Below are 142976 nucleotides of genomic sequence, written 5' to 3'. Positions count from 1 at the left end.
TGATCTAATCCAATGTATTCCAATGTAATCCAATCTAATGCAATCAAGGTCAAATGAAGGTCAATGGTGGTCACCGCCGCGGCACGATGGTGGTCACCGGCCGCGGCACGGCAACGGCGTGAAAGTGCAAGTAGTATTGCTTTCGCAATAAAACAGATAAGCGGCCGAAGCCGCGCTCGCCGAAGCGAGGACAGATATTTTCCCATTTTGTTTCACGCACAGCACACTTTAACAATACGCGCAGAGCTAAGAACTGCGCCCACCGTGACGTGGTCGAGGCAGGTGCCGTTCGGATCGCGGCGCAGGTTGAGCAGCCTGACGACCACGATCAGAGCTCCGCTGTCGCTGGTGACGGCGAAGCTGCAGTTGTGGGCCGTCTCCAGCGGATAACGCAGCCCCACCACGGCCGACGACGAGTCGCCGCGCTGAAGCCGCAGCACGCTTGACGAGTTTGTCCAGCACACGTCGCCGAACAGGTCTGCATCCAACGTTCATGTCACAATGTAGTACACCGAGGCGTCTTTGTACAGGGTCGACTACTCTTAGTACGAACACGCGAGCACATGACCGTGCTTTTTGAAGGATCGCTGCTTCATTCTTCCTCCATGGCTGCTTCCGACACGGCCTCGCATCGAATCGATGATGGTGATGATAAACTTTACTTCCACCGATGTAGGAGACCCCCTACTCCCAGCGCCTGGCACGCAGTCCTGGGGGACGGGGTCCGGGTCCTCCGCGACTAGACTGATACATTGGTTCTTCGCGGCTTCAGCCGCTAGGCGGACAGCTTGTTGCTGGTCGGCGGTGACCTCGCTCCGCAGTAGGGCCTTCCAATTCTGCTCTACTCTCAATATTGTCCCCAGCGCCCGGGAATCCGGGGCATTCCCAAATGATGTGATCGAGGGTCCCCCTCGCTCAGCAGGTCGTACATTTATCGTCTTTTCTATCGTCTACCTGGGTGCGAAACAACCAGACGGGGTTTGTAAAATTGTCGGCCTGTAATAGTGGCCAGGCGACGTCCTCTTTATTGTTTAAGCTTGGATCCGGTGGTGGCATCAGACGTCTTCCTAACCTATAGTCCTCGACGATTTCCGCGCATGTTTGCAAACGTTCGTTCATCCCCTGGCAGTTGGGCGGCTCTACAGTTACCTGGAAGTAGAGATCTGCGAAGCGGCAGGTGACGCGGAGTACTACGTTCATGTCCATCTTCTCCTGCGCCGCTTTGCTGCGATGTGCAGCAGAGTCGTATGAAGTGCGGCCACGGTTTCGCATGTTCGCGCTAAGAGTGGAAGGCCCTGTACAAGTTCACTTACGATTAGCGGGAACATGGGAACGCGTGGCCTAGCACACGAGCACCGCGCTGCAAAGGGGCCGCGATGGACCAGCGTGCATACGAATTACGCGTCTGACTTAATCACGGAATTAGAGAAGTGCTATGAAGATGAAAATTGATTTCGATGGAGTTAGAAAGGTGTAGCATCTTAATTCTCGGTGGACACTAAAGCCGCGCGCCGTGAGGGAAGGGACGAAGATGGGACTGAAAGAATGGAAAGAGGAGCCTCTCGCACCCCTCAGAGAGAAATTTTGCGTAAAACCATACTCAACCCCAATTTTCCTACGAAAAAAAGTCGGAGAAATACATTGTTCAAATAGGATCGCCCCATTTCTTTACAATTTCGAAAGTAGTTTATAAAATTTCGAAACACGATTCCGCCCGACGCTTCGGCACAATGCATTCTGGCGCATTTGCGTGTCAAAGTGATACTGCACGGCCGTCGAGAGCACACAGCCATACTCAGAAGAACATGACACGCGCATGGATCCGGGCGGCGCACGTGTGATCAGTCCTCCTTTGTCCCACCCCAGATGTCTGTTGCTATTCCAGCCAAGATGGTGTTCCAGTACGGCTCGTACAGAGGTATGGTTACGTGCCATGGGCGCCTCTGAGTGTCGTGTACGTGCTGATGGGGTGTGACTAGGCCTAGCGGCGCGCGTGTTCCAGCCACGCGGTTTCACTTCGACGCATCCGGAGGGTCAGAGTTTCTTGTGCCGTAGCGACGAGTAGAGGCACATTTTAAAAAACCCAAAAGTTGATATACCTACTAAACTGTCAACTAAAAATATTTAACTACAACCAGTCGACGAATAGAAAAAAAAGCGAAGTGCGTTCGACCAGAAACTTTGCACCATATCTCACAAGTCATCTGCAGACTGCAGGACTGTGGAAACTACAGCTCTCTCGTCCAATCAGGGCTGCAGGAACACAATAAATAGTCCCTCAAATATTTTAACAGCGCTGAGCTATTTTTACGCCCTGAACAGAAAGGAGTAAAGAGAGAGTAAGCTGTCCTCTATTGCACTCCTTTTCATAAAACGGCGTTATCTGGCGGACAGCTTTCTCTCTTTTTACTCCCATATCGGCATATTCGTGTGAAGAGTGCACAGTGAGCGTTTCATTCACTGAATTAGCAGGTCACGAAGACAAAACACTGCGGAGGCCAGTTGGCACCGCCTTTCGCAAACATGGCGTCCGCCGAGTCGGCTACATCTCCTGCGTGCAACAGCTGGACACTAGTGTTCTTTCCTTACCAGTGATGAAGCCACCTGTGTTGAGGTGGAGAGTGACTCTATTGTGAGGTGATGGGAGCGGAGGACGACATTTACGCAGCGCGGCGCCGTAGCATCCGCAGCATTGCAAACGACTTCCGAGATGGAGCGCATATATTCATTGCCTGTTCTGTGACGTCCGCCCCCACTGTTATCACTGTGATGCAAGGGCCATATTTATATCACAGAAACCCTATTTTTAAACGCTACTGACGACTTCGCACAAAAACCGAACAATCATCCTGGTATTATTGCCGTTTTGCAGCGAAAGCTGTTATACGGATTCGTTCCCGACGGATTGAGAACGTAGAACATGTCCGGTCACGTGACCAGCGCCAGACACGCGACCGTGCGTCCGTTGCGATAGCCCAGGTTGCCACAAAGTCTCTATCTTAGGCTTTGCTGTATATGGGCCTTGGCCATTAGCAAAAGGCAGAGCAGCGCAACATACGCCGCAGCACAATTAACTTTCGCCGATATCGGCGCGTTACGCGACACATCAGGCTATCTTTCGTTAGCAGAATTCAAGTCAGCACAAAACCAGTGAAAGTGAAATGCTGAGCATAGTCGCACACTTTCCATGATTTGTAACTTGAATTAGAACCACAAGCTGCCTCACAATTGGACGGGAGCCCGAGGTTTACAAGCGTACACATATTTGAGTGCGTGTATTTGCACACTTCGCGAACGAATGACAGCTCTATTTTGCCCCATCACATTTGTGTTGGAGACCCGACCGCGCTACAAATCGACTGGAAACGCCGATCCCGGCATTATGCTTACGCGTATTCTCCCAGCCATGGACCTGCAGTAGAAGCAGGAACAGCAACACGAGCGAGGTGCCCTTGGTCACTTCCATTGGGACGCCAGGCAACCGTCTTCGTTGGCGCGGAGTCCGTCCGATTATGCTCTCTCACATGGCTGTACAAATTGAAAACAATAACAGGCAGCAGGTCTCCTCTTCCTCTTCTTCTCTCTCAGTGGATCTTTCAACTGCCTTGCCATCACTTACATGTAATCGACACGGTCCTATATTATTCTTGCCACCAGCTGCAGTTTTCTGTTCAAATAATTTCTCCGTAACTGTTTTCTTCATCAACACATACTAGCGATACCTTCATATCAAAGGACTTCATGGTATTCGTTGCCCTCAAGGCATAGAAGAGATGAGATAAACGAATGAGAGAATATCTGGGGACTGAAAAAAGTCCAGAAGGGACCAATGATGGGAATTAAGGACTCGGGATTTCATTTGGGAGCCATAAACCCACTTACAAACGCACCCGAGTATTGAACAGTATGATGAACAGCGTAAAGCCATAGATTTAATGTAAAGCTAAAGAAGTGCTTGGCACACCAAACAATCGACGTCAAGACACTCTGATGAAAGTACAGCTAGAAGCAATATGAGAGGGGAAAAATTATAAATATGAGAGGGAACACAGGAGTGCGTGGCCTCCGCCCTTCTCAAAGTGTTGGCACCAACACACGACGAGAATCGGCGGTAAAGGCTCGTGCAAGTAAGCACGGCCGGGTGCTTTTTTCAGGCATGGGGCGCCACCCATTTTCGTCGTCTGTAGCTGGCAGCACTTTGCGAACCGGCACGCGCTCCTGAGTTCCCTCTCATATTGCTTCTAGCTGTATGTGGCCTACAGGGTGTTTCACCTAAGACTTTACATAATTTTTAAAAATAGGATTTTACAGTAAGAAGGTCGCTTTTTTCGGCATAGCATTGTGGCAGTGTAGTACATCAGAATACAGCTATGATAGGCTAACTAGCAGGGTGGTTAACTAAAACTGAATAGTTAACTTTATAACTATTAATATTAAACCCCTTAACTACTGAAAAGCGTGTAGCCCACCGTTAATGATACCCATACTAGTTTTTAAAATTTCAAAAGCGCGCCTACCTTTGGCGCCGCGGCCTAACAAATTTGGGCAACATCGCGCCAAAATATGCGCTTTTGAGAAGCTTGCAGGCAAAGCAGCCTCTCCAGTGCACGTAACTGGCGGAAATAGCCAAAATTTGTTGGGCCACAGCGCCCAGGCTAACCGCGTTTTCGAAATTCTAAAAGCTAATGTAGGATACAACTTAAAAAACCAGCAGTTGCTAACATTGGACCGAAATTCGCGGCGTCCTGTATTACTCCGCTGCCCAATCGCAACAGTAAACGAAATCAGCTTTTTAATACTTTACTATATGAAACAACCCACGTATCAAAATTCTAGAGCTCATAGCTTTTTTCTTCTGATAAGCTTTTTGTTTAGGTAACAAGAAAAGTTTAAGCAGAGGGCTACTTTTTCGTCAAGGAGGGATTCTTTGCACGGAGGCTGAATGTGGGCGGAGCTTCACTGCAGGCTTAGGTTCGCAATTGGTAGCGAGGTGCTGGAAGTAGTAAGAGAATATGTCTACTCAGGGCAGGTAGTGACCACTGATCCGGATCATGAGAGGGAAATAACTAGAAGAATAAGAATGGGGTGGAGCGCGTATGGCAGGTTCTCTCAGATTATGAATGGCAGCTTGCCAATATCCCTCAAGAGAAAGGTATACAACAGCTGTATCTTGCCAGTACTCATCTATGGGGCAGAAACGTGGAGACTAACAAAGAGGGTTCAGCTTAAGTTAAGGACAACACTAGAGCACTGCACGGGCCTCAATCTGGGGCCCGAGCCTGGCCCAGGCCTGCTAAATTATCGCTCTAGCGTGCCCGGCCCGTGAATCCCGGAGTGAAGCCCAGCCCGGGCCCAGCCCGGCCCGTTTCGCAGTAACGCTTGCTCTCTCTGAGCAAGTAGACTGCTACTAGACCGATAAGGAACTGGCCGACAAAGGTTCTGAAACCTTGGCTTGCAGAAAGTTGGTTCTTTTTAACCCAGAAGGAAGTGATTAAGCGTAATGCTCGCCAGGTCCTCTTTTGGACAGTGATCTCATGTAGGTACGCAAAGATAAACTCGGAAGTTCCGAAAGCGAAATAAAAAGGGCTGCATACGCGCGTGATAGACTACTTTGCACTCCCCCATGATTTTAATCAGTTATATTTTGCCGCCCGGAAGAATAAACATTAAAGCTGCCTAGCAAGCAGTGGGATGACGCGATCTCACACGTTGAAATCATAGCCGAACTGGTCGCCTTTCAGCAGAAACGAAAAGCTAAAAGACCTGAGTATTTCATGGTGTGTTTTGAAGACTATAAGCGTCCTAAACTTTGAGATGACGAATGGTTGAATTTTACTCTTACTGGTGGAGCAGAAGATAACGTGCGAACGACGTGATAACTTACAGGGCAAAACCCTTGTCATGATAACCAGGATGATGAAGCGAGGAGAGATAGATGTGCTTATTCGATGAGATTTACAAACTCTCGCGAGCTTTTGTGGCTATTTCATTTACGAGACGTTCCGGTCAGCTCATCAAAAAGAAAACCAAACGCGCTTTAGTTTGTGAATTTTCTCACATGAGAAAAATATAGCTATATAGTTAAAGCTATGTTTTTGGGGCTTAAGGGCCCAAGGGGAGTCAGGCTGTGAGAGATACCGAAGCAAAGGGCTCCGGATCATTTCGACCACCTGGGTTTCCTCAACGATCAATGATACTACAAAGTGCATGGCTGTCATGCTTGCCGCCTAAACAGAAATGCGGCCGCTGAGGGTAGGAGCAAACCCTGGTTCCCCGGCTCAGTAATCAAGCACCTTGACCACTAAGCCACCACGGCGTGGAAATAAGGAAATAAGTCAATGAATAAAGTTTAGTTTTTTTCTCAGCGCGTACTATAACCCATAGCTCATCCGTGTCGCTGCTCCAATGTCACAGTTGTGTACTTCACTCTGCAATAGTGAATGAATAGAGACACCAGCCGTTTCTGTACGGACCCAAGCCCCACTCGCGTCCGCAGCTTTAAGCCCGAGCCCGGCCCAGGCCCGCAACTTCAGGCCCGGGCCCGGCCCAGGCCCGGCAAAACAAATCATGTCCCGGCCCGGCCCGCGGGCCCGGGCTTTCGGGTCGGCCCGAGCCCGTGCAGTGCACTGGTTGGTTATACTACGTGCATTTCTCTATCACCTGACTGATAGTGAGGATATGACCTATTGTCGAGTAACCTTTACAAAAGCCCGCCTGATCACTTGGTTGTTATATTCTGTGCATTTTTCTATCACCTGACTGATAGTGTGAATATGATCCTTTGTCAAGTATCCTTTACAAAAGCTTGCCTGATCATTTGGTTGATTTAAGTCTAAGATTGTCCTGATCCTGTTACCGATTACCTTAGTAAATACCTTGCAGGCAACGGACAGTAAGCTGATCGGTCTGTAATTTTTCAAGTCCTTGAGGTCTCCTTTCTTGTGAATTAAGATAATGTTAGCATTCGTCCAAGCTTCTGGTACACATGAGGTCATAAGGCATTGCATATACAGGGTGGCTAGTTTTTCTAGCACAATCTCCCGTCCATCTTTCAACAGATCTTCACATCAACTCGCATCAACTTGCATCAGCTCTTGCACAAGCCTGCCCAAGAGCAGGAATGACAAAAAATAACAAGCAGAGATTATATCACAGCTTTTGGATGACTCATGCGACCTAAACTCATCTTATATGTCACAACCGTCAGTCTGCTCTTGAAACCAAAACCAAAACTACATCAGTAAAGATAAATATAAACTATACACATGGTGTAGGCGAATTCCACACAGTAACTCATGTGTTCGATATACATATAGCTTTGTGCACCATACCATATAAAAACACATATCCAAAAATTTTGCATCCCTATTCATTTAACGTGCTTCAGTCCAATACTGCTACAACGAAATTCACGGAACCTGCAAAAAATTTTGCTGTAGCGGAACTTCATTAACATTGACAAAATTGTTCATTGTGGGGGTTATTGCATTGCCTTGTATGGTTTGCTAACGGGGGATCGAAAAAAGTCGCATCTCATTACAATGAATAGGTTCCTAATGAAATAATGAATATAAGAAAAGAAAGACAATTGCCCTTGGAAGCTCAGTCAACACGGGCTATAATGAAAAAAATCACTGGACCTTGTCCACTTCGTTATAACAAGGTTCAACTGTACTTCATTGGGGAGGAAATTTTGCTGTAGCAGCTTTCATTGTTGCAGGGTTTGAGTGTAACGAAGGGACAAAGTTGTCAACATAATAAAGAGTTTCTCTTTTTATTTCTGTTCAGAGCAAAGCAAGCAAATGAAAGTGAGCAGTGAGTAATGTAGAATTTCAGACGAGTCTAAAAGCTTACCCATTTTGCAAATACGTCTACACATACAGAGTAGCAATTTCTGCGTCCCTGCAGCATTTCGCCAGCATTTCTGTATCATACACCATCATTACACTGACCAATCACAGACAAGCCGTATTCCCTTTCATTCATTGGCTGCTGCACAAGCAAATTTATTACTCCAGAAACCACAATCTAACCCATCATTCTTCCTGTTTCTGCTTTTTTGCATGATATCATTTGTGCATCAGCTATGTCTCTTTCAAGCACACGCGCTACAAACTCTTACCAAAACACATCACCCGATCTGCATTTATTTACAAAAGACAAAGAGTGGGTCATGTGTGGACAAAGTGTAGGGGCTTCTCTCCCCTATCTTCATAGAAACATGCTGGGGGTGGTGAAAAAGTGTGCGTGCGTCAATTGCTGTCTTGGCCAGCACTCGCTGTTGTCCGAGAGGAAGGCTTGGTGCTGGTTTTCGAAGATTTTGTGCTCGTCACCGACGTGTCCTCCTGAGCTGATGCGGGCTTCTGTGATAGCCTACGCATTCCAGGCCGATAGATCTCAATAGAGGGCCGGTCCTGAAAATTAAAATAAGGTTATGTTCATATTCAATGGTTACAACTTAGCGAGTACAATGCAGCAGAGCACAGTTCTCCAAGAGCAAATGGCAACTCTACCATGTAAAAAGGTGAATGCGGCTGTGCCATTCCATCAACACACCTATCCTCCACACAAGACAATCACAGCAATGGTACTCTATGTCAGCACCTTGTACCAATAGGGTTGTGCTGCTAACAAAAAAAGACCTCGTGACAGGACTTCATTACGATGACGGCGGCAAGGGGAGGGGGAAGATGTGGCTGCCACCACCATAAAAATTTGCGACGTGCTTCCTCCAGACTGTGACGAGAAAGAAGTCTTCTGATAGTGCAGCTCGTATTGGGCCTCATCACTGGTTAAGTGAGTATGTGAAGATCTTGCCACTGCATTTCGTTCATTTCATTTATTTCATCATTATGAAGAGTAATGACACACAGACATCATGCCCTCCCAAAATGTGACTCCCCCAACTCCTCCTCCATGCTACTTAACTTCACTGAATGTCCTGGTGCCACCCTTGTTGCACAACAATTTCAAAAACTGATCCCCACCTAGCTCCTTGCCAGCACACTACCTCAAAGTTGAAACACAGGAAGGAACAGAGAAGAGAAAGGACTTGCCTTATTACGTATCCTCCTTTCTGCTCGAGGGTCCTTCTGTCGGGACTGCGAGGACTCCTCAGGTGCGGGTGGTCGCTCGCGGTCCTTCTCAGAATTGCTGCTTTTGCCCTCGGCAGGAGTGCTCGTGGATGCAGCACCTCGGGAGCTCTCGACAGCTGGCCGCTCGTCATCTGCTGCAGGGGCTGTGGACGCCTTGGAGGCGCTTGTCTCCTGGCCACCTCTTCCATCAGAACTCGCTGAGCCCCTCCTAGGGCAAAGGGGATGGCACACACAGCTACAGCACATGCAAGGAACACTAAATTTGTTCCATAAGACATCTTCAAATGCACTCCTGGACAGCACTACAATTCCCACTTTAAATGTGTATGAATTAGATATGTAATCAGATGGAGCAAGAGTAATGGGACAGCACTGGATCTGTACTGAATGAAATGCAGTCAACTCTTGGCAATTCAAAGAGGACCGAAAATTTGTTAAAATTACATAGAGCTTGAATTAAGTGCAGCCTTTTTAATGCACTTCATATCATTTGTACCAAACTGTCAGTGTAACCAGATGAATTAAACGTTTGGTTCGGGATTGTTAGTTCAATATATATATATATATATGGTGGAGCTGAGGTTTACATGCAGGGTTTAACTGCCAAATGCACTCATAGGTGAACATGTTTCAGTGCACTGGGAGGATGATGTTTTGCATCTGCCATCTGCCATCTTTTCTTCTTTTTATCCTTTTCTTGATTTTATTAGATTCCATCTGTCACATGGACTGGATGCTGTAGCATAAGTGTGACTCTCTTTTCGTAAACTGTTCATAGTGCCCATCTCATTGTCTGTTTCTGTCTTTGTCCCCATCTGTTAGTGCTGCTTAACTCCATCCAATAAATCAGTAAATCAAATTAGGTGAGTCCAAACCAGTGAGTCCACTGTATGGTCACTACATGTGCTGAGTGAACTGATGACTGGCATAAGGGCTTCAACGTACTCTATAAACTGCAGTGCACAGACCATCAAAGATGTGTCACATGGAGGAGCAATGACAGGTCATGGAGAATTTAAGAGACATACTATGATACAGAAATGTCAAGTCAGCAGTCACCGTACCTTGAATATAGTAGTACTATAGGCACCAAATGAAATGCGAACAGCAGAGTGCATGACCAAAGGTCCATTCTATGTCCCCTGCATATCATCACCAGAGATAGACGCGCTCTTCCGGTTTGCGATAGCTTTCCTTCTCTTTTATTTGAAGTTCATTTGCTCGCTTTGCCACTGGAGCGCCACATTTATACTTTCTATCAATCGCAGCTTATGCAGCACAGCTCCGCTGGTGGAAGAGGCTGTGGGCCACGTGGATGAAGTGAGCGCTCTTAGCTTCCTGGCCTGTAGCACTTGGATTTTGCTTCCATCATTGCCCTGTCATCAAGAGTCTGGTTGCGATGCTGGTTACGTGGCTGTTGCTGAATCACTTGGTTCTGGCTGTGACCAGAACTTATCTCCTTATTGCCACCAGAAATGTGGCACTCCAGTGCCAAACTATGGCAAACCAGATGAGCACACCTATCTCTGATGACGACAGGCAGGCGGTGTAAACTGGACCTTTGGTCAGGAGCTCCGCTGTTTGCATTTCAATTGACGCAGATAGTACCTGCACAACGTGCATTTCTACCTAGTTGAAACAAGAGTTAGTACCTACATAAATAAAAATATCTGAAGTGTTCAGTTCAATCACTTTGGTGCAGTTTAGCATCTTTTGCATTCCATTAAAAAATCAAACACAGTGACCATGCAAAATGAGGGCAAAGGATTCTTTGGCGGCGGCCTGCAGCAGCAATTCTAACCGAATCATTGATTCGGTGGTAAAGAATATTCGGAGTTTGGCATGTTGGCTGAAGAAGGCAGCAGCTGGCTACACGTCTTCCCTTTTGGCATTCTAAATCTCTTCAGAAATGAATAAGTGAGCCTCTTCAGAAGTGAACAAGTGACAGTGTTATCCGCACGTGCTCTCCCAACCAAAACCAACACAACCCATGGATGAATTTGCTTTACTGCTACAAAAGAAATGGGTGCCTCACACAATTTCTGTTACTGAAATTTATAGTCCCATTTCAAAAACTGGCTGACAATTGCGCTTCTCGTTAATGCAATTTTTGAGTGCAGCTGCTGCGGTATTTCAACCGTAGGCAACCAGAGACGGAACACTTAGCACCAAACAGAGGGGGACATGAGTTAAGGTTTAGGCAGAGCGCACAGCAATCTGCCACCACTGAGCTTATAGCTGAGCCTCTCCTCAGGGAATCCTCACTGGAAACATTTGTAAATGACATTACAGCTTTAGTCCTGTGACAACAACGCAAGCAACGATGTCAACTCAGGCTAATGTCATTCGTTAGAAATGACATCGAATTCTCTGCCTGACAGGGGACTAATGCAATTGCTTGAAATTCAGGAGGTTCTGTAGTGCAATTCAGTGCCTTATTCGCCGCCTCCACTTTTCTCCCCTCACTCCTTCAAGAGATAGGTCATCCATCGCGTGCGTAGCTGCCCGCGTAAGACACCATTTTACACACTATTTGCTCTTACGCTACACCATTTAACACAAAATGTCACACATCACTGTTTGAGTGAAAACGTTCACAAACAGGAGAAGGACCATTCCGTACTAGCTAATTAAAATGGCACGGCAAAATACCACAGGCAACGGCCGGCACAGCTACCCTTCAACATCACGACTTTGATAAAGAGACCATTTTAGACAGATTGGGGAGAAGAGGGGAGAGACAATTGCTGCACACCGAAGGTGGTAGCATAATAATCAAGCCATCAACATGTGTGTTCAATGCATATAGTGCTGTCGAAAAAGCGCACTGCAGTGCCGAGAAAGGGAGTAGGCGCTGCATCCCTCATCAAGCTGCATCTTCCCACCAGACTTGTCATGGGGGCTCAAACCAGGCCCGTACACGGCTTCGCTGAGGTCATGGGGAAAGGAGCACCCAGGCCGCGAGCTGAGACACACTAGCTGTAGCCCGAGTCTTCAAGCCTGTTCAGAACAATCGTTTCCTCTCCCTCTCTACTCATACACATTAGCGTGCCAGAAAAAAATAAAGAAAACAGGTTGGGACTGCACCTCGCAAATGAAAATGTCACACACTGATGCTCGGCTTGCCTACTGCCGGCAGGCGTCCAACGATGGCAGTCCGATGCACTCTAGGCAGCTCACCCACATCCATCTTTGGAAATAACAAGCCCAAGTTCGACCCCTCGCTAGACATTGGCTTTTCAGTCGATGACACAGCCAACAACACAGCACTCATCTCAAGGGACTACAAAAGGTTTAGCGAATGACTCCCGAACCACCAACAGAAAGATGCGGCAGCGGCAAATTGGAACCATGTGCACAAAGGCACTAAACTCGCACAAGCCCAAGTTACCCAACGAGTTTGCACAACCACAAGAGCAGAAAACTTTCGAGGCTAACAGAAGAGAGCCCCTGTGACATCATGGCTGTCGTGGCTGCAGCAAATGCAGCGCCTGGTGGTCTGTCGCTCATCGTGACATCACCAGTACTCTTGAAAACCGTTCCAAAAACAATCACTACAAGATGATACTAAATCAGCCCAGGAATTCTAAAAACCACAGTTTTTAAAAATTGACAATAAACTGCCAGTTCCGTTGCAAGGACTCATGCTTAGTGTGAATGCTCAAAACTTGTCTACGCAATGAACACATTTACCAGCAATTATCAAAATCGTATCGTAGTCCCTTTAAACAATCATCACACAGCAAGGAGGGAAGAAACGAAACATGAGACAGGCAGGTTAGATGCAGGAGATCAATGTGACAATGAACATCAAAAGGGTGTGCAATGCCATTACTGCCGAAGAAGGGGACACTAACACAGGTGCACAGTTTCTTGACATAATGATAAAAAGTGTGCATGTTTGTATGTGCACAAGCGTGCATGTGTGTGTGCGTGTGTGAGGGGGGGGAGGGGTGGCATGATGAATTTATCACCACACTCAGCAGCGCTGAGAAAATGACAGCCGCAGTAAAAACAGCGGCAAATGTTCTCTCTAATGAACAATGCAAAAACAGGGTACTGAGATATTTCATCAAAGAATTCAAAATGGCGGAAAACTGTGTCACTGAATGCACCTGAGCATTTTGCACTTTATGTGGCCCAAAGTATAAAGACAAGCAGGCAAATTTTCCTTTTTCTTGACACAAAACCATTGCACACACTAACACACATGGTAGCGAGCTGATTCAGGGTACATAATATATTTGCTAATGCTAGCTAATGTGGCCAGCTCAGTTCACATTTTGACCACTAACCACAACAGGAGCTGACTTTAAGAAAACTACGCAATTCAGAAAGAATGTACAGAAGGTGGCACCGTAGCCGTTACAATTGGTAGCCTGCACCGATAAAAACACACATGAGCACTGGCTGCCATTTTACCTCCATTGCTCTTCGTGTGGTGGTATGGGCACGTGATAAGAAGGTCAGCGATGACGAGGACGAGTGAGAGGAAGTAGGTCCGCAGAAATAAACGCCGTTTGCATATTGTTCCTGTTGTAGTTCTCACTTGTTTTTTGGCCGGCTTAAATTCGAGGAAAGTTTATTTAAATTTGGCCTTCAACTATTGGGTGCCCGCTCAGAATCACGGCCAGCCTAGATTCGAGTACCTATGGTACCTTCCTGATGGTGGTGGGGTTTAAAATGCCGGCAGGATTAGCGTTACACTATGTGGCCCATTGCTCAGCTGGTGTACAAAGGTGATGCATCTCCTAGCACCGTCTGAGAAGCATAAGGCATCGTCGTTCAATCTCATGAAGTGGAATGCGCCACTAAGCAACGTCGTCCATGATCTAAAAGGTAGTGAAGCTATTTTCGAAATTGTTAGAGAACACTGGCCTTCCCACTGCTGCCAGCCCCTCTACGGTTCCTAATGCCCTCTGCCAGCAGCTGAAACCTTGGAACACACTTCAGAGCTGAAACCCCGGAACACGCTTCAGAACGTAAACCCACCTGTGGGTAGTGGGTGCAGGCTGCTCGCTCTTGTGCTTGCTGTACTCCTTGGTCGTAGGCTGGTAGTCCTTGGGAGACCTCTGCTGTGCTTTGGGACGATCCCAGTCCTTGCGTGCACTGCTGCCACCCCCGCCGCCCACGGAGCTACGCACCAGGGTTTTGGAATGGCTCGCACTGCTGTTCGACTTGGAGACGACGCCTCCTCCACCCACGTCCTTTGAGGCCGGTGCAGGGGGGGGTTCGTGCTCTCGAACGGGGTTCCTCAGGACCTGAATGGCGTCATGCAATTGGTACGCACACGTCATGACACTTTCTAACAAGTGTTGCAGAACAAGAAAAGAAAGGCACTTGTGCCCGCTTTTTCATTTTTGATGACTTAAACAGTTTCCATTTCTAGCAGTGGGAATTTACCCCGAGATCACAAAGGAGGGCCTTGCTTCTGGGGTTTCATTCTATGGCTGGTCTGCTAATGTAAAGCCTTCTGCAGACAGGCAAATCAGGCAAAACCCTCATTCCAAATTTATCAGAAAAACTCATTATCCACATTAACAGGCATAATCGAATCTGCCAGTGACAGCCTGTAGGACACGAAAGATGTGAAAAAGTGTCGGAAAAAGATTTTTAAAACTATGCCTCGAGCCACACAATCAAGGCTGAAAGTCGGATGAAGCAAGATTCAAATAGACAAGTAAAGACCATGCTGTGGTGTCCCGATTTGCACCGCGTTATAATGCAACAAAATCACACCAATGGCAAGAGCTGCAAAAAGCTCGCACGAGTCAGGAGTGCAGCTGTAGCTTAAGGAAACAGGATAGCACATCAGGCAATAAAGGAACCCATTGAGTACATCGAAATAAGTGAGTAGACCACAGTGAGTGTGCATCCGCGTAAGCAGTGTTTCAAGAATACTTCAGAAATACAGCAACATGTTCAGTATCTAAAATTAACGCTTTGACTCTCACTAGAAGCAGAAGCGAAAGGCTCGAGATAAGCTTAACTCTTCAGGACCAATAAACAGAGACCAAAACGTCATTACAAAAGCATCCTTTAAAAGGCCCCAAACACCTTTTTACCCAAAGGTGCGAGATGAAGGGGGAAAAAAAAAGCAGGTGTTCAAGTGGGGGAAGCTACAAAAGCTACATACACATATACTGCACCTTTAATTTCATCACCCTTGTTCAGTAAATAGCATAAATTCTTTTTGAGATGATACCACTCATAAAGAGCGCTGCCTATTTGAAAGCTTTAGCTTTCTCCATGTCTGAATAACAGGTGTTTCTGCATGCCTTAAATTAAATATTCCTTTTTTCACAAATCTCCAACGAATGTTCTGTCCCTGTAATAGGTGCAACCAAACTATGTGTTTTCCTTTACACCAAAAATAAAGGACACACAGTGCTACAAATAAGACTCTGCCTTATTTAGAGAGTTGATGCACTTCTCTACATACTGTAGGAAAGCCCTGCCGCACTAAGGTTCAGCTGTATGGTTGCTTAGGTATATTTATACTCATATCAGAACTGTCAAAGTGTTATGGTGTTCATTACAAACTCAATAAACAGAGTACAAGAAAAATTAAACGTGCTGAACAGCATGCTATGATGTGCCAAAGAAAGTTCCTCGCTGTTTATTCTGAATAAGTTGCTATTAATGTATAGGTTAGGTTTATGGGGTTTAACGTCCCAAAGTGACTAAGGCTATGAGAGACGCCGTAGTGGAGGGCTCCGGAAATTTCGACCACCTGGGGTTCTTTAACGTGCACTGACATCGCACAGTACACAGGCCTCTAGAATTTCTCCTCCAAAGAAATTCAACCGCCGCGGCCGGGATCGAACCCGCGACTTTCAGGTCAGCAGCCGAGCACCATAACCACTCAGCCACCGCGGCGGCCTATTAATGTATATGATACACGATAATAACAAGGTTAGGTGTCAAAAAGAACATACTAAAACAACCAAAACCCAGCCAATGCACTAGGTATACTCGAAATCCCACTGCATTTCCTGTTTGGTTTCAACAAGCGGAAAGAACCACTTTGGCCTTTTCTAGCTGCTCCATTAATGGCTACCAGCCGCACCACTCAGCGTCATGCAATGCGTTCGTTAAGAACTCCTTCGGGCAATACTACAAGCACAGAGAGTGGCATTTTGGTTGCTATGGAAGGCTTGTGCATTGCCTACAATTTCAACATTATGTTGCAAGGAGCATGACATCATACAGATCTCAGTGCATATTCGGTGACAACGTTAAAAGCATATTTCAGAGCCCTTGAAAACGGTAACTCTTCACTGCTATTTCCTCCATTTTTTTTTACTTCCTACCAGTCTGTTGCAACTTCTTTTGCATCAAAAAGGCTTTCGCGGCATCAACACTGCCAGTCGCCTTCTCCCCTCCCCCCTTGCTCAAGAAGGCATATCAGGCATGCATCCTCGGAAAGCAAGGCACAAAAAAGGCCATCACACTGACGTACAACTAACACTACATCTGAACAATGCAGGAGTTGTACATGACGGTACGTTAGGTCTGCCTTTGCACGTTGCAACAAATTATGAAACCGAGAGAGAAAGCCCAAAAAGAAAAAAGCAAGAGTGGAAGCAAGAGATTTCGAGACCCATTTAAAAGCAGTTAACACGGCTGAATGTGAAAAACACAATTAAAACACTCCAAAAGGGGGAGGCTCCTCAGCTGCCAACGGGTAGCTTCGATCGTCGGTCCCAGACTCACCGCACGCTTCTTCTCAGGATGCAGCTTCTTTGGCATTTGATTCTCTCGGGTAGCTCTGCCCAGAACTCCGAGAGCAGCCAGAGCACGCTCGCTTTTTGTGGAGCGCATCGCTCCTCGCACTTTTGGAGGACTCAGTGCGCTCCTCCGAGGTTTCCGCTCAAGCCGCTTGCAGACGAAAAGAGACGTGCTCACGCTGAGAAAGGCGGCCTGTGTTTACGTACACGCTGCATGCTCCGGTTGGACGTTACGAAACACTTCGTGTTTTGGAAAACACCACTGCGGCCGGTCTCATCTTCTTTAACTTAACCACGTACTGCGATATGGTTCCTTTCACTTTTTTCTGAAATGTTAGCTGATACAAAGGACATTCTTGCTTTGACAGTAGGAGAACTACACTGAGCTTGAAATTTAGCATGAATGCTCCTTGTTTGCTACAAGCATTTTATTGCAAATATGCGTCGTGACATGCATGGCTGTGCTCGTGCCAGTTCACCGTCACGGTCATGCAGCGAATGCACGGTCATGCAGCGAATCCACTGGGCACATGAAGGGTGAACTTCTCAGGAATGTCATGAAAAGTTAACCTGGAAATGTGCATCCAGTACTGTTTTCCCTCAGTCCAAGTAGAGACCAAACAACCCAAGTAACGGGCAAAGCCTCACAAGCTGAATAAAATCGTGCTCCAAACATTCTCTCAGCAGCTCACCCTTGTGAAAGTGACATGGTATGCATGCATGCATGCAAGCAATAATGCAGTAGTCTGCCATCATGCACTATTATAATAGCATGCAAAGCGTTTCTTGCATGCGAATTCTGGCTACGAATAGCAGTCTGCATCAGATCTTAACTTTAAGTCAGCATTAAAAAGAGTAAAAATTGTCAGCTTCATCAAAGCTCAACTGGAATAACCAAGAGCAGCTTTTTAAAAAGATCTCTAAGCTTTAAAATATTTGGGCTACTTGAAGTGTTTAGGTGCAGCAGAAAGAAGTTTGCAAAGAAAACCAAAAACCAAGAACTGTAATTGTTACTGACATAAATGAGCCACACCGATCTCAACAGAACAAAATTAAGCAGCTATAGATGAACGTCAATGAAAGTTATGAACTAGAAATTTCTTCCAGATGAAAGTGCCAAAAAAGATGCCCACTACCGCTCTGCACATAGCAGCTGTCTACAGCCAACCAATGTATAGCAAAAAGCAATACAGTTAGAGCAGAGGCACGGATCTGCCGGCTTTAATTAAGTGCCACTTGCATGACACTCGACAAGTGCTATGACATTTGGAGGCGCCCTGGAGAGAGGCTACTACAGAAAATGAGGTCCAGTGCCAGCATTGTCGAGCTTCTAAATTTCTGTCCTGTTAGCAAAGCCACATTCAGAGCCATTCAGTGCCAAAGCCTGCATGCCCATTCTTCACAGGCCCTAAGCTTCTGCAACCTTCAGCATGCTTCACAAGAAGAGGTGCAATCACACAACAGACAGTGCAGCTAAACATCACAGAAGCAGTGCAAACCACACTTCATCAAGCAACACACTGTTCCTTGAGGTAGAGAAACATTTTCAGGGAGCTACTCAAGCTTCTAGTGCCATGCATGCGACAAGCAACAGCTGACGTGTAATGCGTTGAGAAAAAATTCTTCTTTGTGCATAAATGAACAATTCCACAACCTGTCCTTTGCAAAGGAACTCCAAGACTTCACACCCTCCTGCAGGGCCAAGAAGTGACTGCCACCATAACTCCCCACTGTCACTCCTGAAGAGTGTTTGTGCCCACGTGCACCACGTAACAACACGGGGCACATTCACCAAGAATGTTTACTCCATAGCAAACCTCAACAGCATTCCTGCAGATAAGGACGTGAATGCAGGAGTTTTCTGGTATGACACCATTTGCCTGAGAGAGTCACACTTGAAACTGTCGATGTAAAACTGCACCCAGGGGGGCGGGGAGAACTCTAAATTTTCCAACTAAACACGAAGCCCCTCAGGAACACTGCTGCTTCACTATTCAAAGCAAGTCAGCATCAAATGACGAAAGCTAGCCAGTTGAAAATTTGTTATCAGGAAAGGAAAGTCGCTCCAACTGTCTCACTCTTGGTGGACACCTCAACCCTGCTGTGAGGGAAGAGATGAAGGTCAGAGTGAAAGGAGGAAGAAATAAAGAGGAGGCACAGTGGAGGGTACTGGAATAATTTCTGACCACCTGGTGTCTTTCAGCGTGCACTGACCTCGCACAGTACATGGCTGTCTTTCGCATTTCACCTCCTTTGAAATGCGGAAGCTGTGGCCTTGATTTCACCCCATGTCATGTCGAGTAGCCCCACTGAGCCACTGTGGATAGCTGCCACAGAAGCAGGCAATGCTGACTGGCAGAGACAAGGGACAGTGGGGCAGACGAGAGTAATGGTAAATTGGTTTTTGGGGAAAGAAAATGCACAGTATCTGTCTCACATATCTTGGTGGACACCTGAACCACACAGCAAGGAGAGACAGGAAGGTGGGAGTGAAAGAAGAAAGAGAGACAGGCAAGAGTCCACTGATCACAGGTGATGATGTTAAGATTTGGTGCAAGTGCAGGGACAGTGTACGGATAAGATAGCACCTATGCTGCAAAAATTTTTCACTCCTGCTTGGCTTCTGATGCTTGGTGTGTCAGACCTGGTAGCTGCCCATGATATCACCTGCCAAATGCCAGCCAGCAGTCGTGAAAAGGCTGAATAAATGCTGCTTTCCAAAACACTGCAGCTGCAAGTCACTTATTGTTTTCCTCTGTATGACAGCAGCATGTGGCGACAATGTGTACAAATTTGAAACACAAGTACAAAGGCATAAAGTTGGTGAAAAGGAGTCTCTGTGAAAGGAGATGTTGACTGATGACTTTTTTTTTTTAATCATGGCTCTATGAATTTATCCACAACATTTTCTCCGATGTGCTGCAGACCTTCACATTACTGAAAAATTTCTGCAGATCCCACTCACCGAATATGCACATGAATGATGCCTACTTGTGCATGGTGAGCTGTGTTTGCGTCCCATTAAGAAGAGATCACAAAACAATGCCATGATGCTGGCCACTGAGCCCAGAAAAAAATGCCCACGCGGCAATTATGCAACCACTCAGTGCGGCTTTTCTCACCTAAAAAATTGCCCCATACAAGCCAAACAGCATTTGTATCGGGCTGTCTACCTCTCTTGGGAAAAGGAGGTCTACATGGAGAATCACTAGTGTGCATAAAGAATAAGCTCTGCAGAGAGCAGTAAAATCCCTCTTGGTGCTGACGATAGGATAGTCAGGTTCCACTTAGAAGCTGATTCCAGATCCATGTAACTTCCCGGCCCAGTCTTTGAACTTTTCTCTCAGTGGGACATAATGCAGCAGTTACCAAAAGTGCGATAATGCAACAGTTTCCATGCCTTCCCTTTCTTCAGAGCCCTTTCCCCCTTCTCTTGCACCACATTGGGAATGAAATACTAGCAGAATGGGGACGGCCAAACAAGAGGTGAAGTCTGCCCAGTCTCTAAGTTCCTCAATTACACGCAAGAAGCTAGTGAGGAAACGACTCACAAGCTTAACGAAGAAGTAAGTTGGCATAAGAAGTACAACACAAGAAGCAGGACAGAAGGCAGAATCTGCACTGAACAGCACCTGACTTCCCAACACTGAACAGGTTCCCTGAACATGGAACTGAACAGGACTAGAATAGAGGAGAAAAAGGAATTCTCAGACAGGGAAAGCAAGAAGTCCGCATTACCACACGACCCAGGACGCCAATCTGTGTCGCACTGCCAGAAATGGCATATTTTCATTGGCCAGTGTCATCAATAACAGACAATGGACATGGATGGTAACATCCGCTGGTCATGGGTCACCAACAAGGGGTCCACAATCTGGGTTATGCTCATCTTAAAAGGCCCAAAACTCTTGTGAAGTTTCCCACACAGCTGTTGCTGCAAAATGAGTATGACTCAGTAACCCTCTCCACAGAAAATGCTACGGTTACTGTTTTTTTTTGTTTTTTTTTTAGCATTTCCTTGCTGCAAAGTCAACATAACAGGCACCTGTTCCCTGATGAGCCCCGAGCAAAACAAGATGCAGAGGTCTCTACAAGCTGCTCTGAGTAGCCCTTTTTCCGTGTCACGAGTTTCCGAAAGAAACGTGGACAAAATTTCAACGTTTCCTCGGGGTGTTACTATCCACAGTTGCGTACGAATTGCCAACAGCTCGCTGCCCCGTGACAATCAAGTTCAGTCAACTTCCTCACCTTGACCACCTGCTGTTGCCTAGTGGCTGCCGGCTCCACCTCGTCGGACTGGAGAAGGTCATCCTCATAGCGGCCCGACGATCCTATCTCACGGTGCACGCTCGGCTCCTTGGAAGCACGGTCGCGGTCCACCTTGCGCCGCCTTTTTTCCTCATCTCGCAGGCGCTTCTTCTCCACCTCCCGTCGCTTGCGCTCCTCCCTCCGCTCCTCGCGCAGTTTCTGGGCCGCCGTCAGGGACACAAGGCCACAACGCGGGTGCAGTTGAAAGCAACCATCCTTCACTCACACCCAGACATTTTTTAATCGGCATCACCCATCCCATCTTTCTCCTGCAGGTCATTCTAACACTTTCTCACGAGACGTTACCACATAGGCTGCCGAACAACCCGTAACACAGAAAAGCTGTAGGTGGCTATGACACATCACCCCTTTTCTCTTCCATTCTTTTGACTGATCGGTGCATGATATGTGCAGTCCTCTTTAATTAAGCAATGTACAGTTTAGTTATGCTGAATTTACTGGCTCATTAGAAACTACAGCTATCGTGTGCCAAACGTACGGTTGAATGGGAATCTTATTTTTGACCGCTAAAACTTGCTTAGCGTTTTAGAAATGGTGTAGCCTATTTAAAACATTCGCATCTCTCAAGAACCAGGAAATGAGAAACGCTTTCAAAAGTGCTTCTTAGAACAAAGCTTGGATGAAAAAGAATGCTTTCATCATGACCACTTTTTCTGCGCAGTTCAAGTTTTCTCATGAAGATAAGCACAAGCTATTTGTGCAAGCATCTTCCCTCCACTGCTTTCAAGGTCTCATATTGTGCTTCCAAGAGATGATATCACTTTAAATGACACAGTGAACTGAAAAATGCCTAACTCCAGCAAATAGGCATGTACTGAAATCCCCCTATTTCTGCACATATTCCATCAAATAAAGGGCCCCTGTGCATTTAAATCAAGCATGATGAATTTTGACCGCAAGCTTGAAAGTAACACAGCAATGATTTCCTAGGATTTTCAAAAGAGTCGCGATAGCAATGGGTTCATCATGTTCTCACCAAAAGTTCAAGAACGCTCATATTTCTAACTTGCTAGTTTGTTAGTTAGTTTGTTATATGGGGTTTTATGGCGCATAAGCAACTATGGCTATCATGCGCCAAACACAAGGTTAGATGATGTTATGTTAAGTGTATAGAGGTTACATTATAATAGGTTTAAAACATTGGCTTTCTTTAGAAACTTACAAACAAGTGAAAACTCGACAAGTGTTTGCTCGCCTAAAAGCAATCCGGGATGATATTTCTAATTTGCAGATAGTGAATCATTCAACTATTTCAAAAAGAAGCTCGCGCACGAATGTTGCATGCTTTGTCAAAGCAGCCAACAACTACAACACGCAAACTACCAATATCTACATGCACCACTGACTGGGAATATTTCTTCCTTGGCATCAAGGGCCCTTTGCTTGAGATTTATTGGTGCACCGCATAATTCGCACACATAGAATAGGCTGCAAATGTCTATTCCAAACTGCAAGCAAAGATGGTGATGTAGGTTTCTCACTGATAAAACATTCCATAAGCTTTAGACTGCAGGTGCACAAAACGGATGCATACCAGACTTTCCAGATCTCTTTTCTTTTGTTCAATATATGAGTAACCTCTAGCAAAACAGCTGTAAAGATGACATGTAACAACAAAGAATATTGCCAGACGATGTTGATTGGATGCACAAATGTGTAACAATAATGCAGAGTCAAATAATATACGCAAACATTACAGACAGGGGAGTCTAATAAACATGTCATGGCTAAGAAAAATACAAAAGGCAGCTTGCAAAACAGTTTCTTCAACAAGAAGGCAACATTCGCAAGAGTCACCATTTGTTCCCTCTTAGTGTCAGCGACTGGTATGCAGAGTTCCACACTTGCAGTTCGCCATGCCATTGCAGCAGTAAGGATGAGACTGAATGATTAGTTGGTGCTAAAAGTAATCCTAGAAAGTGAACTTCGCGGCACTCACTGCGCTCGAAATATGTCATGCAACAACAATCACTCATCTCAACATTATACCATTTTTTTTTATTTCTGAAAAGTTCTGAAATCTACCACAACTGCATTATGAGTTTTATCAAAATTTGGGTTTGGCTAGTTGGTCCTTAACAAGATACAGATGAAACCAGAGGAACAATACAAGGGCAGGTGCTGACTGCAATGTCTTTATTATTCTGCAAACCAGCACAATATACTATAATACCAACAATACTGGACCATGCGGTTATCAGGTGGCCAAGAGACACAGTGGAAAGAAAACACTTCAGCAGCTCATAGTCAAAAACTAAACAATAAAAGAAAATTCAAGAAACTGACATTGCAGCACGTGCAGAGAGACTGGCCATTAAGACAAGGCAAAAGCTAAATTTACTACTTTCAGAACTGGATCTTGAACTTGATAGATAAATTTAATGAAATGAAGGCGAAGAGGTCAGCCAGAAATATTGATATCTGGCCTGCTACTCTGCACTCGAGAAGGCGAGGAGGAGAAGAAAGAGGGTCATAACGGGTGACGATGTGGTGAGAAGAGAGATGAGGCTCACATTTGATAGCATCACAACCACGAGTCGAGGCCCGTGCCCCTCAAAAGATGTGAAAACGCCCGCACTGCCGCGGCTGCTTGCCAACTCTGCGGCCAAGCACCAGCCCTCTGAGAGTGGCCTGCTGTCCAAATGCTTCAAGGAAGCAGCCAACATTAGCCTTCGGCCCGCACTGGACAAACCACTAGTACATGCTTGAATTCCAGACCAAAAGGAAACCACAGTGAACACAAAGAAGAAGTTAGAGCGACTAGTCTTTCATGTCACTTTTCTTTGTATTTTCTGTGGTTACCACTAGGGTTTTGAGTTCAAGAGCCAGTTGGTAAATTCAGCTTTTGTCTTGTCTTGATGGCCAGTCTGTCGTATAGGCTGCAATGACCATTCCTTGAATTTTATTTTATTGTTTTATTTTCAACCAGGTATCAATTGAAGTTTTAGATGAACTTCAGTCTGGGCTAGATGGTGCATAGTGCTTAAGACAGGAAATAGCAGGGTCAACAAAGACGTTCCTCTGTTGTGTTCGTCTTTGTTTACCCTATCATTTCCTGTCACAAGCAACTGAAGTGTTTTCTTAACACTGTATCAATTGGCTGCCAGATAATCACGCGGTTCAGAGTTGTTCATATATACTGTGCTGGTCTGTAGAACAATAAAAAGTTGGCAGTCAATGACAGTCCCATCTTGCATGTGCCTTTAATGTCCTCGTTTTGCTGTGCTCTTTTTGTGTGATGTGTAACAAGGGCAAAAATCTCAAGGCTGAGACCTACCAGCTTTTCCAGCTTCCTCTGCTGCAGGTACTCGATGAGTGGAGTCACCACTTTGAGGCAGCCATTGTTTGCTGCAGGAAATGAAGTCAAGCACATTACCTACATTCATCGCACTGAATTCGACTTCCAAGCAAAACTACCTCACTACACAGTTAAATGAAGAGCCAGCACAAAGCCCAGCACCGATCTTGTCTGACACACCTCCTGCACTCATTTCTTGTCATTTCAGCTTTAAAAAAAAATTTACATTAATTTCATTCAAATACACCAGGAGTTATGCTGCAGCCTCCAAAACTCAGCATCAAATATTGATGATGCCTCTCCCGGCAGCAAAAAGCAAGAATATTGCCGGTACCTGTTACCTGGAGCTTTCACGTCAGTCTCTCTTTTAGTTTATGAGGACTTTAGGACCCGAAGAAGCACTGAGGACAACTCCAGTAAGTTTTTGTATCCACGGAAATTCACTTCTATGGTTACTATTTGTGTCTGTTGACATTCACTTAGTAGCAAAGAATGTCTTCATTTCTACGAAATTTGTAGCCGATAATGGAATAATTTTTCCTGCCGCTCGATTCAAACTCATGACAAAGGTGGTGGTGTCGAGAGCGTGAGGGACTACGCGGCTGCTGGCTGGAAGTGGACAGCACTGTGGTCTAGCCTCAAAGACAAGCAAGTGATCATGCACTGAACATCACTGCAGTTCACTTGTGAAAACGGCCTCTCCTAGTAATACCTGTATCCCAATTTTTGGCTTTTTTGAGCTCATAAAGCTGTGTTTTCAGTGTAAGTGGCCTCTTTGTAAACTGAATGCAGTAATCAATCAATAGAGGCTAACTTCAATTTGTCCACAGTGCCCCTTTCAATGTCACGCATAGGCCTTATGAGTTGTTTTCTGGGTAATAGAAGACATGCTATGTTCGCTAATCCAGGAATGAATCGCAGGTGATGGACGTACTCAGTTTCAGTTCACGAGCCATGCATTTACAACCAAAAAAAAGCGTGATGAGGGCACCCCATAATGACCTCCAATGTCAATACCTTTCATTTCTTTTTCCCTGGCTTCGATCTCCTCAATGTAGGTGTCGATTGACGGCAGCGTCACTTCCTCTGGCTGCTCTAGGCTTTCCAAGAACTTAATATATTCTGGGTCTTGCTCTATTGTGCCACATTTTGGATCCTTCTTACGAGTCCTCCGTTTGGGTATCTTTTGAAAGGGCGCATATTCCACGAGGGCCGGGTATTCATTGCCTGGTCAAGACAAATATACAGAGGAATAAAACACAAAGTCAGCACATCAGACAGATGATAAAACATTCTGGAATTGGAAGTTTTCCGAATAAACTACAGCTCAGAGCACCAAGTTCGAATAAAGCGAGGTCAAACTTTCATGAAGAGCTCCGTCCTACACTGGGGTGATTCACCCGCCGCGCACATATGCGGCGCATTTAACTGCGCTAGGTGCACGCGAATAAAAATTGAGTTAGCACACACGCAATCCGTATTCGGGCAGCGGTCCTTCTTTACTTTAGCGCCGCAATAATCATTCACCTTACGTCCAGCACAGGTGATTAGGGCGTGTTTACAAACACGGAAGCCTGACGCGAGCTCCAGACACGCTGGGGTCACGTACTCGTCACGGTCGCTTTGCCATGCGCGCTTGTCTGCCACCCGCAAACATGTAAACACAGATCGACGCAGCGATTTAATTGCTATAGGCCTTACCTTTCTCATCGATAAAAATGTAATCGTCAAACTTCTCCTTGAAGATGAAAATCTCGTCCTGGTTGACGAAGTTGATGTAGGCTCGTGAGAATGAATGTGGACCGCGGCTTGAAAAAGATATAATGCCGGTGTTAGATAGCTCGTGCGATGCCCGGGGGTTTTCTGGTAATCAGTTGCGACTCACCTCTTGTCTCCTTTGACGAAGTACATGTAATCGCTCTCAGGGACAGGCGATATTTGCTCTAAAAACTGCTCTTCAGTCATCGTCGGCGGCAGCCTTCGGATCACGACCTAGAAATTCGGCGGGTGACAGCAAAGCAACCGCAGTTAGATCATCAGCCAACACGACACGGTTCAGAACACTAAAGGGCTCACTTCACCTTGGTCAGGAACGATTTATCCTTCTTCTCCTTGGTCTTGGACGCCTCGCTTGAGCTGCGACTCCGAGGCGAGCAGTCATCTTTCGCTTTCTCCTGCGTCATTTGGGTTGCCGGGTTCTCCCCGTAGCAAACACGTCGTCGAGGTATCAGCGAACACGAACGCTTTTTCGGCGTACGCAGAACTGACGTTTCGTCTCTTGAGCCTCATTCAAATTCGCTAGTCTCTGCACAGATTGTGGCAGTCGCGCTTTGGGAACGGTGCACACGTCGCTTTTGGGTTTCAGCTGCCTACAGACCGCGGGCGTAGCGATTCACGGCGCTGTTGGTACAGCCGCCTCAGTTTCTCTACAGATGGCGGCACCAGTCTCATCGATCTGCGTGCGAGGGTAGGTGCTGAGAAAACCTCGATCGCAGACACCCTGCAAAGAAGAGGCAAAAAAGTTGCGCAGCGTCTGCCACAGATCCTGGTATTCGACGTGCAAAAAATATCGGTGCGGGGGGGCTCGTGTCCCCAGGATACTTTCTGCGTGCGTCGCCGGTGTGATTTTTTGTTGAAACAAAGGAGTCGTCATGTCCAGTTCGGGGGATTTCGGGAACCCTCTCCGGAAGTTCAAGCTTGTGTTCCTCGGAGAACAGAGCGGTGAGTCGGACTTGTCTCTGCCCCTTCCACGTAGGCCGGTCTGTCGTGGTGCGGGCGTGCCGCGCGGCTCAGTGCAATCATCGCTGAACTGCGCATTCCGCAAGCGCCAGATCCGATCTCGCTTCTTTTCAAGACGGCGATGCTAGCCCTTGCTGCGAGCTTGCTAGCCGTAGAGGCGAACGATATTTGACCTGAGCTGCGCGGTTTCGTTCCATAGCAAAGAACGGTCCCGAAGCTGCAGGTGCTAGGCCTACTGTCAGTTTTCGGCCTCTCATCGATAGTGCATCCGAAGTTTTCTCACTTTGGCCTCGGCTCATGAAATTGGCATTTCCGTAGCTCCTGTCACATAGTACCACTTTTGAAGTGTGCACTTGAGAGCGTGAGCAAAGCGTCACGGATGCCGTATACGTGTGTTCGGCGAGAATGGTACGCTGTGTCCACGCCTCCGCGCGCTCCTGGTTCCCGAGGTTTTTACCGATCGGTCGTCTAACTTGCATGGGAAATTCGATGAACTGTATGACGTCGCTTTTCGCATGAACTAATTCGTCTGTTAGGGGCGCTGTCGCGTGTCCGGAATGCGGTCAGTGCGAACATTTTCGATCGCGCTTTTGTTTAGTTTTCTCCCCGAAAGCGGCGCCTGCCGAACAGGTGCGACCGGACTTCATCGAACATTATCGCAAAAAAAAACTGTTGCTTTGAGCCCAGCCTTGCTCATAAAACAACAGTTCGCGTTTTTTGGGCGTGCTGAAAGGGTGTAAAAGCGAGCGGGTGCGGCGATTGTAATAGTAACGTATTGTGAAACAGGCGACGGCGGCGATAGATTTTACTTTCGTCCCGTCTGTAGACGGCCGGTCGGCCGCGGCGCAGCCGGTTGGCCGCCGGAAAAAAAACGCGTGGGGGTAAGTGACCTCGACAGCGGGCTGAGCTACATAAGAATAAAACTCGCATGCGAGAAAGGTACGGACGAAAGCGACTAACCCAGTTTTTTTTTTTTTTTTCTATCGTGTTCGTGAATGAATGGAGCAACGAGGTCCGTTATGCGCTGCTGTGCGTCGAGCCGGTTTAGAAGCCCGGTTAATGCGCTGTCAGCTGGTTACATTGCCGTCAGAAGTGGCCGTTGCCGCTAACGCGGAAGTTGTTGGCTTGAGGGACGTTGCGCTCGTTGACACCTTGCATGTAAGGTTTCACTTTCAGTGCTCCGGTTAGCGGCGTACCCAGGGCGTACACTGCAGTCCGAGAAGTGGTCCCAGCTCGTTTTTTTTTTTTTTCCCTGGTAGGTTTGAGAACTGGGAAAATGAATCAGGCTGCACTTTTTTTGTCACCCCCACCTCTCGATGACCTCATCGGTGGGCTTCTTGACGCCAGCTATCTTGACCACCGTGATCTTGACCTACCATGAGGCCTTCTTAGGCGTGTCACCTGTGTGCGTCTGCGCGTTTCATCTTGGTTCATCCTAAGAGCATAAAATGGTTTAACTAGCTTTGAATGAAGTGTTGCGCGTATTTTTGCTGTATAGAGAAGCTATTCTGCTTTTTGACAGCTTACTAAATACTGTTTCCAAGATTTTGCTGCACGTTTTTAGTCTTACAGTGCTCTATCATGCTTCAGTGCCATATTCAGATAGGATAAGTGAAGGCAACTTTTCAGTTTTACCCATGAGAGAACAGAAAACATGCCTGAGCTCATAAGTAATGCTTAGCTTACCCATGAACTAATTGAAAGACATCTTGACATGGCCTTTATTTCTCTCTTGCGTTATATGCCCTAACCTTTTCGCGATGCTTATAGGTCAAGGTTATCTGTTTTATGGCGCTTATCTTAGTGAATGGCCTGCGAAAGGCTGCAAAACCACTGATATCATGCCATAAGAAGCCAGAACAGTAGAGTTGTGGCACGCATGTGCTCATGCGTAAATTTTTGTCTACGGTGCTTAAATTTATCAGCACATAGTAGAAACCTGAACGAGTATTAGGGCACATTGTAAAAACCTGAACGAGTATTAGGGCACATTGTAGAAACCTGAACGAGTATTAGAGGGAAGTAACAAGCAAGCGGCTTTGTGGCAAGTTGTCACACAGAGCTTGTGTGTTGTGCTGATGTGGGTGCTTCTAACCTAGTTTTTCCGTTGCCGTAAAACCCCTTGTAGTCAGTTGTAGAAATCTTGTCTTGCTTGTTTGTTTCAGTTGGGAAAACTTCACTCATCACACGTTTCATGTACGACAGCTTTGATAACACATACCAGGTATGTGCCTTCTTGTTCTCATTGTTTTTCGCATTGTGTGCATCTGTTTCATGCAGCCTGAATACACATGTAGTGACAATTTACGTTCCGTACAGTAGCCTCATCTAACGGGAATTGCACTCGCTACGGCTCCTCTTGTAGCCCATGTGCAGGTTTTGTGCGTTAACTCCACATACCATACCAAACCTTTGATGTTGGTGGTTTTTCTTATTGTTTTTCTCAGGGACAAATATCATAGACTGCCACCACCCAAAGTAAAATGTTGTCAGCCTTTTATCACTGGCAGCTTCTAACAGCTGTTAGTCCTTCTGAATGTAGACACTCATAGGTCAGTTTCCACCTCCTGAAAAAGTGTCGTTCCAATCTTCACAACCCCGCCCAGCATCTCTCATGTGAGCGAAAGGTGTTATTAGAAATTGTAGCGTATGGCCTTTAAGGTACACCCACAGTAAGAAGTTAATGTTATGCAATATTAGAGAAAAAAAACTTTTATTATTATTAAATATTATTAAATATTAGAGAAATTTCATATCATGTTTGCATACAGCCAGGAGTATGTATATGCAGCCTAAATCTGGAAATGTGAATAATCTGTACTCTTAAATTTCAAGTACCATCGTGCTCAGTGTGAGGTGCATGCAACATATAAGCTGCAGCCACAGGTCAGTTCTTGACTCTGCCAGTTCAGCGCTGCTGTACCTGTAAATTTCTGCACTTACCGATCGATGTGAGCAATGTGTACTCAGTGTTTGTGCAATGGCTGCTCTGTATAAGGGAACATTTTTTTTTTTTTTTACAATTAGAATCCTCAGCAGGTTCACTCTGGACGCGTTGCTAGTCATACTGAGTGTGATAGTACCTTCCTTGGAAGCCTTGGATTTAATGAAATTGAATTTCTTCTCTAAACTGTCTTGCCATAAACTTTTGATGGCAACTGTACATGGTGCGGCTTTAATTGCCGTAAAGAACCAAGTTAGCCCCTTTATGCTCAGTTAAAATAAATGGTACCAAAATGGCTCTTTGTTTTAATGATGTGAAATGCTTCACAAACACGTTTAAAACAAAAGTATCTGCGAAAACATATTGCAGCAGAGAATGTTTTATTAGGCATCATGTGCTGTGCACTCATGGAACTTCAAAAAAAAAGGGTTGGTTTTGAATAGCACTGCACAAAATACACTATTCATCCATTGATTCGCTCCAAAATACTGAAGGCTACCAACGGTGTGGTAGCACTCAAAACACTGCACTCTGCACAAAGCCCTCTCGGACCACCTACACCAGATCCTCATTTCCTTGCTGAAGTTTTTGCATTTGCTGTCTCTCAAGTCTCGTCACTACCTTCCTTACTTGAAGAATAAAGCTTGAAGTCAACATCTTTGTCGCTCGCACTTTCACCATCAGACAGATAACTCGCGAGAAAATCTCATGCTAACACAATGAGCCTCAACACATAAAAGAACGCCTCCTGCCATCTAGAGTAAAAACTCTCGTTCAGTAAAAATGCGGATGAAAGAACGAGTGCTGCCATCTGTGTTTTAAATGTAAAAACACTATTTGACGAGCACAGCTGATCAAAAGCCATTTAGAAGCAGCAGAACACTCATCGCTAGATGAGCTCTAATGTGAAAAAGTGGCGATCACTCGTGACAAGCTGAGTTCGTCATGAACCTTTAAGGGGACAGTTGGAATCCTTGGGGCTTCAATATTTTTTTAATTTTGAGAAACAGTTGTATTCATGCATTTTTCATTTATTAAATGAACAGTAGTGCACACAAAGTGCATTGTTGAAATTCCATTCATGTAAATGTAGTTCCAGCTTGAGGTGCTCATGTGAATGCTGGCACATACGGTTGTCACCTAAGCTTGTTCAGTCATTGACCATTTTTCGCACGTACAGTAAACCTCGAGAGGCTTTTGACATGCAGATTTCCCTTTTAACTCTCGCATTTTTTATTCGTTGAACGCTGTATAAAAAATTACGTTCAGCAGTCTGCAGCTGCAGCAATAATTTCTTTCCCCGAGGCAAGAGTACGTGAAGTTTGGATTAAATAAAAATGCTTTCGAGCAGATGGTGGAAAGAACAATGAAGTGACAGGCGGCAGCACATTGATTCGATGACAAGCAGGCTTAGTTACGGTCGCCGGTGGGCGTTGATGTGCCGTCTGTTTTGCTGTGTTAAGTTTATCGGTGTACTTTTGTCTCATTGTAGCTTGATTGATGAGGAGGGGCTGTCGACTTTGCTCGAGGCAATGGGGCCTCATCTTTTTTGTTTGTTTATATGGTTGAAAACTATTTCCGTATATAGAAACCTGCTTTTGCCCCTTTGTATAGTTTATTGAAAGTATGTTATTCATTGCTTTGAAATAAATTTAAGCTATATCAGTAGATTACTTTATGCTGTTTCTTTTATTGAACGTACCAATGTGTGGATGCTGAGTATGCCATTCCCACAAACTCGAGCACATTTCATAGGTAGTATTAGTATTTTGTCCTGGGGATTTCATAATGAAGTCTACATTGCAGCAAATACCAAGAGACACTGCGTAAGTGGCAGTGTCTCGGAATGCACTCTGCTGTCATCAGCGAGGGGTTTCGGCAGCAGAATTTTGTAGTGAGCTACACACATTGGGGTCACTTTGAAAAAGCACTTGGCAACTCTATCCCAACCCAGCATGCGGGCGCCCGCTCATAATCATCATGTGACATACTGCACAGTTTTATTAGCTGGTCTTATTGGTTCTCAGTTTTTCAGAGTACAGTAAAACGGGGCGTAAAAAGTACTGGCACCTTGTAGATGTAACAGTGGTACTGACCTGAGTAACCCTTGTAGCAGCACAGGTGTTTTTCTGGGTGTGGTCTCTCACCTGGTGTCAATTGTTACTTCCTGAGTTTTTCTTGTCTACTCATTATAGTGCAGAGCTAAAAAGACACCCACTTGGCATTGCATTTCTAAGCTTTTCTTGTAGTGTTGGGAAGCAGAGCTGGATCAAAGAGCAAATCTTGTGATAGCCTGCGAGATGTTACACCAATTGGTTCGCAGAGTAGTAGCTTCGTCCAACAAAACCTTTCACTCTGTGGAAGGTGTAAGTAGGTGGCTCGCTGGCAGATGTACCGATAAGCCTGGTTCAATTGACGTTCTAAATGCTGTGCAACCCAATCTCTTTGCGCTAATTTTTGTCATCCATCTCATTAGTTTTGCTGTTGCGTGAAGATAAAATACTTATTGGTTGCTGTCAAAACCTACTGAATTATCAAGGAGATGCTTCCAAAGTCCAAAATGCCCAAGGCAAAGAACTGAAGTGTCTTTTCACCTTCCTGCTTCTATTGCTGTGCTAAATGATGCAGCAGCAGCCCTTGTATTTTGCATTCTTGAACTGAGTCTGCATGGTGATCACAACTCAGCATATTTCTGTGTTGTTGTCAACATGGTTAGAGAACTACACCTTTAGGCTTAAGAATACGCGCTGCATTGCACTTTTCTACTGATCTCTGGCATTATATACCTTTTACATGCACTTATTCTTCTCTTAGTAATACATTTTCTGGGAATTCATTTACTCTTGGGAAAGTGGAAATTCACTCGCTCCGAGAGCTCGGCTGCATTTGCGTTCGGAGCTTCAGATTCACGCGCTGTCTGTTCAGGTCTTGCAGTCCTAAAAAGGTTGCCAATGCACACTTCATTGCCATAATGTGCTTCAAGCATTGCGTACAACTCACCTTCTGTGGCCACTCTCGCTGATCTCCCCACAAAAGCACTACTGCAAATATTGCCTCCCATCAGCCAGTGGGGAAGGCACCTGGTGAATGAAGGACGTTTGTAATTGTAGCATCTTTACCATGGCGAATTGAGCTGGATAAACAAATGAGGGGTACAATGACTCAGATTTCTTTTATGCGACAGAAAGACGACACAATAAGACAAGGTAGACAGGACGGAGCGCAACAAGGCCAAACAAAACCGAGATGTCAGGAGGCAACAATCCCTTCCTTATGCAGAATCCGAGAAACCTCGCACGGCACGTAGTCAAGGAAATGTGAGCAACAAGGCTCGAATCTTGGGAAGGATGTGGCGAAACACTCAAAAAAGGGCCCACTGTAGAAGAAAGGTAATCCAGTAATATACGTTGTGGGGCTAGTTGGTCTCGGATTCTGCATAAAGAAGGGATTGGTGCCTCCTGACATCTCGGTTTTGTTTGGCCTTGTTGCGCTCCATCCTGTCTACCTTGTCTTATTGTGTTGTCTTTCTGTGCGCATAAAAGAAATCTGAGTATGAACCAACTAGCCCCACAACGTATATTACTACAATGACTTATTGGCTTTTCACTTCAGGCTGTGCAGTGCATTGCTTTCCTAAAAGCGTTAGCATCAGTGGTCACCAAAGTGTAATTTATCACAAGGAATCATCCCCAAATTGTCACAGAGCAAGATATATCCTAAATTCTTGATTACTTTGTTTGTGGGCATCAAAATTGGCAGGTTTATCACTTAACTTGAAAGTGCTTTTAAATTGCACTACTGAAATAGTTGCGAAATTGTGCCTCTTTTTTTTTGTATTGTGTGTAGGAATACACATGATTATGGCTGTTCAAATGCTATTGAGGCAGTTATTGCAGACTTCGTTTAGCTCTACTGGCAGACTGCAAACATTAAAAAGTGTATAGTCATGAACCTTCGTCTTGTTGATCTTCAGTTTTTAGCTCAATAATCCTCAGTGCTCTTTGTAAGTTTCACTCTTTACATATCGTGGAGATTTCATGTAGTGCTGTTATTTTCCTGTATTATTAGGGTATAGTAAACATGACAGGAAGGGGTTTTCCTACAGCTCTTTATGCGAGCTATTTCAGTTGGAACTATGGAGGGCATAAAAGGCAGTGCTTTTGCGCACCAAAAACAAACATCATTCTGTTCAGAGGTGTGGAGCTTTTCGCTGTTACAGTGTTTTTAACAAATGGTGCATCACTCAGCTTATTTTGGAACAGGTCTTAGAGTATAATTTTCTTTGGCATTGCATTTACAATAAGACAGTCATGACAAAATGAAATTGCAGTGGATCTTGTCATGTCAGAAATTTCTTGACTAGTTATGAATCTTTGGTCACTGTCAACAGTGCCTCTGTGGATCAGTGCCTTTTAGTCATTTCATTTTGTTTTCCTTTTCTTGGCGTCTAAATGTTTACTTTTCTCTCCACTTCAACAGGCCACAATAGGCATAGACTTCTTGTCAAAGACTATGTACCTAGAAGACCGCACTGTAAGTGGAACATTGTTGTATGCCACATTTTTCTTTTTTGTGAAGGAATTTTCACTGCCTTACATGATGCATAAATTCCATTCTAAAGACCTTGCTAAATCCTTAATTTGCCTGTTTATGAGTGTCGTGACGATGTGGTGTGTTTGGGTGATTTGATTTTTGTTTGTTCCACTGGCTGATGCTGACGGATCGAACAATTAATAAATGTTTTGAGTTTTGCCTATCACTAATTTTTTTTTTCTAGTTTATTTGCGTGACTTGCATGAAAAGATGTGGAAGATAAAGGCATAGGAGTTATCCCAGAGCTATATAATATCTTCTACTAGTACATATTGAAAGACTATTCATAATGATATGCATTATATTCATTAATTGCTTTTGGAAACTTATTGCTTTTATAAACAATGTATCTGCCGTCTCACAACACAGACATAAGGTTTTTCTAGGTCCCAAGTCACGGGATAAGTGGCAGTGAGAGAGCCAATGTCTGTGCTACGCAAACTCGAAAAAGAAAAGGGCTACAAAGCTTGCATGAAGTTAATGCATTGTAAGCTGAGAGATGAACGGAATGAGGAAGTAAATTATAAGCTACACCTGCAAAAGCCCATCATGGGAGAACGGAAGTCATGCACTCACCAGAAATGTTTCATTGAAGTATTTTATGCCACCTTCGCATTAGACACACTTACCTTCACATAGTTTTATTCTCGCAAAACTAGAGAAATCTACAGGTGAGCTAGGTAGGAAGCAGTCACCATAAACCACATTTTAGGTTCATGCGCAAAAATCACATCTTCGGTTCATGCACAAAATTAAGAAAGTAAGGAAAAAAATATTTTATGCAGCTTTGTAACAAACACATCCCTTTGCACCCCAGCTTGCTCCAAGGAGATAATTCACTTGTCGAAATTTACTCTTTTAGTTTTCTAAAGAAAGCAGAGATCTTAAGCAAGTTTAAATATCTTAACTTTTATGTCTTACTTACTAGGAAAACACATTAAACCTTGCACTTGGCACAAGATAGCCTTCGTTGTTCATGTGCCATAAAACACAACACTTATTTGCCATCTCTTTTGCTGTGTGTATCATCAGAATGTGCATTGGCAGTGCTATGACGAGTGCTTCTAAGCAGTCTTTTGTGTGAATCGGGGGCCCAGTCGATCACTTAACGCATTTTTCAATCATTTCTCCGTCTTACAGGTTCGTCTACAGCTGTGGGACACAGCAGGTCAAGAACGATTTAGGAGCCTCATTCCAAGTTACATCAGGGATTCTACAGTCGCTGTAGTGGTTTACGACATAACCAGTGAGTTTTTGTGAGGCTTTGCCAATGTACTTCATTCAGGTTAAAATGCTTTGTTGGCTGTCGTGAGGCATTCTTTTCAGCTGAGACTCCTTCTAATGTTTCACCTATGTGTGTTTTGACGACAAAAATAGAATGAATTAGGGTCAGGGGTGGAGGAGCTCTAATCAATTATCCAACATTTGGCTAGAGGACTTACAAGCGAATGGGAGGCCAGCTTTAGCTCCATCCCAAGTGTCTAAAAACATATTAATGGCACCTTTTTACTCTTGAAATATCTCAGCATGAAGGCATAGCAGAAACCAATAAAACTCTGGGCAAAAAGTACGAAAGCTGTCAGGAGTGCGATCAGTGCTACTTCATATTTCACACCTGACTTTTCAGAAACAAGAAAATTTTATTTGCTCTAGATTTGGGATTACCTTAGGAGCCGATTAAAATAAAAGTTACTCACCTTCAACATTTTCAGCATGAGTTATTGCTGATTCTTTTCAGCAACCCAGGCCGTGCTATGCCCTCGAGGAGGAATTGGCAAAAGCGAATGGGTTAATTAGTTGATTAAAAATCAACAGATTCTTTGCTATTCACTTGTTTCTTGTGTTACAACCAGGACCCAAGATTTGATGAGCAAAGAATTCAGTCGGCTATGCTGTGATATACTCGTACAAAATGTGTGCTCTAAATGTGCCCATGCTGTACTGGTGATGACAGGGGATTGAGGTGCAGCTTCAGGGCAGCCTTGTTAATTAATAATGAAAAGCACTTTTATATGCTTTGTGGCGGCAGCAGAGATCACACACTTGCGGCCTGTTAGAAGAAACTTGTGTGTTGACGTTTGATTTCGTCTGCTGCATTTCAGATGCCAACTCATTCCATCAAACATCCAAGTGGATAGATGATGTGCGGACGGAGCGGGGAAACGATGTCATTATCATGCTTGTTGGAAACAAGACTGACCTCTCTGACAAGAGGTGTGTATACTTAGATCATCTCCTTGCATGCATATCTGGGGGAAAGCCAACAAACATGGGGGGTTGTAGCACTTTTTTAGCCGCAGAAAGTCGCTCGTATGTAACAGGGAACCTACAGTTTGGTTCGAAAGTCATTTGTCATTTCCTGTGCTTGTTTAAAATGTCTGCCCTCCTTTATAGTTTTTACTTGTCGTGGTAAGAAAATGGTAGTGTCTAGGTGGATTGTTGTCTCACCAATAGCATGATCAGGGGGAACATTGCAGCAAAGAAAACGGGGAAAGCAAATAAGATGATTTCATGCTTAAGCTGGCTGTTGTTGGTTACGCTCAGCGGCAAAAAGAAAGGAAAGTACAGAACTCAGTTACTGGGTGGAGTGCCACAAACGTCATGTAGAGCTGATGCAGACATGTGGCTTGTAGTACTAGAATGATGATGGGCGAGGAAAAGATTTGGAGTTTTTGAAGAGCCATTTTGTTCTCTTGGCATCCTGGCTTAAAACTAATTCAGTTACTAACTGGATTAGTCTTTTTTCCTCTTTTTTCATTTTATATTGAACTTCATCTCAGTTCACCTGCTGTTTAGCAGTTTGTTTTGGATGATAGATGTGCATGAATGTCCTTTATGTTGTGGCTGTTCTGTGGCCTGATTGGCACAATGCTCTGTGCTTGCAGGCAAGTGACAACAGAGGAGGGTGAGCGGAAGGCAAAAGAGCTCAATGTTATGTTCATAGAGACCAGTGCAAAGTCCGGCTACAATGTCAAACAGGTGGGCTTGCTTTATACGTTATCAGTGCTTAGGTGTTCAGATTTTATATGGTGGGGAGGCTGTCTAGCAAATGCATATCATTTCAGTCACTAATGTGGTAACAGCCTTTCTTTTTGTAATATTTGTTCCAGTTGTTTCTGTTAACCTCATGTTGGTCATTGCATATTATTGCTCGTAATGTGTCTACAAGTTCTGTGCTGCTTTTTTTTGTACTTCTGTATGACGAATACCCCTGTCACATTAGTGCCTTAAACACCTTTGTCTTTTTGTTAAAGATGCATTATGCAGAGCTACATAGTGTGTTTCGCACCTTTTTAGTGATTATTAGTGGTTATGGTGCTAGGCTGCTGATCCGAAAGACATGGGTTCAGTCCCGGCTATGGCGGTCGTATTTCGATGCTGGAGGCCCGTGTACTATGCAATGTCAGTGCAGGTTAAAGAACTCCAGGTGGTCGGAATTTTTCCATCATCTGTTCGTTGCCACACCTGTCACACCTGGACGCAGCCTTTCTTCGAGAGCCCGTTTGAATTCGGTGCGACACTCGTGGTGTTCGAATTAGAAACCGGTTTTGACCCTTTGATTCAGTGGAGGCCTTTGCTTTTCTGAAAAGGCCTATAAGAGGCGCGATGTAACAGGGGTATAACTGGGGCATTGTTTTTTTTTTTTTTTTAAGTTGGCTTCATATTGCAGTGCAAATGTCGTACTAGAAAGTTGTTCAGCTTTGTTGTTCAGCTTTGTTTTGAACCTTGTGGAGCTAGTCCATTAACAGTGTTTTCTGTGTTGGGAATTTTAACGCAGTTATATATTGGAACTGCTCACATAGTGTTTTATAGTGTTGCTATCTGACTCTGTTTTGTAATTCTTCATGATTAGTGGGTGATGTGCACTAAAGCCAGACTGCGTTAAGTCAATTTTGCACTTTTTTCAGCTTAATTCAGAGCAGACTGTCAAGCTTTTTGGCAGGCTTTTCACTTTAGTAAAGCTGCAACTTTAATTTTTTTCTTTTTAATCACCATAGTAGGACACAACTTAAGGACAAAGTGGCAAATAGCTTCTCCAACCAGTAGTGTCGCTCTATTGGCATGACATTGTGGTCAGTTGCCTTGCACTACCTCACATTCATAGCTATGGCAGGTGAAAGGCAGTTGACCACAGTGTCATGACTACAGGTTGATACTATCGGTTGGAGGGTCTGTTTCGAGAACCCTTTGCTGCTTCATTCCCGAGTTGTCCGACTCTACAAACGTAGCATTGCTTCCTGTACTCCCATTTTCTGTGATTAGCACAGTTCACTATGTAGCGAATGCACTGGGTGCCATGGTCTCTAAATTAGTCTGGTTGTGTTCCACGCGTGTCGCACAGCTCTTCAGACGTGTGGCTGCTGCTCTACCAGGAATGGAAAACACGGAACGAACGAAAGAAGACAGTATCCTTTTGAAGTGCTCTTTCTTTCCTTTTCCTTTCATCTTTGTTTCTGAGGGCTGCTGTGCACTGGTGCTTGTAGTGCACTTCTCTTTTCCCCCTCTCCTCTGTGACCCTTCTTGGCCTCCTGTTTTTTACTACAGGATAGAGGAATACTGGGGAAGCATTCCATTGCATTTCTGCTCCTTTGTTTGCAGTTCGAATCTCTCCCGGGATGCTTGCCGACATTTTGATTTATCGAAAGCTTGTCGTCGTGCCTGCATTTTTTTTTTGTTTAAGCTTGCCTTTTGGCCCATGTATTGTCAAACATATTTCTTTTGGTGACACTGGTGACCTCTGTCTGTGTGTTACTTGTTGTCAGGAGAGGCTGCTGCTGTTCAGTGGGTGACCTTATTTCAAAGCCACAGTGCGGCCAGCGTAGTGTCACATTTCCAGCTGTGCAGCATTGAGCAGCTGCGTGATGGTTCGACAGTTATTTTCCGAGCTCAGTGTTGTGTGTGACGCAGAAAGTTCAGCACAAGTGCATCTGGTTTGGCTAATACTAGGTCTTGAAACGGTGTGCTCAAAGGCTTACCATGGTTCAGTGTGTGTTGGTTGGCAAGTTTTTGCATTTGTTATTTTGTGTGTCGACAAGGTAGCATTCTTTGTTTTGATTCTGCAGTCATTTCTTATGTCCTGATGAGGCTAGTACTGCAGTGTCTTAATTAGGCTGCAACCGCAACAGATAAAAGGAGCAGCCTTGGTGAGCAGGGTTCTCCAGTGCCTGCTGACATTCTACGGGGACTACTACTTGCGAAGAAAAGGGCGCAGGTGGTAATAGATGGAACATACTCTTGCTTTGGCTCCAACGAAAGCATTATTCGCTCCCACATTTTGTAGTCTGCTGCATTTTGTTACAAATGAAGGCAGGTCTGCCACACTCTTCACTGACATGACAGAGAAGTCCTTGTTACATGACATGCACAATACACGTCCCTCCTTCAGGAAGTCGCCAGCAGCCAGCTGCTGACACAGAAAGTTACATGTAAGATGCTGCCACGTTATGGGTCTTCACTCGTCATCTTTTCCTTAATCTGCTGTAAAAATGTTCAGGGTCATGGGTTTTATGAAGGGGGGATTTCTTTTTGTCAACTGCTGAGTTCTTGCTAAACTGGCTTTGCAAGAGTGGGATTCAGTGTGGCAGATGTGGCAGGTCGCTTAGTTCTCTCTTCGTTCAAGCGTTTTTGGAGCTGCAAAGGCACTGGCTTATGCACCTAGGTGCATGAGCCACGTATTCACCTTTTCAGTGTTGGCTTGAAGCTTGCAGACCTCTGGGAAGAGTACACAACTAAACTGCCTGCCCACATCTGCTTAGCGAAATTTAGTGGCTTCAGTATATTTTCCAACTGCTAATTCAGCTGAATCCACGAAATCTTGTGCTAGCAAAATGTAACCACATACCGTATAAACTCGTGTAAGCACCACACTTTTTTTTTTTTTTTCTTTTAGTTCGGGCGTGGATTTTGTAGGTGCAGCCCGTAGACAAGTTCAGAAAACCTGAAAACTATTTTTTTCTCAATTGTCCAGTCCAAAACAGGGAATGCGGCCCATACACAAGGTTACACGCTATATATGTCCTCCAGTGTTCTCTTGTGGCAGAATAGGTGGGCATAGTTCTGTTATTACAACCGATGACTTCTCTTGGGTGCTCATTGTATACATATTCACGACACTACCATGATGTCCAGTACTGTTGAATTATATCTGGCTTGTAAGATTAGTTTCAGATCTCGCTTACAAGTGACTCATAACACCCTTTTCTTTCTTTTTTTTTCTTTTTGTTCATTAGAGCAAAATAAACCAACAGAACTTCTCATCTTGCGCATTTAGCTATATGCATGCCCTTTGTTCAGTTCTTATTATATAACAGAAATGTGGCGTCCTTCCAATGGGTGCCGACTTGCATGGTGTCAAGCGGAGTGCACATTCGTTTTCGTTCACATTGAAGTGGCACTGGATGTTGTAAATCTGATGTGTTTGTGGTCTTGTGCTCTTTTTGTCATTCCGCGATTTTTATGAACAGGAAATCTTGGGTGGTTATCAAGCTCAATATGAAACCAGACTTAACTTATGGGTACAGTAAAGCCTCAGCAATTCACTATAGTCGGATAAGTTGTAGAACTTTAAGGTCAGGTAATTTGTAATTTGAGTTTTACTGCACAATTCAAGTTGACAGCTTAAATCGGCTCACTTAATCGAAGATCTAATGTGCTGTGCGGGAATGCCTGGGTTTGCCGCAAGACTTGGAAATGGTCTGAATTCAACTGATAGGACAGAATCACTACACTTATAATCACTGTGCAGGCCTGCATTAAGCAGCACGCATACTTTGTGCAGACAGTGGAAATACTCTACATAGCACACGGCATGGTGACGTCATGGCACTCAGGTGGTGTCAGGCACACTCAGTATGTGCTGGCGCCGACGTACAGCACAGTCCCTATTTCGTGCGTACTGCATTAAATTCCTCATTACAAAGTGCACCACGGCTGCCCAGATTACCTGGGTACATCGCACAATCTCACTTCTCATCATTCCTTTTCAATGAAAAGCAGTTTCTTTAGTAAATCTTCTTGCCTATGCTCCTTAGAGCTGCATCACTAACCTGGGAACATATCTGTATAAAAGCATCAGCAAAGAGCTTTGCCAATACTGAATTACATCAAGGGATGATTTGCACAACCTTGTCTGGGGATGTCGACACCAGCACGAACAAAATTCTAGTGACCAGCAATGACACAGTGACCACGAGTCCGAACAAGCTCCCGCTCATCTTTGAGCGCTGATTGTTTTGCACTTGCCTTATTTATGTGGGAGATTTTTGTTGCATGAAAAGCACCGTGTAACCTGGCAGCTGCCATTCATTTGAGGGGCAGTTTAAACTGCTTGTGTAGCATGTATTGCCAGGCATCTAGAATGAGGCTGCACATGTTTCTTTTTGCGAAACCTGTAAAATTCAGTGCATAGATTATTTACTGCAGAGTTGCCATTATCAACAGTTAATTTCAATAGACAATAAAAGCACTTACCAACAGAACTGGGATTTAATTGTAATGCAATACAAATACCAAAATTGGTCAAGTGAGCTAATTGTTGTAGGGGGTAGTGGGGTTTCAGCACCCTATTGTGTTTCCCCTGAAAATGCTCGTATACACACTTAGCTTCATTCAAGGCCTCTACCATTGTACTAATACGTATCGGTCAAATGCAAGCTTCTGTTTGTTTTTCATTTTTGTGTTGTTATTGGTGCCTGGTTGGTGGTTGCTTGCCTGAAGGAGAAGCTGTAGATGCTAGAGCATGCCTTGAGATGAGCACATCCTTCCGAATCCATGGCAGGAGCAAACGTGCGGCATTTAGCTTCCTATCTTGGTGCTGTATTAACAGTGCTTTGCTATATATTAATTGAGCTCATCCACCTTTTGTGGAGCGCGAAGGGCTACTCCCAGTGACCTTGATGCGGCCCAAGCCTCCTTGAAGGGGCCCTAAGGCACTGTTCGTGGAGGAGTTTCGTCCTACGTTGGTGTCCCAAGGCACTCTTCAAAGAACGTCTTGAGAGGAATCTTTATGATAACGATATTGAGCAGCTTGGCATGCTGTGCGACATTCCTCTCAATGCTTGCTCTGACTGTGCTGCACCTAAGCCTCTCTGCAGGTCCTTGGGGGGTGCTCGAGCCCAAGTTGCAAGTTCCTTTTGTTGCCACCACCAACTTTCCACTCCCATCTGTGGCAGTTTCGCGTGCTTTCGTGTCTGGCAGCGTTCAGTCTTCCATGAAATTCTCCGTGCAACCAATGCAGTGTGGTCTCTCACTGCTGATTTCATTGTGTTCTGAATGATAGCATCATCAGCAGCTGAGTTTATGTATGGTGCTGCCAGAGAGGAGGGTACATGCAGACCTGCGTTGGAATCTTTGGGGCTTCCCTGCAACCCACTAACTGATACCATTTACCTGAGATCATCACAACCAGTTGGCACCGCATTTTGCAATCTAAAGGGGCCCTTGATAGATTATTTCTTTCTAGCGACAAAGACGCTGTTCTCACTGAAAATAGAGCGTTTGTAAGCTAGGAAGGGCAAAAAAAATGAAAATCAAATGTTGCCATTGGCAGTTCTCACAAGCAAATTGCAATGGTAATGGCTATTTTTTTAGTGCACGGATCTCAAAGACTGGGTTACGCTGCCATTCACTCATGGAGTCCTTTTCAGAATTACGTCTCAGTTTGAATCGGGTAGGGAAGGGGTAAGATGTTCCAATTTGAAATCCAATTTTTTTCTGCAAAAAATTCACGATTTGTTGCCAAACGCATTAGCTAGCCACGAACAGGCGAATTATATTCGCTGAGAACGAAAATTGGATGGAGCTGACCTCAGTGTAACGATAATGTAGAATGGCGCCCTTACTTCAGTGGTTTAGATTTTTCTTTTTGCCTTCGTCTTTTGCGTTGTTGTGGTGTCTGATTGCAAGCTAGGACAGAGCAATGGGTTGCACGGTGTGCATGTTCTGTCATTGTCTCAATGTTGCATTGCCACCTCACTATGCTCCAGCGTGCCCCTAGCTCAGTAACACCCATCCTCGTCTTTAAATGTGAGCACTTTTCCCTGCACGTGTACAGGACCTGCAGGAACGGTGGGCCGCAGTAAGTTATAAACGCCCTTGCAGCCGAGGTGTGTGCAGTCCATAATTGAATGGTGCGCTCGGCACTTGTTTGTTTTATCTGTTTTATCAGCACATTGCGCATCTCCATTCCAGGCTGCAAACAGAAACAAAATGCTTTGTTTCTTTCACTGCACCTGTGCTTTGCAAGTTTCTTTTTTTTTTTTTCCCCAGCTGACTCTGCTCACACACATTGAGGCAGGTTCTAGGCACTGATGAATTTCATCACCAACCTAGCACTTTGCAATTTTCACTGCTTATTCAAGGTCTGTCAGTGTAAAGTTATCTGGCTGTCTTCTGGTACTGTGGCACTTTTTTTTTTTTTGTTTGTGTGGTTACCGGTAGATGGCTCAGCGTTTTTCTATGCTGTCCTTTATTTTTCTTCCTTTCTTTCTTCTTTCACAGAGTGTCTGGATGCTGTGCAACATGCATGCATTTTCCTTGTTTTTTTCCTTTGTGGCCACTTGTTCTCATGTCTGCCCTTTCCTGGTTGTTGCGACTGCTTCTAGGGGTGTGCGATTGTTAGCCGTTTTCCAGACTTGGGTTTCATTGCGCCCTCTTTAAGGCAAGTCTCATGTTAAAGCAAATGATGCATGTTGATTGAAATGCTGTACATACTGACAGTAATGTGCAAGGATGTCGTGCATATGTATGCTACGATATCCAACTTTCGCTGAATGATTGTGCTATGTATAGCTACCACTACCTCGTTGCACTGCTAGCCAAGGGCGTCCGCAAAACTTTTTGCAGGGGGTGGCGATGGGGTAGGCGGTAGGTTAACATGAAAGAGGCACTATTAGTGGTCTAAACTGCCAACATGAAACAAAAATTAGAAACAGCAAATTAGTGCTAGGCATGGAGAACATACATTGGGTTTTATCAATGAACAAAGAATTAATCTTGATAAGCAAAATGCTAAAAGTTAGTATCACCTAAGCTTGCTAATCAAGCTGTGTAGTTGTTTTCTGCTAGTGCATAAAAAAATATCCAAAAATCAAAAAAGGGGGGGGGGGCATTCCCTGCCTCCCCCTTCGGACGCCCATGCCGCTGGCTGACACTTATGCAGGCAGGTCAGCTTGCAATAAATCCAGTTGCAGTGGTGAGTTGAGTAGCGGCGTAAGCGTTGGCGTCGTTCCTGAATCGCACATCCCTAGATGTAGCGGCAGCCCTGTCTGCATGCAGCATGATATGCATCTCTCTTGTCTTTTTTTGTTCTTTTTCTTCATTTGCTTATTTTGGTTTGTCAAGTTTGTTTTTCGTTGGTCTCCTTGACTCAGAGCCCCCTCTCCCTTGCCTCCCCTTCACCACTGCCAGTTGTGGACGTCGATCTCAAAGACGGCCCCACGGAAACGCCACGACCCGAAGGCGGTTGCGCCTGCTAGGGCTGTGCAGCAGAGGAGAGAGAGAGAGGAAAAAGAGAGAAAAAGGGGAAAAAAGCGAAGGCGGCCACATCACCACACCTGCTGCTCTGCCTGCGCCGCACCTACCTACCCGTCCACCGTCAGCACCACAGCTTAATACATGTACATGCGTACACACACACGACACACACGCAGTTTATCTCAGGCTCACACACACACACAAAGGCTGGAGGCACATGCGTACAATCGACGTCCGACCTGTGGGATTGTTGCGTGCTGCCAGGCGCACGGAACGAAGGGATGACCGAAATGCCAGAAACGTAAAAGCAGGGGGTACAAGTTCCACTGCCACTGCATCGAATCGCATAGTGCATTCTTTCTTCTTTTTTTCTCGCCCCTGCCATGTCGGCAAGTTGACTGTAACTTGTGCCCTCGGATCTTTGTGACGATCCACTACAAGTCTCTGTAAAGTGTTGCGCACTGACCGCGAACTTGAAAGGCCGGCATTTGTTTTAGAAAGGTGGGCTGCTGCGAGGCGGGGGGGGGCTGCTTTGTAATTGTTAGCTGGTTGGGCGCGCTTCTCTTCTAAAATCTGTTGACTCCTTTATTTAATAAGCCTTTCTTGGCTCTGCTCAAGCAAGAGCAGCCGTCCTTCATTGTATCTGATTTTTTTTTTTTTTTCATTCTAACAGACATTTGCGCCCTTGGGATGCATTGTTCTCTGCAAGTTTGTCTTCATTGATCTGCATTGTCTTGTCATTCTGTGTTTTTTCTTTGTTCTTGTTTTGTAGAATATAAACCTTTTTTGTACTTTTCCTGGCACTGTTGTTTGCGCAGATTTTCTCTCACTTGAATTGTTTTGCGAAACCCAGCCATTCCTTTTACTTTTTTTATATATTTGTAAGCTTTTGCTACTGAATTCGGAACGTAATGTTCGCATTTTTTGTAACTTGTAGGCTTTAGACAATGTTGATAACATGTTTTGGGGTATCTAGGACACATTCAGATCTGAATACATTTAGCAAAGCAAGGCGTATTTGACGATAGTATAGTATAGCACCTCAGACTAACGATATCACATCAGGCTAATGGTGTGCACCTTGCCACATTTCTGGACCACTTGTCACACGTTACGCCTCTCGACCTTAATTTTTGTGTTTGCTAATCATTTGAACAGTTTAATGCTGAAGAAATAGCTGCGCTCAAAGAAGATATGACAACTCTTGATAACGTCCACTAGAGCATGCCATTTCACTCAACCAGGTGCATCACAGATGCTCTTTAATGCTCATTCCACTCTGGTTTCTGGCTGCTCCTTGTGGAAGTTTTTGCTCTGCCTTTTCTAGCGCATGTAACTTCTTGCTGTTCAGCAGCTTGTTCGAGTGAGGCAATTTTTTTCTTCGTTTAATTTTGATAACATCTGTAGCTTTGTCAAGCTTGGCTTACTTGCTGCATGGCTGCGTGAACATTGCAGGAGTAGGCAAGATGCCTTTTTTCGTTCCTTAGGACAGGCATGGCAGGACCGTAGCGGATACTGCTTGCCACTGCATCTACTCAATGCTTTGGGTCTCCAGCAGTCGAGGGAACTTGGAGGTCAAAGTTAAAAGGAGTATAAACACCAAATTTTCGTTGCTTGCTCGTTTTCTTCTTTCATAGAATGCGTTGGGCATTAGTATACATAGATCACCTTGTGATATTCCCTTACAAATGCTAATGTATAGTTTAATTTCTTCTTAGTGCTGTTTCAGTTCTAGCAACCGAACGATTGCTGTGACGTGCAAGTTGTGTTTAGGCCACGTGAAGCATGAAAAAAAAATCTGAAGTATAGACCTTTTCAAAAAGGGCTCCCTGGGCGCTGCCATATTGTTCCATGGACTGCAGTGGGCACCTCCCGCTAGCACGGTGGAAGCGGCGAAACGCCTCCTCTCTGGACTGCTAGAAACCGGTTCCGCCGCCGGAAACAACATGGCAGCGCCCAGGTTGGAAAGGTGTATAATCGCTGATACGTAGTCTTAATTCACTGCAACGCTAAAGCCAGCGTGCTTCAGGAGCTGGAATGACAACATACGATGTATGAGTAGTTGTATTGCAGTTTTTTTCATGCCTCGCCTGACTTGCGTGCTTTACACGTCTGACATCGCTCAGTTGGTGAAACCTAAACAGCACAAGAGGAAATAGGCAATTAGTCAAAGCAGTCGTAGGTATTGATCCATTACAGAGAAGAAAACATGCAATTAAAATCACTTGTTAGTATTCCTTTAAAGATTGTCATAGGGTGCAGAAATGGCAATTGGCGCATGTAGAGGAAGCACTTGCCTCAAGGCAGTGTAGGGAGTGCTAGTCACAGTTAGCATGCATTTAAATCTTATCCAGTCTTGGTTCTGTTATTGACAAGCCAAGTGAATAGGAAAGCAGTTGCTTCTCTTTGCAGTAGGTTGCAACCTTGTGTTGCCAGATGGCACATTGGAGAACTAACGGAACCACCGTCACTTTATTAAGGACTCTGTAAAGTGGCCCGGTCTTCCTCCTTGGTGCTTAGTATTGAAACACGGTTTGGCAGGTACACCTAAGTATGTGACTGCAAACAAGCAGGAGCTTGCATTGTGCCTTAATTTGTTCGGCAAGGCAGGTATTTTTTAAAGTAAACCTGCTGGTCTTGATCAAGAGCTAGCTGAGGGCATTTGCTTGCACTTTGATAGATGATTATGTAGTGTTTACAAGCAGGCCACGAGGCCCCATTCCAAGGCTCTTGCTGCCTCGCATATGTGCTCGAGGCGGCACTGTGTTTTAGCCTAGTACTTGAAATAAGCAGGGGAGCCTTGTTAGTGTGGTCAACCAGTGTTAAATTGGGAGAATAATGCTGGCAGCATACTCTCGCCACTTCCCTTCCGCATGCAGAAAAATGCAGCGAGTGCATGCATGCGGTATGTGTGCGTGTGTGGTAGTAGCCTTGACTCGCCATCCCTTCACCACTACCAGCTGTTCCACTGAAGCCCCAGGAACCACCCAAGGTGATGAAGGATGAAGAAGGCAGCTGCATCTGCTAGAGAAACTAGGCGCCAACTCAAGCTGCAACCGCGACTGTTGCTTTTTCACACCCCCGTCGCTCCCTCTGCTGCAGTTGCTGCTGCTGGCGTTGCCGCTTTTGCTGCACACGCGGACAGCTTTATTCCTTAGAACAAGACTGCGGCAGACTACATGACACGAGAGAAAAGAGTTGTTAAGAGAAGTGGAATGGGTGCTGAGCTGCTGTTGGCTTGTGAAGTTAGCAGACCAAGCAGTTTAAGGTGGGGTGTGAGCTTGTGCTCCTGAGAGTGAAAGGCTTTTTTTTTTTTTTGTACCTTGTTAAATGCAGAAGTGCCGAGCAGTGTTAGCCACTGTCTTTGTGGGTCGTGCGTGTTTGGCAGTGTCTTCATGCTTCAGCTATTCACCTATGTTGCAGAACCGTTGTAAAGGTAGTCCAAGGAGAGCATCCTTACGTTTAGACCTGCACAAGCCTGCATTGTTCGTACATCAGTGTGTGCAGTAAAGTCTCATTATATAAGTCACATTGTGAATAGGGAGGCTGAGAGCTGCACTGCGAATAATTGTGGCAAACCAAAGCTAATTGCAGATCATGCGGCAAGGCATAAAGTGAGATGAAAATGGGGAAAAAAAGAGCACGGAAGAAGCATCAGGCTAGAGTAGGTGACATTTCTGGAGGTCAAATGGTTTGTGCTTTCACCACCTCTGCCGTTCAAGCTGAATGTGCACAGTGGCAGCGGCGGTTGAACACTTGCACATTCTTCTCGTCTTTCAAGCATTGCTTTTGTCTGTTAGTGATTTGGGGGCTGAGGGCTTGTTTCTGAGTGCATTTAATGCTCCTGCCCATGGATGTGGTTCCATGGTTGACTAACTGACCTCATGGGTGTCGCACTGTCTTGTGACACTACACTTCGGTACTCCTAGCTTAACTCCAGCCGATAGCTGGTTCTCTTGCATGGTCTGTGAAATCCTGCCACCCTGTGTACATTCCTCGCAATAAGTTTTTTTTCCCTTCCCTTTCTGAACAGATATGGTAGTTACTGTGGTGGGCACGTGCTATCTTCAAAATGCTGCAGCGGTTATGTCCGGCCTCTGTTGTGAACAATGCAAGCCCTAGCTCTGTGCAGGACTGGGACTCCTTTCTAGTCTGAGGTTTTTATCGAGTCTGAAAGATTGCATGTTTATAAACACGGTATGGGAGTGTACGAGAAACGGTCAACAATCAGTGTGATGAAGCCGTTGCTACAGGCAGCTTCTTTTTTTTTTTTTTTGAGAATTCCTTTGCTTATTCACTTCTTTGTAGCTGTTCTTGTTGGAAGCAACCACAGCTTGTAGTGCTCGTGATCACATTTACAAGGGAGCAACTGCAACATGGGGCACTACCACTGCTCTTCACATGTCCGCTGACTATGACACCAGCTGGGGCATTTCAAGCTCTTGGTAGGATCTGTGAGCCCAAAGACAGTTAGCAGCAAGTCTCATTTGAAGACATGGATTTGTACAAGGCAACAGCTGTTTGCTGGAACAGCCTTTGTTTCATGAAACAGATTTAGCCCCAGTTTCGTAGATGTTGCTGCTTCTAACAAAGGTTATCTTTCTCCTCATACTCAATGGCCAGTGCAGAGGCCTATTTTAGTCGCCGATATGGTTGCTTTCTATAGGGTTATTTTTTATTATTGTAGAGCATAATATTTATTCAAATATTCTCTTTATCGCTATTTTTTGTTCTGTGTGTGTACTACTTGGAATGCTAAGCACATCCGAGAACAAAACTCTTTTCACTGTGAGGTGATGCAGCTTTGAGCACATGCAAAAAAAAAAAGGCTGCAAATGGTGCAAGGCTACTTACAGTGGTTCTGACGAACCCTGTGTGACAAGAAAGGTTTTTCCAATAAAGTTGGCCACAAAGGCTTTGCAGAGCAACTCGTTGAGATTGCAGTGAACCCAGCATGCTTGCATCTCCAAGCACACTTGAGGCACTAAGGTGAGTTCACTCCTGAAGTGGCTTATGCTGCAGTGGTCAACACGAGGGGGTCATGAAACAGATTGCTCACTGATTGCTCGATCATTGCAGGTAAAATATTTGTGCCATCATGTCTTAGTGCCATTGCATATGTTGAAGTTCTTTGAACACTGCACTTTCAATTTATCATAAACAGGCAATACTTTCATGCTATTTCATGCATGCATGCAGCTAGGCTTGTGTCACTCTCCGACCTGTTGAAGGTTTCGCGAGTAAATCAGCCCAGCACAACACTGACTCTGCATGCGAACCTTGATACTGTAAAATCTCGTTAACTCGATATCCACGAATTGCGATCTCCCGGCTCAGACCCGTGAATTCGGGCGGTATGTAGGTCCCGCATCGGTAAATTCGAACGGGCTAATTAAGTGACCGCGTCCAGGTATGACTGGAGCGGCACAAAATCGTCGAAATCGCCCTACTGAAAACGTGAGTTCCATGCTGCAGAGTCCGCCGCGCACCAAGGACGCGCGCGACGGCGGGCATGCACGGACAACCCAGTTAAGGGCAGTCCGACCGCATAGTTTCGGTTTCGCTTTTCTGAGCTTTGCATTAGCAAACAAAACTAGCCGAGTACCATTTCGGACGCTGATTGGCACGTCGCCAGTTTTCTCTTCCCCTGTTTTTTTTTAAAGCGAAGGCTTTATTGGCCTAGTATAGCTAACGGGCAGCCACGAGACATCTTCCTTCACTCCATGGTTTACTCCCTTCTTTATGCCTTCCCTTACGGCGCGGCTCGGGTGTCCACCAAGATGTAACAGTTACTGCGCCATTTCCTTTCCTCAAAAACCAAACAAAAATAGGCAGCCGGCGTTCATTAGCATTGACAACGTTGGTGGGTCCGTTAATTTTGACGAAAGGAAAGGAGCACAACTGGCTCCCTGGGTCAGTGGACACCTCAATCTCGCTTTCATGTATGTGGCGTTAGTGTCCACTTGCAAAATCCTGCTTTCGTTCAATATTCAGGCGAAAGCCTTTTACGGCTCATGCCTCGCCAGCGTGTCCGTCCGTGTGTCCGCGGCACCTGTCAATCAGCATGATAGAATGGTTAATGGATACTTGAAAAGTCAGTAATGACAGTTAATGGTGTAGTAGTCGATGTATGAACAGTAGTTAATAATAATTAGTTAATGGTACTCAGTAAACGCGACCCACTCAACGCGCACACTGCGCATCCGCAGTGCCCCCATGCGCAATGAAGTCACAAGATTGCGCAATGGTCGTACCACCCACAGCTCTCCTCTTAGTTGCTCTTAACGTTGGTCGAGGAAGGATGCCGCCCGCGCGAGCTCCACCTGTTACGAAACGCGCTCGCGACGCCGAACGGAGGAGGAGGAAAACTTTTATTCTTATTTACAGTGAGAGGTCGATGGGGCGAGCCGGAAGGGCCCGCCCCTTACAAACACTAGGAGGGATCCCTAGTCCGGGATCCCTGTAGCTTCCGCAGCGGCCCGGACTCTAGCTACCAATGCCTGTTGGGCATGGAGTTCGGAGCAGCCGCGCAGGGCAGTTTCCCAGTCCTCTCGAGTGGGGTGGAGGTGGGGTGGGTAGGCAGGATTGGAAGGGCATGCCCACACCATGTGGTAGGTGTCCGAAAACTCCTCCTCACAGTGTGGGCACGCGCCCGAGAAGGAAGAATTGAAGTGCTAAGTACTGCCGGGCACAGTACAGTATTGGTATAGAGGCGGAGAAGCCAGCGCTCCTCCACCCTGGTGAGGCCTTTACAGGGAGGGGGATAGAGACCATGAAAATTTTGATAAAGAGAGGTGATCTCTTTAAAGGTGATGGCCGGATTGAAATTGAATTCCGGATCAGGCTGCGGATGAGGCGCCGCCCGGTGAGTAAGCGCGCGGGCGGCAGCGTCGGCTGCCTCGTTCCCCTCAAGACCCGCATGAGCCGGAGCCCACACGATGGTACGATGGGTCGGAAACCCTGTGTATTCGCATGCGTGGAGAATTTTGAAAGCACGGTCTGGAATATACCCTCGCTCAATATTGCGGCAGGCGCCCCTGGAGTCCGTAATAATGACTCGGGACTCTGGATCTGCGGCGGCCAGTGCAATGGCGATCTCTTCCGCAAATGTAATGTTTGGGGCATGGAAAGTAAGGCCCTGAACTGTAGTGTTTTGGTGGATGACGGCCGCCGTGTACCAACCCCCATGGTGTGGGCCGGCCGCATCCACATAGAAGACACCTGGCTTATGGCCATATTGTTGAGAAATAGCCTCCGCCCGCGCGAGACGGCGACCATCATGGGTGTCTGCAGTCATGTTCTTCTGAAGGGGTCGCACCTGGAGTGCAAAGCGCCAGGCTTCAGGGATGCGGACCCGTTCTTCTGTATGTGTTGCGTAGGATATGTGTAAGCGGGTCAGAAGGCGGCTCCCCGCAGGTGTTTTGCTTAGGCGCAAGTATTGATTGTTAAGATGAGCTTCTCGTAACTCCCCAAAGGTGTTGGTCATCCCCAGACCGAGGAGACGCTTGTTGGACGTCGTTATGGGGAGGTCGAGCGCTCTCTTATAAATCTTGCGGAGAACTACTTCTAAGGCATTCTCATCGCATTTGCGTAGGTGGAGGTAGGGAGCCGAATATAAGCCGAACGGAAGCGTTTGAAGAGACTGAACACCGCGCCTATCGAGAGGATCCAGACTGCTGAGCAGATGCGTCAGAATCGCCTGTCAGCCACTCCTACAAAGAAGACCCAAAGATGCGGAGCACAACCGTCGGACCCGTCTAGCGGCCACTCCTACAAAGAAGACCAAGGTCGCCCAGCGCAAGCGCCAGGCGCGTCTCAACAACAGCCCGTCTACTAAGGCTAGAGAGGCAGAACGGAAACGTGAGCAGAGACGCCAACAGCATTTCTCAGACCACAAAGTAATGGTGGTTGCAGATATTGACCCCAAACTTCATCTTCCAATAGACACGTGTCAATAAAGACTAGGTCTCGTTCCAGACAGAGTCAGCAGCAGCAGTCTCCAAACGATCTTCAACAGTTGCCAAGCAGAGGGCGATGACAGAGGCGGTTAAAGGCTTTTGCCTCTGTGCACTGTAGATTGTCAAAGTGCTCCCCTGAATTTTTCCGTGCTTAGGAATGCTAAACCGCCAGAAATTTTTTTTTTCTCACACCTGAGCCGTTCCTTTCGTTTCCGTCCGTGTGGTTCCATTCCTCCATTGCGCTGGCTGAAACTACGCGCTCACCATGTACTGTTGTTTGTGCGGTGAAGCTTCCTTACACGTAACAGTGCCACTTATGAGTGTGACACGCTAGCGGTGGAGCTCCACCGCATTGCACTGTTAGGAATGTGAAAAGCCCTTATGATTTTGGAGCAGTTCGGCTTTGATGCTCCTGACTGTATAAACACAATAAAGGGTGGAGGATTGGGCTAGTTTACATAAAGCATTGATGGAAAAGTGAAAAACAGGCTCAATATTGGACAACCATTAATTTCAAAACCTTCCATGAAACAAACTTACTTTAAGCAGTTCTTGAGAGTTCTTTCGGGGTCTTTCGATAATTCAAACTTTCATACAATTCATTTTTTCTGGTCCCTTGAAGTTCAAACTAACGAGCTTTTACTATACTAAAAGTGAGCTTAAGTTTTACAGAAAAATTTTTAAAGCATACAATGAAGTAAAACCCACTTCTTTCGCTAACAGTAGCTTAGTTGGAAATTACCTAGCAAGGTACCTGCACTTGTCCCTTTAAAAAGCAGCCCACGTCATGTAAGGTGAAAAGTGTTGAACACTTTTGGCTGCAATAGATAGCTTCCAGCAAACACAACTATGAGTCTGAAAAGATTTCCCGTTGAGAGCTGCTGCTCAACATGTAACAACTGCAGCACAAAAATTTGCACAAAGGATGGGGCAGAGATGACAACAAAACAAGGATCATTGAAAGCCTCGTGTTGAAGACCTTTGAAGGCAAATTCTCCATCTTCTGTCCTGCCTTTTGTGGTGCAGTTATATGTCATGTCGTATCGTATCATGTCGCCGCATTAGTTAAGCACAGCTTAGGGTCAGCTCCTCCTAACATGTCCATGAGAAGCCTTGGATAAAATATCGACAGTTTATTGCACTTACAAAAGGGACAAAGAGGAACAAAAGGGAGCATGGGGGCAAATGCACCACGACAATCTCCAGTTGCAATACAAGTTTGCAAGTTTTCAGTTATGCATATGCTTTCCCAGTTGCTTTGGGCAGTGAACAAGCTGTCCAAAGCCTCTTTGGATTCATGCACTTCTCAGGTGGCTTGCATGCTTACCTCACTAGGGAAATAACAGTACACACCATAACAAACGTGGTGAGAATTTCGGTTCAAGGTTATATATGCTGTAAAACTATTTGGGCAGCCACCAGACATGAAGAGAATTATATTTCACTGCTGCTAAAAAGACTGCAGGAGGTCAAACATATGAAAACCTCATGGGCAGCTTTGCATTCAAAGCTGACTTTAGGTGTGCATAAATAACAGGCGCAGTGGTTTTAACACCAATATAGTGTCTGACAAAATAGGCTCAAGAAAACTTAAGAAATCACCTCGAAGGTTACAAAAGCTGATACTTGGTCTGGCGAAGGTTTCCACAGGCAAAAGCTACATATGGAAGGTTATGCATCAGAAAGATGTTTCCAAACTCATCAGTATGAAGGGCTATTCGGATCAACTGCCGTAGTCATACACCCACACTTGAGCATGATGAAGTTTCGAGCTATATCAAGCAATAGCTGTGTATCACACCCAACGGCTTCCCTACACACACTCTTGTCTTCATGAAGGCACCCTCTTAATTCGTAACATTTTTTTTTACACATTATGGGGAATTATCGTTACCTTTGTCATGAAAGTTATAATCACAAATGTTGGTAGTCATACGTGACAAATCAACGACACAAATTAAAAATTAAAAATGACTAGCACTTTTCTACCCTCTCCCCTCCCCTCCTTGAAATTGATACACACCCCCTAATTTCAATTCATGGGGAAACCCCTGATCACACCTTTACACCCTGGAACTAACAGCATCGCACAATGCATGAATTAACACAACAGAAGCTATCTATTACATAAGCATTACATCTATTACATTGCATTAAAAAAAAACATTCGTTTAGAACAGCCAGCAATCACTTGTGACAAAACTGATTCCAATCCACACAAATGCCGCCTATGAAATTTAATTGTGTGTAGCATTCAACTTGCCAAAGATCAACGAATATGCAAACATTCAAACCTACAGAGTATAGTATACTCACATCTATTGCATTGTACTCAGCTAAGCTAGCGCCAGGACGAGTATTAGAGCAGACAAAAAAATGCCATTAAAGCAAAAGATGATAACAAAAATGGCATCAGCGAATAGATGTAAGAGGTGAAAAAAAAAAAGAGGGGGGGGGGGGGGGGGGGGCACAGAATAGCTAAAGAGACGTTGCCAGAGTATGTGCTCGAGCAAATGTGCCAACGGTTAACTTAAAGCTAAATGGCACGCAAAAGCCTACAACAGCATTTTGCGAAAATGGGGCATTTAAAGAGACACACTGATGTCCTTTTAGAGGCACAGAAGATCAAGACTGCTTTTGAGAATCGAAAAAAACCTGTCTCAGTAGGCAGTATCTAAAGTGACCATCAAAAAGAGCTAGTAACATTTATGCAAGTTCAGTTTGAAGGAGACCGTCAACCCAAAAGGCCCACATCTGCCTAAAACTCCCCAGCATGAGTTGGCAGTGCCATCCAACCACAGCTCGTAGTCTGCAAACCACAACATGTCTCGAAAGATTAAGTCACCACACTCTGTTCAGACTACCACTCCTTCAAAGTAAGTTTAAGTAATCACGTTAAAAAAAGTTTATGCTCCTTCAGGCAGGATTCACTGTTCATGAAGACACTGAAGGAAGCATCTTCAAAAATTTCTTCATTGGTGATCCATTCCGAGATCAGACGGGGCTGAATGCCTGGTAGATGCACATTGTGCTGGTTGCAGTAATGGTCTGGCCCTTTTCCGCAGCCAGGAACAGGATGCTGCCCTTGTGCACTGGAAGACTGCCGACCTTGCCCTCGCCTTCTATCACCAACAGAATACTCGCTGAGCCCATGCTCTTGAGCGAGAAGCTGCTGTTGGGCACGACCTGTGAAGCATTAGCAACAGACACAATACCCTTTGTTTCGCTTTCCAAACCAATGATGCATTTCAATGCAGAAGTAGTGAATGAGAACAACAAACAGCATGACTTTCATTACATTAGCAAAGAATTCTTGGTGCCAGTCAATCAAAGCATACCTGCAAACTGCAATTCCAAATGAAAGCTACGAATTTCTTTGAACAACACAGCCTACTTTCTAAGACTTTCAATGACTTTTTCCCTCTCGCCATCGCACCTCTCAGAGAGCCTAAGTTACAACATTGAGTTCTTCAGAAGAAATCCGGATGTCAACATGCAACTGCCTGGAAACTTTATCTCCACTGCTTTGGAGGTACCTTGCAGTTCCAAACCAGGCACAGGTTAAAGATGGACTGAAGAGGAATCTGAGCTCTTCTTTTTGCCACGGGAACTTGATCTACACGTTCCCAGCATTCTTAGAAACTTCGATTTATTGCCTTGTGCGGCTGATTTCTCTAATTAAATCGGAATAACATCCGGCTCCCGCCTTTTTTTTAATTCCCCGCTGGGAAGAGTCGACCAACGCATGGAGTGCCTTTCAGGCAGTCGCATGGCAGTTTTGCTTTCGCTTTTATTTTGTTTCTTTTAGGTTTCCGTGAATAAATGGATCTAGTCAGAGACTACATAGCTGCAAATTATGCCCACGGAAATAAAAATACGCGTGGACTCTGCTTTTGCCGATCACTACGTCTCACTCCGCCGATGGCAGAGCGGCAAGCTGCCACGGGACTGGGTGAAAGGTTGGTCGACTCCTCCCACCATTTGCGGGAAATTCAAAAAGAAAGGCGGGAGCCCGACGTTAAACCGATTTAAATTAGGGAAATCGGTTGCACAGGGGAATAGTTCAAAGTTTCCAAGAACGCTCGGAATGTGTAGATCGAGTTCCAGCGGTAAAAATACGAGTTCAGATTCTTCTTCAGTGCACCTTTAAGTCAGAGCTGAACAGTCACCTCAACTACAAATGACCAAAAATGCAGCGCTTTACGCACAAAACTGATGATGCACTTGCCTTGATCATTTTGACGGCAAAGTCCGAGATGGGAGGCGAGAAGCAGCATGTTTCCAGGTCGGTAGACACAGCAGGGAACCGCACCTCACTCAAGGGCACCGAGTTGTAGCTCAGCATGGAGCACAGCGTCCCCACGTCCTTGTGCTTAGGCGTGAGGCCCGCTCGCACCACATTGTCCGAGCACGCCATGCATTCCACACAGTCTGCATGCGTGGACAAGAAGTGATGGAGGGCCTGAGACAAACTCAACAAAGATGCCCTGAAACACTTTTCAAACAATGTGTTTACCAGTGCCCCCCTCCCCCCAACACCTCACTGCCAATCCTCAGATAATGATTTAATGAACACCTGAACCAGATACAATTGGTGCTCGATAATTTTAACGCAAAATAAGCCGAAAATTTGTTTTAAGTTATGCAGAGTTCATATCAAAGGGAGCCTTTTTTTAACGTGCTAATGCTGACGGAATGAAAGCGTCAGTTTGATTAAATTGAATTTCCGATTTTAGCGAGTTCTACCTGAGAAAAGACTTCATAGTATAAATTCCCTAAGCACAGAAGAGCAGCTTAAATCTAGACATCAAAAGTGCTTTCCACTTCCTGTGCCTGTTTCAGTGGCCTGCTCTCGATTTCTACTTTTAAAATACTGTTCCTACATAAGACACAAATATTCAGACAGCAGCCAGATTACTTCACGATTGCACAAACCAGGTGCCAATGAAAGCAGAGGGGCCGAGAAAACACACCAAGCAACGGCAACAAGTTGCACATGTAAACTGGCAGTAATCAGCTTACACATGTAAGCAAAAAAATTAAAATATGAAGCCCAGCCACCTGATGGATCATTGTGAACACTTCATAGTGCCAGTGCATTCACAGAGCTTTCAGTGCAGCAAAAGGTAATGAAAGGAGAGCGAAAATCCTATAGCACCAATGCTTATGCACACACGAGGATGTTAAAGGATGGTGACAGCGAGCAGAATAGGACTGGTCAAGCTCCCAGTTCAAACAGCTGCTCCATTCTTGAGCTCCTTGGTGCACGACTCAACGCCTTGGTCCATGGCCCGGCATCAGCAATAATAAATGTGGTGGCTCAGCATCTCGTACCACTGTACACCACATGTTCGGTGACCGAGGACTGCTCAAATGAATCTGCAACCGATGCATTGCGCCCTCAAATTCCTGCCTTTTCTTCACGGACGTGGCTCAAGACGAGTGGCAGCCACCCGATCTTCACGGCCCTTCGCGTCTACAAAAATTTGAAGTGCTGAAAGGCACCTTCTGATAACTGATAACTCCATAGATACTAACTGCTTTTGAAAAGTTCTTGCACTAGACAATTCAACACGCGTGCTCCTTCAGGCTCAAAAGACTTGGCAGCCTTTATAAAATGTTTAAGCGGCATGTGTGCTTCAACACTAACAGTTTCTGTAGACAATGCATGGATGATAATGGCTTTACCCTTTGTACCGGGCGGTAGCTTTCGCCACCTAGCCTATACTTCCCCCATTGTTAATTTATTTTTCTTTTCCCTTTCTTTCCCTTTCGCTCTTACAATGTCTAGACTGCCTATCCTTTTCCCCTCCAAATTCACCCCTCCCTTGATTTCAGCCATCAATCCTCCAACCTCCCCTTCGTCAATGTCACGCTTTTCCCATCCACTTGCCCGTCCTCCCCAGTAAATCCCAGCGCTATCTCTATGGCTGTTGCTGCCCCCTCTGGGAGGGCTGAGCAGAGTTCTGTGAACCTCAGAACCAAATGCTCTATGGTCTCCGTTTCCGTTTTACAAGCAGCGCACAAAATATCCACTTCTTCAAATTTGGACCTATACGCTTTTGTTCTCAGAGTCCCTGTCCTAGCCTCAAAAAAGCATTGAACTGCCCCGCGAATTATCGAATAATCGCTCGTTTTTGATGTCCTGTTTTCGTGTCCTATATATGCCTAGCGCCGATTTTTCCTGCATTCTCTCTTTCCACATCTTTCTTTCCGTCTCCTTTACCTCCGATTTCACGTTAGTATTTTGTTGCGTCCCATTCCTCACCTGTAAATACTTCGTTCTTAGCTTTCGAGTTCTATTAGTCCATTTTGTGTTAATACTTTGTGTTAATACTTTGTGTTAATATTTTGCGTTCATACACAAGGAGCGCACAAGGCGCTCCTTCTGTGAAATCCACTGGCCGACCTCTCCTCCTTTCCTCTCATAAAACTCCCTCTCTCTTCTCACCTTGTCAGCATCAGATTTTTCGTGCTTTGAGACAAACATGGCATTATCCGTGTGGTGCGACACGAGCACAATGAGCTACTCCACTAAAGCTTCACATGCATTTTGTCAGGTGCAACATATATGCCGCAGCCACATTTCTCAATTATCTGTTGCCATATATACTAATGCAAATGAATAAAATGTCCTCCCACCACCAGCACCTAATTTCAATTACGTCGAACTATGTCAAGCGTGTTGTAACTGACCAAATAATGCACACTGCAAAGCTGTTTATTGTACAAACTATTCTGATGTTAATGCTAGCCAGTTATTACTGGCGTAACGATAAGTTTGGCCTACATCATTGCTGTATTTTTTGTCTTTCAAGCTGTACACTTCAATATTCATTCTAAATTTTGGCAATGTGCCCTGCAAAGTGCACTTGTTCTGAAAGTACATGTGCAAAAAAAAAGGGGGGGGGGGCGGTGTCTCACCACCAAAGATGTAGGCATGAGGCTCATTTGCAGCTAGGAACAGGGCTTCTCCAGGTTGTAGCTTGACGTAGTTGAGGAAGAAGATGACGAAGCAGCCAATGTCGTCAGGGTATGTTGCGTGCACCCGCAGAAACACGCTGACCAGCTCGCACGGAAGCCCTGCTGCCTCCACTGCAAATGCAACAGATGCAGAATAAGAGACAGGTATGTACGGCATGCACAAACAGGCACATCTGGATTGCAACGCGGTTGTTTTTTTATGGCTCATGGTTCGCATCGACTATAACTGGCAGAAAATATGGACATGTGAAAACTGCACTATTTCTTTCCAGGGTGAGAAAAACTGCAGTAGGTACCACAACAGGCTACACAAACAGGCTATAGCAATAAGCTACAGCAGGAGGCTACAGCAAGAGGCTACAGCAAGAGGCTACAGCAAGAGGCTACAGCAAGAGGCTATAGCAATAGGCTACAGCAAGAGGCTATAGCAATAGGCTACAGCAATAGGCTACAGCAAGAGGCTACAGCAAGAGGCTACAGCAAGAGGCTACAGCAAGAGGCTACAGCAAGAGGCTACAGCAATAGGCTACAGCAAGAGGCTACTGCAAGAGGCTACTGCAAAAGGCTATAGCAAGAGGCTACAGTAAGAGGCTACAGCAATAGGCTACAGCAATAGGCAACAGCAAGAGGCTATAGCAAGAGGCTATAGCAAGAGGCTACAGCAAGAGGCTACAGCAAGAGGCTACAGTAATAGGCTACAATAATAGGCTACGATAACAGGTTACATCAACATGCTAGTAAAACAGGCTCCATATGGTTATGCTGCATGCAGTAGGAGAAGAAAAAGAAAGGTGGGCCCTCTAAAATTTCTTCAAGTAGGCCTTCGGTGCTTTCTGCAACGGCTACAGAAATGGAATTTCTAAGCTTCATGTTTTTTTGTGCTAACAAGCATCCACTGATTCAAGCTATTGTGGCCTAAAATAATAATAAAAAACAGTGCATCAGCATGCAGCGTATAATATTAGCCACTTATTATGCCCAGTTTTGGTTTTGATCGTAAAGAGCATGCCATTACTTGCCCAAGGAAACAAATTTGGTGATCACATAGGACACAGGCTCGAAAACAACCTCTAACCACATGCCAGTGCTCGAGATAGGCCTTTAGAAGCAGGCCAGTTTCAGCTATCGGTAGTCAATGGAAAACACCACGGAAACTTGCAGAAGCAAACAAACCCTCTTTCGCCATGTTTATGACCAGTTGTGAATAGCTCCACTCCTACACTGGTTGTTTACGCTGTCTCCATGACCAAATTAACACGTTCTAAGCTATGTCACTACTATTTCGAATGAGGTGTGTGTACAGAGAAACTTTACTACGCAACTATCCAAACATATTTCGCAAAAGCCTGTTCTTGCATACAAAGTGGCCCTTTCTGTGTTGCTACTTGTGAAAAGAGCATTCTCACCAAGCTACCATTTTAAAATTGCATCTGGCATTGAGGCAAAAAAGTGATATTTCAAAACACAGCACACATATTGTCCACTGCTTGGGCCAAAACTTGAGTTTGGGTTAGTTGGTGGTTCATTATAGCTGTACTTTTTGTTTTAAACATACAGAAAAAAAAAGACAAAAGTATGCTGAATTCAATTTTCAAAATTAGGTTTTGAATGAAAAAGGGCAGCATGCTTGACATGCATGCCGCAGCCAGCTAGAAAATTAACAAACTTGAACCGCTTTTTTCAAATTATAAAACTACAGAACACAGAGCGTGGTGAGACAGTGGTACTACTGGATTAGCGCAGCTGTGTTTTTGGAACATTTGTCTGCCACCTTACATACCTCTCCAGACCGGGAGGCTCGACATCCTCGCTGTCTGCTAAGAGGCACTGTTTGTTCATTGTCATTACATGTTTGCTTAGGTAGGTACAGAAATTGATGCGAAATCATGCATAAGCCTAACAAAAAAGTGTCATGTTCTGGCGAAAAAGTGTCATGTTCTGGCTGCCACGACAATTCAGCGCCAGTTCCATCGCTGCTGTCAACACAGAGACCACGTGATGCCTTGCTCTCTCACTCAGCCCGGTGGGACATCTCAGCTATCACATATCACAACCCAGTTCCTAGAAGTAAACCTCCACTAGTGTTTTTTTTTGTCTGACAGCTCCATTATTTAGCTTTGGTTACTTTTTTAATGGCAATGGTACTTCTGTCTACAAGCAGAGTTTGTACAACCATCTGTGCATAAATTAATGAAAAACAGACTGCTTGTACTAAAAAAAAAAAAAGGCCACTATAAGCTCTCAGTGACTTTTGATAGCACAAGAGTACAATGGCACATCATAAAAAAAAAACAGTGATTCACTCGTCGAAAACAATGTTTGCCGTAAAAAAAAAAAAACTCTGGTACCAATTAAACATCAAAAAGTCCACTGAATTTTCAAAAACTCCAACCCCTATTCATACACAATATTCAAGAAAGCAGCATAAGGGATGAGAAACAAACAAGCACTGAAGACAAGCAGGTAGTGAGTTGTTTTGTACGCCTGTTTTGCTAGAGTGTTCTTTTATCTCTCATTCCTTTAGCTTGCTTTCCAGAACATTGTAATATATATTGAAACATGAACTAGCCCTAATCCGACTTTACCAAAATTAATTCTTGCACATAGGACACTGTTTGTCTTGTTTTTGGAGCACTTCTGTGTCTTGTTCCTGGGATTTCTAGGGTGTCCTTGGCTGCTTTCTATGTTGCCTAATAATGTACAATTAGTAATAAAGTTCTCTACATTTAATGTGGCAGGTTGTTTGCCTTGAGGGTGCAAAGCTCAACTGGAAAAATCTTCCAAAGCACACTAAAGACCAGAGAGCAACAAACAAAGAAAACTATAGGAACACTAATTACATTATGTGTGGGGAATGCATTAGCATTAGAATCAGTGAATTTTATGACAGACCACATCACCGCAGGTCTTTTTCGTGATAAGGCTTCTGTTTGTGGCAATGCAGGTGGAGAGGGGGGTGAGGGGGGAACAGTTGTGGTAGGTGGCATGTCACATGACCTGATGATGTCATAACTGTTTTGGCCAATCAGTGATTTTTATGACAGACTACAATGCCAGGTCTTTTTCAGTGATGTGGCTTTTAACGCTGTTGCATAACATAAAGAAGGAAGGGCATTCTACTTGTCACCCCGTGCTTAGGAGGCAAGGACAAAATCAACGAAAATTACAGAGGAGGAGAAAGACATGGGCACATGTATGCATAAAGAACAACGATACAGAGTTAAAGGTATCTGGACAGGTCAGTCGTTTTCAAGAAAAACAGCAGTGCCTTAAGGCATAGTAAGCCAACAAATGGTAGGCTCGATGTTCAAGCATCATATGTCATATGCAGGCGTGTCCTGCAAACATGCAGGTACAGTGGGGGAGGCACTATGTCTCTGAACTGTGATAGTGGGCACTGGCATATGACATGGAAAACGTTACACAGAACATTAACCTAGTGAAACTCTCAGCAGCTGCATTACAACTGCCAGACACACTTCTCTGAATTGCTTGGGGTTTGCTACTTCTCAACCTTGGAGAGAAACTGACCTCTCAGGATCTCATTTTACAGAAGGAATCCCAGTCATCAAAAGTTCTGAAGACATGCCCTGATGCGTGTCAATTTCAAGCATGGATGTTAGGCTCCAAACCTACTTGCCTCCTCAAACCCAAAGCACTCGGTCCCCAATGTGAGTGAATGTTTCTTACCGTTCTTCCTGAGTCTCTCAGCCAGTTTCTTAAGGTGTGGTTGAAAAACGTCGGGTGGGGCAGTGATAACAGCCCGAAACCAGGCCTGCAGATCCTCCTTAGATGTCAATGGCCGATCTATCAGCTTCCCAAGCAACGCTCGCAACTCGGGCAGTGCTAAAATTTTTGAGAGATGCAGAAGGTAGCAACTCAGGAAAACTCACACAGCAGAGATGACTGCCCACACAGCTGGTTAATACATTAGAAAAAGCATATGCATCTACATTTAAGGCACCTTGGCCACATTTAGCTAATTCAGAACTTTATTTGCTGCATAAGTTTATGCACACTTGCAGCTTCATCATTATCCCTCGATCATGCACTTTTTAGCACCTTCGTCTTTTCTTGGCAACTTGTTTTTACGGTTGTACGTGCCACGGCATCAAATTTGACAAAGCAATAAAATAAAAGCCACTGCAACCTGCAGTAACCACAATATTGAAGCATCGCACGCAGAACACAACCAACCGAAGCTACTGTGACTACCAAGACAATAAACTCACAGTATTCCTCTCATGTTCTGGTCAGACTCTCTTGTCTACTGTATTTTCCAATGTATAAGACGCGGCTTTTTTCCAAAAATCTTGCTGGTGCGTCCTATACAAGGGTGCGTCTTATATGCGAATTTTTCGTATTTTTTTTGTGAGTTCAGGAATTACTCAGGTTCATGTTCAAGCTTTTTTCACCGGAAAAATATCGCTACCAATAACGCGGTTGTAAAACGGCCATAATACCGGCACAGCCGTGCGTAACTTTTTCAGGTGAACTTATCATGAAACGGCGGGGATGATGACTTCCGAGATCATAAACACGCGGCCGTTTCGGAGGCCCCAAGCAAAATTAATGTGAAACGCCAAAAGATGGCGACAATCACGCTTCTTGCCATTGTCAAGATAAGCCAATACAAGCTGGCATTTTTTTTTAGTCACCCTTTGCAGCTATGTTTGCTCTGTGTATGTAGTATGTACATAGTACGAAGAGAATGTTTCAGCCGCGTTGCCTTCGGAAGTTTTTGATAGCGCATCCGAAGTGACGACTTCCTTCAAAGGTTTTAAGTAAAAATAAAATTATGCTATGGACATAAGGAGAGTTCTTTCGTTTTTTTTTTCTTTTGCTAAAACGTGGGTGGGTATGGCATGAGTGTTGCCTTTTTCGATCACTTAGCGTTGCTTAAGAACTTCTCACAGGTACAGTGCATTTCACGATGGTCGTGAAGCGTGTTTAATTAAGCCTCACTAGCTAACTGGGTAAACTGGGGCGCGTCTCATACACGGGTGCGTCTTATATACCAACTTTTTCAATGACAGCCTGCATATATGGCAGGTGCGTCTTATACACCGGAAAATACGGTACTATGGCAAAGGCACCAACTAGCTCAATTTCCATATCTGCCAGATGTCGTTTCATGTTGGCACATAAGGCAATATGCCCTCAGACGACAGTTTATGTGAAACACTAATGTAAGTGAAAGCACTATGGTGGTGGCAGTGGCATCACAAAGGGGGTGTGAAGGGCGTGGACCGCACCAGATACAGCGCTAAGGGTGGTGCAGCTCCAGCGTTTGTGAGAAAGTTGGGGTGACAGCGGTTTCGACCGTGCTGTCAACAGAGAATTTGTGTTTCGAATGTTGCGCGTGGCGAAGAAAACAGATCTGCGTGTCTGCGTGCGGTTTCCAAGGGCAGCATTTCGTACCCAAATCAACACAGGCTCATGGTTCATATGCTAAAAGTGAATATTTTTGCCAACTTACTTGCGGTGATCATAATTTTCACACTGTCAATCCAGACATTCACACATTGCATTAGTGTTCTGTTTGTATAATTTTAATACTGGAGTAATCTTCGTTCTTTGCCGCGCTGCCATTCTTTTGCTTACTTATGTTATGCAAAGTGTCTTATTTGTGTTTTTGTTTTGATTCTTTTGCTTACTTATGTCATGCAAAGTGTCTTATTTGTGCTTTTGTTGTTTGTTTTATATTTGTGGTTTTCTTTTATTCTGTTCAATTGCCTGTGCCCCCCCCCCTATGTAATACCCTCTCGAGGGCCTTTAGGGGTATTCTGTATAAATAAATATAAATAAAAAATGCAATGATAGCAGTGTACGTTTCTTTAGGAATGCTTCTTTTGAAGATTAAATGTCAGCCCCTAGTGTTTTCTGCCTTTGTTTTGCATGAATTAATCTTTCGATATTTTCATGTGAACAGTTGCGCCTTTATACAGTCGAACCCGGATATATCGAACCCGCATATTTCGAATTATTGGCTATATCGAACACACAGATTACCCCCTTGAAAATACTATGTAAAAGTATAGGACAGTTGCGTTGTATATCGAATTCCATTTTCGCCGGACATTGGATATATCGAACGCCGCGCCGCGCCGCGCCCCTGGAAGGCACGCTTTCCCCAAAGACATTCCTGTCCGGTCCTGAGCCGCCTCAGCGGAGAACATTTCCGCCGTCAGTCAGCAGGCGCAGGGCCCCCCTTTTTTTTTTTGTTCCCCGTTTTTGCGCCCCACCGGCGCGAGCTTTCCCCCTCCTCCTGTACCGCCGGCATGTGCTCCGTCAAGGTCATTGGAGCTTAACGAAGAGAGAGTGCGGCATGGAGCAACACCCTCCAGACGCGCGGCGACGGTTCTAAGCCACGCTTCTTGGGGAAAGAGAGAGAGAGAGAAAACGGTCGCTCGTGGGCACATCGTGGGTCTGGGGAAAAGAGAGAGCTCAGAAAAAAAAAAAAAAAAAACGAAGCCCAGAGCGCCGATCTTTCTCCCTGATCTTTCTTTTCCCTCTGTCGTTCCTTTGCAGTCACGTTGACTGCCGCTCGCATAGGCTTCGCTCTTATCGCTCCATCAGCGCCTCGCGTGTTTTTTTTTTTTGTGTGTGTGTGCCTCTGTTTCAACGCGCGACGTGAAGCAGGCTCCAGTAGCCAACTGTTTTGGCAAGGCAGGCCTTGAAGTGGCCGGAGATGAATGCCCGGAAGATTTAGATGACGATGAGTGCTTGGACGACGCGTTTCGCGACTTGTCCAATTTTCTCAGCGCCGTTCCGTCCGAACTTCAAGCGGTAGCTGGCGTTCAAGACGCCGACTCCAGCGACGACGAGGGCAACTGTGTTGTCGAAGAAACGCGTCCGTGCGCAGCCACTGAACTGCCATCAGCGTTAGCCTGATTCGGCGCTGTTGCGGCGAAATGGAAGGCACTGTGCTCTTGCACCTGGACAGTCTCGAGAAGATCGAGGCCAGTGTTTTGAACTTCGTTTCCCAGGGAAAAAAGCAGCCCAAAATTAGTGATTTTTTTTCTGCGAAATAAAGCGCTTTCACATTGCGTGCCCATACTATGTGATTCGCGGCTGTTCCAAACGGTAAGCCACAATTTGTTATGATCGGGAGTGCAGTTTTAGCCTATATCTGTATATCGAATTTTCGATATATCGAACTATTTTCCGATCCCCTTCGAATTCGATATATCCGGGTTCGACTGTATATCTACCTCCCTCCACGCTCCTTTTTTGGAAGATTGCTGTGGGTGGCATGAAGCATGAAGAGAGGCCATCAGATAAAATTTATGGTCTAAAATTTGTGGTTCACCATTTATGTGATGCTGCGGCCATTTACGAGCGGGTGACGACCTCTCTCCTTCATGGCTTCAAGTGCACTACTGATCTGCACTACCTGTAAAACAAGGTCTTCTATTCTGTGTTTTATACACACTTAAAACAATTTTCTGCTATTGTTGCTCTTAAAATATAATATATCCAGCAAAGAAAACAGGAATACAATACAAAACAGGAATACAAAAAGAAGTACACAGGACAGCACTGCCCTGTGTACTTCTTCTTGTCTTCCTGTTTTCATTGCTGGTTACATTACATTTGATCCACACCCACTAGTCCTGGTGGTTACACTGCTGCTCTTTTTCTTCGAGCAGGAATTCAGCTCAGTTGCGTATGTAAATTCTGCCGCCGCCAAGGCTCACCAATCTTTGCTTTCTGGTCGCCCGGTCAATGCTTTGGAACACTACCAAGCCTAGGAGAATTGTGTGGTGGGCTTAAGTCGGCCATTGTTTGGATTTCTCCAACTTTGCTGAGCATTTCGCCGACCTCAACTATCTGGCGTTGCTTTACCCTGGGGGCCTGCTCCAGCGGCAAGCTTTTTCATTGCTCATCATGTCGCTGAGCACGTCACATGCCACTTATTTCGTGCATCCACCCCGGCTGATGTTTGCACCAAAGCCAGCAGACACGTACGGGACCGGTGTCATGGTAGCCCAATAACAGATAGGCCATGGACGTGTCATTCTTTATGCGAACCATCTTCTCTCCATCACCAAGCAAAATAGCTCTGTTGGTGAACGCAAGCGTTTGGCGCTTGAGTAGGCTCTGCCCTTCCTCTTTGGTCACCATTTCACAGTTGTAACCAACTAACGTGCTCTTGGCAGACTTACATTTCTTTGTTAGAAGACCCCATGGGCCAACTAGTTAGGCTTTGTACCTGCAACAGCATTCAGCTATGTACAGTTACTGACACTTTATGACATGACGACGAGAAGACAAACACAGTAGCTGTCAATCACTGCTCAAACCAACTCCCCCAAACTGTCACGCGTCATATAGATGTCTAGAGATCTACACCACAACACGGATTATTTTCCTTCTTGCGTGTGAAAGTAGCAAAGAATGGACAACACAAATGCTTGTGTCCGTTCTTTGCTTTGCCTTTCGCCTCTTTGTGCTGTCATTTTTCATAATGCTTTACCAACTAGTTCAACTGTCTAATGTCTAAATTACCACTTTTACAGTCGCCTCGAGTGAGATAGACGTTGGGTCTTGCTCTTTTGCCATATCTGACTTTCACAACACTGCCAACCAACCCAATCGTGGACGATCTGCGTGGGCCGCCTACCACGTGACGCAAACGTCACTCCTCTGGGTGACCATGAGCATCCTGCACAGAGTCCGATTGAGTGCAGAACACTCAAGGTCACTGAGAGGAGCAACATTTGCGTCAAGTGGTAGGCGGTCCACACGTATTGTCTGCGATCAATTCCACGCGTTTGAACCCACATTAAGGTGTTTGACGCGAACCATGAAATTGCCCAGAAGATTTCTCGACGTTGGCCACCCACTCCACGACTGGTGCTGTTCAGGTTCGGCTCAAGCCTAAAAGCGCAAATGCTCCACTAAGCAACAGGAAGATGGCTTTGCCGCCGGAGAGTTGTCTCATTAGAATACGATCGACAGCAGTTCTCGTGAGGTGCACCCCTTGCCTCTAGCTATCTGGGTACACCTGTGCTTACAAATCTTCTAATTTATATATTTTATTGCGAAAGCAATACTACTTGCACTTTCACGCCTTTGCGTGCCGCGGCCGGTGACCACCATCGTGCCGCGGCCGGTGAACACCATCGTGCCGCGGCGGTGACCACCATTGACCTTCATTTGACCTTGATTGCATTAGATTAGATTGGACTGGATTGGTTTGGATTAGATTAAATTAGATCAGATTACATTACATTACATTGGATTGCATTGAATTGTATTCGAGTGGATTGGATTGCATCAGATTGCATTGGATTGGAGTGGATTGCATTGGATCGCATTGGTTTGGATTACATTACATTGGAGTGGATTGCATTGGATTGGATTGAATTGCAGTGGATTGGATTGCATTGGATAGGATTAGATTGGATTGCATTGGATTGATTTGGATTATATTAGATTGAATTAGATTTGATTGGAGTGGATTGGTTTGGATTTGATTGGATTGCATTGGATTGTATAACCGATGCACCACCCCAAGTCTAACCACAAGCACCACCACCAGCTACACTACCAGCTGTACCATGGCGTAGGTACGGATATTGCTTTCGCAATTACCGGGCTTAACCAAGCTAAGCCACATCGACATATTTTTTCATTCGTAAATACATCTTCATGTAACTTTATTTTCAAGTTATGTGTTATGGAAAGAGCCGGCTCAAAAGCAAAACTGGTGTGGGGGCCCCCCAATAAAATGGTGTGGGGGCCTAGGGGATGGGATTAGGGGTGACGCACGGAGGCACTGCACCGGGCGGTACCGTTCACCATAGTGACACCACTTGGTTGTTGGGATGGGTGTGTGCTTCGATGATGAAGACAGAATAGAGAACAAAAAAACAACAGGTCATGGGTGCACAGAAGTTTGTCCTTTCTTCTGTCATTGTTATCTAAGCGCACATCTACCTCACAACCATGAATCAACTAGCTATCGAGCATGTGTTACTTCCTCACAGAGGTAATGTGACAATAAAGCAATTTTAATTATTTCTGTTTAGGACGCCAAGGGCCTTTTGAATGCCACTGTCATGCATCAGACATGCTTAAGTTCACGCAGTGAACAGGGCATGGTGTTGTACGGTGTGGTGGATTTAACACGTGGAAGCTGCATGTGGGCTATGAGGCACGCCATAGTGGAGAGCTCGAAATTAATTCTCACCACTGGGGTGCTTTAACGTGCACTGACATCGTATGACACATGGCCATTTTTGCAATCCACCTTCATGGAAATGTGGCCACCACAGTCAGGATGCTGGGCGGAAAAATGAAGGGCATGAGTTGCTCACGAAGTGCATGTATAAAAGCCAAGAGCCATTGAAATTAACACTGGTGGCTGTGTCATTGATAGTTAGCTCCATATGTTGCGCTTCAAGCAATAATTGCTAAACTATGATGTTTGGGAAAGCCACTACAGTACAGCGCTGTGAAAGCAGCATTGAGGACTTCCTCTCTGACAAACAGAGCATCATCATCACTGTCATAACATAAAGCTTACTGAACTCCTCTGTTGATGAATGAGAACATTGACAAGGTGGTTCTTAACATTCACATATTTCAATGAAACTGTCATTGCGGAGTTTTCTCCCCATCCTGATCCTTTGCACCAAGTTAGGTGACCGTGTGACGTTTCATTTCTTTGCAGATCAATTTCAAAGCTTGCCATTTTCATAACCTCAGTTCTGACAATTTCTGCAGGCAGCACTGCGCTCGTGATGTTGCAAACGTTATCTGCATGTCACTTACAGCTCCTCGCTTCAATAAAAATTTTCAGACCTGTATTTGGTCACTTCAGACATCTCAAGAATGAAGTTGTTGCCTGCAATTATTATTTCAGCCATTCAAAGGGTGTACTATAATTTTTTCAATATCATCTGTGGTGTCATTGCTGTGCCGCACAAAGCACTGTCTCCGGCCAAGCACCAGAGTTTTGGTTTCTGTTTGCTGTTTTTGCAGCTTCAAAATGTGTGTGGTATTTCCTAGAACCACTTGTAACGAAGAGAGCGGACTCAAAATATTGTCTGATCATCAAATCGAAATGTTCAGAAAGAGACTTCCATATTGCCCTTCAAAAGCTATATGGGCCAGGGAATGTGAGCTCTTTAAAATGTACCACATAAGCTTCAACGCAAGGCCTAGGTGGTTCTGTAAGTGGGCTCACTTACAGCGGAGATGGTGACAGCAGTCACAGCTGTCATGCTAACTCCAATGTTCCACAAAAAGGACAAAAGTCAAGTTTCTGTTGTGACTTTGCAACTGAGTTGCTGCTTGTTCCATGGCTTACAGACCTACGTCTAAAAAACATGACGGCTGTCTTGCATCATCAACGTGAGCATGGGCATGGCCACACAAGTCGTAGAAGTCTGCAGGAGAGGTTTCGTGAGCTTTGAATGAAAAAAAATGTTACCACACTAAACTGAGCAATGACACCCCAGTGAAGATTAGTCTCCAAGCACAATGGAGAACAACAAAGACAGGTGGGCTAGTTGGTTCCTGGCATCAAGGGACATTGTTACAGCCCTAAAGTGGCGACAAAATAGAAGGCATCAACTGCGTCATGTTGATGTCAACCATAGTCTTGTTCCTATGCTTCTGTCCTGTCAGTTTAGTGCTTGAAAAATGTCTCACCACGTCAGGCTATGTTACAGAGATGTTAAAATAAAAAAAAAAAACACCAAGTCAAGGCAGCTTACACTGTAGCCACGGCTGACATGATTACCTTTCATAAGGTGCAGGATCTCGTGCAGAGGGCGGAAGTTGCAAAAGGCTTCGAACTCGGTGAGGGCAATAGCGATCTCTGGCTTGTGGTTCGAGTCCGGGTACAAGTCAGGGTGGGCCTCGTGCAGTTTCTTGGCCAATACCTATTGCAAAAAACGCATGTACAGTGGCAAACTGCCCTTGTCTAACCACGATAATGGCATATCATTAGGCTTGATCAGTTGGAGTCTAAGGGTATGACAATATCCATGCCTAACAAAAATTTTGAGGAAGATGAGGAGTATACCGATTGGCAATCTGGGCCTTTCAATATATTATGCCCCCAATGAAGTCCACTCCTTCTTGTTCACATACCATTACCTTGAGTTTGTTCTCTAGTAATGCTGCTCTCTTGGTGTTGCAACTGGTGAGGTATGGGCTAAGTGGAAAACAACGAAAGAGACACATTTGTCCTACGGTGGATGTAATATTTGTTGGTGATGATGCTAGCTATATTAAATATACAAGCAAATGGCACAGATAGTGACAAAAATTCTGACACTCACTGTTAAATAAGGTGGGCAGACAATAGTGACTAGTACCTTGCTATTACCAGTTCGGTCTATTAGTTTACCCATGCCAGACAACAGCAAGCTCATAAAGGCTCCAAATACAAACAATGCACTAACAAGAGAATCTGAAAAGCACTGGCAACTAAGACCAAAAATAATAAATTACTTTTTCCAATGTTTCTTTTTTTTTTCTTTTCGGACTGAGAGAAATATAGTGTTTTAATTCTGTTTCATGTAATCTAAATGGTTTGTTTGGATTTTCAGTCCCAAATATGAGTTTTGATTGTGCAGACCAAGTGTGACCGTAAAGCTTGCAACAGGCTATTATCTACAGTTACAATTAAACATTAACTTATTTTATATTAACTGCGGTAAGCAATCCAACTAAATTTCTATATTCACATAACAAATATAAAACCTAAATTAAAGAACTGCTTTTCAGAAATTAATACAATTTAACAAGTGAAATTCGAGTACATCAGATGGTGCACCCAGTGCTGCACTTAATATCAACAAGAAACTCGGACAGATGTAAAGGGAGAGGCACCTTGGTTGGGTGTGCCTGTATGGACAGCGGAGCACCAACTGAGAGCACCTTGAAGAGAAACGGCAGCTGCGAGCCAAAGATGGCTCGAACGCTGTCCCCAAGGCACTCCGGGTGCTCCGTAATGTGCGAAGCCAACGTCTTGTCCGTGCCTCGAATCTTGCTCGGACATGACGGATGTGTGCCCATCCATAGCTGCAGAGCATAAAAATTTGAGGTCAGCTAGACATAGCAATCTACACGGATTCACAAAAAAATACCACTGGTGTGCTCAAGTGGAGTATACAACTCGAGCTTCGTTTATACCGACTTGCCACGCATTTTCAGGCAATGCACGCTACTGAGACAGGTCAGGAGGTGGCCGTTTTTATCGAGAGGCATGCCAGCCTACATGAACACCACAAGGCATGGCAAAATCAGTGAGCAGTGCAATGACACAAGGTACACACCACTTCTGACAATACATCACCACCAAAAGTGAAAGCAATCATAAAATGTTTACAGTGCATAGTCTGGCATCAAGCAGCGCTACACAAAGAGACTCAGGTGTGCTGTATCTAGTGTCAATACTACAGCCTTATTAGCACTTCCCACAGCTGTATTTTCCAAGGGAAAACTTCCTGGTGCGCTGAGATGATGCTTCATATGCTGTTGGTTTCATGCCAGGACTTGATGCCACATTCTACCATCTATATCACTGCTTTGACGACCCTAGAAATACACGTTATTCAAGGTGAATTATGAAAGCAAAAATGAAACCAAGGTAAATGGTATTGTAGCCTAGCCTGAAAGATCTGTGTTAAAAAAAAAAAAAAAGCTATCTTGACTTCATTAAAGCTTGCTTGAGAAAATGTACAGTGGAAGTGTTACCTGACGTGTCATTGACATCACTGCAGTGGAAGTAAGGCCTGAATTTCATTTTTTGACTTTTTCTATTCAGGACAAATTGAAGTTGGCCTGTATTGATAGACAAAGACATTCTAACCACAAAGAAACCTCTCTCACCAAAAATAAGGACGTTCATAAGCTAGAAAATATAGAAAAATAAAATTTAAGTGTTGCCATTACTGGCAGATTTCATGAGTAAACTGCATGCGTCGACAGTGAATTTTTGCGCTGATCCCAGAGGCTATGCTACATAGCCATCCACTTCAAAACAGTGGCAACCAGTCCCTCTCGATGTGGACATCACAAGTTTGAATTGAGCAACAGGAAAACTGAAATTCAATGTTCTCAGCCATAAGTGGCTTCTTTTGCTGCCGGACAAACGTCAACATACCCAGAAAGAGCCAGTGAATAAATTTTCGCTAAGGGCAGTAATTGGATGGAGTTGTACTCAGTGTTCCCATCAAACAGTTCTGCCCCATTCACCTCGGCATACGTGGTAGATTCCTCGATGGATGCCAGGTGGTTCCCCTTGAGAGCCAGCTGTGCGACCAGGCTGGAGGGGCCCCTTTTGCCCCAGTGGTACTTCTGCACAGTGCAGACCAGCTCCAACAGCCCAGCTGCAGCACAGTTACATTTAGTTTATTTATTTATTTTACTTATTAGATACCTGCACCGCCTTACGGCATTACAGCAAGGGGGGTTACAAAACATGATGAAGAATTCAAAACAATGTACATAAACAAAAGCATCAAGTTTCACAAAGCTAGTGATACAATCAAAGCATGGAAAAAAATTCACTGCTGTTAATAGAAACAATTTCGGGCAGCAATGTGTTCCACTTGCTGGTCATCCATACAAAAAGGGAATGACAAAATGGGTTACTGTGAAAAGAATATTGTTTTTTTTTGTTCGTGGTTCCTTCTTCAACATATTTTTCGCAGTCTGTATCTGTGTGTGAGTAATAGATACTATCGAACAGTTTAAGGCAAAGATTTTCCCGACAGTCTTTCAGTCCACTCCATTGAAGATTATGTTGATGTTGGTCATGCTTAATTTTTTATCGTAATTCCCCAAAACAAATCGAATTGCACTGTCAAGTTTTGCATTTTCGCAAGTTTGTCTATTATGTTTCACACTGTGAGGATCCCAGCATACGCAACAATTCGAGGACTGAGCGGACGTGTGTAAAATATAACTGCTGCTTGAGATTACTAGGTAGGTGACTGAAATTGCAGCTCAAAAAATCCCAGAATGGACGTGGCTTTATTTACAACATGATTAACTTTCCTATTCCATTGCAAATCTGAGCTAAGAAATATACCTAAATATTTTATTTCCGGCGCAGTGGTCAGTGGATCTGATTTCTTTTTCTAGTACACTTGACATGCATAGACTTTTTTGCACTGAGGGACATTTTGCACTTTGTACACTTTGCTGCTATATTATCCAGGTCATTCTGTATGGCATCAAGGTCACCGACATTTCTTATAACTCTATACAAAATACAATCAGCAGCAAACATTCAAAATGATGAACATATGCCAGACAACATAACATAACATAACATAACATAACAACATAACATAACATAACATAACTGCTTGCATTTTTTTCCATTTTTTTTTCACATGTGCTTTTGTGCTCCGTTTCCTCAATATACGACATCAAAGTTCAAAAGTGCGACCTCGCAGAAACGTCAACAGATCACTGCAAAGCTGTAAAACAGGAAGGCGAAAAGCATGGCAGTGCGTGCCGCATTGCAGCTCCAGATGCGTGCGACCGCCACTTGAGGAAACAGAGTTGCTTGCTGACTTCAAGTAATCGCATTTCGTGAAAACCTAAACAGGTCCGAAATGCACGTTAGATTTGAGCGATTACGCGCGCTTCACATGATAAGTGTCACACGGAGTACATGTGGCATACCTTCAGCCATGATCCCGCGCAAAGGAAAGATCACACGTCCACACGAACCGCGCTACTCTTCAAAACACCACGTCGTTAAATTTTCGCATGCATCGCTTGGACAGGTGTGTAACCACGTCAAGGGCGCCTCTAGACCAGTCAGCTGTTACCGATTGCAAGCTAGTGGATCTATATGAGCAAGGGGCCTTGCGCGGAAAATGTTTAGATTTTAGACCAACTTTGAAATTCCTTGAGTAATCGCATTCTTATTAGCGCCGAAATATTTCCATGATTAGTCAGTCCACAATACACAACCATTTCCAATCCTGACGGCAGCCAGACAAAAAAAAAAAAAAGATAGAGAAGTGAAGGGCAAATTTGGGAGGGTACGGAGAGGCATCTGTAGGGCGAAACCTCAGCCACGTGATTCAAGCAATTCAAGCTCCTATTTTTTTGTTGCCCATTTCTACCACTCGCGGCTTTCACTGAAGATCAGCAAGGTTCCTGTGGCGGACCGCTTAGAACGGTAAATCATGATTTTTTATTTCGTTTAACCGTTATCAGCTGTCAAGAACGATAGGCGCGTTTAACTTCAGGTTCAAAGCGCTGCCTAAAACCCTACTTCCTGGAAGCGAACGAGGCTGTTCGTTTTGCGCCCTCAGTAAATGAATAATTTGATCGCCCCAGTGAGGAAGCGTGCGGCTGTAGAGGTTAGCTTCTCGGTATAATGGACAGTTCTTTGATAATGTTGTTACAGCGATGATCATTGGCCCTCAGCAGCGCTGGCGACGGTCGTAGCCAATGAGCACTTTTGTTATATGTCCGGCCCGGTTGCTGCTGGTTTTTTTCACTTGCTTTTTGTTTGTGCCGTAATAAAGTAAAAAGGGCCTGTTACGAGGGTCGGCGGCTGTGAGTACAACCTCAGTTTACTTCATGTTCCGGGCTTTATTAACCTCTTTTTACCCGTCTTTTTTTTTTCTGCGCGAGAGCTTCGTTTGACGCGCCTTGCAGCTCCCATTGCGCTGGCGTTCCGGGGTATTCTTCCTCCGAACCAAAACTTGAAACTCGATACAAGACCTCAAAGTGTCGTTGAGATTTGAGACCTGAGGTAGCGAAATACTGATCGTTAACTTTCGCCGCTTGCGTTTTATGGTCTCTGGCTCTTCCACGTTGAAGCGCATTGTTTGACGGCCGAAAAACGCCGGAGGACGAGGAAATAACAGATGGTGTTCCGTTGATCGGAGGGGGTTTGTCTGCCGCTTTCAACTCGCGCAGCCTTTCGCCTCCGGAGCGCCTTGGTTTGGTGAACTGGTGACAGCAAATCATTTAGCTAGACGCCCCATACTGCCACCATTCAGGTCTCTGTCCGTCCTGTTTTTATCTGCTGCTAAGCCGAATCGTTAAACAGTGGTGAACTGCTGTGAAGTGTTCACGCATTCGGCATTCGGCGGCCCTTGAAAAGGTGGTGTGCTCAGCGCTATTCTGTAGGCTGTGCTCCATCCTTTGCAGCCTGTCCTTTTTTTTTTTTTTTGTTTGCTTATGAACTGCTCGCTTCTTCTATTTAATGTGCTAAATATATTCTGATTACACCATGCATGTACGTATCAAGCAGCGCGTAACTGCTGACGTTACGGGCAGAAAGGCGCGTTTAAAATAGCCTTGTTAGCTTGGTCAACGACAGCAGCATCAATATGGCGAAGCATTGTTCGCAATCACAGTTCTCCTTTTTTTGCTTTTCTGTCATCGACGACCATGTGACAATCCCGTGCGCGAACCCAAGTGGTTAACGCTCCCCTTCGCCGCAGCGATCTTCGTAGACCACGATCCGCGCACAACGTTCAGCATCGCCCTGTTATGATAAATCGTATCTGGTCAAAATCTACGTCCTGCGTGCAGTGATATGCTGTTAGAGTGGGCATTCCAGTTTTTCCACATACCACTGAAGCTCATATTTTGCGCCACACTCATCTGAATTCATATGCCACTGTTAGTTCGAACAGCCAAACTTCTTGCTGATCCGGCGCCCGCTGCAAGTCGTGTGATGTCTAACTTCGAAACAGTATATTCTAAATTTCTTCGTTCCTGCTTTCATCCTTGTGAGTCATTAATCTGCTAGCTTGTAAACATAAGTTCCTGCAGTAAACTGCTGCGTACGCGGGTTTGTGTTTCATGAGGGCAGTGTAATATATGCACTTGATAACCTTTCCTCTACTCCGTTTCAGCTTTCGTGAATTAAGCCAGCACAGTCTGTGTGATGTCCAATTCAATTGCATTGTGTACTATAAGTTTTTTATGTGTCAGCCATTGTGGCAGCACAAAAGAAATGGATAGGAGCAAGCTGTCATTAGAAAAGAGTTAGTGCTTGTGAGCACGTGATTAGTGAGACTGACAGAAAGAGAAATGAAAGCTGAGCAGAATTACCTTGTGATGGGAAGTTCGTTATTGCATGTGCCTTCGGAGGTGACATCGGCACTCTAATTCGCTGCCGTAATAAATGTGCTTGGGTGTTGAGATTGACTTGTGAAATTTCCCACAACAGAGGCACAGTGAAATGCTAGCCTTGCAGAGTAGTTGGCAGGTTTGATACCAGTAACATTCCTGTGTTTGTCGTCATTGATTATTTATTCTTGGATGCATACGTTCAGCTGCTTCACATCGACTCCGATGTGTCATTTGTTAACAACAAAGAAAATACACTAGTGGCATACCAGCAGTGTAGCAATGAAGCAGTGTACTGCGTACGAGAAAAACCCTTGTGTTTTTATACACCTCAGCAAAATACAGTAAACGTTCATCGAACTAACATTTTGGTCCCGTCAACATCAAGTGTATATTTAAAAAGGCTCCACTTAATAAAAGGCCCCGTAAAATTCTTTTCTGCAGTAAAGATTCCAAAAATATGCCCGAATTTTTCGCAGCTGTATGGCTTTGTTTTGCAACGCTTTAATCACTTTTTGTGGAAAGGTAGGGTACTGCACGGAGTCATCCACCTATTTTTCACTTTCTTTCTTGTGTTTTAGGCTAGTGGGCTGAAGTGCAAAGGATGTCTGCAGCGTAACTTTACACCTGCAGCAGAATGGATGTGGACCCACCACCGCCCATGGGCACGGGCTCAAACCTGAAACGTTCCTCGAGCGCACCCATGATCAATGTCTTGGGAAACACTCCAACCTTCAGGTGAGCTCAAGGAATGGAGGAGTGCTTGCATCATATTTGATAGTGTAAGTCTAGGTTTCCAGCCAGAATTTCTGTCCTGAAGCAATGGCTTTGCCATTGGTAACGTGCATGGTTTGCAGTGGACTTGCTTTTTTTTTTTACGACGCTACAAGTTCTTTCAGTTTCGTATTGTCATCATTGTCGCCATCGTGATCCGTCCATGTGACCCATTATGTGGCATAAAGATACAAGTGTATGTACAAAGCTGCCAGCGCGGGCATCCAATGGCCACCCTACGGCCACCCTACGGCCACTCAGTGGCCACTCTACCCTGTACTCCTACCCTCCACACTGCCAAAGGCCAACGTAGGCCTTCGATTTCAAACCTGAAGCCCTGCTAAGACCGCAATGCAGGGTACACTTCCCATCAGCCATGAATCCGCCCAATCATTCATAGACGATTCTGGCTTTTGTGCGAGTTCAGTAGCTGTGGCAAAAGGGTTCAGTGGCAATGGCAGTCATGCTTGGCTTCATCACTATGTTAGTCATACCCTGATGGTAAGCACCTGCAGTTTCGATTGCGATGAGTTTTATAACTAGGCTGTTATGATGATGACGAGGGAGCACAAAGATGTGAATTTTTATGAATGCTCAGTTTAATGGTGCAGCAAGGATACAAACCCCTCAGCTGTTGCTGAGGGTGCTTAGGGGTTTCAGCTGAACTTTTTAATTCCTTTTTTTTTTTAATTGAAGATGAGCAGTTAGCATGATGATGATGGATTTTTATGGGGCAAGGGCATCTATGGCCAAAGAGTGCCATTTATTTATTCATTTATTTATTTATTTATTTACAAAATAAATAAACGTGCTTTTCTTCTTCTCAAGGCAGGGTCAGAGACCCATTTCCCAAGTATTTCGCCCTAAATAAGCCGAGCACCAGACCATGGGAAAGCTTGTCCCCACTGTATTGCTGGTGGGAACCCGGTGAGACTGGGGATTGAATGAACCCCACATCTCCCACATGCGAGGTGGATTTGCACCGATTTGGGGGTCAAGGTCTAAGGTGTTTAGGGAGTCAAATCAGCGAGGAAGTCACAAGCGTTCTTCTTGATATCACTGGTATCAGTGTCTCAACTGGATTTTCTTAGACCAGGGCTGCACATATTTGTGCGTATGAATACTAACTAAATAAATAAATTTGAACTGACACTGCCAACATAAAGTGTATTAAAAAGGCTCTCTTTAAATCAAACAAACTATTGGTTTTGCTGAAATTTAGATTATCGATAGTCAGTCAACTGTATTGTGATGGAATAAAGTTCTACTTCAGGGAAACTCAGTTTAATGCTTGTGTATTATGTGATTATCCTGTTCACTTTATGTATGCTTCATTTGCTCTGTCTGTCATGAATTGTGCTTCTTTTTTCTGGCATTCTTATCCAAATGCTTTTGGGCGGTCTCTTGTGCAGTAGCTCATAGTGCTTGATATATAACAACATTTTGGTGACTGGTGTTTTATTCAAATTAAGCACATTCCTCTCGGAATGCTGGACTGTCACAGACCAGTGTATAATGTAACAGTAATCTGTTATAGCTTCCTTGCTATTGCAGAACATTTTGTTTTTACCTGAACACTTCACATCAAGGCGAGCACGTGTTTTACCTTGCAGAACAGATATTCATTACGTAAACAAACAAGTTACGTAAACAAACAAGTAGAAATTCTTAGAGGCCGCATGCCAAGCGTATGAACTGGCTGCTCCCAAATATCCGTTAATCCTAAGGGAGGTGTTTTATATGTTTCCGACCCATACAGCAATAAATGTTTTGCCCCACTTTTATTTACTGATGATAATATTCCTGCAGCACTCTTCTTTACGTAAAACTTTCCTGGAGCCATCTGAGCTGTCTTGAATGTCGTCTGTCTTGGCGCTGTGTGACAACCTAGCAGGAAAACTTGCCTTTACGTCACCATAGGAAAGGTCTTTAGGCAGTGTCTGCAGATGCTTCTTACTGACTGGAGGCAGCACTAGCACTTGCGTTTTCTGTGTGGCATTGCTTCTGTGGTGAAATATGAAGCGTGATTATATCAAGTGAGTCAATTATGATCTCTTTCTCTCCTGTAAACCCTATTTGAAGTGGAAAGGAAGTATTGGCAAATATGGGCATTATTTAGACATGTAATATGCTTTGATGACTCCTTTTCTGCTATGTTGCTTTGTTGTATGATTTTTTCAAGCATTATGGCCTAGCTTTTTAGAAAAATCATACTTAAACTGGCTCACCTTCCTGTTTGGTGGGAATTGGTGGGCATTTTCTTTTGTCTGGTGCCTACAAGCATTTATGCCACACCCTGTTCAAGAATATCGCCCGCATAATTCTGTCTTGAACAGTAGTGTAGATGGTAAAATCTGCGAGTAAAATCTTCATTATTAACCTTTTGTTTCACTGTGAAGTTTAACATTGAAGGACCTGCACAGTGAACACTATGTTATTAGGAAAGATGGATTGCTGCCTCTTTAGACGGGCCTTTTTTGAATCTTGGATTGTTGGTGACGAATTGGAGCATTCTTTGCGTTGAAGAAAGGCCAGAGACAAAATGCTACTCTGACGTCTCCAGTTATCAAATCTACTCATTAATAGTAAAATAGTTTTGTGTTTGCTGCTTTGTTACTGGATGCCAGCTTGTGCTGTATATGCTACGAAATACCTGTAACAGAGACTGACCACCACTGAGTGTTGGTTACACATACAAGATAAAAAATCTTCTGATGTTAGCGGGTAAAAATTTTGCCTTTTAAACAAATCGAGCTTTTGTCTGTCATTGGGAATGCAACTGAAACTTCTTTGCTTAACGCAGGGAGGCACTTTCCCCACTGGTGCTGAGCATCCCACGAACGCGGCGCTTCAGTGCCAGCTTCAGCCCCAATCATTCGCCCTCGGTAAGCCTCGTTTGCCCTCTCTTGTGAGCATGTGAGCTTTGGAGCACAAATTAGGAACCCTTCTTTGTGAACTGTGCACCTGTTCCTTTAATCCGCTTTTCTAGCGCAATTCTTTTGTTGGCCGCTCTTTGTTTGTGTATTTATTATTGACCCTTACAGGCCCCAAAGAGCATTGTGTAAGGGGTTTACAGCAGCAAAGTGAATGTCAGCAAATAACGGGCAAAACACTGGGCAGTGCATAATTTCAAAAACACAACGAAATTGTTAAGGGTATATGGTCACTATGGAATAGAATATATGCATAGTCATACAAAATCATAAGAGAATACACGCAAAAAGGAAGGCTAGCATGGTAACAAAAATTATATGGATGGATTATCCTAGCAATAAAAGGTAAACACGTGTGCATGGAATGAAGAACAAGCAGTTAGTGATTGAAACTTAGGAAGAAAATGGGCATTTTGTGGTATGGCTGTATGTGGAGAGAGTGGAAAGGCTTTGATCTGCGATATGTTGTCGGTACAGTCCTTTTTATGCCAAAGCAGTGCAGCTTTCCATGAACTGCATATCATTTTGTCTGTGTCATGCAGGGAATCTTATTTGTTTTAAAATTTTTCTCGCCTAAGTGAAAGGTTCAAAGCTATCAGGGAAGCAGGTGCTGTTGGGGTAGGGGGTTGAAAGGGCTTGTTTTGCTGCAGGTTTGCTTGTCACCATCTGAAAAATAGTCTATTACTCAACTGTTTTTTTCACCTTGCAGTCACCGCTAGCTGCTGTGCCATCCCGGGTGAGCCAGATCAAACATGAGGAGGGCATGGATGTCATGATCAGGGAGACTGCCCATGAAAAGTACGATTCATGTGCTATGCTTAAGAATTTGCACATTTATTTACTGCACCCTCGTGTAAACACTGCGGCAGCTGAAGGGGCTTTAGCATAATAATGTGTGCTGACATGCATCGATTCGTTGGCTGCTGCTGAAGAAGCGGAATTTGAGACATCATAGATTATTTCGCTGCCTTGAGTACGTAATTTTCAAGCTTCTTACGAGCTGATATGCAATTTTTTCAGTGTCTCTGTACCCCGCTGTGGTGGTTCAGTGGTTATGGCGCTCGGCTGCTGGCCCGAAAGACGTGGGTTCGATCCCGGCCACGGTGGCTGAATTTCGATGGAGGCGAAATTCTAGAGGCCCGTGTACTGTGCGATGTCAGTGCACATTAAAGAACCCCAGGTGGCCGAAATTTCCCGAGCCCTTCACTGCAGCGTCCCTCATAGCCTGAGTCACTTTGGGACGTTAAACCCTAATAAACCAATAAACCAATCTGTTCCCGTTCTAAGCTGGCGCTATTCATACTTTCAGCCTCCAATATGAGGTCATATGCAGCATGCAAACTCATTTGACATTCTCTGAAAATAGATAAAAATTAAAGATATGCTAATGTTTTACTCACAATTTCATTCATATTATTTAGTCCATAATTTGGGCCGCCGCGGTGGCTCAGTGGTTGTGCTGAGCTGCTGATCCGAAAGACGCGGGTTCGATCCCGGCCGCGGTGGTTGAATTTCGATGGAGGTGAAATTCTAGAGGCCAGCGTACTGTGCGATGTCAGTGCACATTAAAGAACCCCAGGTGGTCGAAATTTCCGGAGCCCTTCACTACGGCGCCCCCATAGCCTGAGTCGCTTTGGGACGTTAAACCCCCATAAACAAACAAAAACTCCGTAATGTGAATAGACCCACAACCAACTGAACACCACTGGAATAAATTTATTTGACTAGTAAAGGTTGTCCAATATCATACACTTTTCACTAAGTGAAGTTTCTGCGATAGTGTGCCCCTGTGATTGCAATGTACTAAAATGTACTGTGTGATGTCAGTGCACGTTAAAAAACCTCAGGTGGTCGAAATTATCCGGAACCCTTCACTACGGCATCCCTCATAGCCTGAGTCGCTTTGGGACATTAAACCCCCATAAACCCAACCAAACCAAACGTGGTACTACTGTTGCTTAAGATCCTATGTGCAGTCTTATCTATTGGTAGGGCTGAATACGTTTTGTGAAAGCGAATCCTTGGAAGGAGGGGATTTCATTTTTGAGTCATCTGCTTGTTGGCATGCTTAGTTTTCCTTTCACTTTCTTTCTTCCACTGAATTCAGGGAGGTGCAGTCTAAACTGCAAATATCACAGTCCTGGGATGACCTGACTTTGGTAAGTGATTGGTTGCTCTTTTTCTTTTCTCTCGGTAGTTGAATGGGCCTTGCAGGGTGTTAGCTATGTGTGTGAAGTGTGAAAAATGTGACCTCCTGCTGACGATTGTACTAGTACCTAGTGCTAGCAAAGTGTCTTCCAATTCCTCCCAGGTTAACAATAAACCCTCGCAAGCATTGTTTTGTTTTTTTCTTTCCTCGTGTTTATCCGCAATGAGTTCGTGTAAACAGTAGCTTACCAATAAAAAAATATCTGAGCAGTATCTCTCGAGAGGAAAGTATATAACAGTTGTATCTTGCCCATATTCAGTCATAGGGCAGAAGCTTGGTGTCCAAGGAAAAGGCGTGAAATTAAATTCAGGACAGTGCAGTGAACTATGGAAAGGCAAAATGACGGGGATGATGTTAAGAGACGGGATGAAAGCAGAGTGGTTCAGGGAACAAACGCACAATAACAGTACCTTAGCTGAGGTTAAGAAGAAATAATGGGCATGGGCAGGGCATGCTATGCGAAGGGAAGACAACCTACGGTCCCTCAGGGTAACGGTCCCTCAGGGTAACAGAATGGATTCCAAGGGAAGACAAGCATAGCAGGGGGTGAGAGAGAGAGTCAGGTGGGCAAACGTGATTAGGAAGTTTGCAGGGACAAGGTGGCCGCAGCTGGCACAGGACAGGGTTAATTGGGGGAATATAGGAGGCATCTTTTTCTTGTGACAGAAGTAGTTAGGTTAATAATGATATACATGTTCCATAAAAAGCAAAATGGAGCATAATCTCGCTGCCTGATGTTGCTGACACTCAAGACTGTTAGAAGTTCTAGGACACAGTGTGTTCAATAAATTGCACAAAACTGTGTGTCAAGTAGATCTCAAAATCACGTTCATCTGTTTGGCTTACTTTTGAAGGAACTTGTACAACTTGTATTGATATTCGAATTACTGATAAGTGAAAAGCTTTTGTACTTTTATGGTGTATAATTTATTATCTATAAAATGTATTGTATGTATAACTGTGTCTGTGCAAAAAGTTTTTGTCTCTAGCGTTTGACCATCTTCCGATGTTTGTTGCTGTATGCCATGTAAAGGGGGGTCCAGGGGTGCCTCAAGTGATCTGCGATCACTTTTTACCCGGACCTACCCACATCTATGATGTAAAATAAACAAACTTCAAACTTCAAAGGACTTGAGTACCGGAGTGAACTACTTTTTGGAATCTCATGTCTGCAAGGTGCCAACAAAAATGGTAGATAAAGACATCGGCAAGTGTGAACATTCACAGCAGTTGCTGTGAGTATTCACACTCAATGTTGCCATTTCTTGTGTCCTCCTAAAACCGCCGTGGTGGCGCAGTGGTTATGGTGCTCAGCTGCTGATCCGAAAGTCGTGGGTTCGATCCCGGCCGCTGCGGTCGAATTTCGATGGAGGCGAATTTCTAGAGGCCCGTGCACTGTGCGATGTCAGTGCACTTAAAGAGCTCCAGGTGATCGAAATTTCCAAAGCCCCTCACCATGGCGTCCCTCATAGCCTGAGTCACTGAGTCATTAAACACCCATAAACCCATAGACCGTTGTGCACTCCTTAAAATATGCATGACAGAAAGTTTTTAGCTTTTGCTTTTAGTGTCGCTCTTAAGAACCTGGAAAACTTGATCTCTTGAATGCTAAGTATATTGAATTCCAGCACGGAGACTTTTTCCACTTTGAATTCATAGTTTTCTTGCTTAAGAGGTGTATGGTCAGGGCTGTCGGTAAAGCAGTTCCACTGTCCTCCGCAGGGTGATGGCTGTCTCGGAGAGACAAGCAAACGGCCGCGGTCACTCACCGACCCCCTGCACATATTCACACCGCCACCGGGCATCTGCAATTCACCCTCGCCAACACGAGCTGGCAAGGTCTGTAAGCCTTCCTTCCCACTCCTTCATTAATTTCGTTTCTCTAATGGGGTGGTTAATGGGTTTCTACGTGACAAAGGTGTAGCAGGCAGAATGTTTCTTTTTTCTTTTCCACAAGACCCTGTCTTCTCTTGCACTGTGGCATGATCGTGCTCTTTGCCTTGTCAGTGTATGTGCTGTTGTGCCAGTGCTAAAAAGAAAGTTGCAGTGTATTTTTTTGTCCACTTTGCAGCAATGTTTCTCACCGTCGATGTGTGCATCTAACAAGCAGGCATTTTCTCCTAGTCCAAGCCCCAGTCCTACAAGAAAAGCTTTTGCCACAAGGTTAGTGCCACTGCGCTAGTCAGTACAGTTGTGTAGCGAAACTCAAATGCTAGATTTTTCATGTTCTAAGAATAACATAGTACTTGCGAAAATTTGCCACACCATTCTGAGTTGCGCTTGCTATGTAAACGCTTCCGTTAAGCTTCCGTTCTTCAAGTTTTTCTTTCTAGCAAGGTAAACTTTCTTGTTTTTTTTTTTTTTTTTTTGAAATCTAGCTCATGTTTGGTGCCAAAATTTGTCTCTTCAGAACAAATGGATATTTTAAGGTTTTGCGTCCTCAAAGTCAAGTGTAGTGTATCAGTACTTTTTAGGTGTGCTTTATCGCAGGCTTGCCCAGTGATCAGTGTGGGAGCTTAAAGGACTCTTGGCACCAAATTTTTGTTTTCGTGTTTTCTTTAGAACATTAGACCTTATTGTATATGGATCACCCTGTGATATTGACATACGACTGCTAAATAATTTATTATTAAATTTTTTTACATTTCGGTTTTGGTTTCATCGGCTGAATGAATGATGGCTGTGACGTGTAATTGACATTTAGGTCACTTGAAGCATTGAAAAAAATGGCAGTATAACTGCTGATATGTCATTTTTTGGATTCCAGCTCTTGAAGCAGGCTGGTTTTAGTGCTGTAGTGAATTAAAACTATGTGTCAGTGTTTATATTGCAGTTTTCTTCGTGCCTGATGTGACTCAAAGGTCAACTACACATCACACCCATTGTTCAGTAATGAAACCAAAACCGAACCAGCATTAGAGAAGAAATTCAATTACAGTTTATTTAGCGGTCATAGAGGTGAAATTCTTGGACTGTGGAAAGACGAACTACTACGGAAACATTTGAGCATCTTACAACCTACTTGAGGGACATGCGACTCCTAGCCGCACGAAACAGAGCAGTAACAGGCTTTATTTAGCGGTCGTAGGTGAATACCATGCATTGATCCAATGTATTCTGATGTTTAAAGCATCATTTGAAAGAATAAAACATGCAGCATATATACTCCTTTATGAAATGAAAGTGACTGTCATATTCATAACTGATTCCAAAAGTAAACCAGTGAGGTGTCACTGTTATCCCAGAGCGAAACATTGGTGCTGAGGAGGATAAATTGAAAAACAAATTGTGTACCTTTGTGAATGTGTACTCCGGCAACTGTAAATATTGTTAATTGGTTTAACATAAGTGTTTCTTAATTTTCTCCCAGCATTCTATCTATTGCTGTCAACGTGTAGGTTTTTAAAAATGTAATGATCATTGCAGTGAAAGAAGCTGGGATTGGGAGAACAGGAAACATAATTTTTTCCCCTGCGCCTAAGGGCTCATTCATGCCTCTCGCTCGGACCCGACTCATTTTGCAAACTGGCCCAGCCATGGATGTGATGATGTCCAGCACCTCTTATATATATTTGTTTCTGTTATCCTGAGAAATACTTTTGGCGGCAGTTTACGCACGTGGAAAGAATGATCATCCAGGTAGCTGTGCAGTGCTGATGGCAATGTGTAGGGGAGGTCAGGCTGATCCTATGATTAGTACTGAAAATAACATTCACATCTCAGCTGTTTGTTGTTGGAAGTTTGTGATGGAACAGTGCAAAACTGCGGGACAAGAGACAAGCGCTGCTTGTCTCTTGTCCCGAACAGCACTTGTCTCTTGCGCTGTTCCGTCACAAATGAATAACCAACATGCCCAAGCTGCTGTCCTGTTGTTGGAGAATGGCAGGCAAATTTTACTGCATCTCTTGTGGTTAAATGCTAATGAAACCATTCTGAGCATCATCAACACTTCAGCTACTAGTGAAAATGATAGGTGTAACGTTAGGAGACCAGAAGCGGGCAGAGTGGGTCAGGGATCAAATATAAATTAATGACATGCTAGTCGAAACCAAGAGGAAGAAATGGGCTTGGGCCGGGGCATGTAATGCAAAGGCAAGATAACCGCTGGTCTTTAAGGACAACAGTCTGGATTTCAAGGGAGGGGAAGCGTAGTAGGGAGCGGCAGAAAGTTACTAAGTGGGTAGATGAGATTAAGAAGTTTGCGAGGATAGGGTGGATACAGCTGGCTCAGGACACGGTTATTTGGAGAGAGATGGGAGTGGCTTTTGTCCTGCAGTGGGCATAATCTGGTTGGTGACGATTATGAAATAAGATATCTTGCATCATTTGTGTTCCTTGCAAATGAAGCATCCCCCATGCTACTTGCTTTTCTTTGTGGACCTGCTTTTTGTGAGCAAACAGCATTGGTACAGGTTTGTATCTTGCTTCTTTTTTATATATATATTATTGGTTTACATTTTCTTTGCAATTTTTGCAGCTCTAAGTGACAGTTTTTTGCTTTGAGGTCCCTTCTGAAATGCTCACTCTTTTCCTGCCTTTTTCTCTTCCCTCTTGCCCTAGAAGAAGTCAAAGCCCCATCACTCTTAGGCCAAGCCAATTCCCTGTAAAGCGAAAATGTGAGTATTATCGTGTCATATCACAGTGGCGAGTGCTTGTTGTGCAGTTGTCATCAAGTGCAAAGGTAGGAAGCCTCCCTCCTTATTGTATGGTTTCCATACGGGTACACAGTGTCTTGCAGAGAACTGTGTGGAACCCCTGCCCTCTTGAGGGAAGTGGGCAGGACCCTCCTCTCCACATTGCGATGCAGATGGCACATAAGGTGATGGTGATGATGCCATAATACAATATATACCACATGTGGTATCCAGGTCGTAATGTATACGTCCATGCGCACAATTTGTGCACATGTCACACAGAGCCTTAGCATGTATACCAGGGACTTATGTCCAAGACATGTTTTTGCATACTGCCAAGAACGTCCACGCTCTACATATGGCTGTTTCTACTTGTCACTCACATACTTTGCAGAGTCATGAGGTGGCCTTCCAGTCTGGGGGAAGTGCACGCATGTCGACTGGCTCATGCGCTGCTTCTCAACAAATTTCTTTACTTTGTACCTTATGTCTCCTTCACTCAGACCCAGATGAACGCTCTCGCTACTGCTTTCTGTGTCCTTTGTAAGGCTGCTCTCCGCCTCCTCATAACCATCTCTACTGATAAACTTTATGCCACTGGTCTCTTTCATCTTCTTCGCACTCTTTCTCTTCACTGCGATCAACAAGTAGCTTATTGATGCTGGCTTCTCAACCAAGCTACTATTCTTCCCATCCAGACGCGCCCCTCTTCCTATTCTGTCCCCTTCGGAGTCTTCTAACCTCCGTATACTTCCGCTTCCCTCCAATATGTCACCAGTCCTGCATGCTGGCCGTCGCGACATGCTGCTGCCTCTCATTATAGTCCCCCCTTCAATACTCATGGAGTGGCATACACAGATGCCTCTCACGTGGCTCCTCGCAGCTCTGGTAGCCAAGGCCTCTTTCGTCCTCTTCTTTCTACCGCTGCCACTCACACTAGCGGCCTGTTCCTACACCCCCTGACAATTTTTTGCTCAAGGTCCTCTCCATCATTCACGCCATTCAACATTTTCATTCGCTCCCGCCGGTGCCTGGTTGTACCATCTACATTGACTCCCAGGCAGCCATTCGTGCCATTAAGTCAAGAACACTCCCGCCACATCTGCCCACGGAACTTGAAGCTGCACTTGCGCCACTGCAGCCTTGCCCCATCTTCCTGTGATAGATTCCTGGACACTTGGGGATTGACGGCAATGAGCTGTTCACCCGTGAAGCTCTTATCCGGGCACTGTTGATCCCCTGGCCAAGGCCTTCGGAGGGTGGGTCGAGTGTGTCCCTTCGCGCTGCCATCATAGAGTAGTAAATGCTCCCTGCCTTGACTGTAAACCCTACCCTGACCCTCATCCTAGTCTTTCTGTGTGGGAGGCTCACATCCTTCGGCAGATACAACTTAACACAACTGTCACACCTGCACGGCTTTATCTGCGAGGGTTGTTCGTAAACTAAGGTTCCCAAGAAGCTGCTGTCACAAGGAACGTTGCAACACTGGTGTGTAGCTTGGTTCCCCTTCTCCCAGTCCCCACCCTGGCAAGCTGTCTGTGACGCTCACCCTTGTGTTCGCAGCCGTTAGAGATGGAGCTCTTGCTCGCTTCTCCCTTCAGGTGCGAATTATGCTTTGTGTTTCGTTTTTTGTGTGCAAAAAAACACTGCGCCGGTGGACATTCATTCCCAACTGCGTGAAGTCCACGGATAAAAGCGTATGAGCATACAACATGTGCGCAAATGGTGCATAGAATTAAAAGACGGATGTGCAGACTATCATCAAGAACAGCGTTCTGGGCGGCCATCGGTTTCGAACAAAACGATTGTGAAAGTGGAAGAAACAATGCTGAAAGATTGAAGGGTGCCTGTTCAGGAGCTCTGCGAGATGATCCCTGATGTCAGCAAGACTTGCTTTGACAAAATTATGATAGATCATTTAGTGTAGGCCAAGGTTTGTGCAAGGTGCAATGCTTATGGAAGACCACAAATGGCAACGTGTTGAAGTGGCCCGCGAATTTCTTAGGCGTACGAAGTTGATGGCGAGGAATTTTTGGACTCTGTTGTCACTGGAGACAAGACTTGGGTCCACTACACGACACCGGAAATGAAACAACAGTCCCGTCAGTGGAAACATCCAGAGTCACCGAAGCCACGGAAGTTCAAACTCTGTCTGCCAGCAGAGTGATGGCGAGCATCTTTTGGGACAGGAAGGGGTTATTGTGTGAATTCATGCCTGCCGGTACAACAGTTAATGCGGACCACTACTGTGAGACGGAGAATCTTCGCCGCACGATTCAAAACAAGGGGAGAGGCATACTCACGAAGGGAGTGCGTTTCCATCAGGACAACGCTCGTCCGCACATCGCCTGTGTAACAAACGATCTCATCAACAAATTTGGTTGGGATGCTGTTACACACCCGCCCTACAGCCCAGACATAACCCCGAGTGATTACCATCTCTTCTCTGAATTGAAGAAACACCTGGGTGGAGCGCATTTCAGAAGTGGAGAGGAGCTGAAAGAAAGGGTTTTAAGCTACCGTCGTGGCATGATGGGAGAATTTTACGATTCAGGCATAACGAAGATGGTACACCGCGTGCAAAAATGCTTTGATCTCAACGGCGATTATGTCAAAGAATAGGGGAAGGTATCTTTCAAGAAATGTATTACTCAGTGCCAATAAACACATTATTCGTTGTGAAAAATCACTGGGAACCTTATTTTACGGACAACCCTCGTATATAAATTCTGTCGCGATCCGTCACGTCCCTACTGCCCTGCCCCTTATGCCAACCTCTCCCACTGTTTATTCTTCTACCCGGTTGCTCTGCAATTGGGTTGATTTTCCACCCCCTCTCACACTGTTGAGACCTGGCTGGACTGGCTGGAGCTGAAGGTGAAGGCGAATGGCACCTGCTCATGCAGCAGGTCATTGACGTCTTAGGCGCCTAAGGCACTGTTTTGTTTGTTGTGAGAGACTGCCTTGATTGACAGATTGCGACTGTGTTCCCCGTTCCTTCTCTCTTCCCTCTTTAATCCCCTTATTCCCTTCCCCTGTGCAGAGTAGCCAACCGGAATCCTTTCCGGTTAACATCCCTGCCTTTCCCCTCTCTATCTAAGTATTGTGCCCGAATAAGTCCTGTGCTACTACTACTATTAGTATATGTTCATCTTAGCTTTGTTTTAGTATCAGCAGTTGCCCAAGACATACCTTAAGGTGCCACTTGTCACTTCTCTTCGAAAGCAACTTTTTCTGTCTAAACAGTCAAAATGCAGGCCTCAAGGAAGCCAGTTAGGTTTGCAGTGCAAAATTCCAGCAGTTAATTTTTTTTTTAGAACCATCTAGAGAAATCTGTACAAGGCATTTACAATAATTAGAAAATGTAATATCAAAACACCAGGATTTCTCAGATCAGTGCGTGAAGAACTGGATATCTGCATTTTTTTCATTACCTGTATCATCTAGTGCCATCTGTGATACATATGGCACTAGAAACTGAAGGAAATTGTTTCACTACGGGTAACAAAATCTGCCTAAACAAATCGTATGTTGAAGGACATGCTACGAGTCATTGTTTTGACAAATATTAATTACTGTATTTGGCAGCTAATAAAAAAAGCACCGCAGTCACGATAAGGAAAGTGTTGTTTGAAACAAAGAGACCAGCACTCGTTTTAGAACGCATTCAGAAAAAGCCAAGAGCTTGAGACATACACGTTTGTGTGCATAGTGCCTGAGTCGATTAATTTAATTTCAAGGACTTTGGTGCTGAGAAAATTATGTACGGCCTCACTTTTACATGGCACAGAACTCCATGAAACAGTGTGACATTGTGTTGGCTTATGCGACTGACGCTCGGGTGACAGGCTGCACTGGGGCTGCCTCGAGAGTGATGGTTGTGCCCTGTCAGCCTAGAGGTACTGACACAATTGCCTGCGCTGTGGCGGTGCCATTGTGATGTTGCATTGAATGCTGTTCATCTTTCTGCAGTACAAATTGTTGTGGAATTGATCATTTTCAATGTTTTTTTGGGGCTGCTTACATTTGTTACCATGGGTCTGCATGGTTCTGAATGGTCACCAATGGCATAAGTTTGGGTCGTCCATTACATTCATTTTTATAAACGAGATAACTTGACAAGTGCAAAGTACCCAGCTCTCTCACTGAGTTTCCACTTGTTGTGTTCATGTTGTGGCACACTAAGTGCTGTAGGCCCACATGCCCGAAGACTGCACATTACTCATGAATACATGATGGCAGCATGCATGTCTATGTATCTGCAGCTATAAAGTAATGTATCTTATTCTATTTTATTCTAATTGCAACCGACTGTGTCTGTGCAGTTGACATGGACATGGACCAGGGAGACTCGTTGCCCATGCCTTCGAAGCGGCTCAACCTATCAGTTGTGCCACAAGACATGGCAGTGTCACACATGCTGCACCACAGGTGAGGGAGGATCATTGCTTTTGTTGTGCACTATCACTTGTACTAGTGTTGAAAGCTGCTAAACTGTGAATGTTTGCACAAGAGATTTTAAGTAAGCACTCGGGAAGGTGATAAATTCAAGTTGGCACAGGTGTTTGCCACTCTGTTTCCCAAGCATAGGCAGGTTGCAGAAATCTGGAAGTCAGCTACCCCACAGAGCAAAAACTTGAATTGCCATGGCGACACGGCTCATGCTGTAAGTAGAAGTTGAGAGCAGTACCAGAGACTTGTATTGAAAGCCTTGCGCACTGGATGCGCGCGGTTAGCAGCAGTTTGGCGCAAGTGATCTTCATCTCCCGTCCTGACTGGTGTGTGTGGCAGATGGGTTCCCTTCATCACGACATACGGCAGGATTGCGCAGGCTAGACGTGACATCTTGCTAACTCCAGAAGTCTTCAGCGCTGCATCTGATTTCTGCCGCCCAAACTGATCGCAGATTTCTTCAACCAGATTTCTGCAACCTGTCGGTTCATAATTGTGAGGAGCAGTGAAGAAGAAAAGAAAAACGAAGAAGAAAAACGCCCATTTAATGCCGAGGGTGAAGATTTAAAGAAGCTGTGTGTTGCATCGCTTTAAGTAAATCTAAGAAAAATTATCGCAGCTAAACCGCTGGCTTGTCCGTGCTCGAATTTCACACAGGGGCGGCAATTGCCAGTAATTTGCTTTATACTACATTTGGGCCGGGTACCTGCCCGAGTCAGTGAGGCTTAATTGAAAGTCTGCATAGTATGTGACGATGCTGGACCAAAAATGGCGATTTAACAAAAGCTGTACTAGTAGCGCAAGCCCTTGTCGGCGTAAGAATCACAAAAACAGGTGAACATGAGATGTGAGACAAAGAGCGCTGCCTGACTTTTCGGGGGCGAGAGGTGGCGCTGCCAGTACAGCTGTTGCAAAACCGTTTGTTTTGGTCCGGCATTACTGCATACGATGCGGACTGTCAATAAATTCTCACCGATTAAGGCAAGTACCTGATCCAAATGTTGTTTAAAGCAAATTGCCGCTAAGTACCTCCTCTGTGCGAAATTTAAGTGGGAACAAGCTAGTGGTTTAGCTGTAATGATTTTTCATTGATTTTCTCTGAGCAGCACAGCACTCAATATGTGTTGATTGTAGTGGCAGTAAAAGAGAAAATAAGACTGGGGTCATTAGGTTTATCTTTTTAGCATACAAGGTGAAAGGAAGTGTTGACAAAGCAGGTTGACTTTTCTCTTGTTGTTTTGGTCTGGGCAGAATAACTGTAGTATCTCTGTGGAACACTTGGAACATTGTCATTTTTTAAACTTGGGCTAATCATGTTTCACTTCTATATCATGGCTATTTTTGTTGCTGTCATGTATATGCTCCGTTTCATACATAACTGTCAACGCTGCCAAAGGTACGGAAGTATAGTCCGCTGCAAAAAACAAGCAAAATGTATCCGTCCGCCTTGCGTCGTGGCTGAGTGGTACGAAGCGCGCGCCTGTGTGTTCATTTAACAAAGGGCCTAGGTTCGACTCCCGGCTCGGGTGTTTTTTTAAATTATTTTGTTTTATTTTTCTTAAAAGATTCATTAGGTAGAAACTCGAAACTGTCAAACTCTAATACCTACTTTGAAAAACACAGCGCTGTTTACTTGTCTCGAAGGGAAAAGGCAGTGTAGTGTACGGCATACATACGATTTAACTTGAGTCTGATGGCGTTGACTGCAAAGCTGTCATATTTAACACTGCGAGAGCTAGATATGGTCACCTTGCTAGGCCGTTTTTGCGGTGATCTTATTCCAGTAGCGACACCTTCCTTCTTGAACCTCGCAACTGTCCGAGGGCTCACCCCGGTCATCTCGCCCACAGTTTCGAGAACTTCACGCACTGTCTTCTCCGGGAAGCGCTTCCTTACGCTAGAGTAAACGTTGACAAGCACCTGCTTGGAGTCTTTCGAAATTTTCGGAGACTTCAGCTTGGAGAACAGGCGAGCAGGAGATGTTTTTGAAGCCGCAGTGGGCGAAGAAAACAAGCGAGTAGGAGATAGCGGCACCATTTTCGCATACTCGGAAACCGAAAGACGAAAGCAGACGACATCGCCGGCCGGCCTAGCTGCGAAAACCTGATACAGGAGGAGCCGAAAAAAACCCAGAAAACTAAGGCACTCTGTTTTGAAGAACATTAAAGAAAAAGCAATCTTTTTGCAAAATAAAACACCATTATCATTATACTGCAATATCAACCAACATTTACTTTAATTTTGAGTTCATTACTTTTTTCACTTTCGACACACTACATTACGATGCGGACGAGGAGCGCGAACAGGCGCCGCAGCCTTGGCTGCGTTGACAGCTATGTATGAAACGGAGTATAGGGAGGCATAGAGATAGCTGTATGTTTGTTCAACAGAATCGAAAGTTGGGCGAGTTGGAATCTGTTCATGATGAAAATGGGGGCACAAACAAAACGGAGGCAAAGAAAGAAGACAACAGGACAAGGCGCTTGTCCTTTGTCTTCTTTCTTTCTCTCCGTTTTATTTGTGCCCCCATTTTCATCGTGTATGTTTGTTGTACCCCTGTCACAAGGGTAAACTTAGTGTCATTGTCAGCGGTGGCACTCACTCTTTAGTGTCACTCATGCTCTACCTCCCGATAAACTTTAGCGACATTTTCTGTAGAATGCACTTGACGTGAAATGAGTTTGGCGATAAACTTTCCCTGCAGACAAAGTGTGTAACCTCGGTAGCAGCGTTGAAAATAGAACAAAACGTTATTGAAAAGAGCAGCACTTTGTAAAATTTTTTTACCCCCTTGTCACATCTAAACTTATTTTATGCCAACCGTGTGATATATATTGCAAAAACTAGAATAAATACTCTTGTTGGCCGCAATGTTTGTCGAGGCAGCTGTATGGCAACTATAGTAGTAGTAGTAGTAGTAGTAGTAGTAGTAGTAGTAGTAGTAGTAGTAGTAGTAGTAGTAGTTTAGGCAGTGTGTCCAGTCCAGGCAGTGCAGATACATCTAAGCAGTTTATCTGGCCAATGTATCTTCAAAGTATCTTTAATTTCTTTCGAAAGCTCACTCTGTGTTGTGGACAAACTGCCAGCGACCAGAGTGGCGATGCAAGAGGCGTTCATCTCCACTTATTGCTTGAGGTCCCTCATTGTGCTCGCTTGCTCATCGGTGGCTGACTGCAGCTCTCTGTCTTGAGAACGACGCTTTGCTCGAATACGTATAAATGTCATCGTCATATTGTTCTATTCTCATTCCCTAAGCTGCACAGAAACATCGTTGATGTGCAGGTTGCATAATATAAAACCGCAGAAAACTGTATAATAAAGCGTTTAAGTGCGAAGACTTAATATTTTCTGTGCCTTACTCGAAAAGCCATCGTCACCGCCATCACGTCTGAAGGACACTATTTCGCTGTTTAGCAACGTGCACTGAAAGTGACAGTGTATGTGATTAAGTGTACTCACTGAAAGTACCACCAAATTTGCCCGTCTAACAGGAGTACTACTTACACACCTGTACAAACAAGGTACTTGCTTTATCTTTACTCGTGCTTCTGTTATGGGAATATAAGAATAGGTCAGTGGTATTTCGGGGATCTCGGGACACTTTGCTAACATTTTATTTTGCTTTTGTTTTCCTTGTTGTTGGCACCTGTTGGTCTTGCTTCTTTTTATGTCCCCATGAAGAGTCCCCGTCGTTTTTCAAATTCTGTCCCTCTGAATGTGAGAGGTACAACCTTTGTGGATTTTCTCTTTCCAGCCTCTCGCAGAGCAGCCTAGAGGCGATGAGCAGCCCAGAACAGACAGTGCCGCAGGACATGGGTGACTCCCTGTCAAGCAGCAGTGGCTCTCCCGGGTGCCCGTCTGTCTTCCACCACCACCACCAGTCGTCTTCCTCGGGCGTCCGTTCGCCCCTTGCACCCGTTGTCTCCATCGACAGCCCTTGCAACATGGAAGACTCCTAACCCCATTACATCCTCCCTTACTGCCCCTTCCCCCCAAATCACCCGTTATCCTTGTTTCCCTTTTCCGCCTTATTCGTCTTCCCGACTTTATTTCCCATTTGTTGCGCTCCCTTCTAGATTACCTGTTTTCCTCAAGATACCTCATCTGTACACTTCTGCCCAGACGCTTTCAGACTATGGCCGTCAGTGTGCTCTCCTAAGTATAGCAAGTGTTTTTTTTGCTTGTTTTTTTTTTATTGAAGTCTTCCGTTTTACATTATTTTTGCTTGTTTTTTTACTGAAGTCTTCCGTTTTACATTATGGCTACACAATGGGGACTTGCTGTGAACCTGCGTAACGACCAGCGTGTCACCAATTAAGACGGATTTCAACTTGTACAGAACACTGTCTAGTGCCTACGTTCGATAGCTGGAGAGAAAAGAGAGCAGAAGTAAGCTTCGTGCAGCGCCCACCACTGCTTTCAGCTTGCACATTTCACGCCTCTAAAAGAATGGGCCAAGTGTAAAGCATTTAGATGGGAAAGTTTAGAATTGCTGGCTGGTCTTTGCCGCGTGATTTGTGCCAGAACCACTGTTGGTCAACGCATTGACTGGATGAAGAAGAGGTGCCACTGTGCTTGCGATATACTGTCTCTTCCCCGTTTGCGTTATGCTGAAGGGCTTTCTATGTAGGTCCCACATTCAGCTACAGTCCTGGACAGCGCTGAACTCTGTGCATGTGTGAGCATACAGAAGGAAGAAACAAAGTTGAGCTACGGCTGCCAGACAGGGCATGACATCAAGGGTGCTGCAGAACAAAGGAGGGGTTAAAGACGCAAACGACAGCAAACAGAATGCTGAGTCGGGAAGGGCACTCTCGTATCAAAACCCTCCCTAACCTAAGGTCATTTGTGCGTTCTCTAACACTTCTTTCAGGTGCAAAATGCACACATCAGAGTCACCAGTAATAGTTCGGAACAAAAGCTTCCCCAGGCTTGGCCATAGTCTGAAGGAGTGCTGAATGGTGCATTGAAAAGCCCGCTGTCTTCACACCCTTTCTCTCTCTCTGCTAGCTTGTTAATGTTGGTGATGTGGGGCGCTGCAAGGGCTTACCAAGCAACCCTAGAATACATGGTGAGTGATGATTTACGTCAGTTTGTGGTTCTTGTGGTTAGTGCTGTTATAGCGACAGGTCTGCCGCTTCTTCATTAGAGCAGAGAGCAGTTGCGGCCATGTGTATTGATGCCTGTTGAGATCCAGCAAGTTGGCTGAGCTGTTTTTTGCATACTGCTGTCCTTGATTGATCAGAATTCTCGTTTGGGCAATTTGTTGACCATTCATGTTGACTTCGCTGCATGAAGCAAACACACAAGGATGAAAGCGTCCATCCCTGCTATATTGTGTCTTTCTAAACATTTTTTCTCTTTCTTTTTTTGCAGGTTGCAAACCTTGTGAGCGAAACGGCCTCTTGCGATCAGAATGGTGTCCCCCCTCTCATCGTTTCCCCCTTATGATGGGCATGAGCCGTGAAACTGCCTCACTCATTGATCCAGCACGCCTCATCTTGCAATCAGCGGCATCATCGCACCATCTGCACAGGTGGAGAGAGCACCACTGTTAGACGGGCGCATTGGGAAACGTGTGCTCCTGTCCTCTTCTTTATTTTTTTCTATTTAACTCTTCTTTTGAAGTTATTTATTATCCAAAGGAATTCTTGTTATAGCCTGATCTGTGGTCTGCAGTTTTGTTGTACTAGCGCTCTATTCTTTTTTACCTTATGGATTTTTGAAGTGGTGCCCATCTAAGGAGTGACTGGCGTTTTTCTAGAAAACTCCGGAGACATTGTATACAACGAAAACTGTTGCTCTTATGCACATTTGTTCTGAGAGTCCCATTTTTTGTCCCCTTGCTTGTTATGCACAAAACACTTGTTCCTGAAGTCAGCGAAGTGTGTTTGTGCCGCGGTTTCTTGGAAACCTTGTGGTTATTAGTCAGGAGTGCATTTCCCGTGGTGTGGAATTTTTTTTTTTTTTTGGGCGGGGCGAAATGTCATTCATCAGACAAAAGGCACAGTTCAGGCCTCAAGCCTTGCATCCTTGTTGTCATGACTGATTTTTCAGTCCAAGCATCTGTGGGCCTGTCTGGTAGCTTTGAAGCAGGCGTTGTACTGCCTTTACCAAAAGTAATTGGGCTAGACGGTTTACTTCTAAGTTGTTTAGTGGAACGATTTTGCCACCCTTAAAGCTCTGAATCTCTCTAAGGTAAGGAGAACCCTTGTGCTCACCTTTCCTGACCTTAGGGAAGCCGTGAGGACTCTGCAGTGCGAGTGAGAAACGAACCTTGCAATCTGGTTACTTTCGGCAAAGACGTACCTTAAAGGAGCCCTGAACCACCTGTAGAGCACATTAAATTAACAGATTTAACTGGTAGAGTATAATGCCCTGAATATCTCAATCAACTCACAAAGACCTGTGTTGTGTGCAGCACTCATAAACTGTGTGAAAAGACAGGGTCTGCATATTTATTCTTGCACACGCTGCATGGTCGCCGTTAGCCATCGTAGAGATGTCAATATGGGGAATTTACGCCAATATTCGGCTGTGCCACAGCCATACCGCCATGCTTGAAGGAAAACAAATTGTGGGAGTGAATTTACCTTGCAGTTTTTAACAAATTTAACAGTGTGCAGATTTAATTAAGCAGTCAGTCATTGTGCTGCTGACTGGATAATTCACTGACATTGGTTGCGGGCTTCAAGAGTCCCGACACGGGCAGATGCCATGATGCTTGGTTTGTAGTAAAGTGCAGTCTTCGAGTTGGCAACTACAACCCCCCCCCCCCCTTTTTTTTTCCAGTTTGTTCGCTTGCATGCCTAGCAGATTTGCCGTTTCAGGAGCTGCTGGCTTTACGGATTCATTAGGCTCCAACTGTCCACCAAAAAAACGCATTATTATGGAAGGCTTCATGAGACATGCGTGGTTGCGCTACAGAAAATGTGATGGTATGGAACTTTAACTCTGTTCCCTTTAGGCCTGCTTAAAGGCTTAACAACATCACTTGACATTGTTCTTAAAGGGACACTGAGGAGAAATTGAAGTTGACTTGCATCGACAGAATGCCAGCTCCTGATTACAAAAAACGCCATTCATACTGACAACAAAGCTCCTGTAACATAGAAAAGAGCAAGAACCAAAATACAGGTATCGCCGCCACAGGCCAAACTCGCAAGTACAAGCTTCATGGCGTCATAGGACAAAACAGTGTTGCTAGAACCAATAGTTCTAGCAACACTAGGACACGAGAAGCTACGAATCACTGAGGTGCAGCAAATGCATGCGCAAATCTCCTTGACGTCGCCAGATGGCGCCAGGTACCCGATAGCTACGCACGCTCCTGCAGCCGTGGGACCAATCAGCGCTTGCTCTCAGCGGTATGGGGGCTCCCGGTATTCCGCTAACAGTAACAAGGTACGCAGTATGCTAAAGGCGTCTATTTGCGAGAACTTCGTTGACGACTTCGAGAACGGGATCCATTGTAACGCTGGCAAAACGCCGGTGCAAATGTAAACGAAGCGACGGCCGCAATAGCCGATAGATGCCTTCAACGTGCGGCCGGCGGTAGCTTTCTTTTCGGCTGCTGCTGGGCCGCACAGCTGGCCGAAAGAAATCACGGAGTCTGCGTTACGTCATGTGAATGTCATGTTTCACGTCACTTAGTTCTGTGTCGTCATAGCAGAATCCCAAGTTTGAATCAGAGCGGCGGGAAAAACTATTTCAACTTCGAATCCAAATTTCATAGAAATAAATGCATCTTTCGCTGCCGGCCAAGTGGCAACAAAGCCGTGAAATGCCGAACTATCGGATTTTGCTATAAAAGAAATATTAATAGAGCTCTCCTCAGTGTCCCTTTAAGGCATCCTGCAGACATTTCTCATGATCAACAAAAGGCACTACAGGGCCCCTTTAAACGTGCTTCAGTTGTCTACCAACTTTTTTATAAATATGCTGTATTCGTCACAGATTTTTATTTTTCTTTTGAAGTTGCTGTAGCTACTGTAGCAGGCTACACTTTGTGCTGCTGCACAATGTAGGATATTGGAACCTTCCCACTGTCTGCAACTTTCATCAGAACGACTGAAAAGTACTGACACAGCCTCGATTTGCTGCTTGAGATACCTTTTTCTCATTTGTTTCTATTGATGATGGCGAGAGAAGAACGGAAAAGATATAGTATGCACTTGATTTCATGGTGCTAGGTATATGACCAGTCCTTTTTCGCCTCTGTGAAACGGAACGTCACATCTCCCTTGTCCTCATTTGTTTTTACTAGCCTGTATAAACAATGGTAGATGGTGTATGTTTGCTGATGTACATATATGTGTGTATATACATGTGTAACCAATAACAGTGTGAGCCCGTTTCTTTGAGAACTTATTGTACGTCGCCCTACTGCATGTGACATGCTGACACGATTGAGCAATCAGGTGACCAGCTGAGGACGTTTTATGCACCTTGTTCACACTGAGTTGCTTTGTTTCCTGCGGTCTTCCTCTTGTTGTATGTCCTCCGATAGGACGAGTGCATTAGTTGTCTGGCACAGCTATTTTTATTTTTGATCATGAGGAGAGGGTAGCTTTTTGCTTTTGTTTCTTGTATAGCTGTTTGTGCAGAAAAAGTCACTGGGTCTGATGCCGGGTTTTCTTTTTATTATTATTATTATTACTATTTCTTTTTTTTCTTTTTTACTGTTGTGCATTTACTGCCGGCTGGAAAAGTAGATGGGCCATGAAAATGTCTTTGAGATTTAATTGCAGGACAGCTTAAAGCACTGCGGTCGGAAAATGTCGAACGCGATAAGCGTGGTCTGTCCTGCTCAGCATCTACCAGCACAGTACAGCTTCACTATTGTGCCAGGTTTCTAGACAGAATTTTAAAACCACTTCCACAAATCCACATTGGCCTGTAAACTTCTCCTGCCATTAGTACTGTCTTATCTTTGGTTAATTTCACTGGCTTGTTCTTTGGAGCTGATACCAGCTTCTCACTTCCGCATTCAGTTGTTGGTGGTGCAGTTGTTTTCTTTCCTCAAGTCACACAGCCTGATGGCAATGCCGAGCGGACTACAACACTCAGCAGAGCATGTTGGCATGTTGCAACATTTGGAGCTAGTGCCGAGAGGCATGTAACGTAGCCTTGTCTCCTCTTTTCCCAAGTATAGCAGAACGCAGATGTCCGCACACTGCCTTAGCAAACACCCGCCTGTACATTTGTGCCAAAAAACTCGTGGCCATAAATGGAAAAAAAAACAAAAAAATGCTGAAAAATGCGCAGTGACACTGCTGTAAAATGCATTTGCACGTTTACTGTTTTGGTATCAACAGCGGGGTAAAAGGGAGAAAGGAAACTGCGGGGCGCCCTGGCCAATTTTTCGTGGCATTAGAAGATGCTGGATTTCACCGCAAGAAATGGGGTTAGGTTTAGTTCTAAGTAAACCTAGCAGCTGGCATGTATGACTTTGCTTATTTATTCAGCACAAAGCTACTGTTTTTTTATAACTGCCTAGCGATTAATTGTTCTTTAGGTTGTCAGCATCATTCCTGTAAATCATATTTGTGCCCGGGCAATTGTTAGTCTTCACTGAGCGATGATCCTGCTTTTCTGGGAATTGGCAGTGTTTGAAAGGCTTTAGGTTTGGTTTATGGTGGTTTAACGTTCCAGAGTGAATCACTCGGGCTATGAGGGAGTAGTGGAGGGCTCTGGAAATTTCGACTGCCGGGGGTTCTTTAATGTGCACTGACATCGCACACTACACGGGCCTCTAGAATTTTGCCGCTATCGAAATGAGACCTCCGCGGCCAGGATCAAACCCGCGTGTTTTGGGTCAGCAGCCGGGCGTGAGCCACTGTGGCGGTTTTGCCTCATTGGCTCTGTGTCATGTTAATGGTGCCAAATGCTGCTGACTGTTAAAAAACATTTAACCCTGGTATTTAATATTCAGAGCTGTAATTTTTTGTACACCTCTTAGTGGTCAACAATATTTGGTTTTTCCTATTTGACCTTATGAACTACTGCAGCACTGAGTAATATATTTGACGATGAGCTACATTGGACCATTAATAATTACTTGCTGAATGGGATTTTTTTTGTTCCAATCTTGGTCATGACTTGTCACAAGCCAGTGTCCAGCAATTTTGGCATGAATATTCTGTTTAATTTATTAGAACTCCTCTGTTGTATTCAAACAGGAAGTCATTTAATGCCTAGTCTGTAGCCAAACCTTGGTGACCCTCGTAGGGACAGTTTTTTTTTTAACACCATGCAAGTGTCCAGTGAGAGAAATTAGCTTCTGTGAGCATGCCTCTTCTGCCATGCACAAAGTATGACAGTGCAGAGCTGGTGTAATCGTAGCATTCATTTTTCTTTTCATTTGACCATTTATAACATTCATAATAGAAGTGCAAAGTTGTTATCAAACTAGTTTGGTTGCAGAAAGGAATATGTAGGTAGATCATGAGTTTGAAGTGAATTAATTTTTCTTTGGAGCAGATATAATCGATAACGCCCCGAGATTGTTAAAATCGGTCAGCTCTTTGACTTGACATAGAAGTTCTTGTGGCATGGTTCCTGACTGCACGTACTTGCTCTGTCCCAGTTCTTTTGCCCTCCCATTTGATGAACACATTTGACTTGATGTTCTCTATATTTTTTATTCAGCACAAAGTTTATTGCTTATTTACTGGTTTATTTTGTTGCTGATCGCCAACGCTGAAGTTTTTTTGGGCATTCTTATTTACTGCCATGTTCGCAACCAAAGTGGCACACCTAGAGTTGGCAGCAAAAGTTTACAGAATGCATGTGCTCAGTGACAAATATATTGTGGTGTTGCCTTGCGATCCTGTCATGTGGTATTGATGCCAGTGGATAGAGCATGCATGTCCCTTGACTTGTGTAACCAGTTTTCTTTTCGTAAACTTTTGCTGCCGGCTGTAAGTTATGTAACTGCTGGTTTTTTTTTTTTTCCGTGAGTTGCTAAGACAGAGCTGCTGAATTGCAATGTGCTTTTTTTTCCCCCTTTCCTTGACCATTACTGTGATTCTTCACAGAGATGTAAAGCATTACGGGCCAGTTGTAAGTTAATTTCTAATGAGCATTAACTCACATACATGACAACAATGCAAAGTCATTGTGTGTAGTCGGTACGTCACTTTGCTGCTTGTAAACAATAATGCAGTCTCATTTTTCATTTTCGAGAACACCTGTTCTTGAGCAGTTTCTTCTTGAGCCTTTTTGTGGCGCTGAATTGTTGAACCTATGCTTGTCTGCTGCAAACTTTACTGCCATTTCGTAAGTTTTTGATGAGCGTTAGTTGCACTGTCCATAAGTTTTCGACGAGTGTTAGTTTCACTGTAATGTTGTATTGATTGGTGAGAGGCACAAATATTTCGGTGTGTCCTGTCATCACATGTCTATTCTTACCAATGGTGATTTATTAGAGTTTGTGGTTGCTTTTTTGTTCTGCCCATTTTTGTCTGAAATGCGCACTGAGTGATGTACCACGGGAGACAGCTGGTACCAGTATGGTACGGCATCCACAATCGGTTACACGTGGCAGACACGTGACCAAGGCCTGCAAGAGCTCTTTGCCTAGAACTGAACTCAAGCAGGCTCAAAGCATACAGTTTCGCTGCTAATTTCACCTCTTGTAGTGCATTAAACAGTGTGTATCCTGTTGCATTGTCAAATGTTTAACAGGCTCCCATTAGGTTAGGTTTTGTTCAGTGAAGCACGTGCACATACTTTGTGAAAAGTTTTCAAAATTGTGGGCCCATGGAATAAATTTAGGTGCAGTGACTGGGCATACTTCATGGCATAAAGTTCGCTATGCCGCAAGCATGCTAAGGCGATAGTAAGGGTAGCACTAGGTATTTAAGTAACCGCGTATTAAAGGATTAGGGGTGCCAAATATTCGGTTGTGTGCTTTTTTTTTTGGAATGGTGCAGGTGACTAAAGTGTTACATAGATCACCACATGAAAATCATCTTGATCCACTCAACAAGTTATAATTAAGTCTCTTTTGTTATGTTGTTCTGGTTTCAGTTTCAACAGCCTTGCAGTGGCTATTACAGACTGTTACATCAAATAAGTTAAAAAAAATATTGAGCCCACATGAGGTATACAGAAAATGACTTAATTTCTGCTTTGTTGCTTGAATTTTCTCCAACTTTTGTGCAAGCCTGCCCCAAGACTAGGCTTGTGCTGTTCTTAGGGCATCCACTGTTTGGCAGTTGAGACTGAAGCTGAAACAATGCCAGAGAAAAAAAGGTGTAATTTTAAATTATTTACTGGGTTTAGGCAAATGTTCCGACAGAACTAAGGTTTTGCGCATCATTCAAAAGAAAAAAGCAATCAAAATTTGGCGTCCCTTTTTCCGTTAGGGATGTGTATATACGTATATATATTGCACCTGCTTATAGAACAGGAGTGAATGAGGCAGAAAACGTTTCTGGTGTAAGCCCTCACTTGTTGCCTCTGAATACAGAAGTGAGAAGATGCACGATTCAAGCGCATCGCTTGCATCTTTGTTCACTGTGCGGGGTTTTGTGACATCTCCTTTTTGTTCACACTTTATTCATCATGTCGTCATAGCTTACTGGCTGATTGCAGGAAATTTCATTGGAATGTCCAGGTGCTTAATGGAACTATAAATTGCTGCTTTCGCATGTCATTGTTTAGTTTTTTAGAAATTTTGTTTGCGAGCGTGTTAATCAGTAAATAATGCTTACAAGCCGTGGAAAAAATGTCATAGCCATGTTTTTTGCTATGCCATGTTTTTTGCTGTTTTTTTGCCATGCGTTGCTAGTAGCGAAGCCCATAATAGGAAGACCGCATTTGTTCACAGGACTCCTACCTGAAGTGTATTGGTGTTACTAGTGTTCCAAGACTGGGTGGAAAAAAAATGCTTCATCTGCTATACACGCCCACACAGAAATCCCAGGGTGGTGCCCACGTGTGCATGTCGTCTAATGAAATGGTGTTGTAGTGATGAGTGTTACAGACTAAGACGTCTTCAGTGTTAGCGATAGAAATTTCCTGACAGAGCCAAGTGTAAACGTGTGAATTTTGTGAAGAATTGCACTACAGAAATCTGGAAGGGACAAGAGCTGGTCAGTAGCCTGCAGCAGCGGATCATAGAGAAAACGCCTGTCATCGCGTAAGGTGCACTGCTATGTTAGCAATTCGTGGCATCATCTTGCAAATGACGAAAAGGGCTGGTTTTCATTCTTATCACCGTTAACTGAACAGTTTCTTGCTACTCTGCCTGTAACAATTTTGTTAAATACCTTTTTTTTTTCCATTTTGTATTTATGACTACATACACTGCTTTGTTGAAAGTGCATTTTCTGACAAATTTCTTGTTGCCAACGAACACCCTGCTTGTCACTTGCGTATTGGTGCCTCATGGCTGCTTGGGCCACGGGGACACACGCATACCACTATACCGTTGTTTTTGTATGGCTCAAGTTTTTCCTTCACACTCTAGAACAAACTATTTGTTTGTAAGCAGCATGCGATTGTATTAGTATCTTTTTTTCTATGGCTCGAGTTGAAGCTTGTCAATAAGCATGTTCATTTGTTTAATGCTGTCTTCAGCATATATACTGCAAAGTTTTCTGGTCTGCACTTGATCTATGACTGAGTTTATTGGTGTGTATATTGTCGGGCCGAACAAGCCTGTCATTCTTCTTGAATACTTCTTTGTGGAATTGTGTGGCTATAAACTTCATCAATTCTGTGCATTATCTGAAGATTCCAGCTTCTTAATGTAAATTAAGCGTTTCCAGACACAAACGAGGTTTCAGTGTTGTTAAATATATGGAGTTTAGCCTATGTGCATGGTGATGTAGCGCTGTTGGTTGCAACTTACTGACATGATTTTGTTTACGTGTGTTGATGCTTCATAACAACTTCCTGTTTTTGATGAAAGCTTTGTCAAGGCTTGAAGTCTGGCTGCCAAAGCAGGCGCAATTGATATATATATACAAATATATATACTGTACACATAGAATGACTGCTGTTTATTTGTATAATATGTAAACATATCAAATGGCTTGCTCGTTATGTAGCGTGCAGCCAGTGTTGATGCACACTGATGCGCAGTTGTTTTCACTGTGGTCTCAAGTTGTAGTGTGTGCATCTGTGCATCAGCACAGAAGTGAGATAATGCCTATTAAATTTTATCCATTGACAAGCTTGTCGTGTGACATTTCTTTCTCTGCGTCTTCTGAAATGCTTGCTGTACCTGCTGTATGCTCTTCACGGCACGCATGCTGCAATTCTTCCTCATATTTAGGCACAACATGACAAAAAGTAAGTTACGAATGGTACGCTTGACTGCACATAACTGGACAATGGTAGACAGCCATTATAGAGCTGATTTCCCCATAAAGTGAATGTAAAGTGAATAAATATTATTTGGATATTGCCCAAATAGATGTGAAGCATGTAATTTAGACTACAGACAGGAGAATTTTATTTCGGCCTCAAGAAGGGTTTGGTATAGTGATCAAGAAATGGGACTGAAAGCAGCATGTATAAAAGTGCAGTGATGCAAACAGTGCCGTTTGCTTGACAGCGATAAGATTATGCGAGCATTTAAATTGAAAGCATAATGAATACTTCGGGAAGCCAAAACTGCGATTTTCATTGTTTTTTCCTTGCGCCAAGACTACAGATGGAGTCCCCTCACTCCGCCCCGATAAGCAGTTTCTTTTTCTTTTTTTTTTTCAAAACACCGAAAGCAACCACTTCAAAACGGCAAAACCATAGTAAGAAGCTCTATGGCACAAACGCTACTTAAAGGGGCACAGACTCCAGATTTTGGGGTGCATTTTCTTTGTAATGATGCGGAAGGCGATGTTCGTCTTTCGGTTTTGGTTTCTATAGTAAAAAAAAAAACGGCGATTTAATCATTTTTTTGTCATTTTAATTAGTCTGTGTCAATAATTATAACAACGAATAAAGAATCGGTAGTTTTTTCATGCGGCACGCGACCTGTAAGCTTAATTTGACGTCACAATCATCGTTCGGCAGCTAAAACCGAAACAGCATGAGAGAAAATCGCTTATAAATTATAGAAGGTTCACCACGTGGTGAACCTTCGTTATCCGAGATGTACACCAAAATGTTTGCCGGAAGTTAAGCGCTTTCGCAAGAATTACCGGGAGGTTTTGGCCGACGACGCAGCCAACGTTTGGCATAGCGGCGCCGTCTGCTGTATTGTCTGCTGCGCAAACTTAAGCTAGGGTCCCTAAGAATAGTGCTCAAGCCCACGGTGGATTTCTTCCACAGTGCTCAAGCCACTCAATGCACTGAGACGACGCCTACTAGGCCGCCGCGGTGGCTCAGCGGTTATGGTGCTCGGCTGCTGACCCGAAATACGCGGGTTCGATCCCGGCCGCGGCGGCTAGAATTTCTTTGGAGGAGAAATTCTAGAGGCCCGTGTACTGTGCGATGACAGTGCACGTTAAAGAACCCCAGGTGGTCGAAATTTCCGGAGCCCTCCACTACGGCGTCTCTCATAGCCTTAGTCGCTTTGGGACGTTAAACCCCATAAACCAAACCAAACCTTCCAGCCAATGACCCTGCTAGAGTGACAATGCCGGAATGGGTGCCACAGTAGAGAGGGGTCCATCGCTGACCATGCATGGAGGGGAGGGATTATCCCCTTTCATCTACCACTCCTTGCTTTGTTGCACTTACAGGGTCATGAAAATCAGAGGACACCATTAAGTGTCCTTTTAGGTTGTATCCAACTGTGTTCTCTGCCATAAACCATAACCATAACCATAAACCATAAACCAAACGACGCCTACTAGGGGAAAGCCCTCACCCCATCAAGTCCGGCTTCAAAACATGTGACGTAACGGCCTCTCTTTCCTCCATGAGGAACGCCAAAGTTGCCAAAAGGTGTCGACGGTTTCAGTTTCGTTTCAAAGAAAATACGCTTTAGGGGGCGTCAAAGTAGTTCCGGTTTCAAGCACTTCCTTGTTGTTCCGTCGGAAGTAACGTTGGTCGGAAAATAGTCGGAAGTAGCTGAGGAGGGAGGGAGAAAGGGCCTGCTTTCCACTGACCGAGCCATCGGGCGTCGGTCGGAAGAATCGTATCATCCTGCACGCGCCGTCGTGTCGACGCATCTAACGGGATGCTCGCTCCGCAGCGCGGCGGCGGCGGTGCGGCGCGCTCGTGAGCTGAGCGGCGATTTGCGTGTGCGGTGCTCGTGGTGCGGCGTTCACACATCGCTTTGAGGGCGGGAAGAAAGCTGTGCCTGCGTGCTTTCGTCTACGAAGAGCGAGGAAGCAGCCTCTCGACACCGTTTCGTGCTGTGAAACTGGCTTCCCGTGGTTTAGTTGGCCCAGACACAGGCGCGCGATGCAGACGCCCAGCTCAGGTTGGAACGCCTAGGAGTTGGAACCCCGAAGGTGAGTCCGCGCGCGACCTTGCCGGAGTCCTCGTCGCACGGTGACTTGGTTGGGTCAACGTTTCACCGTTGCCGCCGTACCGTTGTTGCGGAGCGACCGCTTCGGCGCACATGCCCAGCGCGGTCCCGTCTCGCACTCCGAGACCGCGTGTGTGTGCCGCGGTGGAGGGGACGGTTTACTATTTGCGGACGCCGCTCCAGATAGATTGCGTTAATGTTGCTCGCTCGAAAAATAGCGCGATGCGACGAGTGGGTGACTACACGTTTGTCGCCGCCACGCTTTTTTCATTTTTCTTCGTGTGTGTCAGTGAGCAGCAAGCGCTAAAAAATGCCTCGTGTCATCTGTTCTTCGTTTTTTTTTTTTTTTCTACTTGGGGGTTGAGATACCGTCAGCAATAATCGGGTCATCTAATCGACTTCTACCCCATATATGTACTAGCCGGTCAAAATGTACTGAAACATCGCGCGCGCAATTCGCACACGCGAATCCGTATTATCCGGTTTTGCCATGTAACTTTTTTTTTTTTTAGAGAGAGTGTTGTCGAAAACAAGCGCTGTAATTTTTGCATGTATCGTCAGAGAAATGGGTGTACGAATGCGCTGGCGTTGTTCCCGAAAATTCAGTGACCCAAGCTGTCGGAAGTGTCATTCGGGTGTTAGCGTTTGTACCATCCTCAACCAAGTCGGGCTGAAAGATCTGAGAAACTTTTTTCAGTCAAAAATTTCGTAAAGTCTGGCTGCGCTCATGCGTATACAATTTGTCAGGTTATATTGGATTATTCGTTTGCGCACGTAATCCAGACTGTCTCTGCGCGAAAAAAAAAAAAAAAAAAGGTACGGGCAGGAAAAGAATGCCTCCCGCGGTGACCACCAATTGAAGTGCAGTCGCCTCAATAGCTCGAACTCGAAATGGACCAAAAATTTGTTCGATTTATGCGGAGTTCGAACTGAAGGGAGATAGCTTTTTAATGCACTTGGCACTGGCGGGACCCAGCTACCATTTCGAATAAACCGCGGAAGTTCAAATAAAGCGAAAGTTCGAATTAAACGACTTCGAATGAATGAGAAATCGCAATGGATAGTCACCGTTGCTGTGGCAAGACGTGTCTGTCCGTACTGCGCACCATTTTATGAAGTGATCGAGCTTTTTAGCGGTCCAGGCGTTACAGCTTAATTAAGGAACAAAGAATTGGTGACAGTTTTTTTTTTTTCTTTCAAAATTAAAATAGCTGCTCTTGAGGCCCATTTAACAGTATTCTTGGGTGAACAATGCGCAACACACACTCGCATGCGTTTCGAGTGCTTTGAAAACAGTATACGTACAACGTCGAATTTTTCTGTTAAATGCCGTGATAGATACGTCGGCGCTGTCTGTACAGATGAACTTAAAGGCGCCTAATATCCTTGACAGAGTGCAAACGAAATAGTAATTAACGAAGGTTTAGTAATTGATCGTAAAAATATTTGTTCTTTTGTAGTTTCTAGTTTGGCGTAAGTCTATATTGTGAAACTGAAACTCGTCAACATCGAAGGGGAGCCGTGGTTTTAAAGTTTCTGAAAATTTCCTGAAAAAAAAAATAATATATATATATATATATATATATATATATATATATATATATATATATATATAGGACCGAGCGGGTGACGCCTGTGAGTGTGTCCTTTGGGACGCTCTTCGAACAGCCCCACCGACCTGCGCTTCGAATAAACACCTTTACAATATATGTTTTCACGCGGTTTCCGTGACGACACCATGCGCGCTCGCTAGCAGGGACGGTCAGCGTTTCGTTGGCCGACTGCTGGCCAGCGACTCAGTTTTATCAGTTTCATTATTCAGATTGCTTGCGACTGAAACAGAAGAGGAAGAGTGCGAAACCGTTGGTGATGGGTCGGTTGCACTGAAGGAATGCTCCACGCACGACATGTGCTGTTTATTAGCACACATGTTTTTTCTTTATTTTTATTACTACTATATATAAACTATAAGGACGCACATGAAGGAGATACGCCGCGATTTTCATTCCGGGCTTTGAGCCCATAGTCGTATAAAACTGAAGAACGAACCAGCATATGCCCTTCCAAGGAGGCCCTCGATCCAGCCAATGGCGTCGATCGATTGTCATTACGTCGCTGTTAATCAGTGGTTAATCTCTTTGCACTCGCCTGTCTCTTGCGATGTCACGCTACCGTGTGGAAGTTGACTGACCGTGACGTCATGACCAACGCTCGACCCCATTGGCTGGACGGCTTCCTTTGAGGGGCATTTACAGCTTCGTTCTTGAAGTTGTATCTGACCATAGCAGAGCACAGATGACTGTTGTGCAAGAGACCAGAAGGTTCAACACATGGCGATACTGCACATGCGGAATCTACATATGTGCTTCCCGAAAAAAAAAAAAATTATAATGTACACCATTCGTCATCTCGGCTGCCATCGAGATCGACAGCGCACAGTATTCATGCTAGTTTGACATCTCCCATTGTGCAGCGAGGTTCGTTGGCCACAGCAAGAACCCCGGATAAACGCAGTAGGCATTCTGATTAAGTTGAATGGACTGCGTTATGTTTTTTGAGACGAGCGCGCGTTTGTGCGTCGCGTACTGTCTGAGGCGTAGGGTGAAAGCTCCGTTTTTCAACTCAAGGAATTGCGTGGAGATTAACCAGATATTTGCTCGGTTGGGTACCCTGTACACGTTGTGAGGGGGATAGTAATGGGAACGCATGGGTAGGAATGTTCAGTATGTTTTGTGAGTGAAAAATTACCATGAATGGTCACGGGTACTTTGTAATCAATAAAAACGATGGGCATCCGCAGTGTCCGGTGTCAAGCGAAGTAACAACGTGCTGAAGAAAGCAACTAGACCCCAGTTGTTTTATTTTTGTTTTTAACGAGAAAATCTAAACAGAACGCGGGCAAGACAGCTGAGGAGCTATCACGAAAAGACAAAAATATTAGCTGCCGTAGATGAAACAGAGGCAGGCTTCATAAACAGCTCCGAGGGGCGCTCTTCGCGTTTGTGGAATGATAATTAACTGCATTCATTATCTCTCAAACCCGCCGCGGTGGCTAGGTGGTTACGGCGCTCGGCTGCTGACCCGAAGGACGCGGGTTCGATCCCGGCCGTGGCGGCCGAATTTCTATGGAGGCGAAATTCTAGAGGCCCGTGTACTGTGAGATGGCAGTGCACGTTAAAGCGACTCGGGCTATGAGGGACGCCGTAGTGAAGGGTTCCGGAAATTTCGATCACCTGGGGTTCTTTAACGTGCACTGACATCGCACAGAACACGGGTCTCTAGAATTTCGCCTCCATAGAAATTCGACCCCCGTGGGCGGGATCGAACCCGCGTCTTTCGGGTAAGCAGCCGAGCGCCATAACCACTGAGCCACCGCGGCGGCAAGAGGTGCTTTTTGTAGCACAGTGATACCAATTTTGGCGGGCGTTAGAAATCAGGTGAATCATGTTAACTATTAAAGTGTTAACTAAATTCTATTCAGATAGGTGCCTGAATGTAATTAGTGATTTGCAGCTGGTCGTTATTAGTAGCCATATATCAGCTGTTAGAATTTATAGAGCGCGATTAGCCTCGCCGCTGGGGCTACGCTATTCGAACACCGCGCTCCTGCCGTGCGCAGCAAGCGACGTCCATCAAACTGCGTCACTCAATGACGAATGTGCCACGTAACATTCTCTGTTCCGCCCCTCCTCCTCAGCTGTAGCAGTTAGGAGAAGGGCTGGTGAGGAGCGCTGTTTGACGGACGTCGCGCAGGAAATGAGCACAATTTGTTGAGCCACTACGGCGAGGCTAGTCGCAATCTAGAAGCTGTAAGAACTGATATGGCTGTTACTAATGACCGGCTGCAAATTCCAATTGCATCCAGGTATTTGTCGGCGATATTTAAAAAGTTAGCAAATAGAATTAGTTAATCCCTAGTGAACATGAATCGCCTTTTTTTTTATGTCCGCCGCACTGGTATTACACTACTCAACAGAGTGCGTTTCTTTACTCCCAAAAGTGTATTTTTAAAATTAGTAGCTATCTTTCCTGAATCAGCTGGTATAGTTAAGCGTAAAAGAGAGCATCGACGAAAACCGCTCTCTAAATGTTGTCGAAATATTCCCCGAGTGAGTGACATTGTAATCGTGACGCTGGCCGGATGCGGAGGATTCGGACATAAACCCCGAACAAGTGGAGCTTTTTGTTGGATGCGATTCAAACCCGTGGCTCAGTTGCTGACCAACCATTTTTTATCTATAAAGTGGTTTAGGTTCATTGCACGACACCGACAAGTGGCGATGAAAACATTCTCTTCTATTTCAAGCTTGCTTCGCACTGCCGTGCATCTTATATAATTTTATTGGAGCTGCAGATTTTGAGGCTTTTTCACTTTTGTTGGCCCCATCCAATGGAAGCCGATCCGACGCACTTGACGTGCTACTGGGCACGCCAGCATGCTTTACTCTGGGCGCACCGAGACAGCAATCGGTGTGATATCCACATTCCTCTGGTGCTGGAGGCGATTCCCTTAAGGCAAGTGGCTGTTAGACACCCTCAACCGTTTCGAGCGATCCTCTCTGGTTTACCTCGATTGAAGGTGTCCCGGATTCTTAATACCGGACGTGGAGTTGGGTTAAATGCATTTTAGCTCCTCGCTCCTCGTGCGACTCCAGTTTCAGGCCTGTCGCTTGCGCCTGAATACGTTTGTCAGCGCTTCTTCAAGGCATCCTCTTGGAACAGATCTTTGTCGCCCGCTGTAGTTGGTACACAACACCGCACTGACGCTCGTCGACATTCGTGAAACATAGGGCGCGCTAAAGGTTAAAGGGACTCTGAAGCACCTTCCGAGGAGAGCACATCAACTCGTTCAATCACTGCATTGGGCTGTCATGAACACCTGAGCCTAATATTACACTTCTACACGCAGCAGAGGCCCCACAATCACGCGCGGAATTTGGCTAGCCCTTCCCGGCGACTTTTTCATGTTCGCACCCTCCTCCGTCACTGGCACCTGTCATGGCAGGGCAAGAGGGACGCGCGCGCGTCACCCCTCTAGCCCGGCCATGCACCTGCGTATACAAGTTGAGAGGAGGTGGCCAATGGTTAGATTCTTTCAGACGTTAGTCAGGAAGCTCCGCCTCCGGAGGTGGAGCCGACGGAGGAGCGCCGACCTTCCAGTGTGCAAAGAGTGACGAGAGGAGAGGGAAAGCCGCGAAGACGCTGAAATTCAAATTTTGACTACAGATAACTCAGCTTCTACAAAGCGCATTGAGAAAATGCTTGCTGGACAATATTCGTGAAGCGGCGCGCTTTAACATACCGGGCATACCGCAACTTTATTACAGCCCCTTTCAGAGCCCCTTTAAATACGAACGATGAAAGTCCTTGCACATTGTCCACGGAATGAAGTGCGCGATCGCGTTGAACGTCTTTCGCAACTGACCTGTGACGTTCCTTCTGCTTCCCTTTCGATGTCAAGCATGATAATACGAAGTCTTCTTTAAAGCAGGCAGCTCGCGTAAGCCTTGCGTGTGACGTCATACGCGAAGTATGTAGTGTTACGACTGGGCCTCCGAGCCTGGTCACCACTGTTGGGACTGGAGCATCTCAGCCTGCTGCCTCTGTTGCGCAGAGCTGAGCGCAGAAACGGTCGAGGTGACGGTGAATCAATGAAACTTTTATGTACAGTATGTACAGTACTATCACGATGGAAAGAAACGCGAACAGAGCGCAGCCTAGGCGCTCCGCTGTTCGCATTTCTTTTTTAAACACGCTTTTAATTCGATGGTAGCAAAGAGATGCTTCAGTTGTCCATGATGCTTTTTAGGCCGACTCTAACGTCTTTTTCTTGCCACCCAGATAAACACGCCCTCAAAAGAAATTCGAACAGCGATGCGCGTAGGCGCCGCACTGTTCGCATTTCTTTCCATCGTGATAGTACAAGGGCTTTACATAATCTGCACAAGGGCCAAGAGCACAACGGGCTAGCACAAAGGAGCAGGGCGATGCCCTGGGAGTGCGTCTCTCAGGCGTGATGTCTCGTCTGCTACCCGTCTGCTGCACCGGCTCAGCGCGGCTCCGTTTTTATAGCCTCCGGTGACGGTTGCTGCAGCCAGCCGTTCGAACCCTCCAATCAGGTCGCGCCACTGGACACCGTTTGAATTGGACGAATGGACGAGAGGGGCTGGGCCGTTGAAAGTTCGCAGCCTGGAAAGGGCTGCCGGCGAAGCTTCGGTTGAGTCTCGAGCTGACGCTAGCGAGGAGAGAGGGAGGAACTGCGCCGGGCGAGCCAGGACGAACCATGCTGCAAGCCGCGACATGTCCGAGAGTCCGGGCTTGCTTTGCGCAATGGCGGGTGCACGGCGCTGGTTTCCAAGGAGGTCAGCGGTATGCGTGCTCGGGCATTACAGTATACAGCCTTTCACGGTCATTCTGGTTGCGATCCGGGCCTTGCTCGTTAGGGCCACGTTAGGGTCGAAGGGTGATAGCGAGCGTAACCATACAGATCTCAGTAAAACGGTGCCCCGCGATGGAAGAAGGAAGATCTAGGAATTGCTGTCACGTGACTGCTTTTTACGATCACATATACGTGAGCTGAAAAGTCGGCCCCACGTAAGGACCTTGACGTGCGAGAGCGTCCCAGGTAGCACAAAATGAGATAGAAAACGTCATCAAAGCGGCTATCCGAAATGGAACAAACGGCTAGGAAATATGTGGAGAAAAACCTTTCCAGCTCACTCTTTAAATTGGTCAGATAGCTCGTCTAATGTCTGGATCAAAAGACAACGCAGAATCCACCTCCTAGGCGTCGTCAAGAAAGTTCTAAACATGAGCTACAGCAGGACCTCTTCCAGACGTCGTCAAAACGTCTATAAATGAGCTACAACAAAACCTTTCCTGTACAAATGTAGGTAGTTTAGAAGACGTATGCAGTACGATTTCTAGCAGCCATTTTTCTCCAACAAATTTCCCCATTGAAGCACGATTCTGCTTTATGCAGTAATTCTGAAGAAGAGCTCGCGCCATCCTCTTCCAGACGTCGTCAAAACGTCTATAAATGAGCTACAGCAAAACCTTTCCTGTACGAATGCAGGTAGTTTAGAAGACGTATGCAGTACGATTTCTAGCAGCCATTTTTTCTCCAACGAATTTCGGCATTGAAGCACGATTCTGCTTTATGCAGTAATTCTGAAGAAGAGCTCGCGCCATCCTCTTCCAGACGTCGTCAAAACGTCTATAAATGAGCTACAGCAAAACCTTTCCTGTACGAATGCAGGTAGTTTAGAAGACGTATGCAGTACGATTTCTAGCAGCCATTTTTTCTCCAACGAATTTCGCCATTGAAGCACGATTCTGCTTTATGCAGTAATTCTGAAGAAGAGCTCGCGCCATTTTAGGCGCGCGCCGGGGAGGCCGCAAATATGGCAGGGACGCTGCCGCCTGTCAACAACGAGACAGGCGACTGTCCACTAAGAGAAACGCCGATCCGAAACAGGTCACCAGAATGAGATGCTTTCTCTGCAGAAACTTCTGTCGTATATCAGATGTCATAAAAAGAGGGATGAAACAGAACCCGTCTTCTACCTCGTATTCACCACAAGCCCGAAAGGCTCCTCAAAAATCGATGCCTTTCCCTCAAAAACTTCTGTCGTGCCTTAAAGAAGACACAGATAGGACCCGTTTTCTAAAGTCCCCCTTTCACCGTATTGTTAGGATAGATTGGACCCTCGCGTTGACACCTTTTAAAAGCGCTTATTTTCGTCGAAAATTCATTTTACATCCCATCTATCTATAAAATAGATGCTTTCAAGACCACGCGCGCTACTTAGGATGTCGCACTTGGCACCCATATGAATAAAATTGTGATAATAAATGTGATAAGTGTGATAATTGTGTTCGGCCCACTTTGGCAGCGCGGGTCAGGTAAGTATAAGTAACGGTATAGTTTCTCGAGGAAGCCGGCCTGGAGCTTGTTCGAGCGTCTCTTACTTCAGTGTATTCTCTAATTCTACCATGAAGGAAAACTGGTAACTCCATGTTGTTGCGATCAGCCGTACCTTTAGTTTAAAATGGTAAAGATTGGCAGAGCGTGTCTTGCAGCCAATATGCTTGCTTCAGGCAGCGAGTCAGTTGGTCATAAAACGTTAATATAGGTACTGGGAGTGATGAATTCTGTCGACCCCGCCAGATGGGCCTCAGTCGAGGCTGACAGCGACCTCTTGGACTCGTGCTGTGACCCGGACGTGTGTTTTCGGGTTAGAGGTGGCCAGCAGGGTCTCCCACTTTAGCGAGCTTCGAGTTATTTGGGCGGTGGGTGAGCGGGGCAGACCCAAAAGATGTGTTCCATCGTGGCTTTCTGGCCACATTTTGAGCAATCGGGTTTCAATTCGTCTGGGTTGATGCGGTGGTTAGAAAAAATTTGGTTTGTTTCATGGGGGTTTGACGTCCCAAAGCGACCCGGGCTATGAGGGACGCCGTAGCAGAAGGCTCCGAAAATTTCGACCACCCATCGCACAGTACGCGGGCCTTTGGAATTTCGCCTCCATCGAAATTCGACCGCGTGGCCGTGATCGAACCCGCGTTTTTCGGGTCAGCAGCCGAGCGCCATAACCACTGAGCAAAATTTATTTACATATGTACACATCCCAACGTAACCGGATACATTAACATTCAGAAGTAGACATGATACTAAGCGCGTAAGGCAAGCCAGTTAAAGAGGTACCATAAGCATCTTTTGAGTAACTAACAGGAATACGGACAGCATGCCTAATGACAGAGCAGTAAAGCGGCAATGATTTGACACAGAAAAAGAAAGAGCGCCACTTTGGCCTAAAATAAAGATAAATAAAGAAGAAATGAATGTGCGTGTCCACTGCCGAAGGAACTCCTCTACCCCCCAAGAAAAAGAGTTCCTCCGACAAGAAACTCATCAGCTCCCTTCGAAGCCAGTCAGTTATGTTGTATGTTTTTACATTTTTTGAGAGGACCAGTAAAAGGGAAGCGACCGCGGGAGTCGAAGCATGAAATGCCCTGCCCACGGAATCCCGCATGAACCGCGCTCAAAGACACGCGCTACCACGCAGGTGACTATAGCGTGACGATTAGATTCCGGGAGCGGGCAATTTGGACAGGTACTGGAGCCTAACACAGCCCACTGCTCTAACCAATCACGGATTCTTTCACTCCCTCCTTCATTCCTTCCCTTACTTCGTGGTTCGGTTATCCACCGAGATATGTGAGAGAGTTACTGCGTCATTTCCTTTCCTCAAAACCAATTTTCATTTGAATTCTTCAAGGGCCCAATAAGTACCGCGTCAGGGTGCGCGTCCCCCCGCAGGATACGCAGAAAAAAATTGGTAAGCGAGTATGTGAGCTCTCACGAAGGCATTCTAAACCCGCCTCCCCTCTACTTTGCGTCAGCTCACTACGAATATCCTGGCGGCGTAGCTACATTCTGTGCGTCAGTAAGCAAAGAAGTCGCGACTGCGTGACGCCAACGAAAGGAACCTTTTTTTCTCCACTACGAAGAAAAAAGGCTCCTTACGTTGGCGTCAGGCAGCCACATCAGTAAAGTTAGTCACGCGTGTTTCTGGGCAGGCATTTTCCTCTCTTGATGACAGCTGTGGGGATGAGAGCTTGCCTGTTCTGTTGACTCGTCCGTGTCTTTCTGCGCGCTTTCCGTCAAACGCGGTATTCCAACTAGGCCAGACCCATACCTTAATGACAGATCCATTGCCCTGCTCGACGACAATCGAGTGAGGTGACAAGCCAGCGTCTTTTGTAAACTAGAGCAGACGTTCCCCTTATGTCCCTAACTCGACATAGAGACGGTTCCCCTTATGTCCATAAGGTGAAGAAGCGAGAAAAGCGGCCCGCGTTGCTCCGACTCCGCTTTTTCAGTTTAGCTTGGCAGAGATAATGGGATTCAAACGACTTGGTTATAAGAGGCTGATTTTGTGAGGTTACTTTGTGAATCGGTCGCTTTTGATGATTTTTTTCTCGAAGTTTTGAAAGGAAAAAAATAAATCTGAGTTGAATTTGTCCTCGAATAAGGCTACTTAGCAACTACGAATCAGCAAAGCGTCGTCTCCTTGTCTCCTCGAATCATCAATCTACATGTAGTCAACGCCGTTCAGAGGGAAATTCAACCGTCTGAATAATTCTTTTGCGGCATAAGCAGTTGAAAAAGTATGACCAGTACGTTTCAGACATGTCACAGCTGTACGCCTTAGAGCAGTGTGGCGACGGACCGTTAGGAAGAGAAAGTTTGCCATATACAGTATATACTCCGTGGAATTCTCAACATATGGTGCAGTAATGAGACGAAGAGATCCCAAATAAGAATGTTAACTACGCAGAAAGAGTTATATTTGGCAGGTCATCCTCCACGCTGCTGGCATACCCGAGAACATTAAGGCCCTGCAAACAGTCCTTGCGTTCGAACAACAAATGCAGCATAATTCGAATTGGGCTTAGGGCTTCATCTCAATTAGTAATTTTATCCTCAGGAACATGCCAAGTCATTTGACACCACTTCGAACATTCTACGTCAATTGGGTGGCCCCCAAATTTTATGCACAGATTTGCACAGATGCACAGATCGGCTCGCCAGCTTCCTTCCCTCTCTCTTTATCCCCATTGTTTGCTATAACGCTTTGCCTTGTCTCCAATCTCGGCTTGGGTTGCCATTTTGCTCTCCCTCCTGTGTTTGCGAGACGGCCTTGACTTTGGAATTATTAAAGCGAAACAATTAGAAGGCTACGTTGACGCCGGTAGTGTGCGCAAAATGTGTCGCCGGAAGTTGGTCCCTTGTGACGTCATCGGTCATATGACGTCATGAGAGATTAGAATGAAAAGAAAATTAGATGAAGATCAGAAGAGAAATTTGGTGTCTTGGTGGGAATCGAACCAGGGCCGCCGGCGTGCGTGACGACGTGACATGACGACACTAAATTTAGAGTGATGACATAACACCCGAGCTGATTCATAATCGCTGCAACGTGCAGAGAGGGGGAATAATACATATAGAGAGACCGGAACCTCTTTCTGTCTTTCTTCTTTCACTCCCACTTTCTTCCCTTCCCTTACGGCACGGTTCAGGTGTCCACTGAGATATGTGAGACAGAGACTGCGTCACTTCCTTTCCCCCAAAGAGAGACGAGCGGCGACGCTGGTTTGAGCAACAGATATAGCAGGGGCAGACGGAATCCCAGCTATGTCATCGGTGATTGGCCTCAGTGTGGTGGCAGTATTCCCGAATACATTCACCAAAATTTTGAGCAACCGTTCGTCATAAAGCATTCCGGTGGTGTCATAGCATTTCTCTTTGCATATAGCTTACATGTTTTGGTCAAGTTACAGGCTAGCTTGTGACAGGGGTTCGGACTAGTGACATACCAATGCACTTCAATTGCATGCTTTTTGAGATTACATTTTTCCCTTAAGGTGTGGTTGAGGTGTCCACCGCGGTGTCGAGACGTGAAGTTATAGCTTGCGGCAGGGGTTCCCACCGATGACACATGCACCTTGGTTGGTTTGGTTTATGGGGTTTAACGTCCCAAAGAGACTCAGGATATGAGGGACGCCGTAGGGAAGGACTCCGGAAATTTCGGCCACTTGGGGTTCTATAACGTGCAATGACATCGCGCTGTACACGGGCCTCTAGAATTTCGCCTCCATGTAAATTTGACCGCCGCCGCTGGGATCAAACCCGCGTCTTTCGGGTCAGCAGCCGAGCGCCATAACCACTGTGCCACCGTAGCGGCTAACACGCACCTTCAGCAGCATGCTTTAAGACGCGATTGAAGTGTCCACCGAGATGTGGAGATTTCTGAGCTACTGCGCCCACTCCTTCACGTAAGCAGACTTAAGTGCCCTGACAATTTCTCTCCTTGTACAGTTACAATTTCTCTCCTTGTACAGTTACAATTTCTCTCCTTGTACAGTTACAATTTCTCTCCTTGTACAGTTACAATTTCTCTCCTTGTACAGTTACAATTTCTCTCCTACAGTTACAATTTCTCTCCTTGTACAGTTACAATTTCTCTCCTTGTACAGTTATTTCCATGCGAGACATGGCGCAGCTGTGAACGAGTTACATCGCGACAAGCAAGCCGGCGCATCGGCTCGGCGGGCAGTTCGGGGAGCCGCTCACTAGGTTAGGCTCAGCAGTCTCGCCGGGTGGCGTGAGTCCTACGTCTCTTTAAACTGCAAAAATAGGGGTTCACTTGCCAAAAAAGTGGTATCCCGGTGGTCGCGATGACTTCCAGCGTTGAATCGGCACAGCAGTTTGTGAGCACAAACGAAAAAACCGACGAAAACTTCGAAAATTTACGGAGCACACGTGAGATGCATCCTCACCCCTCGACGCCGGCGTCCAAGTCCTTAGGAGTGAAACGCGGCACGTGTTGCGCTGCCAGGGTCCACAGAACGCCATCGCCCGTTCGGCGCGATGCCTTGCCCGTTGGACAAATCGCTCGGAGTCTCTAGGGGGCCTCTCAAAGCAGTCCATCCGCCGCCCGAAGAGATCACGAACGAGCTGCAGTGACGCTGCTCCCTGAACTGGAGCGTAGTACGTCAACCGAGCGGTGCCAACCGGCGACCCAGGCAGCGCGAGAGACCGGCTGATCACACATCACGACATTACGCTACACTACCGCGAAGAATGTCTGCTTTACCCCCCGCCAAGCACATACCCGACCAAATAACAGACGACCTGGTGACAACCCCATGCTCGGACCTTATTCCCTCCCCAGCGCTACTTGCGCTTTAATTCCCTTCCACTCACACCCCCGATTGTTCCCTATGTGTGGCCCCAGGAGTCAGATTCGACCATATTATGTTCATCTGCCGACAATTGCAACCACCGGCCGAATGAGACCTCGCGGACTCGGAGGAGTGGGAGGTCGTGGTCTCTAGCTCCGATCCAGCCAGTACAGGCAATGCACAGAATTTTTGCTACTTTTGTGTGGCGCTCCCAATGGTAGCCTATGCGTCGAGACAATGCTTCTCCCTCTGGATTCTGGTGGAGTTGGTCTTCTGCACTTGTTTGTTCGTCAGATTTTTCCAAGCATTGCGCCCACTGGCCATAGTAGTGAGGGGCCTTTGCGGTTTTTTTTTAAGTCTCCGACGCATTCCATTTCTTCACTCCACGGTTTTCCTTAGAATTCATATAAAATCTATCCAGAAGACAGATGACAAAAGTTTTTATTGAGACGTTGTTTCCTGTACCGATGTATTGGCAATCTTACCTCTCCTTCCTAGAGAGAGAGAGAGAGAGAAAACTTTATTTACAAAGGAATTCGGGGCACGCCCCAGGGTCCCCGCACGACCCCACTGCACTCAAGTGTTTATGTTCCGGAGGTCCATAACACTGGCAGCACGGCCGGTGGCGATGGTCTGCACGGCCGGGTCCTCCGAGTGCAGCAGGGTCTCCCAGTCCTCCTTTCCCTCTGCCCGGCGGACCCTCCCCCGCGGGACCTAGAGAACCTAGCTCCTTCCTAGACAACAGTGTAATAAAGCGCGGTTCATTCAGCGCGGTTCATTTACTCTACATACTCGCCTGTGAAAACAGTGAAAAAATATTACGAGGAACTTTAGCGGCTAAACTGGTGAAAGGCGAAAGCCTGAGAGCTGCATTCTGCTACGCGATTGTTCACTTCACATTTTGTTGGTGCATTAATTAACTGCCAATTAATTTCTTTGGAGGAGAAATTCTAGAGACCCGTGTACTTAAGAGCGTACGTTGTTGGGCTAGTCGGTCAATCATGGTGAATACAAGGGGGGGTACTGCGCACAAAAAGACAAGGACAAGAAGATAACACAACAAGCGCAGACTCGCGACTAACTTTATTTGAAAACACGATACTCCTTTTATAGTTTCAAACTGTCACATCACACACATGTGGAAACCAAAAACCTTTCTTCATTCTGATACAGTTTGATAGACGGGTCACTTACGCAATCTTTATCCTTCTGTTTGATACAGAACGCCTCCGCCAACTCACGCGCCACCTGGTCACGGCTCCTCCTCAAAACTTTTGTATCTGTCAGCAAAGGCAGGCAAGGGTTATTGCGCGTAGCATCCGGGCATGCGCCACAATGCAGGGGTAAATTCGACCCTGTCCCTGATTTCATGGAAAGCTGGTGCTCTCTTAAGCGCTCATTCAGACATCGGCCTGTCTGGCCGATGTATACCCTGCCACAGGTGAGGGGAATCTGGTATACGACACCCGTCTGGCACCTGACAAAACGAGTGGCATGACGCTTCTCGCAGTCCGCTTTCCTCTTCCCTCCGGACATGACCTGAGGGCACAATGAGGCCAACTTGCAAGGGGCGGTAAAAACTACCGGCACGCCGTAGCTTTTCGCCACGTTCTTCAAGTTGTGGGAAATCCTGTGAATATACGGTAGAACCGCTGGCCTCATTTCCTTAGAACGGCCACTATCCCGGCACGTCCTATCTTTCAGTTTGCGCAGAAGCTTCTCTGCCACTGCAACAATGATTGAAGCAGGAAAACCAGCCTTCGTCATCCTAATTACCTGATTATTGAGGCTCTCGTGCACCAGGTGAGCGCAAGACTTCAAATAAAGTTCGTGTTCGTGTTCAAAGTTCGTGTTTTCAAATAAAGTTAGTCGCGAGTCTGCGCTTGTTGTGTTATCTTCTTGTCCTTGTCTTTTTGTGCGCAGTACCCCCCCTTGTATTCACCCGTGTACTGTGCGATGTCAGTGCACGTTAAAGAACCCCAGGTGGTCGAAATTTCCGGAGCCCTCCACTACGGCGTCTCTCATAGCCTTAGTCGCTTTGGGACGTTAAACCCCATAAACCAAACCAAACCAAACCAATTAATGACGCTTAAGCTTCGCCTTTAGGAGTGGGAGTGGAACGCGACAGCGTGTTGTAGCGCTGCCACGGAGTACAAGGAACGCCACCACCCGTTCGGCGCGATGCGTTGCCTTTTGAACGCAACGCTTTTTGAGGAAAGGAAATGGGGCTGTAATTCTCTGTCATCTCGGTGGACACCTGAGCCGCACCGTACAGGAAGGGAGGAAGTGTGAGTGAAAGAAGAAAGAGGGGCCGTAATGAAGAAAAGGAAAGTTGTATTTGAGGAAAGGAAATTACGCATTAACTGTCTCACATATCTAAGTAGACACTAGTCGAAAATTGTATTTGAGGAAAGGAAGTTGCGCAGTAACTGTCTCACATATTTCGGTGGACACCCGTCAAAATTCGCGTGCGGTGACGTCACGACAATTTGGACCAATCTGAAACGCGGACAAAAACGCCTTGCTCGTTGGTATACTGGTTTTTGAGGAAAGGAAATGTATCTTTCTCTCATATCTCGGTGGACACCTAAACCTCGCCGTAACGGGAAGGGAGCAAGGTGGGAGTGAACGAAGACATCGTATTCACTTGACGCACCTTTGTTCATTCCAAACCATCGAGCTGGCATGGCGGAGCAATAAAGACAAAAAAAAAAGAGCTGGCATGGCGGAGTGGTAGCGTGCTCGACTCGCACTCCGGAGACCGGGGTTCGATTCCCAAGCTCGGCCAATTTCTTACTCGGTTTTATTTGTTTATCTGGTCTGACTGGAAAGGTTAATTAGACTAATTGGTTAAGTAAGCAATTAACTAAACTCAGTCAAACTTACTTGGAGCATCACTATACGATCCCTTTAATAGGTTGCATGGTTACTAGGCAAAGTACAATTGGCCCCGTTTGAAATTCGCGCACTGTGACGTCACGACCGTCTCGACCAATTGAAAAGCGTGACATTTCTGTCGACAGCTCCTGCTTACAGCGATGAGGCATTAAAGGCTTCCGCCTTAAAAGGCGGAAGCCTTTCATTGACACTCTGTAGGAGGTTGTAGAGGCGGTTTGAATGCTCCGTTCAGAACTCCATTGGCGTAGGCTATGACGTAGCCACCTTTTCGACCCATCCCCTCGGTCATTACTATGCGGCCGGATTTACTTCAGAACGGGACCAAAATTAAAAAAAAATGATTGCTTCTGTGGATTGTGCGCTGCGCCGTTCAACCTCGCAGTGTGTCAGTAACGCTCTGCCAAAGAAAATGGAGTGAAAGAAACACCAGTTTCTCTTTGAAAGCACAACGTGCACATTCGTTAATTCATTCTCCAGCCAACTATCCCTCCCGCCCTGTTCTCCCATATAGTTCGAATTTTTTCAATGCGAACAAAACGGGCCAAACGCTCGTCGCTTACCTTGCGCTCAAGGCACTGATTGACCGAAAACATCTTCATTGGCGGTGGTGGTGGTGAAAAGCATTTATTTAGTATTTTACAGAGAGGTGCTCGGGGAGAGGCCCCTTGTGGGTCTCACCCCTTACAATACTAGGCGGAGTCCCTCATTCCGGGATCCCGTTGGTCATGACCGCTACACAAGTCCGCCGAACCAGGGCCTGTTGGGCCGATAGTTCCTGGCAGCTGAGCAGGGCCGCCTCCCAGTCCTCTCGGGTAGGGGAAGGGGTGATTGGGGGGGGGGGGGGGGGGGGAGAAAGGATTTTTTCTGCATGCCCAAACCATGTAGAAGGTGTCGGTATTAAAGTGCTTGAGAACCGCCGGGCACAGCAGGGTGTTTGTAAAGAGCCTGAGGAGAATTCGTTCGCCAGCTTTACCCAGTCCCTTCTTAGGAACTGGGTGTCGCAGAACCTTCTCAGAACGTGTAGGTGGGCCGCCTAGTCAGGCAGTCCACCGCTGGTGCGTCGGCTCTCCTCACCAGCCACCGCTGGTGGTCATCGCTGTGCAGAATGGCTTCCCACTGCTCCTCCGAGGGGTTTGGAATGGGGTCAACTATGAGACTAAATTGACATGCCCACACTATGTCGTATAGGTTAGCTACCTGTCCGTAGTGCAGGCACTGCGGACAGTATAGTATGGGATACCAGTGGTGTAACCTAGCTAGTGTTGGATATTGGTTTCTGTGTAGAAGGCAGAAGCGAGTGGTGAAACCAACGCTTTGGTACCCGGAGCTGTCTGCACCGTTTGAAGTATCTGAAGCTAGTTATGTATTGCTTCGGCGCTACTAAGAACTGACACCACCGCCAGCTTTCGCTCGGCAATGCTCGCGCTAGGCGCGTCTCCTCCCGTCCACCTTTGACCGTGTGGCTCTGCGCGCTCCTGACTCTTCTTGAAGGGCACTCAAAGCACTGCCATAGTATGCTGCATGGGTCACTGTGTGCATGTTTTATATACAGCATGTGTGTGGTACGTGCGATGCATGCATTTCTGCCTGACCGGACACCAGGCCGGTCCTTTACAATGTTCTGCGCTTGCCGCGCGTCGTTCCTTCTTTAGAGGGACCGTACCAAAAGCTGTTTGTACGCAAAGAGCGGGTCTCTATTTTAATAAAACGAATGTCGAAAGTAATGGGCTATTTTTGCCCAGAAATAACTGCTCCATAGTCGTTCATTACATGACCGAATTGCTTGAACAGAAAGGTGCAATTCATTATATTAAAATTACAAAGAGTAAATAAATTACGGTACTTGTAGTACGGTAATGTAACTCCTGCCATTTCTGGCGTGTGGCCTAACACCAGCAGTAGTAGGGGTCCAGGCCGGTGCCAGCGCTTGGCTATACTGCATGTTATAAAAAAGAAATGCTTATGGTTTTAGGCCATTTATATCTTCTTTTTTTTCGCTATTTGTGGGTCAAATGATACTGCGCCCTGCTTCCTACCTGCGCCATCGGCTCAAGCCCATCGATAGACGTATCGTGTCGCTTGAGTAAGTCACAAGGAAGTAAAAAAAGAAAGAAAAACGGAGTACAGTCAAAACGGAATTGTCATATTATACCGACTATAGTATCCTGGTACGTGCGGAAATGTGGGGGCGGCAGATCGAGCCAGTTCGGGAGGTTCGCTTAGCGCCGCCACAACGCGCTACGCACCGGTGCACTCAGCCGCCGAAGAAGGGACGTCGTCGAACGCGGCTGTTCCAGAGACTGGACAAGCCTATTAACATGATAAGGTCACATGCCACTGCGATATTTTCTGTAGTGGGATGAAGCGCACGGTGTAGTGCTCAAGTCGATTTTTTTTTCTTTAGAGCTTTAGTTCGCGGGAGGTTGTCCCGAAATAAGGCAGGATGCGGCTTGAGATGAAGTGGGGGTCAGCAGTTTCAGGCTGAAGCGATCGATAGTCCACAGACATGGCGTAAGCACCTTCTTAATACTCCACGAAGTTTTTTTGGTTGGCCGCAGCGGGTTTAGGACAGGGTAATTGAAGACCAATGAAAGCTGTCTCGGTCCTGCAGTGGGTGTTGTTAAACTAATGATGATGTTTTAGAGGGAACAGTTGACGTGGACAATAACCTCCTCGATAGCGATGGACACCTGAACCACTTCAGGGTCTCTTTTCTCTCTATCTCTCCACCTACTTCCTTCTCTCAAGGCGCGGTTGAGCTGTCCCTCAAGCAACTGGCACGCTCGACTGAAGAAAATTAAGATTTAAAATATGTTTTGAGGAAAGGAGATGACGCAGTAACTCTCTCACATATCTCGGTGGACATCCGAACCGTGCTGTAAGGGAAGGCAGGAAGGAGGGAGTGAAAGAAGAAAGAGAGAAAGAGGTGCCATAGTGGAGGTCTCCGGAATAATTTCGACCTCTTGGGGATTCTTAACGTGCACTGATATCGCACAGCACACGGGCACCTTTTGCTTTTCGCCTCCATCGAAACGCGGCCGCCGCGGTCGGGCCTCCAAAACTCGAACCGGTCAGTGGGAAAGTGCTTTGCTCAGCCCTGACCCGGAGGTGCAACTCCGGACAGTGGGTTGGGGCCTGTAGTTCGCCAAGAAGCGTGGACTTCAAGCCACCCAGCGCCGTCGAGAGGGCTCACGCGGCTGTCCAAACCTTATCCCTAACCCCTACACCTACCATCTTTGTCGTGTTACAGTATATTCTAGGCACTATAGTCGTGTGACAAATATATTTTTTCGTCTTCCTCCCGAAACTCGTACGCCTGTAAACTTTGTGTGAGCTATAACGCCTCGTGGAGGAAAACTTTACTTTTTCCGGCGCTTTCGGTTTACCATTCGAAAAATGTATTTGTTACAGAAGTATTAAGTTCATATCTAGACAGTGCCTTACGTTGTCTCTAGTGTGATTCCCCTACTCCGAGCCTCTGAAGTGCAGCATTTCCAGACGCGTTCAGATAAGCCCGACCGAAATACTTCACACTTTGCGTTGCTATTTCGTACTTGTCTCGTAAACTTTACCGTAATTGAAAATGCCGATGGCGGAAGTTGCGCCGCACGCTCGAGCAGGCGGCGCCAACCTGAGAAATGAGTGTCGAATGCTCATATAAATCGCGGAGCTGGCGTACACCTACGCTCCTCAACCTCACAGACCCAAACAATGCAAGTCTCAAAAGCTCGACATCGCAGCAGGAAAAGAAACGGACAAAAGGCGCTCTCTGTCAGTCCGGAGGAATGTGAGAGATTGTAGTACGCACAAACGAATGCCGGGAAATGCTTGGTGGGACGAGTGACCTTTCGAGCTGTCACCGCGGCAAATGGTCTTCGCACGTATGCTCCGAGGCTGCGCGCCCCGTTCAATACAGAATGTAACTGTCGCGTGACAGAACGAAATGTGACAGACGGGCCGGCCGACAATCTCGGATTGCGAACGTGGCAGCCGGATACGCGGGCACGGTCGTGACGCACGCCAGAGAGTCTTGATTAAAACCGTAAGAGTGGGGCGAGATAGACCCGAATTTCGTGCGGAGCTGTACTTTGATGTCGATGTCACCAAACTCTCATTCGGAGTATTCTCACCTCCCCCTTCCCCGACCTGATTCTATTGCTTTCATTTTTATTTTTGTCATTCGCCTGTCTCGGAGTGTATATATCTAATTCTTTTTCTTTTTTATCACACCGCACTTTGTGAGTGCGCGTGGGCTCGATTTTCTACCGGTCTTATGTCACTGTCACCAATCTAGAACCGCTCTCCGTTTATATATATATATATATATATATATATATATATATATATATATATATATATATATATATATATATATACAGGGTGTCCCAGCTAAATGTAACCAAGCTTTTAAAAACCACGGGGTGTCCTAGCCGTGTGAAAGCAAATGAGGGTTGTTTAGAGTCGCGTGACCTAGTCTGCAGTATTTTTCCGTTCTTCAAGGTTCAATAATTAGTGAAGCTTAATTAACTAACTTTTTAATTATTGACCTGAGGAACAAAGTGTCAATCGAAAAGTTGTAGATCGCTTTGAGAAACAGCTTACTGAGACATTTGCAGCAAAGTAAGACTTACGTATAGTAGTTTTTTTACCGGCCTTTAACCATAACCCGCACAATAAGAAAAAGCTTCCACATGACAACTGTGCCACTTCAACGTCCCAAGACGCGTCTTAAAGAATAAAATCCATTTTTTCTGAAGTCCTCTCCTCGATGAGACTTTGGGTGCACATCGGGGCAGAGAAGTGAGCGAGCAGCTGGTCACGTGATAACTTTCTTCTAAGGCCAATAAATGAAGCTACGTAAATCGTAACTTGACGGAAATAGCACTACTAGCGGTTTTTCGAGGTGATCTAAAACTTTTGCATTGACACTTTCTTCCTGAAGTGAATAATTAAAAAGTTAGCTAATTAAACTTAACTAATTAATTAACTTTGAAGAGCGAAAAAATACTCAAGACTAGGCCATGCGACTATGAACAACTCTGAGTTGGTTTTACTGGACTAGGACACTTCGCATTTTTTAAAAGTTTGGTTACATTTAGCTGGGACACCCTGTATATATATATATACGAGAAGGCAACAGCCACAGAAACCAAGGAACACAGGGGGCTTTTATTTATATTTATTTATTTTGTGGTGCTGATTAATGGAGTATATTACTGAATATGTTATCGCTTAAAGATAATTGATTAGAAAAGCAGAAGAAAAAACAACCACATGCCGCCGATGGGAACCGGAGGTCGTGGGTTCAGTTCCCACCGATGGCATGTGGTTTTTTTCTTCTGCTTTTCTAATCAATTATCTTTAAGCGATAACATATTCAGTAATATTCTCCATTGATCAACACCACAATATAAATAAATATAAATAAAAATCCCCCGTGTTCCTTGGTTTCTGTGGCTGTTGGCTTCTCTTAAATGTATAACGAGCCCCTCATTCGTCTTCCGTTGTTGGCTTATATATATATATATATATATAGAGGCTTAAATTTCACGCCACTTGAAAACTGGTTGATTTTTTTTTTTTCACTCGGCCTATCGCGGTGATATCTGCGAATGTGCCGTCTACAGATATATTTAGGTCTGGTATGGCAGGGCCGGTGCGATTTTTATTAGTTTCTACCGAGCGTTCGTCGCATTACTTGACGCTCACCGCACATTAGAAGGTATGAGGCCTTGACATTTCGTGCGCGAGGCTCTTATAAGCAGGGACAAACATTATGAAAGAATGGGCAATGATGATCTCGAAAACGTCCTCAACTCTCGCTTCTTGCGTATTATCGGAATTCCTTTTAACCATTTAATGCCCAAATTATGAACCAAAGGAAAAAAATAATTCCTTCTACATTTTGCTGGCTAATGTTCTCGCACTCAAAAGCCAATATAAAAAAAAAGTGTTAGCGCCTCAAATGTGAGAAATCGGTGTTTCGTCTGCAGATCTATTAAATATATTCTGTGCAGCTAGGTGGAGTTGTGTGAAAGACCAGATGGAAGGTCCAAGGACAGTAGAGAATTTCTTATCCAGCATATATAGATTTTTCATTTTGCAATGCTCTTTTAACAATTTTGCCTTCTTTGTTATATTTCAAATGTTCCTATTGTTTGTGATTTCGTTTTTTTGCTCCCCCCTTATGTAATGCCCCACCTAGGGGTCCTTAAGGGAACATAAATGATGATGATGATGATGATGATGATGATATCGTCGGATGTGTCCAGCAAAAGTTGGCAGAGAATAAGAGACGAGGAACTGCCAGACGTTCACGCTACATTTTTGAACACACAGTTTCCTGCACTGACGCCAAACACTTTGATCGGAATGAGCTGGCTTCTGACAGGTTAACAAAAAGTATACTCTGCAAACGCGGTGGTGTGTGAGTCAACCGTTGTAATCAGCAGAGGGTGTTAGGTATGCTCGGGCGTTGGCGTCCGCACGTTCCCTTTGACAGCCTCATGTCCTGGTGTGGATATGCGTCCAGCAGTGGACGCATATCATCCATACGAGATGCTTCATCACGTGGACACCAGACCATGAGGCTGTCGAAGGGAACCAACGTGCGGACGCCAACACCCGAGCATACGCCAACCGGAAGACGCGCACCGAAGGGGAACTGGACGCAGTCACTAGACGGTATGGAGCCATCTTAGAACACCAACGAGCCCTCCGGAGGACCTACCCTCCTCCCCACAAAGACCTTAGTAGAGAGCAGTCGGTTGCCTGGAGACAACTGCAGACTAATACATATCACAATCTGAGTTTACTAAGCAAAATCTATCCTTCCACATATGACAACAAATGCCCGCTATGCGGTGAACACCCAACGCTTTACCACGATACATGGGCCTGTCAGAAAATGCAGGCAGCGCCGATAAACAACACACCATTACCGGAGCAGTGGGAGGCTGCGCTGTCCAGCTCGACGCCTGAAGAGCAGCTCAAGCTGATCGACAGGGCTCTCAAGACTGCAAAGGCCACTGGGGCCCTGGACTGAGGGCTCCACCTACGCTGAGTGAACCCTTGTGACAAAGTTTTTCATTCATTCATTCATTCATTCATTCATTCATTCATTCATTCATTCATTCATTCATTCATTCATTCATTCATTCATTCATTCATATCCTTCGCTCACTATGGCTTTAGTCTCGAAGTATCATTTGAGGTGTCATGCCTTTTGCAGACTGAGAAACTGTAGAGGACGCAAGGAGGGGTTGTGGGTTTGGAGGCAAGAGACGCTTAAACTACCCCGAAATTTTTTTTGCAAAGGGGGCGCTGTGACGTGCCCACTTATAAAAGCCTTCTTCTTCGTGTCTTCCCGTTTCCCCAGTTCTTTACCAAGCTGGGTCCTTGCCAAGCTAGCTGGGTGCCAGTGTACATTACCAAGCTAGGTAACTGAATACCCTAGCTTGGTAATGTACCCTGGCAGCCCAGATCAGGTTTAGCTCAAACGCTCACACCACAGTGCGAGTGCTGCAAGCCGTTGCATCAGCGGCGCACCACAGCTGCATAGTAGCGGTGTGGACGCTGGGGCGAACCCGTGCGGCGAGAGCACGCAGCGCAGCGGGTGTTGCGCTCCCGGCCGAGACTACGACGGTGAGAAGCCCCGAGCTCTGCGCGGAGAGACGCAGGCAGATCGGCCGGCTCCTCGGCGCCGCCGCTCTTTTCTCCCCCGAGGCGGAGAACTGGCGGCTCTGGGAGTCGCAATCCTGCAATCCTGCGCTGCCGTCGCTGCCGCCGCTAAAAACGGTGGGGGTCCCGTCGGTGCAGCCAGCGCTGTGGCGAGAAAGAAAATGTGCGCCCCGCGGGACGCGCATCACGGCTATTTTGGAGCGACACTCCCTTCTCTCTCCATCTGCTCTTCTCCCCTTCCCTCTTTGAGTTGAGCATGCATGCACGCTTCTTTTGCTGCTTGCTTGCTGTGTCGTTGCCGGGAGGATGCTTGAGGATGAGCCGGCAGGCTTTGTGGACTGTCTCGCGGCGGGGGACGCAAATTGTTCGCGAGCCTGATGTAAAGACGGGCGAGACTTTGTAGAACGTTGCGGTGGTCAACGAACCATCAAAGCAAAAAGGAGCGTCTAGCTCCTTTCCGTTTATCTCGAACTGGCTTTAGGCCCGGCAAAGCGTTGCTGGTCCGGACTTCCTCTTTATTTTGTAATATTTTTTTCTCTGAGGAGACCACTGAAAGGGTGTTATGGCGCTCTCATTTGTTGGTGCTTGCAGCTCAGCTCCGCTACCGCCAAAGTAAACGAAGCAACGGAGAACTTATCTGCCGTGGGCGTAATGCAACAAGTCGCCACTGAAGCCGGCGCCGGTATGCAACTTGCAAATGCGTGCGCAGCAACCTCTGTGTGTGGTGTTGGATCTGCGCCTGCGCGCGCACGCACTTGCACCACAAAGCACAGGCCTATTCTCACACACTCTTGCTAAGGAGGTTCGTAGCGCTGTTATACAGGCGGTAGCAATGAAAGCCTCGTCGATCATTATATATATATATATATATATATATATATATATATATATATATATATATATATATATATATATATATATATATATATATATATATATATATATATATATATATAATGATCGACGACGCCTTTTGGTCCCATGCGGCTTCTAATGCTATAGCTTTAAAGGAGTGTGGAAAAACAACCCCTCCGCCCCCTTCGAAATTCGCTGCTCCGTTTTTTATTAACGCCTTGAACGAGCGGTTAGTGTTGCCATGTTTTAACGCGATACCGTTATAGGCACTGTTCAGCAGAAAATCCAGTGTCATCATCATCATCATCATCATTTTATTTTGTGAAACCAATACGTCAAAACTTGATTGGACCCATAGCCAGCTCGGCTAGTGAAAGGTCCAAATACAAGACATTCACAAAAGAAATGGCATGTGATCCAATGGCATGTGGTCGGCGCTGTGATCCAAAAATCACCACCATGGCTTTGGCAGGTGGTGCCCAGAGAGCAACCTAGTAGGCAGGTGGCCCACCTAGGTCACGTGACCTTGGAGCGCCATCACAACCTGCCAACAGGATAGTGAGCAAACTGCCCACCGTGGCAGGTGGCAGTTAGTGATTGCTCGCTCGGGAAGAGCAACCTCGTTCGCACAAGCCCCACCGGCGGCAGCACCTGCCATCGCACGGCAGTGGCGCATCGCTTAACCGCTGCGCCACTGGGCAAGGAAGGTGTGAAGACTCCCACCCTTATAAAAATGGTCTATAGGTAGTCTATAGACTTCTTATAGACTCTACAGCCTTCCTATAGATATTTCTTTTTGTCTATTTATAGTCTAAAGACTGCCTATAGACAAATGTCTATTAAAAGTGTATGGCCATAAATGAACAGATTGTCTATAGACTGTCTATAGCATTTGTATTGCCTAAGGGCTGTTATCTATGATTTGTCTATAGAGAGTCTATAGACTTTATAGACAGAAGTCTATGGACAGTATATAGACTGTCTAAAATTTTTGTAAGGGCAGGGAGCTATGAATGTAGAGAATGATCCTCTGCATACAGGGCAATTAGCCCATTCCGCTGTCGCGTCATACCCTTAGGGCGGAACTTAAATGTGCACTCCAGTTTTTATTTCTTTCCTCCCGATCCCCACGATGAGTGTGCAGTCTGTAAGAAGTGTGCTGCCCAAATACTATAACCATGGTCCAAGCCTGTGCCGGGCCCATTTAATCGTTGCCTTAGCACTGCACACTTCGGAGCGCTGTACCAGTGCTGGCAGTTGATTCCCCGGCTAGTCTTCAGAGCTTCGGAACGCCAGGGGTGTCGTATACGTGTTCCACGTGGAAGACAGCCAGACGTCGGAAACAAGGCGCCTCCTTGTTTGTCTATTTCTGTCCGTCCCGTTGTCTTAGCACTTTTTTTTTTTTTCAAAATCAAGCGAACTCGGCGCGTCTCGGACGACGCACACTTAATCCGGCGCCCCCTCCTCTGTGCACGCGTCTCTGTCGAACCGTCGGGGGTATGAAAACAGTGTCGCACCCACGACCACGCAACAGCGAGCGTCTCTATCCGGCGCCGTCCTTGTGTATAGTGTAAGTATACAGGGCTGACGTAAATCTCGTACATAAGCCTTTAGTCCGGGAGCGCTCGCTCGCTCGTAACGTCTTTGTTGCTTATTGTTTACGCATGTCTTCAGCAGAGGGGGGCGTTCGTATCCATGGTTACCCCTCTTTGAGACCTCGCGGCTTCCTTGGGTACGACGTGCTTGCGTGCGCGCGCCAAAGCGGAGAAGCCCTCGTGGCCGGTCGGCGCAAACAGAACCGCGCGCGGCCTTTTTTTTTTTTTTCGGAAGCTTTTTAATTGTGCTGTTTTTTTTCTCACTACCTTACATTTTTCGTAGCGTAGGCTAGCTTCGTTCGAGAAAGCGTTTCCTATTGATCAAGAATATAATGTCGCGCCGCACAGAATTATTTAGAATTATTTTTTTCGTTATCGTTTTCGTTTGCTCTTTCGTCCTCCACTCGGGTCACTTTGTGGAAACTCGATCGAGTGGGCGCCTTTCTTTAAAGCCTCGGATCGAATTTGTGTCGGCGGTGCGCACCCTTCAGCGCGCGCTCCGCGCTTGATTGAAAACGAAATTTATTTTCCTCTTCGATGCGCGCTTGCGTTTGCGTCGGAGATGAGATGCTGCGTTGGGCCGAAATTGAGCGCAGAAAAAAGGCATCGGGTTTCAACGGTGGCGCACAAGTGAGAGAGGTGCTGACACCAAAACAAACAAACAAAAACAAAAGCGCGCGGAGAAGGCAGGGCACACGTGCATGCGCATGTAGTACGTTTTTTGAGCGAACGGCATCATGTTTAGGGTTTCGGGGGCACTGTTGCTCTGTGGTATCCTGAATGTGAAACGGAACGCATCTAACATTTTATGGCTTAGAGAATAGGCTGAAACCTGCGGCGAAGCTTCCCGTGTCGCCCTTACAAAAATTTCTTTAAAGTCTATAAACTGTCCACAGACCTTTGTCTATCAAGTCCATATACTTTTTATAGACAAATCCTGTAGATACAAATCTATAGACAATCTGTGGATATATGGCCATGCATTGCAATGAACTTTTTTCTATAGACACTATACAGACCATGAATAGACAGAATGAAACATCTATAGAAAGGCAACAGAGTCTCTAACAAGCCTATAGGCAGTGTATAGACCATTTTTATAAGGGGATCAGTGGTCTTTTTTCTCTAGATATTAGATATACAGACTATGAATAGATAGAAGGAAACATCTATAGAAAGGCAACAGTCTATAACGAGCCTATAGGCAGTGTACAGACCAATTTTATAAGGGTCAACCGCAGCTCACATCGAGCGGAAGCAGCTCTGAGTAGACGCACGACAGTTTTGAGGCGTCGTCTGTCATATTTGGAGGCTGGAGCGTGCGTGCTCTGTAGAATCCGACTACACAGTGCGTCAACGTGACTGGGTGCACCCCGATCTGGAACACTGAATCGAGCGCGCTTCTCTCGTCATGTGGCACTGAATTCGGATGCAACTCAAGACAGAAGCGGCAGATATGCCCCTCGAAGGAGGCCCACTGGCCAGTAGCGTCGGTAGATTTTTCACGACGCCGCGGTCAGTGGTTGATCCCGTTTTATCCGCCGTCCCCTTCGACTTCACGCTAGCAGGACTAGCCACGACGTCATGAGAATCGGTCGACGCCATTGGCTGGAAGGGGGTCCTTTGTCAGGGAAAAGCCGCTTCGTTATTGAGTTGTATGCGACTACAGAACGATGTATCGCTTTGTCGTGGTCGAAGTGCGTGCCTGCGATCTTGAGTTGTATGCGGCTACAGAACGATGTATCGCTTTCGCTCTTGAGTTGTATGCGGCTACAGAACGATGTATCGCTTTGTCGTGGTCCAAGTGCGGCTGCGAAAAGCGCCTTTCCAGCCGAACAGCGAAGCGGCTGGAGGGCCCTTTGGGCGCTGCAGGTTGGTTGCCTATGGTGTTAATATTAAAGATGAATGCAGATGAATTCATTCAGATGAATGCAGTTATCACCCCGTCCCGCCTCTTCCTCTATCGCTATCGATCGGACCCTTCCTGTCCCAACTGCCCCTGTATCTATGCGGACCTGGCCCATTGCCTATTCTATTGCCCGGCTGCTCAGCAGTCGGGTTCCTTCCCCCCACCCTCTCTATCCATCACCACCTGGCTCGACTGGCTTGGCGCTGAAGGGGAAGAAGAACAGCGGCTTCTGGTCGCCCAGGCGGTCGAAATGCTCGGCCTGTAAATTATGGTTGATTAAAAGTCTTTTACTACTACTATTAAAGAATAATACATGCGCGAAGACAGTGCAACCTTTTAAACTAGGTTATCCTAATTCTTCACTTTGTTTCAACGCAGTGCAGAGTGCCGAACTAATGGCAGAATACAAAACAGTTTTCTAAGGAGGAAATATAAGCGTAGTTCGTGCGTTTCTCGACGCCCCGCAAATGTCGGCAGTGGTTTCGCTGAGGATAACAGCGGCACTTCTCAGGCGCTTCTGGCCGATGGCACCACTAATTGGGGGAAGTGCACTGTGGAGATGCGACGAGGGAAGAGATCGCCTCAGTGGCTGTACGACGTTCGCCTACTGAGGACCAGTTCGTGGGGATAATTGGTACGCTGGCACGGATGTCGCGCTTTTCAGGGGAAGCTCATCGCACCGACACGCTTATGTAGTTGGTATTTCAGTGCGCGTGGCATTACCCTAGTTGGACGAAAAATATCTGTACACGCGCACGCGCGCGGGCGCGCACTCACTAGCACTCACTCACTAGCACTCACTAGCACTCACTCACTCACTCACTCACTCACTCACTCACTCACTCACTCACTCACTCACTCACTCACTCACTCACTCACTCACTCACTCACTCACTCACTCACTCACTCACTCACTCACTCACTCACTCATACTCACTCACTCATACTCACTCACTCATACTCACTCACTCATACTCACTCACTCATACTCACTCATATTCACTCACTCATACTCACTCACTCATACTCACTCACTCACTCATACTCACTCACTCACTCATACTCACTCACTCACTCAAACTCACTCACTCAAACTCACTCTCTCTCTCACTCAATCACTCTCTCACTCTCTCTCTCACTCAATCACTCTCTCACTCACTCTCTCTCTCACTCAATCACTCTCTCACTCACTCACTCTCTCACTCAATCACTCTCTCACTCACTCACTCTCTCACTCAATCACTCTCTCACTCACTCACTCTCTCTCACTCTCTATCACTCTTTCTCGCGCACACGCACACGTGCGCACACTTATCTAACCTCTTCTATCCAAACCTATCAAAAAAAGAACTGAGGAACAGGACGAGAGCAGAATATAGGCAAGGGAAGGGCGAGTTAATTGCATGCTAGCTGAGATCAAGAAAAGGAAATAGGCGTGGGCAGGGCGTGTAGTGTAGAGAAAGGCAATAACCAATGTTCCGGTTCTACCCGCCGCAGTGGCTCCCTGGTTAGCGCTCTCGGCTAATGGGGCGGAATGCCCGGGTTCGCACCAGCTGGCCGCGGCGGCCTCGTTTCCGTGGAAGTGAAACACAAAAGGCGACATCAGCCGCCGCAACGTATCTTTCTTTTTGTAGAGGGACGGATGTCCCTTTTTGATCGAGGGTCCAAATAAACTTCTCTTATGAGGCAAAAGGCGCCCGGTGCTGTGCGATGTCAGTGCGCGTGAAAGGTCCCCAGGGGGTTGAAATTATTCCAGAGACCTCCGCTACGGCACCTCTTTCTCTTTGTTCTTTCACTCCCACCTTTCTTCCTTTGATCACGGCGCGGTTCAGGTGTCCGCCGAGATATGTGAGTCAGTTACTGCGTAAAGGCAGGCAACTGAGCGAGCTGATGAACATTCGTTGTGAATAACACAAGCGCTACAAACACAAACAAAAAGGGGGAACACAGTGCTTACTCGAAACTGAAGCTTTTATTAAGAAGCTTCACACCCCACCGACCCAGAACTCTCACGTGTCAGCCTAAGCGCGGGAAATTGTCTGTATCCGTGTATCTAAAAAATCTATCTCTCCTCCGGAAAGCCTGGCCGATGGATCGCTAACACAAGAAGTCCTGTATTTTGATATCAAAACGCTTCCGCTATCTCCATATGGGGCAGAAACGTGGAGGTTAACCAAAAATAGGGTTCAGCTTAAGTGAAGGACAACGCAGCGAGCTACGGAGAAAAAAAAAAAAATGATCGGTGTAACATTAGGAGATCGGAAGCAGGCGGAGTGGGTGACGAAACAAACGCGGGTTAATGACATCTTACTTGAAATCAAGAGGAAGTAATAGGTTTGGGCAGGGAATGTAATGCGAAGGCAAGATAACCGCTGGTCTTTAAGGGTAACGGAGTGGAGAAGACAAGAGAAGGTAGCAAGGGGCGGCAGAAAGTTAGGTGGGCGGATGAGATTAAGAAGTTTGCGGGAATGCGGTGGCCGCAACTGGCAAAGGAGAGGGTTAATTGGAGAGACACGGGAGAGGCATTTGTCCTGCGGTGCGCGTAGTCAGGCTGATGATGATGATGATAATATCCCGTGTTAGTCGATCTCAGTGACTGAACAGAACGCTCAATCGTTCTCGAAAGTAATGGAGAGCAATACTTTTTTCTCTTCTATTGCGTCTATAATTTCCTCGATAACTGATATATAACCGATGGTCTCTTGCGGTAATGATTCCATGCTACGGCCAACATAAAGCAGCGGCCGCAGAGAGTGGTGGCCAGATAAAATAAGGCAATTTCCTTGGATAACGCTGTCTGAGTTCGCGCAAGACAGTCTTTAGCGGAGGTATGAGTGGAGAGGATTTGTCCTGCCTTGGACGTAGCTGAGATGATGATGATGATGTAGAAGAACCCAGCCTGCGTCACGTAAGTGGATGCGGCAGCAGGATGATTTTCATGGCAAGTTTCCTGCGAGTGTTACGATCACCGAATGCAACGAACGCGATCCGTATTTCCCGCGCATGTCTTTGTGATCGGCATCATCTGTACGTCATCCATGGTTATCTGCAGTGCAAGACAGTGGTTCCTGGTATTGTTCTTTTTCAGTCAGCGTTGCCCCGTGCCTGTCGCGGCCACCTGACTCTGCGGCGAACGCATCCCCAATATGACTTGCCCAGATTTTGCTCCCTTTCCCTTGATGCCCATCTTTTTGCCCTAACGTATTACTTCGTTGTTTGCTTTCCGCAATAACGCGTGTTTTCGCCGTGTATGCGTTGGGCACAAAATGCTTCCAATCCACGTGTCCACACGGATGGCGTGCTTCGCATTATAGCCGTTGTGATATAACATTTCTTTTCGACTCCGCTCCGTTCTGATCACCCGTCGCGTCGAGTGTCCGTCTCGTGCGGCAGTAGCAGCGCAGCGCGGCGATTGCTTCCACTGACGAACAGAGGAAGGAATAGGACGGAAATAGGTTCGAGGGAAAAGGAGGGATGGAGCCGTTACTCAATACCGGGATTTCATTGCTCAAATATCGTTCTAGACAGGAAGCACTTTTTGGGAAAGAAGGAAATAACGCAGTTCAGACATCTGCTTTGTTCTGTGAGCTTTCTCTCTTTTTCTTTTTTTGAGGTACTCATCGTAGGTGCTGTACGTGGCGAGCGTTTGGATAAGGTTATACACCTAGAAAAAAAAAATCACGGGCGGATATAGCTTGGGGCTGTAGTAATTAATTATCGTGCGCTGACATGGTCAGCCCTGCTTTTGCATGGTTTATCTTGACTTTCTATGACTTTGCTTGATTTCAACTGGCTTACTTTGGTCGATATATCATGTGAAGTAAGTTAGTGTGATATTGCATCTTTTTAGACTTGTTCTGCAGTAGAATTGGTCATTCTCTATATTCATAGATCCCTGGTGGTCCTCAGACCACTTCTGGCGCAGTGGTGCAGAGATTAAGCGATGCGCCAATGCCCTAGCTGCGCTAGCAGGTGCTGCCATCGGTGGGGCATGTGCGACCGAGGTTGCTGTTACCTGGTGCCTAGGTTGTGGTGCGGTCACAAGGTCACGTGGCCAAGTTGGACCACGTGACCTTGTGACCACCTGCCACCCAGGCTGTTGGCACCCAGCTCTTCTAGATCGCAGAGGGACCAGACTGGCAGACAGACAACGGGACAACGATGGGAAGGTTTCCACCTGCCCATCGTTGCAGGTGGGCCACCTTCCAGAAGCAGGCTTCAGACACACAGACAACGGCTTTTCGGGGGAGTGGAAGTCGTAGTGGTAGGGCATTAAAAAAAAAAAACTTCATTTGATAAACAACTCAAAAAGTTCAGAATCAGTGTCACTGCATGCTATCAGCATAACGATTCACAAGCTGTACAGAAATATTTAGCAGCCAATAGCCGTCGGGAGTAGAGGGAAAGCCCGGGAGGCAGCAGGAGTTGCATCGGCAACAAAGGTAGCACAGCGAAAAAAAGAAAGGCAATAGACCTTTTCAGCGGGCCTTTTTACGTGGCCCCTTATTTGTTTACGTGCATTGAAGAGTTCAGTTCAGTTCGTTTCGATTTCGTTGCTACTTTTATCTGCCGCAGTGGCTCAGTGGATATGGCATATGGTGTAAGGCCCAGGATGGTTGCAGGCTCGATCCCGATCGCTGCGGTTGCTTTTCGATTTAGGCAGAACGCAGAAACGTTCGAACATCGAGGTTTCTGGGCGTGGTAACGAAGCGGTAGTGGTCGAAATTAATCCGGAGCTCATCACGTCAGCGTGTGTTGGTTTTTTATGTATACGCGGTCATCCAATGCTAGAGTGAACACAAATGCGCCGGATGTTGGATACAATTACGAACAGCTAACACGGGCAGTGCGAGTAGATGTTATTGTTCATGCGTTTTTGGTACCTGACCAGTAATGTGGACATCTATTACGTGTGAAGCTCTGGGACTTCGTGATCTGATTCCATCACCAGCTCCTGCGCTCATTGTGGCAGTTGACGACCCGATAAAAATAAATCAATCTGTCAATCGTCTGGTCGATGGGACGACGGTTCGATCTATCGGTCGTTGGTTCGGTCGTTGGTTCGGTCGTCGGTTCGGTCGTCGGTTCGGTCGTCGGTTCGGTCGTCGGTTCGGTCGTCGGTTCGGTCGTCGGTTCGGTCGTCGGTTCGGTCGTCGGTTCGGTCGTCGGTTCGGTCGTCGGTTCGGTCGTCGGTTCGGTCGTCGGTTCGGTCGTCGGTTCGGTCGTCGGTTCGGTCGTTGGTTCGGTCGTTGGTTCGGTCGTTGGTTCGGTCGTTGGTTCGGTCGTATGATCCGGTGGGTGGTTCGGTCGGTAGTTCGTTGGTTCGGTCAGCCGTTACTTGTTCGATTGGTGGCTCAGTCGATTGCTCACTTGCATGGACGAACGGTTGATAAGTCGGTCGCCACTTTTTACATACTCCATCAGTCAGGTTATCCCAGCATGTCGCGCTTCTTGGTTTATTGGGCTCTAACGTCCTAAAGCGACTCAGGCTACGAAGAAAGCCGCAGTGAAGGGCTCCGGAAATTTCTACCACCTGGTGTTCTTTAACGCGCGCTGACATCGCACAGTACGCGGGCCTCTAGAATTTCGCCTCCATCGAAATTCGACTGCCGCGGCCGGGATTACTCAATGGAACTG

General features: G+C 45.6%; 5 protein-coding genes across 14 annotated transcripts in view; 2 read left to right on the top strand and 3 right to left on the bottom strand.

The window, feature by feature from the left end:
• The window catches only part of LOC149343204 (low-density lipoprotein receptor-related protein 3-like), a 10399-nt gene extending 6874 nt beyond the window's left edge, over positions 1 to 3525 (bottom strand). Inside the window, exons 1-2 of the mRNA XM_089542324.1 lie at positions 3391 to 3525; positions 264 to 478 (exon numbers count right to left, since the gene is read on the bottom strand). Of these exons, the coding sequence (XP_089398450.1) occupies positions 264 to 478; positions 3391 to 3466 (291 nt within the window). The 5' untranslated portion in view covers positions 3467 to 3525. The remainder of the gene's footprint in view (positions 1 to 263; positions 479 to 3390) is intronic.
• A 4221-nt stretch (positions 3526 to 7746) lies between these two features.
• Upf3 (UPF3 regulator of nonsense mediated mRNA decay) lies at positions 7747 to 26883 on the bottom strand. 2 transcript variants are annotated; one of them, XM_089545743.1, is made up of 9 exons: positions 26534 to 26883; positions 26338 to 26444; positions 26154 to 26260; positions 25470 to 25679; positions 24432 to 24502; positions 21074 to 21292; positions 14088 to 14356; positions 9057 to 9303; positions 7747 to 8414 (listed from the first exon to the last, which is right to left on the bottom strand). In XM_089545743.1, exons 1-9 carry the CDS (start codon positions 26633 to 26635, stop codon positions 8253 to 8255), a joined length of 1494 nt encoding a protein of 497 aa, XP_089401869.1. In that variant the 5' UTR covers positions 26636 to 26883; the 3' UTR covers positions 7747 to 8252. The 2 variants fall into 2 exon arrangements, with proteins under 2 accessions (XP_089401869.1, XP_089401868.1); XM_089545742.1 differs by having other exon boundaries at positions 21074 to 21302; positions 24433 to 24502; positions 26534 to 26882.
• A 73-nt stretch (positions 26884 to 26956) lies between these two features.
• Positions 26957 to 50129, top strand: Rab6 (RAS oncogene family member Rab6). Of its 2 annotated transcripts, none has more exons than XM_089545745.1 (8): positions 26957 to 27173; positions 29357 to 29415; positions 34615 to 34668; positions 35869 to 35974; positions 36831 to 36942; positions 37614 to 37707; positions 39071 to 39134; positions 48162 to 50129. In XM_089545745.1, the coding sequence occupies exons 1-8, from the start codon at positions 27104 to 27106 to the stop codon at positions 48227 to 48229; spliced, it is 627 nt and encodes a 208-aa protein (XP_089401871.1). In that variant the 5' UTR covers positions 26957 to 27103; the 3' UTR covers positions 48230 to 50129. The 2 variants fall into 2 exon arrangements, with proteins under 2 accessions (XP_089401871.1, XP_089401870.1); XM_089545744.1 differs by lacking the exon at positions 48162 to 50129 and adding an exon at positions 45136 to 46004 and having other exon boundaries at positions 26959 to 27173.
• A 4148-nt stretch (positions 50130 to 54277) lies between these two features.
• On the bottom strand, positions 54278 to 122284 carry Mpi (mannose phosphate isomerase). Of its 2 annotated transcripts, none has more exons than XM_089545738.1 (8): positions 121869 to 122284; positions 74364 to 74497; positions 72996 to 73187; positions 71899 to 72040; positions 63834 to 63989; positions 60084 to 60254; positions 57388 to 57590; positions 54278 to 56345 (listed from the first exon to the last, which is right to left on the bottom strand). In XM_089545738.1, exons 1-8 carry the CDS (start codon positions 122146 to 122148, stop codon positions 56154 to 56156), a joined length of 1470 nt encoding a protein of 489 aa, XP_089401864.1. In that variant the 5' UTR covers positions 122149 to 122284; the 3' UTR covers positions 54278 to 56153. The 2 variants fall into 2 exon arrangements, with proteins under 2 accessions (XP_089401864.1, XP_089401865.1); XM_089545739.1 differs by lacking the exon at positions 121869 to 122284 and adding an exon at positions 75804 to 76178.
• LOC149343201 (P2R1A-PPP2R2A-interacting phosphatase regulator 1) lies at positions 76176 to 107402 on the top strand. Of its 7 annotated transcripts, none has more exons than XR_016283107.1 (11): positions 76176 to 76308; positions 78803 to 78959; positions 81799 to 81880; positions 82638 to 82726; positions 84036 to 84087; positions 85860 to 85976; positions 86209 to 86300; positions 88701 to 88753; positions 93097 to 93202; positions 96978 to 98294; positions 98600 to 107402. XR_016283107.1 is itself a non-coding variant. In XM_089545741.1 (10 exons), exons 2-10 carry the CDS (start codon positions 78859 to 78861, stop codon positions 97180 to 97182), a joined length of 900 nt encoding a protein of 299 aa, XP_089401867.1. In that variant the 5' UTR covers positions 76176 to 76308; positions 78803 to 78858; the 3' UTR covers positions 97183 to 107402. The 7 variants fall into 7 exon arrangements, 1 of the variants encoding a protein (XP_089401867.1); XR_016283102.1 differs by having other exon boundaries at positions 88698 to 88753; XR_016283103.1 differs by lacking the exon at positions 76176 to 76308 and adding an exon at positions 76568 to 76691 and having other exon boundaries at positions 88698 to 88753.
• Positions 122285 to 142976: the final 20692 nt, after the last annotated feature.

Source organism: Amblyomma mixtum, chromosome 5 (assembly GCF_055824585.1).
Source record: "Amblyomma mixtum isolate Tamu chromosome 5, ASM5582458v1, whole genome shotgun sequence".
Lineage (NCBI taxonomy): Eukaryota > Metazoa > Arthropoda > Arachnida > Ixodida > Ixodidae > Amblyomma > Amblyomma mixtum.
This window is presented reverse-complemented; position numbering and strand designations above follow the sequence as displayed.

Coding starts and splice junctions, on each gene's coding strand:
- Upf3 (XM_089545742.1), bottom strand. CDS start 26,635: ATGACGCAGGAGAAAGCGAAAGATGACTGCTCGCCTCGGAGTCGCAGC. Junction 26,445..26,533: donor ATAAATCGTTCCTGACCAAG/GTGAAGTGAGCC, acceptor CCGAATTTCTAG/GTCGTGATCCGAAGGCTGCC. Junction 14,357..21,073: donor GGCAACAGCAGGTGGTCAAG/GTGAGGAAGTTG, acceptor GACGCCATTCAG/GTCCTGAGGAACCCCGTTCG.
- Rab6 (XM_089545745.1), top strand. CDS start 27,104: ATGTCCAGTTCGGGGGATTTCGGGAACCCTCTCCGGAAGTTCAAGCTT. Junction 35,975..36,830: donor AGTGGTTTACGACATAACCA/GTGAGTTTTTGT, acceptor GCTGCATTTCAG/ATGCCAACTCATTCCATCAA. Junction 39,135..48,161: donor GGAACGAACGAAAGAAGACA/GTATCCTTTTGA, acceptor CACCACTACCAG/CTGTTCCACTGAAGCCCCAG.
- LOC149343201 (XM_089545741.1), top strand. CDS start 78,859: ATGGATGTGGACCCACCACCGCCCATGGGCACGGGCTCAAACCTGAAA. Junction 78,960..81,798: donor GGAAACACTCCAACCTTCAG/GTGAGCTCAAGG, acceptor TGCTTAACGCAG/GGAGGCACTTTCCCCACTGG. Junction 84,088..85,859: donor CCTGGGATGACCTGACTTTG/GTAAGTGATTGG, acceptor TGTCCTCCGCAG/GGTGATGGCTGTCTCGGAGA.
- Mpi (XM_089545738.1), bottom strand. CDS start 122,148: ATGGACTGCTTTGAGAGGCCCCCTAGAGACTCCGAGCGATTTGTCCAA. Junction 63,990..71,898: donor GATCCTGCACCTTATGAAAG/GTAATCATGTCA, acceptor CAAAAATTTTAG/CACTGCCCGAGTTGCGAGCG. Junction 57,591..60,083: donor TCATGCCTACATCTTTGGTG/GTGAGACACCGC, acceptor CCACGCATGCAG/ACTGTGTGGAATGCATGGCG.